The sequence below is a fragment of the Rhinolophus sinicus genome, linkage group LG04, assembly GCF_036562045.2.
Source record: "Rhinolophus sinicus isolate RSC01 linkage group LG04, ASM3656204v1, whole genome shotgun sequence".
Taxonomy (NCBI): domain Eukaryota; kingdom Metazoa; phylum Chordata; class Mammalia; order Chiroptera; family Rhinolophidae; genus Rhinolophus; species Rhinolophus sinicus.
This window is the reverse complement of record NC_133754.1, coordinates 72,607,705-72,751,883: the sequence shown is the minus strand read 5'-3', so window position 1 is coordinate 72,751,883 and position 144,179 is coordinate 72,607,705.

Sequence of the window (144,179 nt, the reverse complement as noted above, 5' to 3'; positions counted from 1 at the left end):
TTTTTTTTTTTTTTCCTTACGAATATAATTTATTTTTAAATTCTGCTCAATATCATCTCTTAATGTCATTGCCTTCCCCCAAACACCGCAGCACTTTTTTACAGTATTTTTTTTCTACCTTGTATTATTGGCGTTTATGCAGTTTTTTCCCTCTTCCAATCTGTAAGCTCAACAAGGCCAGAGTTAATGCCTGATTCTTTTTTGTAGACCTATTTATATATATCAATACTTTGATAATAAGGATAAGAATTTACAGTCATTTAGTGCCTACTATATATAAGATACTATAGTGCTTTCCACTGAATCTCATTTAATCAGCCCACAACATCTCAATTTTATAGATGAGAAATCTTAGGCTCAAATAGAAAATAACCTCCCAAACTCATATGGCTATTAAGTAACAGAAACAGGATATAAATGCAGGTGTGTGTGACCACAAAAACCATACTTCCCTATTAAACTACATCCCTCTTGCTCTTTTATTTAGTCAATCAACATGTATTAATTATCTATTATATGTGTCAGGAACTATTCGGTATTGAGGACACACTAATGAACAAGAGACCAAGATCCTTACCCTGTGAAGCTTATGCTCTATTGGGGAGAAGATAACAAAGGGCAGGGTAATATGCAGTATTAAATAGGGTGTTCAGGATAAACAAACACTCAAATCCATATGGAAGAGCTAAAGCAAAGCCATAAAGCAGGATGAGATTTGGGGGTTCATGGGTAGCCAAAGAGGCCACTGTGGCTACAGCAGGGAGTGAAAGGGACATTAATAGGAGAGGAGAAGGTCAATGAGATAACAAGGTAACAGAGTAATAGAATAAATTTAAGTAAATTCTCTGTTATTATTATGCAATACTTCATATATTTAAAATATATTTAACATATACATACGAAAAACCAGAAAAAAAACCCTCTTTGTATCCATTTCATCGTTAGAAAAATTTGTATGCCACGCTCCCCATCCAGAAAAAAACACTTTTTCTGTTTTTTTTTTATTCTCCATACAATACATAATTTAGCTGGGTGTGGGCATTTATGTTAATTGAATCAAACTGTATGTATTTTTCTGTTCACTGCTTTTTTTCAACCTATATTTGGTATTTGAAATCCATCCTTATTTATATTTACAGCTATAACTCATTAGTTTACACTTTTACATTGTATTAATCCGTTGTTTGAAAATACAGCAATTTACCCATTATATTGTCAATGGATACATAGGGGTTTTTGTCCCCAGGATTTTGCTATCACAAACAACGTAGCTATGAACATTTTTGTATGTGTCTCCTGTGAACACGTATAAGAGTGTTGTATTTTGGGGGTACTGGGGTTAAGTATCTAAAGAGTGAAATTACTGGGTTATGGGAAATGTGCATGCTCAATTTCGTTGGTTAATGTTTACTGTTGACCAAATTGATTTAGATTCACAAGCATTCTGAACATATAATAAGTATCCAGTAAGTACTTGAAGAAAGAAGGGACTTTTAAAATTTCTGTTTAACTTTGAAATATTATATTTACAGAAAGTTGTAAAGACATATCCAAAGTTCCCCTATATGCTCCATCCAGCTACCACTGATGTTATATTTTATATAACCATGGTACATTTATCAAAACTAAGAACTTAACATTGGTACAATGCTATTAGCTAAGCTACAGAGTATATATGGGTTTCCTTAATTTTTCTTGTAATACTTGTACGGTATTTCTGCTCAAGGATCCATCCAGAATACCACCTTGCAGTTAGTTGTCATGTCTCTTTAATCTCTTCCAATCTGTGACAGTTTTTCTGTCTTTCCTTGTTACTTATAACCCTGACATTTTGGGAGAGTGATAGTCAGATATTTTGTAAAATGTCCCTCAATTTGAGTTTGCTGATGTTTTCTCATAATAGATTTCGGGGGGCTATACCACCGAGGTGAATTACCCTTCTCCCTGCATCACATCAGGGAGTACATGATGTTCATATGACTTATTACTGGTGATGCCAAAGTTGTCACTTGGTTAAGTTTCTATATACCAGGATTTTTCACTGTAAAGTTACTATTTTTCCCTTTCCCGTGTGCTAGTCATTACTAGCAAGTCACTAAACCCAGTCCACCGCACAGGCAGGGAAATTAAGCTCCACCTCCTGGAGGAGTACCAAAGAATTTGTAGACAAGTGTTCAATTCACCACAGTAATTAATAAATACTTGGGGAAGATGTTTGAGTAAATATCCTGTTGCTCATTAATATTTCAGACACTAATTTTAGCATTCACCCAAGGTTCTTACCTGCAGCACTTATTACTGTGGTATTCTAGTGATCTTTTCCCATTGCCCTCATTCCTTCTATATTTATTATTTGGAATTCTTCTGTAAGGAAGCTTTGTCACTTCTCCACCACTTAATTATTCATTCAATCCGTTATTTATATCAATATGAACTCATGGGTAATTATTTTATTTTGAGGCGGTTGTAATGCAGTAGTATTTATTATTTATTTTATTGCTTGAATTGTTCCAACTTTGGCCATTGGGAGCTCTTACAAGTCAGTTCCAGTTCTTTTGACATATCCTATTCTTTCCCCCCAGCCCTTACTTTCTGGGACCATAAAATGCTCCAGGCTCCTCATGAATTTTCCTTGCTCTGGCCCTAGAATTAGCCATGTTACTAGTTCAGAAGGGATCATTTTTATAGTCAATTTGGTGTGTTATTATGTGTAATTCCTGGATTATTTCTATGCTATAGTTAGTGCAATAATTAACTATAGATTTTTAATAATTAAGCCATATATATTATAGTACTCAGGCTAATAGACCCTGTTAAAATGGAACATGAATTCATCAATAATGCTTCACCCTTCTTTCTCTTATAGCACTTACCTATATAATCTATATGGGCTCTACAGGCCATAAAATTTCATGATTCTACAATGAAAAGACAAAAGAAAAATGATGTTCCCATGAGGAACTTTTTCTTGGGTCAGAGAGTTGTTTCATCTTGCCAAATATATACTTAACCCGTAGTTGACCTCTATTTCATCTTTCCTAGCCCGCCCATAGTGTAGCCCTATTTCTTCCATTTTATTACCACTATTAAAATAAAACTTTAAGTATCTTTTGCTGTATCAAATTACTATACAAATAAGGTAATAAAAATATAGAAAAATGAATTCTAGTTACTTATAAAGTTTATATCTTTTTGACATTAACCTAATATAATCTCCTGCTGCCTGAATCATTAGTCATCAAACAATTTAAATGCTAGAGCAGTGGTTCTAAACAGAAGAGGTTTTACCCCAGGGGACATTCAGCAATATCGAGAGATATTTTTCATTGTGACAACTGGGAGGGATGCTACTCGCATTTAGTGGGTAGAATACTGGAGTCCTGCTAAACACCTACAATGCACAGAGGTCTCCACAACAAAGAAATATTTGGCCCCAAATTCAACAGTGCCAACGTTGAGAAATTCTGCACGAAAGGACCTCTTAATTTTCAAATCGGTTAAATAACAGATATTTTCCTCCAAAACTCTCTTTATTTTGTTGATGGTTTCTTTTGTTGTGCAGAAGCTTTTCAGTTCGATATAGTCCCATTCATTTATTTTAGCTTTTACTTCCCTTGCCTTTGAAGTCAAATTCATAAAATCCTTCTTGATCCCAAGGTCCATAAGTTTAGTATTTATGTTTTCTACTATGCAGTTTATTGTTTCAGGTCTTATATTTAGAACTTTGATCCATTTTGAGTTGATTTTGGTACATGGTGACAGGTAGCAGTCTAGTTTCATTCTTTTGCTCATGGCTTTCCAATTATCCCAGCACAATTTATTGAAGAGGCTGTTTTTCTCCATTGTATGTTTTTGGCTCCTCTGTCGAAAATTATCTGTCCATACTTATATGGGTTTATTTCTGGGTTCTCAATTCTATTCCATTGGTCTGTGTCTCTGTTTTTCTGCCAATACCATGCTGTTTTGATTATTGTTGCCCTGTAGTACAAGCTAAAGTAAGGGAGTGTGATACCTCCAGCATTGTTCTTTTATTTTAGGATTGCTTTGGCTATTTGGGGTCTTTTGTGGTTCTATAGAAATTTGACCCAATGGCATTTCTTAGAGAAAATATTAGCAAATACCAACAACTATCTCCACTAAAAAGTTGAGTACAATAAAGGATTTTCTAGGAGAACCAGATGATAAAATATGAAGGATCCACTGTGGCTATGAAACATCAAGAAAGCAAAGGCAGAGTTAAAGGCTCTTGCTGCATCTTAACTCATTCCATTTTGAATAAGTTATTTATGTGATACATCCAAAGCTCAAATGAATCAGACAACTGTTAAATACATGAATTATCACTGAGTTTGCACTTCAAACAAAAGCACTAATAGCCTTCTGCTAACAAGCTGTGATTTTATTGTGATGTCAGTACAAGAATTTGGGGCCAGGAGATAGGACTCTAGTCATGGCTCCATGTCTTGCTGACTGTGTGACTCTGTGCAAGTCATGCAACTTTTCTGAGCCCCAGTCTTCTGATCTGGAAACTTTCCGATCAAAGTTAATAATAAAATATTAATGCTAATGCCTGCATTATCTATATCATAGGGTCATATTTTCTAAATGCCCTTTCTCTTTACTTATTTGGATACTGAGAGCCTTTCATATCTTTCTTACACTTGATACATAAGGTTGTGGAAAGAACAATGCCTTTAGAAAACTAATGAAAAGTGGATTCCTAGAGAGAGGAGGTTGAGCATGCCCATACAGAGATGTGACTGAATTCTTACAATTGACTAATTCCTTTTCCTCTTCAAGGGTCCCATTAGAGTGTGAAAATACATTGAAAACAATATTACAGAGAAGCCACAAACTGGGAGAAAATATTTGCAAAACATATCTGAAAAATGACTTATTTCTAAAATATACAATGAACTCTTAAAAATCAACAATAAGAAAATAAACAAACCAATTTAAAAATGTTAAAAAGACCTGAACAGATACCTCCCCAAAGAAAGTATACAAATGGCAAATATCAATATGAAAAGATGGTCAACATCACTTGTCAATAGAGAATTGCAAATTAAAATAGCAATGAATAACCACTACTTACCTATTACAAAGGGCAAAGGCTTTTAATAAACTGAAAATACCAATTTTTGGAAAGAATGTGCAGCAACAAATACTCTCTTTCATTGTTAGTAGAATGCAAAATAGTAAAGCCACTTTGGAAGAAAGCTTTGCCAATTCTTGCAAAGCTAAACATAGTCTTACCATATGATCCAACTATCACAGTCCTAGATATTTACCCAACTGGTTTGAAAACTTAAGTCCTCACAATAATCTGCATGCAAATGTTTATACAGCTTTATTCATAATTTCCAAAAACTGAAAGCAATGAAGATGTCCTTCAATATGTGAATGCATAAACAATTAAATATGCAAGGTTGATCTATACAAGGAAATATTATTCTATAATAAAAAGAAATGAACTATCAATAGACTCAAAAACATAAATGAACATTAAATACATATTGCTAAGTGAAAAACACCAGTCTGCAAAGGCTATGTACTATATAATTTCAATTATATAACACTGTATACGTTAGATATGTCACTTCAGATATGGAAAAAGCAAAACTATAGCAACAGAAAAAATATCGATGATTACCAGGCATTTTGGAGGGTTGAACACGTAAACCATAGACATTTTTTCAGGTTGGTGAAACTATTCTATATGATACTGTAATGGTAGATACATGATATTTTGCATTTGTCAAAACCCATAGAACTTTACAGAAAAGAACAAACTTTAATGTACACAAACATTTCAAAATAATTTAGGAGAGGTCTTGAATTTAGGATCCCTTAGTGGAGTTTAACATTTGATAAAAGAACCTAAGGGTATTACAAATACATGGAACAACCTTACTGAGAAGGATTGGGAGGGTGGGCAGTGGTGCCGACCTAAATATTTTGGGAAATGAGTGGAGTCTATAAGAATAAAGTCAAAAGGAACTGCACATAAACTGTACTCTAGTCAATAAAGTTATTTCCCACAGGGATGCAGGTTAACAATTCTAATTATACTATGCAAGTATATTGAAATTGAGCAATTAAATAAATGAATCATGGGTGGTGGGAATCAGGTTTCTCACTATTGGAGTGGGACTTTACAGATAAACAAAGAGAAGAGGCTAGAATAATCCAAGTAGTAATGGATTAGAGTTGAATATATCTGTATGAACTCATGTTTAGCTTAATATAAATACATATGATTACACGTAGAAATATTTATAGATACCGTGTTTCCCTAAAAATAAGACCTAGCCAGACAATCAGCTCTAATGCATCTTTTGGAGCAAAAATTAATATAAGACCCGGTATTATATTATATTATTTATATTATATTATATCATAGTATATTAATTATATTAAAGACCCAGTCTTATAGTAAAATAAGACTGGGTCTTATATTAATTTTTGCTCCAAAAGATGCATTAGAGGTGATTGTCCGGCTAGATCTTATTTTCAGGGAAACACGGTATGTGTTTATAAATGGCTTTGTATATATACATATATTGCCTTGCTCTATCAACTGAGAGTACCTAGAAGCAACGACACCCCAGTAGCAGTAAGTACACCTAGCACTCAGATCTTGGTCTCTTATACCTTTCTCCAGTGAAAGGAATCAGGACTCTTTGAAGAAGTGGTTGATTCTAGGGCTGGGGCAGGATACATACAAGATAATCTAAGATCATTTCATGGTACCAGATATTAAGGAAATGCTCAAAAAAATTGATTGAGAGTATGTCACAGGAACACAAGAACTCCAAATGATCAAAGTTAGGGCAACAAAGTAAATAATATTGGCTTATAATCCAAAGTATATAATAAATAGCCACAAGTCCATGCTGATATAAATAAATAATTGAATACATAATTAAATGGAGAATGAGACAACTTCCCTGTGCAGAAGAATTCCAAATAATTTATGTAGATATTCTACCCTCAAGGAGGTGGAGTATAACTCCTTACTCCTCAAGCGTGGTCTATGCAAAGGGACCTCCTTCCAAAGAGTACATTATGTAAAGGAAGATAAAAGACTGCATTTACCTAACAAATACTACCTTAGCCAGTTGATCAAAGTCAATATCAATAGCGATAAGTCATAGTATATACCATACTCTCTTTTTCTTTTCTTTTTTAGTATATACTATACTCTTGATGTGATGTGATGACAATAGCATTTTACCTCTGAAGTTTTCCTCCCCAAAATCCATAACTCCAGCCTAATCATGAGAAAAACAACAGAAAAATTCCAGGAGAGGACCACCCTACAGTATGCCTGATCAGTACTCCTCAAAACTTTCGAGGTCATCCATAGCAAAGAAAGTCTGAGAAACTGTCACAGTCAAGTAGAACCTAAGGAGACTTGACAACTAAATGTAATGTGGTATTTGGATCAGAACCTGGAACAGAAAAATAATATTCAGTAAAAACTAAGTAAATTTAAATAAAATGTGGACTTTAGTTAATAATAATAGAGTATTGATATTGGTTCATTCACTGTAAGACATGCACTGTAATAATGTAATGTAATAATGTGTGATGTTAATAATATGGGACATAGTGAGGATATATGTGAACTCATTGTACTCTAAGTTCACAATGTTCCTATAAATATTAAATATAAAACTGTCCTAAAAAATAATCAGTGTAAAACCTTATTAAAGAGAACAAAAATGGATTCAACCGTAATTGCACTTCTTCACAAGCCTTTGGTTTTACTAACAGAAGGTGAGCCCAGAAGACTGATTTTTAAATTTGCTCAGTAGTCTATCGTGGGGCAGCTGGGGCTATCATTCAGTCATCAGCCATTTATAAAAGCTAATAGAGGGGTCAGTGTTTAAGTATATATCAGAATTCATATCAGAATGAGCCTCACAGACAGTAAAAATGGAATAAGCTGCAAAATCTTTCCTTTCACATAAAAAGTGAGCCTGATTTTACTTGCCCTGCCCTAATAAAGGGCAAAGGACCTTCACTCATATCATTGAGTAAGAGTTGACAAGCATCTTCCGGTACAAATGAAGATCAATCAGTGACCTTTCCTCCTGGAACAGTGGAGCCCTGGTGAGGTCAGTGTGCTTCAGAACACCCCCTACCCAATTCCAGTATCTAGCAATCTACCAGATGTGGCAAAATACATATTCAAGTGTTTCCTTACAATACCAGATAAAAAGGATTTTTTAAAAGTGTAAATTATTAAATTTCTCAGAGTGAGACTGGCTAGGGTCCCAATCTATTCATTTCAACATCAGACTTACTGCAAAACATGAAACTAGTTGTTCATTTAGACCACAGATCGGTTTGGTTTTGTATCCAGTACTTGCAAGATAATATATTTCTTCCCCCACGTTCCACCTCAGAAGGTAGCTTCCTGACCCACAGAAATTTCCCTCAGCTAAGTGCAAGATTTCCCCTCCTAGGAATTCACCAGAGATGCTATTTCCAGCCTAATTTTGAATGCTCCAGTGCACTTGAAACTGAACCCCTTCCATAAAAGAGGGGAGGATGGTGAAAGCCTTCCTTATATGGAAAATCTTGAAAACACCTAGAATGTTGAACTAAAAAGCTCATTTTACTATTCTTTTTCCCCACCCCACTGACAGCCACACTATTATGAATGACATATCATAAATATATATAAAGATCTCAGTCAAGACAAACATCTAAGGCTCAGGCTGTGATGCTAATCACTGATCTCTCTGTGGTCAAATTTCAATTCCATTTCACTGGACCATCACTCTCTCCCCCTCACTTCACAATGTTATTAGAAAGACTCTCATGTCTGCGCACTTTAAGCTCCTTGGGATCGCAGCAGCAAGAGGGACCATGAGGAAAAGAACCTCAAAAGCAGGGCACATACTGAGGAAGTGCGCGTGTTCTGCGGTTTGATCCTGAGATCAGGTTATTGAAATTGAAGATGGAAAACCCATATTGAGTCATTTGGTTCTCTCCCTCGAGGGCATTAGATTATGCAGGACAGTATATTATTTAGCACTTTGTCTGGTTCTAGTCTAAATAGCCGTTCCTTGGAGGCTTATTAACTCCAATCTGGCAAGGAAGTTATTACAAATGGAGAGCTTTATACTGGTTGGTCATTTCTTCCACAAAATGCACATTATCCTGCTGAGATGTTTAAAAATAAAACTTACCAAACAACATGAAAATAGTGCGGTATTGTATAAAAGAGTGTGGAGCACTAAGCAAATTGTCCCAAAGTGGCCCTAGAGGCTCACCACGCTGACTTGCCGGAACAGAAGCTTGCTGAGTCTACTCTCCTCTCCGCCTTTTCTCTGGAGGGAGGGAGGGGCTATCCAAGCTCAGCTTCCCACAGGCTTAGTGGCCTAGTCCTCCTCCCCCCACAGTAACATCCCACAGGCCCCAAGATCTCCAGGTGCAGTTAATGTTCCCAGGCAGCTCTCAGAAACAGCTGACACCCACATCCAGACTGTCTGGTGCTCAGCCAGTCTCATTATCCCCCATTTACAAGTTTGCTCTCAGGCTCGCCCTATTAGAAAGGCAGAGCAGCCCCACTAGAATGCAAATCCGTGCTACTTGTCAGCAAAGCACCTGGCCCTAGTATTGTCTCCATGGGAAAAATGGGAAGGGGGGAGATGCTTGCCTTTTCTGCTCTCCAGTTTTGTAAGTGTCTGCCTTCCCCAATATGGTAGATTCCCTAACCCATGCCATGCCCAAAACTGGTGCATGACAGAGAGTGACTCAGATAGGACCCTTTTTGAATAGCAAAGACTAAGGACTTCAGAGCCAAACACTTGGCCAAATATGTGCTCGGATGCCCATTAGCTATACAAGCCTCGGTTTCTTCATCGTCAACTAGAAATAATGTCTGTCCTAGACTGTAAGAACTAGTGATCATGTACGCTAAATATGTGGTTATGCTTGGCACATTAAGGAAACTCAATAAATGGTACCTAATATTGTTGCTGCAATTATTCTCAGCAGTGGAAATGAACAGGTACCCTCTTAAAACTTAAGAATACTATATTTTAAATGTGTAAACTAAAATGTACAGAGATTGGTTTATTACACAGAAGTAAAATTTTTTAGTCCGTGGAATATATGACAATGATAAAGCACTGCTTACGGGTGATATGAGTGAGGGACAAAATAAGTGTCATCTTGCTCTTGGCACATTAGTGCATCAACCCCTCTACTGACAAAATGACAAATCCAGATATGCATGATGTTCACCAAGACATAAGTTCCAAAATCACTCTCGACTTGTCTCCAGATCTGGGATCTCCAAGGGTTTGACTGCCTGCAGTCACTTAACATTGCTCAGCAGCTTACACAGGAAGCATCAGTCACCCTTAAATACTGAGTTTTAAATCCTTTGGAACCAAAAAATGTTAAATATGTGAGCATATGTGAAATGTGAAGGTATGAAGTGAATAGGAAAGCACAAGAGTATAAACATTGAAGCACCTGAAGTGTGTGACAACCTTGCAGACAGAACAAAGAAGGACCTGGTCTCCTTCTAATCACCATCAAGGCTCTATGTAAAGTTCAGAGATAGCCTGGCTCTGCTCCTACATCTCTCAGCACTCCAGGTCTCTATCCATAAAGCCACATGGGAAGAAAGGCAATAGAGGATCGTGAGTTGAGACAGCTTAAAATTACTTGGCATTGGGCGTTAAAGGCCTACATTCCTCTATCCATGTGTGTAGCATCTTCAGTTGAATTAATAAGAACAAAATCTGACAACACAAAGTAGCAAGATGCTACTTACTAGAAACATACAGAAAGATGAAATAGAAGGAAATTAACTAAGGTCTGGATGCATTTTAACTCATCAAACTTACACAAAAGGGAAGCAGATTTGGCAATATTGTTTCAGGCAACATAGTATTTAAAGCATTTTAAGTTAAAAGAGCATTGTATTATGTTATACTGGTAAGCTAATAATAAAGATATGACATTGATAAACTTTAATATACTAACTAAAGAGCCTCAAAATGTATAGAACAAAACCATACAGACATATGGCAGAAATTGATAATTCTAACCCACTGCTATCAATATATACAGATCCTACGTTCAAAAATAAAACAAAATAAGGACTAAAGAAGAGTAAGTAATATAACTGATGATGTAGAAAATAGAACAGGCCAACTGTTTTATCTTAAAAGTAGAGATCTCATCCTCTTTTATAAAATAAAAATATCAGTCTGTTTCAAGGAATTATAATGGCAAAGAGCTGATAAAAATATTTACTCAGACGAACCACTAGAATATTAAGTGAGGGTGATGTACACGATGACTTAACTGCTGCTTGCACGCTTTGCTAGGCGCCATAATTCAGATATTTGTGTTTTAACTTTTACAACCTTCTGAGCCGCAATAATAATTTTATAGTTTGCTGTGGAACTGCACCAAATCTATAAACTCTGCAAAAGTCCTTATATTCCACATATGTGGACTGTCACTGGCCCTAATAATTGCTCTCCACGTTTGGCACCGAATTCTTAACAAAGAAAAAACAAATATAGCACGTGCTGTAGTGAAATGAATGAAAAGTACCTACAAGAGACTGCTGAGCTGACACTCAGCACCTTCCGTAATTCTGCGTTGGAGGGGTTTGTAGACAGCTCTGCCTTTCAATTTCCCAATCAACACGTTAAATAGGCATCCTTTTTAAAAATTACAGTCTGTATATTACAAATCTAAATACCAAACTACTTCACCAGGAGGCCGAGAATCTTTTCCATGTTTGCTGTGAATGACAAAAGTCACATAGCCTGAAGGAACTACAGGCGTGCAAATTCAGGTGAACACCAGGAATGTCAGGACCCCATGTGCAGACAGGACCATAAAACGTACACAGCTGTTAACTTTTCCCAGAAAGCAGTCGGCTCAGGAGATTAGTAGCAGTTTTTTCTTTCCCTTTTTCTTCTCTCTCTTCTTTTTTGTTGACATTTGAAACATATGTCCCTCTACCCCACTATTGCTGCCACCACCCCTCCCCACCCATGAATCAGTTCATTGCATGAATCATGGGAGAGACAGCTTGTCGCCGGTTTCTTCTGTATCCAGATGTGATTTGCCAGAGTAGCAGAGCTCAGGAAGTTGGCTTCACTATAAAGGTATTAAGTGAACATTATTCTCTGACATACGTGAGGAATAAAGTGTGTGTATGTGTGTGTGTGTGTGTGTGTGTGTGTGTGTGTGGTTTTAATGTGGCAAATTCAAGACACCAGTGGTTCACAGACTGCTCTAACAGAAAAGTATTGATCTTTAAGGAACAAAAGAGTTGATTTTTTTATTTGCTCTGAAGAATAAATTTTCAAGGAAATACAAAAATCTGTTCTCCACAAAGATGTACCCATGAATGTCCATGAATACAAGCTGATGTGTTATGACAATCATAATTAAAAGCAAGCAAAACATAGACCAAATTTTCCCTCTCCATCTCCAAACTTGTCCCTTTGAATATGGTCCCAAAAGTAATAAACTATAATTATCTCTATAAAATCAATCACAAAAGGTTAGAGACAGATACCAAAACATCCTAGATTCCTTTAACTCATTATGAAATAATTCTCCCAATAAGATATCTACGCAAATACTTTCATAATCTTTGAACTTTCGAATTTATCTAGTTCCCTTGATTCCCTTGTGAAAAACAGAATTGAACAGTGGATTTCTTCTAAGTTTCAAGGTCTATGAATTCAATGTGCAGATGCAGACAAAATAATTTACACTTGTTATAAATCCATTCCCATAACTTTGCAGGTTCCAATTCAATATGGTGACATAGGAGGATCCTGGGCCTCCCCTCCTCCCACTCACACTGAATCTGCAGCTACATGTGGAACAGCTTCCTAGGGGGAAAAAACCCTAAAAACTGTCTGAGCAACCCCTAAGCATCTGGTAAACAAGAGAAGGCCCACATGGATGTGGACAGGAGAGGCTGAGACAATCTCACCATAAAGCCCTCCCCACACCATGACTCATAGTCAGGAGAGAACTCAAAACCCAGAGCTTCTTCCTGAGAAGCTAAGGGAGCCAGCTTTTTAAGACCTGCACCTTAAAGATGAGCCCCAAAACATCTAGCTTTAAAAAGCAATGGGGCTCAAACCCGTGAGACCCACACGACACCCAGACTTTAAGTAAAAGAGTCTAATTTTCCAATCTTAAAGCACCAGCCTGATGGTCAGGCATCTAATTTAGCACACATCTAGAGGCCTGCTGGCTGGTGGACACCATCTTTCTTTTTCATTTTCTCTTTTTTCCTGCCCTCCCCCCCCCCTTTTTCCCAGCAGAAGCCATCTATATGTTCTCCCTTTGCTTAATCCAATCAGCAAACTCCATCTTCACGCTCTCCCTCTGCCACACTCTAGATTTCCAGTATCTCCTGCAGCGGAGCTTTTACATTCATCTGGTGCTTTGGTGTTTATGGCCAGTGCCTCAGTTTCTGTGGTTACTGCCTAGGAGACACTCCTTAATCACCTGGTTCTAGAACCCAGGGAGCTTGTGTTCTTGGGTCCCAAGGGATTATAACAACCAAAGAGACAGTTCTTACTAGGCTGCCACCCCCAGGGCACTGAACAGACAGCAGACAAAAAAAAAAAAAAAAAAAAAAAAAACAACCCAGTCTTCCTGTGAAAGAGGTCTATTTGGAGCTTCGGCCTGAGGGGCAGACTTCAGGCGTGGCACACATCTAGAGGCCTACTAGGCAGACACCATTGGTGCACTCTCCCTCAGCCTCACTATAGCTTGCCAGTATCTCCCAGAAAGGACCTTATACATTCATCTAGAACCCCAATTTTTGAGACTGCTATCCAGGGGGCACCTCCAGATCACCTGGCTATAGAGGCCAGCAGGGCTTATGCTTGTAGTCCCACAGGACTGTATATATTTTCATGCTTTAAGAGCCGCAGCCTGAGGGTCTGGCTTCCAATCCACATGAATCAGTGCTATGATCCTCCCCTTTGAGACACTGACTGGTCTAGGCAAACCCTCAACGACTGTGAACGATTAAAAACATAATAGGCCTCTTGGACGATCACGAAGGTGTGAGAGACAACCAAGAACTAGGGCAGATTTGAACAATAAGGTCCATCTCCTAGTCCAATCCTCAAGACTGGGAAAGGTGACTGCTTTATTTTATGCATAGAAACCATTATAGAGACTCAGGCAAAGTGAAGAAACAGAAGAGTGGTTTCTGAACAAAAAGAAATGATACAGAACCTCAGAAAAACAATTCAATGAAACAGAGATAAGTAATTTACCTCCGTAAAGAAGAATAGATTAATACAGTAAGAACGTCAACAAAGATATAGAAAATATAAGAAAGTACCAAATAGAAGTCACAGAGCTGGAAAAATACAATAACTAAACCGGAAAACAAATACATTCCTGCTCAGAATCCCAGAAAGATGAGTGGACATAATGGAAAGCCCAGTGGCCTGGAGGTCAGTAGACCCAGTTCTTCAGTCCAGTTGTCCGTGGCTGCTAGGACACCAGCAAGTCAGAACCTGCCTCTGTGTTTGTCAACTGGGTGTTAAACCAGGTATTATCTCAGGTGCCTCACAGAGTTAATATTCCTTGCTTTGAACTTGCTACCAAATGGTTCCTAGGACTCTGCAGTTCATCCAGTGAATAGAAAAGTAGGCTAAAGGCACACAAACTGAGCAGTCAACCAGCATAGAAGACCATGCTCTATTTGCTGACTGTCTCTGCCTTCCTCCCTTCCTTCTTTCCACGTGGCAGGATGACTAAAGAAGTAGAGGCACTTGGAGAAAAAAAATGTCTTCATGGTCTACTTCTCCTCTCTTTCAACAAACAAAATGCTGTAAGTTGTCTTTTATCACATCCAGTATTCAGAAATGTACGTTCCAATCTCAAGGCACTGTGTAAGGAAGCATAACCCATTGACTCCAATGACAGTCCACACCTGTTGCATTGACCTTCCAGTTCATTCTCCTCAGGTACAGGCCATTAACTTGACACTGTAATTTATTTGCCTGTGAGAGTATCTCAGACATCCCAAATCACAGACATGAAATGTGCTGCAAAGAGCATATTGGCCCTGAATTCCCCAGACATCCTAGAAAAATAATGGGTAGGTTGATCTGTTATGATTGTGGCAAATAAAGGTTTTGGCTTGCTCTGGAGAGGCAGGCAGGACTTTTACCTGCCAGCTGGCATAATTGACTTTATCACAGACTGCCCCAAAGTGGGAAGTTAGATACCATCTTGCCTTGTTCTATATCTTAGTAGTTCTTAAGTTTTCTAAGGAGTCCCAGGAGAGTTTCAGTCTGTGGGAAAAAGACATGAAGTGAATTCATTTTCAGTCCTCTACTGTTAAGCACAATTATGCTTATTTGTTTAGCTAAAGAGAAAGGGTTCACTGAGAATTAGGCACCAGGGAAAGTGTGGCTTCAGATGATAATTGTGACTTCACTGCTATTTAAAGTAGGGCAGCCAATTTTCATATTTCCATCCATTAGTAGGAAGCACATCTTATCTTTAATATAAAATGCTGGGTTACACCACAGGGGTGCTTAGACATTTCCCTAAGGGCTATAAGCTAGTGCCCTAGGGACACCTAAACGCCTAGATCCATCCTCGAGCTCATGCCATTGATCTTTCACAAGGTCGTCAGTCCCCATAAATCACCAACTCTTGAAGTCCCACTACAAATAGAAAACTGGCTAACAAAAAGTATCACAATCACAATTTTTATGCATAATTGTAATTTATCATCACCTTATTATCATTTAATTTGTTTGATAATACAGCCTTGCTCTGACCTACAACTCTCAAAGGTATTCTATTAGGTGAATCAATTATACCCTTATTTCATCTCAAACCAAAATATTTTTTAAAGCTAGGTTAAATAAGTTGTATCAAGTACCAAATAACACCATTTTGGGAGCTGACATGAAATATCAAATTTTCGTTATATCCTACATCTTCAGACATCACCAGATCTTGCAAACACTTTAAAACAATAGCATTTTACTAGAGATAAATACACCAGTATTTTATAATGGGATTACATATGATTTTTATTTTATTCTTTATGCTTTCTGTATTTTCCCAATATTCATGTAACAACCTTTTGAAAGTATATACGTTTAATAATGTGAACCATTTGTAATTATGGGGAACAGTCTATAAACAATGAAAGCTCCAATTGGCACTGTGTTTCTATATATCAACGCTGTTCACAAGGTGCTCAGTACACAGCACATGCTCTGAGACCTCTTTCAGGCAGGAGTTAAGTAAGGAACTTTGATTCACTAATTACAACAGGAAAAACCTATTTACAGACTGATGGTTTGCATGAGATGCTCACACACCCTTGGGCACTCCTGGGGAAAGACCACCCTTGACTCGCCTCATTTTGACCACTCCTCATTCTCCTCCAAGACCTTCTGCCTGACGCTTAGAGACGGCATGGTATGGAAAGGCACTAACAAAGTCTTAACTTCCCTCCAGTTCTCCTTTCTTTTTCTTCTTAATAGATCGCAGTTTGTCTTCACTATAATTGTGCAACCAATTGAAAGTCTTTCAAAACTATGTCACAAAAAGAGTTGCTGCTTTTTTTCCTTGGGACATCAGATAGTGAGTCTGACTAATATTTTCATTGAATTAGCAATTGGCTTGACTTGTTTCCAAATTGACTTTTTTGTCCTTTGGCATCACGTAGAGACAACCTTAATCTAAAAGTCATTAGCAAATAAATGCAAGATTATTGATTTAGCTGAACAGGAAATCCAAAACTTGACATCCTAATGGAAAAGTTTCATACATTTTTATAATAATAAGTAACATCCAGCGAGCATTTAGTATGTGACAAGCAATATGTAAGTGCTTTATATACATTAACTCATTTAATACCTGTAACAACCCTAGAAGGAGGCAATATTATTATCCTCGCTTTAAAGATGAAGAAACTGAGACCCAGAACAATTGAATAATAGCTAATAAAGAAAGAAACAAAGAATTAATCCGAGGCAATCTTGATCTGGTACCTGTACCTTTAACCTCTGAGCTAGAACTGCGCCGTCACCTGGAAATGGTGCTCTGGTTTATTAATCTTGGGAAGCTACCTATCTATGTAGTGCTCAAGACCACGGGCCTTGGTGTCCAGTCTGCCACCTGCTAGCTGAGTATCCTTAGATTACTTTATTCTGTAAATTTCTTTGCCTCAGTTTCCTAATCTAGTACCTCATTTACTTGACTGCTATAAGGGCTAAATTAGGTAACTTTTGCAAAGTGTTTAGTCAGTGTAACCACATATTAAGACTCCTATAAATGGTACTTATTAGGATTATGTCTACTCTCTAACATAAAATTTGGCTTCAAAGATATTAGAATGCAGTTAAAATGTTTACAGTCAAATGAGAAATTTAAAAGCAGGAAAACAGATTCCTTAGTTTCAGAACCAAAGAAAAGTCAAAAGCCAAGATTTAGCTATAGTTGGAAAGTCATACAGATCTCAAGTGAGTAGCACCTTAGCTGTTCTTTTATTTCAGGGTACAGGAAATACCCTTATTGGAGTATTTTTAAACTCTTTTTTGCTGCCAAAAGACAGAAATACAAACAATGCACTTCTTGTAATCCTTGCCTCAAGAGATCTGTGAACAAAATGAAGAAACAAAGAGCTGGCAAGAAGGACGGTGCTGGACCAGTTCAATACTACAGTGTTTTTGGAGTGAGGGGAAGAAAAGAGTAATTTCTTCCATGAGAACAGCCAATGCATGTTATTCTAGTGGAAGTACTTAAACACAGAGAAAAGAGACAAAACACACAAAAGAAACACAGCAAATTGCTTTAAGAAAGGAATGAACTCCTATAGGAAAAAATGTTCTAATTTAGTTTTATACCAGGAGAGCAGAGATTAATGCTGAAAGGGAATATCTAGTACAGGATCTAGCATGTAATACGTAATGGGGTCAGTTAATGTTTACTAGATGAACAAATGAAAAATGTCTAAAGAATTTTCTACGTAACCAAAACCTTCATTCAGAAAAGACAATTATTTGCCTTGATTTACTCGTCCAACTACACTCACAAAGAGGAAGTTTATTTGTAGAAAACTATTGTTAACATTTTTAATTATTTGCCACAATATATATTTAAAAGCTTAAAATTTCATGGAGAAAAAGTGATTTTGCCTTTTGAAGTTAGTAACCTTTGCAACTCTTCATTGAATAATTTTTCTGACTGCTGAGTATCCCGAGTTGAGAGGTCGGAAGAGATGATGGTTAGTTACAAAATAGATCAGTTTTTGTTGCCTAATAAACCATCGTAAACCGGGTAGTTGCGGTGGTAATTTTAGGTGTTAACTTGGCTAGGCCATGAACCCAGATATCAGGTCAAACACCAATCTAACTGTCGCTGTGAAGGTATTTTTTTAGGTGAGATTAACATTAGAACGTTCAATCAGTAGACATTTGAGTAAAGCAGATTACTCTCCATAAAGTGGGTGGGCGTCATCTAATCAGTTGAAGATTGGAAAAAGACTGAGGTCTGAGGAAGAGGAAATTCTGCCTCTAGAGTACCTTTGGACCCAAGCTGCGACGTCAACTCTTCCCTGGGTCTCCAGCCTGCCAGCCTGCTCTGCAGGTTTCAAACTTGCCAGCCCCACAATAATATAAGTGAATTTCTTAAACCAATCTCTCTCTCTCGCTCTCTCTCTCTCTCTCACATATACGTATATATGTATATATGTGTCTTATGTTACATATAGTATACACATTTTTATATGCATATATAAATACACACACACATACAGAGGGTGTCAAAAAAATGTATAGACATTTTAAGAAAGGAAAACCTGTATTAAAATTGTAATACTCAATATATACTGATAACAAAAGATGAATACAAATCATGTGTATACATTTTTTGGCACCCCCAGTATATATAGAAATATACACATCCTAGTGGTTCTGTTTCTCTGAAGAACACTGACTAATGCAATAGCTTATACAACAACCTTTATTTCAGCTCACAGTTTGTGAATTGGCAATTTGAGCTGCCTTCATCAGGGTAGCTCTGATAATATGGGCCAGGGCCAGACATAGCTTGATCTGGGCTAATCATTTGTATACCAGTTATCAGCTGCTTGGTTGGCTGGGAGCTGGCTGGTTTAGGGTGGCTTAACTGGGATGACTCATCTCTGTTCCACATGGCCTCTCATCCTTCAGCAGGCTAAATGGGGTTTATTCATATGGTGGCTGGGCAGGTTTCCAAAAAATTGAGTAGAAGCACACAAAATCTCTTAAGACCTAGGCTTGGAATTTGCACAAGATCACTGCTGTTTCATTGTGTTGCTCAAAACAAATACAAGGTCAAACCAGATCCAAGAGGGAGCAAAATATTCTCTACCTCTTGATGACAGGACTGGAAGTGGAATTATGGCAATTTGCAATCCGCCACACAGTTGCATTGAAACTCACAATGTATTAGTGGCTGGGAGACTTGCTGCAGTGGTTAGTTTAAGATACATACTATAAAAAAGTGAATAAGATATTATACTCGATCCAAAGGAGTTTATGGTAAGTGAGAATAAGGGTAGGATGAAAATAACAGTAATTATGGAAAATAGTGATACATGCAATAATTGAAACTATGAAGCCCCTAAAATGGGAAATTTAAATCAGGTTAAGTGGACAATACTTCCTGGAAGAGGTAACACTTGAATGATTATAAAGAAGTCTGTGATAAACTAAAATGTATACCTGGAAGAATACCAAATTTTCATTTAGGTAATTACAATAGAAAATATTTTCTTACTAACTTTAGGTAGTAATTAATAGTGTGGGTTCTGAATTAAAAAGAATGGGACACTCGGCTTTGCCACTTACTATGAGAAACTTGGGCAAATTATTTAACCCCATTACTACTTAAATTCCTTACTGTAAGATGAAAACAAAAACAGTACCTACCTATTAAGGTTGTCATGTGTATTAAGTGAAGTGTATGAAAAGTTTGACAACAGTGTCTGGAACATAGTACGCACTCAGTAAATTATGTTATTATTGCTATACAGTTTCTTTTAAATATTCATTGTTGCATATTTTGGTTTTGTAACTCCAGCAGAGATAATTATCAGAAACTTTTTAGTATTATAGTTACAAAGTTAAATCAAATTCTTGAGTCATTTCTCTTGGGTTTCAAAAAAGTCCTTGCATAGGGAATAGAGTCAATGGAATTATAACAGCTATATACTATGTCAGAGGGGTAGTAGATTGGGGGACGGGGGTTTTCACTTTGTGAGGGGTGTAAATGTCTATTACATTGTTTTGTACACCTGAAACTAATTTTAAAAAACAAAGCCTTTGCTTGGGAGAGAGAGGTACTCTATGGCTGCTGTCCAAAACAGAAGCATTCAATGTGGTGTCCACCAACACATGGAGGTTCCCAAGACCTTTTCAGGGGTAAGCAAGGGCAAAACTATTTTTACCATAGCACTAAGACATGCCTTTTCCACCGTGTTGACCTTTACACTGGTGATGCAATAGCAATGGCAGGTAAACTGCTGAGTAACTTAGCACAAATCAAATCAGAGACTACAAACTCTACTAGCAGTCATTGTATTCTTCACTTCCAAGCACCCGTAATAGGAAAACATACCCATTAGACTTAGAGATCTCCTTCAAGAAGCAATATACGTTACAAGTTTTATCAAACTCAATCCTTGGATACAGGTTATTTTAATATCCTGTGTGATGAAATGAAAGTATACATAAAGCATTTCCTCTGCATATTGAATTAAGATAGTTGCCTTGAAAACAAAATCACTGTGTGATTGAGTTGAGAGCTGAACTAGCGGGTTTTTCCTAGGAAACGTGATTTTTTTAGTTGAAGAATGACTGATAAACTGTGCTTGGCAGATATTTTCACAAAAATTGAATGTATTGAGTCTGTCACTTCAAGAAAAGTGTTTATGGCCAACAATAAATTTCCAGCTTGGAAGCTTCCTAGTACTTCACAACTTTTCTAATGAGATTGGTGGTGATAGAAATGAAAGTGATTTTGGAGTATTATATTTTTAAATGAATCAATATTTGGGAGATCTGTATAAGTCATGAACCAATATTTTCAAAATGATCAATGCATGTTAAAAAAATTATGTATATATAATATATCCATTAGAAGTGCAAGCTAGAATAGTGCACTTTCATGTAATAGCATGAAAGTTTATTGATATGGATTCAGATTCCACATTGCAATTTTAAGAAACTACCCACTAGTCAAGTTTTGGTGACTTATTAAAATAGAATGTCTACAATTATGTGAAAAGGTTATTAAAATACTCCTCCTTTTTCTAACTGCATATCCATATGAGGCCAAATAGTCTTCGTATACATCAATGGGAGAAATTTTTCGCAACAGACTAAATACAGAAAGAGATATAAAAATACAATCTTCATCTATTAATCAGACATTTAAAAAGGAATTGTGAAAATAAAAAACAATTTTTCTTTTTCTCACTAATTGTTTTTTGTTTTGGAAAATATAGTTATTTTTCATAAAAATATGCTATTTGTGTTAAAATGCATTGGACTTAGTATTATCATTTAAATGAGTTAACAAATAATTTTTTTAATTTCTCATTTTAATTTCTAATACAGTAACTATAAATAGATATAACCCACAAGAACAAAAGCTCTTAGGGATCCTCAATGATTTATTTTTAAAGATTTTTATTCAAAATATGGGTAACAGACAATATTTTATGTGTTTCAGGTGTACACCGTAGTTGTTCAACATTTATAGACTAAAAGAAGTGGTCACCATTATGAGTCCAGCAACCATCTGACACCGTACCACGCTATCACAATATTATTGACTATATGCCCCATGCTGTACATTACATCCCCATGACTGATTTGTTCTATACCTTAATGATTTTTAAGTGTGTAAAGGTATCCTGAAAACAAAAAGGTTGTGAACCACTGCTCCAAAACATGTCACTGTCATCTGGAAAAAGCTACTTTAAATCACAGCTTTAGTCTCAAGGGCCTGGGCCTAACCGTGGACATTCAGACCTTTCTTGGTTGTGATCCATGTCACCCATTACATAAAATTTATTGATGTTTGCTATATGCCAGAAAGATAAGGCTTGGCGTATTGTCGGTATCCAGGTCACGGGAAGCTTTGGTAACTGAACTATTTTAAGGAGGAGATGACATGACCAGATTTATAGTTTAGGAAGATAAGTACGGGGTTGCATCTACGATAGAATAAAGGAAACAAGGCTGAAACCAAGAAGATCAATTGGAGCTTTTAGCAGTAGTCCTAGTAAGGTGAGATCAGGGCCTCCTATACCAAAACAGAAACAGAGGATGAGAAAGGAGGTCTTTGGGGAGTAAAGCACATAGAATCTGCACTGCGAGGTGAGTGAATGGATGTGCAAAATGAAAGGCATAGTCTCCCTCCAAAGTCTTAATATTTTGCTCAAATCAGTTTCCTGTTTAAAAAACTAGTGGCTCTCTCTTGTAATAAGCTGCCTATTTGATTATTGATTCTGATATTATTTCTAGACTACTAAAAAATTTTAAATATCAGAAAAAATTGTTACTGCAAAATTGCCGTCACAGCACTGAGAGAATTCCTGAGAACATGCGTAGGTCTTTTTTCCTTTCTATTTTCACCTTAGAGTTAGACTTCCAAATGAAACTCTCCAATTATAGGAATATACAGAGTAGAATGCTGTCTTGTTCTTGCCCAGGCAGATAATATATTCTCCTGAAAAAAAAAATCCTTAAATTTTACAAAAAAGATTTACACGTGTTGGAGAACTTGGTTCATTAGTGGCTTATTTTGAAATCGCATTCCTATGGAAACAGACAGGCAAAATGAAGGCAGAATCAAAGAGGTGATAAAAACACCTGAGTCCTTACTCCTCCTATCAGTATTCAAATCTGTGAAGCATATAAAAATAATGGAAGAGCAAGGTTTCCAGAATACATTGATTAAATAATTACTACTGTAACATTAGTCTGTATACAAAAGAAAGTAAGTCATAGGGAATTTGAATAACCAGCTCATTTTTGCATCTCCAGTGCCAGCAACATTAACACATGCAGGAGAAGAACTAAGAGAATGACAGTGGGACAGAGAGTTTCTTAGAAACTACCATACAGCCTTAGTCCTGTCTGGGATAATTCAACTGCAAATTTAGTCCATTTGTCCAATGGTGTCAGTGGTTCTAGTCATCATCATTTGCCATGTGAAAACTCCCATATCCCTTAGACTTCTTCCAACTTGAATTTCCTAGGATCATTTCAAAGTTTAGTGTTTAGATAGCACTCATTTTAAAGGTTCTCTCAGTAGCTTGTTTTTTGTCCTTGGCTTTTTTTTTTTTTTTTTTAACAGCTGCTGTCCTTTTGTTCTAGGGAGAAATTATCTCCTATTTATATTTTGTTTCACCAGTAAGGTTACTGCTATATAATATTTACTATATGTGGAAAGGGAGAGGGACACTCTGATGCTGGGCTTTTCAGCAACCTTATTCCACTCTAACACATTATAAACCCAGAAGTAAACAAAAAAATGTAATTATTCAAAAAAGAGCTCCCCAGAGAGGAGATCTAAGATGACAGAGTAGTGAAACACTGTGCTTGCTTCATCCCATGAAAACATCAAAATTACAAATAAATTATAGAACAATCAACCTGGAGAACCATTGGAAGTTGTAATGCAGGGTCTCAGCTCCCACTCCCCGCACATGAACACAAGATATGGTGAGCCTGAAAAGGAACACAATGGAGCCACAGGTAAGGGATGTCATACCATTATATTCTCGCTGGCGGCTGGGTTGGAGACACAGGAAGCAGGAGCCACAATCTGCAGTCCACTTCTCTGCCAACCAACCAACTAACCAACCCCTTAGCATAGCCAAGTCAATTATATTAGTGGCCAATGGCTAACTGGTAACAGGTGATGGCCACCCAGCCACAGTGGATGGCCATCTAATTACAGCTGATAGCCTTCTAATAATGGAGCCAGCACCTTTCCATGTGAGGCCGAGAGCCTGGAAACTGCTCTCTGGGACTCTGTCCCCACAGAAGTCTAGCTGAACAGAAGATTTATACTAAGAATAGAAAGAAGAAGCCACATCGACACTGGTAGGAGGAGCAGAGACTCGAAACGAGCAGGCCCCAAACTTCTATGTAGCAGATGAAAATTGAGAGGGATAGCTTGGCCACAGAGGTTCCCCCTGAGGGAGCAGGAACTCCAGCCCAACACCACCCTCCCCAGCCCTGAGTACTGGTGCCAGAAAATGGAGCTCCCAAAACTTATGGCTGTGAAAAACAGTGGGGATTCCGACCATCCAGGGAGGATGGAAAGCTGCAGGAAACCCAGACATCCTCTTAAACAGCCCTCAAAGACACTGACGCTGGGCTCTGGAGGAGGGATGGTGATTCATAGGGCATTGGAGACATATGGGGATAGACTGAGCTGTGTAACTTCGGGGTGAGGACTGGAGAGACCGTCCCCATTTTCCCTGTGTGGGGCCCTTCTCCAGTGCAGCTGGCAGGTGGGTACCATCTTTCCTGTGTTGAGTCTGCCCCCACAGGCCAAATCTGAATCTGATTGGCCTGGCGAGCTCTGCTGTTCCACCCTGCTGACTCCCTGAGACCCTGCCTCACCCAATTTGCTTACTATAGGAGGCTTTATCAGCAGCTGAGCCTTACGGGAGCCAGCAGGTAGCAGCAGGCCTTGGAATGTCCCAGTGTTTTGTGAAGCTATCCCAGACCCAGTACTGGTGGCAGCCATCCTCAGTTTGTAGTGTGGTCTCTCCCACGCACCTCCAGGTACAGCACAGGAGCAACCACTGTGGATCACTTTCTAACTCTACCCAAGTAGTCCCTGACCAGTCATAGGCAGTAGCTGACCTAGGCCTGCACCGAGCCCCTCCCAAGAAGCTCCAGAACCAACATACTTGGAGGTTGACTTCAGACCATAGGAGAGCACCATCCAATTAGCCCCACAAGTGACACATACAAAAGGCAGTCTCAACAGGCACCAGAGCCCAGTGGAGCACATCCCGCTTCATAGGGTAATCCCCCTGCTTCCCCACAAACACACACAGCAGCACATAAGCTGTGGACATGGCCAAATCCCACAGACAGTCAACCTGAGGGTCAATATGACCCACTGACATGCCATTAGCAATCAAGGGCACACACAACCCTCACAAGGGACATTCCTGGGACACCTGGAGCAGGTGACCAGGGAGACTGTGCCACTGGGCCCCACAGGACACCTACTACATAAGGCTACCCAGGAAAACTGGGAGACATTTCCACCCTAATATATAGAAACAAACACAGAGAGGTACTCAAAATGAGGAAACAAAAATATGTCCCAAATGAAAGAACAGGAGAAAACTCCAGAAAAAGAACTAAATAAAATGGAGGCAAGGAACTTACCAGCAACAGAGTTCAAAACAATGGTTATAAGGATGCTCAAGGAACTTTGCGAGATCTTCAACAGAGCAATAGAAAGCATAAAAAAGGACACAGGAACTGTAAAAAAGAACCAGTCAGAAATGAAGAATACAGTAACTGAAATGAAAAATGCACTAGAAGGAATCACCAGCAGACTAGATGAAGCAGAGGATCGAATCAGCAATTTGGAAGATAGGATGGCAGAAAACACCCAATCAGAACAGCAAAAAAAAAATAAAAAACAATCCAAAAAGTGAGAAGAGTTTAAGAGCCTTCTGGGACAACATCAAGTGTAACAGCATTCTCGTCATGGGGACCAGAAGGAGAAGAGAGAAAGCAAGGGATTGCAAACCTATCTGAAGAAATAATGACTGAAAACTTTACTAACCTGGTAAGGAAATAGACATACAAGTCCAGGAAGTGCAAAGAGTCCCATACAAGATGAACCCAAATAGACCCACACCAAGAAACATCAATTAAAATGGCAAAGGTTAAAGACAAAGAGAGAATCCTAAGAGCAGCAAGAGAAAGGCAACTAGTAACTTATAAAGGAGCCCCCATAAGATTGTCAGCTGGTTTCTCAACAGAAACTTTGCAGGCCAGAAGGAATTGGCACAAAATACTCAACATGATAAGGATCTACAACCAAAATTACTCTACCCAGCAAGGCTATCATTTAAAATCAAAGGGAAGGGGTGGCAAGATGACTCAGTTGGTTAGAGCATGAGTTCTTAACAACAAGTTGCTGGTTCAATTCCGCATGGGATGGTGGGCTGCAACTAAGATTGAAAACAGCAACTGGTCTTGGAGCTGAGCTGTGCCCTCCACAACTAGATTGAAGGACAATGACTTGGAGCTGATGGGCCCTGGAGAAACACACTGTTCCCCAGTATTCCCCAATTAAAAAAAAAAAATCAAAGGACAGACGAAGAGCTTCCCAGACAAGAAAAAGCTAAAGGAGTTCATCATCACCAAACTAGTATTACAAGGAATCTTAGAGGGACTTCTTTAAGAGAAAAGAGAGAGATCAAAATCATAAATAAAATGACAATACCTACCTATCAACAGTTGCTTTCAATGTACGTGAATTAAATGCTCCAATCAAAAACACATGGTGGCTGAATGGATAAGACAACAAGACCCTTACATATGCTGCCTACAAGAGACTCATTTCAGATGGAAAGACACACACAAACTAAAAGTAAAGAGATGGGAAAAGTTATTTCATGAAAATGGAAAAGAAAAAAGAAAGCTGGGGTAGCAATTCTTACACCAGACAAAATAGACTTTAAAAGAAAGGCTATTAACAAGAGACAAAGAAGGACCCAGTAATCCCACTTTCTGGTATTTATTTGAAAAAGCCCCAATGCTACTTTGAGAGGATGTGTGCATCTTTATGTTCATTGCAGCATTGTTTACGATGGCCAAGATGTGGAGGCAGCCTGAATGTTCATTGATAGAAGAATGAATAAAGAGGAGGTGGTATATACTGGGGGTGCCAAAAAATATATATACACATGACTTGTATTATATCTTTTGTTATCAGTATATATTGAGAATTACAATTTTAGTACAGTTTTTTTTTTCCTTCCTTAGAATGTGTATACATTTTTTTTTTTTTTTGGTACTCTCTGTATATACAGTGGAATATTGCTCCGGCAGGGAAGGGAATGGGTTCTTGCCATCTGCAGCGGCATGAATGGACCTGGAGGGTATTGTGGGGAGTGGAGTGTCAGACAGAGAAAGACAGATGCAACGTGATTTTGCTTATATGTGGAATCTAAGAACAAAATTAACAAACAAAACAGAAACAGACTGATAAATACAGAGAACATTTTGATGGTTTCCAGTTAGGAGGAGGGTTGTGTGGTGAATGAAAAGGGGGAAAGGATTGAGAAGCACAAATTAGTTGTTACAAAGTAGTCATGAGGATGTAGGATATAGCATAAGGATTATAGTGAATAATATTGTAATAATTATGTATGTTGTCAGATGTGTACTAGATTTATTGGGGTGATAAACAGGAGGGGGTTGGGGGACAGGATGAAAAAGGTAAAGGGATTACAAAGTACAAATTGCTAGTTAGAAAATAGTCATGCAGATGTAAAGTAAAGCATAGGGAATATAGGTAATGATATGGTGATAACTATGTGTAGTGCCAGGTGGGTACTAGACTAGTCAGAAGGATCACTTCTGAAATTATATAAATGACTAACCACTATGCTGTACACCTGAAATTAATATAAAATAATATTGAATGACAACTGACACTGAAAAATTAAAAAGGGGAGAAAAGTTGAAGGGGAATAAGTGGTCCAAATTTCCAGCTATAAAACAAATAAGTCATGGGAATGTAATGTACAGCATAGGGAATATAGTCAATAACATTGTGACAATATGATATGGTGTCAGATGTTTGCTGGACTTATCATGGTGATCACTTCTTCAGGTATATAAATGTTGAATAACTATTGTGTACACCTGAAACTAATGTACTATAGTAAGCTATCTATATTTTTAATAAAAATCTTTCAAAAAATAAATAAATTTAACCAAATGACCTAGCTATTCCACTCCTAGGTATTTACCCAAGAGAAATAAAAGCATATGTCCACACAAAGACTTGTGTATAATGTTCATAGCTACTTTGTTTATCATAACCAAAAACTGGAAGGAGCCCAAATAGCTATGAATAGGTAAATAGATCAACAAACTGTGGTATATCCATACATTGGAATATGCAGCAATAAAAGAAATGCACTTGCAACAACATAAAAAAAGGGATCCCCAAAATTTACACCAAGTCATATTGCTACCTTTAAACATTACCAGGAGTAAAAGTATTGAGTTTGATCATTTTGCTTCTGCACAGGAGAGCAAAAAATGGATTTTTAGAAGCCGACATTGTCAAGATTAAGTGATCGCAAACAGCCTGATGGCAGAGCAGAGAGAGAAGAATTAAAAGTAGGGAAGAGAAGAGCTGTAAAAACCAATCTTATCCCTTCTCTTCACATTTCCATAGAAGAGGTAAGTTCTACTGCAACTCTTCATCTACGCAGAGAGAGGGCAGAGATGTCAGAGAAAGCAATTCCATTTTTCTCTCTTTATTCATTCCTTACCAAGAGTGGGGGTAGGGAATGGTGTGTCAAAGCAGTCAGTCCCATTTTATTGGTTGATGGGTCACTGAGCCTCAGAAGCAAGAACCAGGCTGTCAAGTTGCTTTTCTTCAACATTCAGATAAAATAGTTTCTCTTGTCAATTTCTTTATTTCCCAAGAGGGCGTCATGGATAGTCCTGTTCTTTCTGTCCCCTCACAGAAAACCCATCTGGGAAGAACCCAGAGTCTGCTTCTATGAACTTTTCTCTCTGATCCCTGTGTGAATGTGTGTGTGAAGCAGTCCTGCCAGCCTCTTGGCCATGAGTCAGAGTACGGATTCTAAGCCTGTACTTCAAGCTCCGACCTATCTATACAGATGAGCTGGAACCTGGATCTACCAAGATTGGAGGATATGTCAGAAGCCCCACTTTTAGTGGCAGGGAATCATAGCGTGCATACACAAATTAAGAAAACAAATCTTATTTCCCATTTGTCATTGATTTTTCTAAGCCCTGGAGGTAGAAGGAAAAAGGAATGGGATTTTTGGCACTGTTATGAGTTGAATTCTGTCTACCCAAAATAAGCAGAAATCCTAACCCCTCAATACCTGTAAATATGACCTTATTTGGAAATTAGATCTTTACAGATGACCAAGTTAATATGAGGTCTACATTAGGTTGAGTCCTAATCTAAAAAATTAGACACACAGAGGCAGACACACAAAAGAACACCATGTGAAGATGGAGATTTGGAGTGAGGCATCCAAAAGTCGAGGGACACCAAAGATTGTCAGAAACTCACCAGAAGCTAGAAGAGGCAAGAAATGGTTGCCCTACAGGTTTCAGAGGGACTACATTCCTCCCAAAACCTTGGTTTTGGACATCTAGTTTCTAGAACTATGAGTCAGTAAATTTCTGTTGTTCTGAGCCACTCAAGTCCGTGGTACTTTGTTATGGCAGCACGAGGAAACTAATACAGCCACCCAAACCCTTAACACTGTTCAAAAGACAGAAACAGTGTTTTAAAAAGATGATGCAAATAGTCAATAAATGTATGAAAATGTGTTTAAAAAAATCACTAGCATCCAGAAAATGCAAATTTAAAAATTACAGTAGGTTTAATTTAACAAAATAGCATTTTTTTTTCTTTAGAAACACCTGTTTTCAAGGGCAGGGACAGAGATACTCAAACATTTTTGATATATACATGAATCAGTACAACCTTTCTGGAAGACACTTTAGAAATATGTGTCAGGAGTCTTCTGGAAATATATCTTAAGGGAATATTATTAGACTTCATGGCACTTATTATTAATTCTAATATACTATATAATTTGCTTATTTATGTTTATTGTCAATCTCCACCTACTAGAATATAAGTTCTACAAGGGCAAGTGTTATTCATTTTTGTATCCCAAGCACCTAGAGTATTACCCAACATATTGTAAATGCCCCATGAGCTCTAGTTGCATATGTCAAATAAGATGTCCACCAAGATTTACATACAAAGATGTTCACTACACATCACTTATAATAGCTAAATATTGGGGAAATACAAATGTCCACCAATGGGAGACTGGTTGAGAAAATAACAGTGCCACCATACAATGGAATATTACGTAGCCATTAGAAAGTAAGAATAGACTATTTAAGGTTATGAGAAAACAATCACAATATATTAAAAAGTTAGAAAAGGATTAGAAAAGTGTATAGAAAGTAACATATTAAACTTATTAAGAAATAGCAATAATGCCAAAATGTTAACAATGATTACCTCTGCCTGGTAAGCTTATAGGCACTTTTGTTTTCTTCTGTATGTTTTCCATATTTTCTACATGTGCATAAATAAAATTTTGAACCATCCACATACTTTACCACCTTTTGAGTATATTTTGTCACACAGCATAGTGTAATAATAATGTTTATAGTAATAACCCAAGGTTATTTTGTAAATATTAAATTACACTCAATATCCTCTATTAAAAAAGAGGGAAATCTGTGTGATTGAAACATGGCTTTGATTAGTCTCCATACTTTTCTGTGCTTTTATTTCTATATTCAGGTGGTGGGAAATGCACTTTTTAATGCTTTCCATTCAAACAACTTAAATTTTTTTAAAAGTTAAAGTTCTCTAAGGGGTACCCTTCAATTATCTGAAAAAGTCATTTATATCAAATACCCACTTCCTTCAGCGCTGGTTAAATGAAACATTATTGCATATATTACAGTGGAAAAGGTATTTATTTGACCTTTGGCAGTTTCAACAGTGCAATTTAATACTATATTTTCCATACTGCTCAAGCCGATCATATAATTAAAATGACAGAAATATGAAAAAAATCTATCCTACATTACTATCCATGTATTATATCAATTAGCATCAGTGTATTATATACAATACTTAAAAGTTTTATGAATATTTTAATAGTCTTACAACAGGTTTCCAAAATACAGTATAAGAGCAAACACGGGAAATTTGCATGGCTGGTTCAGATTTACATAAGAGAGCATGCGTACACTGACACTACAAAAGGAAAATTACAGAGATGGAAGTTGAGTCAAGTGTTCTTCTGAAACCATATGGCAGGCTCAGAACAATTTGACTACATGCTGAATAATGTTTTCTTACATCAATACACTCCATTAATTGGATTTTTTTAACTTAGTGAAAAGTAACCAAATTTAATTCTACAACTTACAGGAATACAAACAATTTCTTCTCATTCATCATTTACTGGTCATTAAGAAAGTTAACGTCACTACTTTCACCTTGACTTCAGCAAGGTTCTCACTATACAGATCTACCTGTGGGAGTTTTCTTGAGCTGCAGAGCCCAAATAGATACTCAGAATTCAACCAGAAATTGATCCCATAAATGGCGTTAAACTCCAATGCATATTTAATTGGTTTGATATGGTTGTTATATTCAGATTTTGACCTCCTGGCTCTTTTATTTCACTAATGTGTTTGCTTGGGATAGTATTGTATAAGGAAGTCTTTAAATTGAAGAAATATCAGCCTCATCATAAACACTCCCCATAAACTGTGTTATGATGTTTATATTTGGCTCAGTCATCTGAGCATTGATTAATAGACCTTTGGTCCTATGGATTCATCATCTGAGTATATTTATGTAAATGTATTCCCTCCACCTTCTCTCACCTCTAGGGATCATTCACTTCACTATCTCCATATGCATACTTTTATTACTTTTATTGGGGTAATTACAAAGAACTAGTCCTAACACCTGTTTCTGCATGGATGATTATAGATATACTAGATAGGCAAACAAGAAATAAGAAAAATACTAACTACAATATTTCTCAAACTTTTAAAAGTATATTAATGATCTATTAAGAAAGTAAGAAGTAATAATTATAAACTTAAGTCAACCAGAAACCTGAAAAGCTAAGCAGTATGCTACAACCAATTTGTGACCACTGGACATTTGCCAAACTCAATGAACTTTCATTATAATTTTTATGGCCTGGTGGGTGAGCAGGTGAAAGAGAGAGAGAGAGACAAAGACCAAGAATGGCCCAAAAGCCCACCTAGCTCTTCAAAGAGTGGGAATCCTAAGGTTCAGAAAAATGTTACTCAAAATAAAATCAAATACAGTACTGCACACTTTCTATTTGGAACATCCCTTTACAGAAGCCAAAGAGAGAGCAGACATCTGACACCTTTGCTCCCAGGAAGCTAAGGGCATATGACCTAGGCTTGGCCAATCAGTTTCTGCCCAGGTCTAGGCTCTTGAGAAAGTGATACAAGCTCTAAGGATGGTAGAGATTCTATAGAGCCATTGTTACGGTGAGTTAAGAGCACTGCAGTTCAGGGCAGCAACTGTCCTGAATTAGCAGTAAAGCTAATGTGTATGTTCTCAGCTGCCTAGTTTCACTTGGTTTCCACATAATTGTTGAGTATGGTTCTCCAGACATCTGACTGACTTTTCTAATTATACTTCTAATGAATATTACTTCTAATAAATTTCTACTTAAGTTAGCCAAAGTTGATTTCTGGTGTTTGCATTTGAGCACCTCATTAATATAATTTTCCTCCAAACTCTGAAATATTTAATGCCCAAGCCAGAGACTTCTATTTGGGGTAGAGGTCACCCGGAAAGCCTAAATCTAAATAAAAGATGATCATCTGGAAGAAATTTTTCTCACAATTACAGTGGCTATAGCTCAGGGATCTATCCAGGGTCCTGACCTCCGTCGTAACACTATGACCTTGAAAGCCTTGGTTATGATCCTAATCTTCCTGCTTTTTGTCTTCCTAAACTTCACCGTGTGACTATGACTCATGACCATTCCAATAACCTGTCTTGAGTCTTCTGGTCCAGTCACACCCTGACTAATTCACATCAAGAAGAATTATTATGGTCATTTTCCAAATCATAAAATAGAAATTAGTTTGGTAGCTTCACAGAGTTGTCAGCAAGGAGCAAAAAGACTGTATCTTAGACTTTCACAATTAATGTTGCCTCGTGGTACTAATAATTTGTTTCACTTTGTTTTCATCGAGGGGTTCTTATTCATTTTTTAGTAAATACATATTAAACACCTGCAATAATCCCAGCACTTTGCTAGGTGTTCTAGTTGACAAAAAGAAATGGTCTTCCATTAGGTTAGCCTGTAGTAAGAATATTTCAATTTGAATGCTTGTTTATCCAATTACTCTGTATGAATTCAGACAAATTTCTTACATATTAAGCCTCATTTTCCTTATCTATTGGGGGTGATACTCATTTGCCTTGTCTGCCTAACAAGATTGTTGAGAAGGTCAAATAATAATTGTTGCCAGTAAGCTAATAAAAATGTTTCCCAAGGCACTTGGAAACCAGAAAATTAAGATCACTCTCCAAGAATATTATATCATTTATAAGTGGAATCTAACAAAGCTGAACTCATAAAAGCAGAGTAGAACAGTGGTTACCAGGGGCTGACGGTTGGGGGAATTGGGAAAATGTTGTTTAAGGGTACAAGCTTTCAACCAGTAGATAAATAAATTCTGGAGATCCAATGCACAGCATAGTCATTATAGACAACAAACTGTATTATAAACTTCAAGGTTGCTAAGAGACAATCTCAATTGTTCCCTCAAAAATTAAATGATAATTATATGATCCAATAGATATGTTAGCAAACACTACAGGAGTAATTATATTTCAATATATAAATGTACCAAATCAACACATTGTAAACCTTAAACTTACACAATGTTATGTACCAATAATATCTCAATAAAAATAAATTTTAAAAATCACTCTCCAAGAATTAAATTATAAAATCAAGATGCAAAGAATCAGAACCAAGGTAGGTAACATCAGCTTTAGAAGAGAGAATGAACTGCAGGTCAGCAAAAATGATCAATAATCTGGTGAATCACATTAAAAGGCATAACCATAGAATGTGGCAATAGTAAAATAGATTGTCAAAAGCAGCAAAAGAAAAGTCAGAGATGAAAACATTGGGAAGAGTGCCAAAGAACCTTACCTGAAAGACTTTAGTACAATAGTTGCAAGACCATTGTTAACAAGACCACCTGTATGGCAAAGATGATAATATCAGATTTAATACCTTAGCTTCACCTTTGCTAAGTGATCATCTAGAAATTCTGTGATTTATGAGGCAGGTCAGTCTACAGGGTGATGGTGAAATGAACATTCTTGTTGATGTAACAATTGTAGTTCATTTTGGAAAAAAAAAAATGTGAGTTTAAAACTAGTCTTGTGAGTTTGGCTTCTGTAAGCTACTACTGAGGATAATCTGTTGACAAAATCTGATTTCTGAGTCTACCAGCCTGAGGGCCAAACCCTAAACTCACCAAGACGATACTATCCTGGGAAGATTCAGGAAGGGCAGCCAACATTCTGAGTCAGAAATCTCAGGGTCTGCTAATTCCTTATGGGAAAACTTTTCCAGAACTTCACCTGAGCTTGACTTTTAAGAATAGTTAATATTTGGGTACGAGAAGAACCATGGCAAGAGAAAAGGTATGTCATGGGCAAGTAAATGGAGACGAGAATGAGCTCGCTAAATTCTAGATTCAAAGATTAGATGAGCTTGGCTTTTGTAGGGGAGTCAAAGAGATGAAACTAGGGTGAGACCAAATTCTAGAGCACCTTAAATGCCAAGAGAAGGTGCTAGGAATTTATCTTGTAGGTAATAAAGTAACTGAAAGTTTCCAAGCAAAGAGTGCTATGATTTTATGGGTTCAAAGAGGTTATTAATCTGTCAATGACAGAAGTAACTAAAGGGCAAAAGACCAGTGAGGAAATTATTGTAAGAATCCAGATGCAAAATTATTCTGGACTTGACTAAGGATGTTATTTTTTTTCCTGCCCAATGCCTCTCCTTTAGTCTGGGAAGAATGCATCCCTCCACATGGAGAAGTATTTCTCCTCCCTCTCCAATCTGTACCTCTAACAGAAGTTGATATAAAGGTACTTCATCCCTGGCTTCTGCTCATTGGTCAAGGATTGGGCATATGATCCCAACCAACGCAATCAAAGTCCTTCCATGGGATTTTTTCAATCAATTCCTACCTGAAGGTGAAGCCAATTATCTACTAATCATACTTGAATTGGGCAACTTAATCATATGGGAAACTTTTCTCAATACTGCTAAATATTAGAATAGCTAGAATTTAGTACTGATAAATTCTAACTATCCATTGTATGAACTGATTGCTCCATGGAGGAGACCAACCCCTCCTCCATGCCTCATCCCAACGCAAGGAATCCCAATTATTTCCAATTCCATCAGGCCACAACTTGCAACTGCTCATCCATGATCATTTGAAACATTATCCTTCAAAATACCTTTTTTTCAATTTTAATTAAGTCTGATACAAATTAATTTTTCGTTCTAAAATATTTTCAGTGGCTAAATATTCTAATTAGTGTTACACCAAAGGAAAGTGATGAGTAAGCCTGTTTTTAACACCCTCAAATTCCTTCTTTTTTAGTTCTCATATCTCTTACTTATTCCCTACCATAGTTATATCCCCAGTCACAAAAATATTTCTTAATATTTGCCCTACTAAACAAGAGAAAGCTGTTTGGCAAAATATTTCCCCCCAACCACATTTGGAGAAGTACATGCATACAGATATTCCCAGGACTTGGATATTCCAAGTGCCAGCATTCCATACAGGAAATTCTTGAACACATGAAAAACTGTAGTGTGGAGGAGATTACTCATCACCTACAGCCATGGCTCTCAAACATTTTGGTCTCAGAACCATATTATACTCAAAAAATATTAAGTGCCTCAAACCTTTTGTTTATTTGATTTATACTTATTGATACTTACCATATTAAAAATTTTAATTAAAAATAATAATTTTGATTTTTAATTTAGTATGTAACAAGTCCATTATATATTAATATAAAGAAATATGATTATGAAAAAACATTTACTTTTCAAAACAAAGGAATGTAGTGAGAAGAGTCCATTACTTTCACCTTTTTCATATTTCTTTAATGTCCTGCTTAGTAGAAGACTTCTGGATCATCCTATGTATTTCTATGTTCCATCTGTTATAGTATCGCTCCCCTATGTATCTAGAAGAAAATGAGAGTAAAAAAAGGCAAATGAAGTTATTACTGTAAAAATAATTTTGACTTCTTGCATCCACTGAAAGGGACTGGGGAACTTCCAAGATTCTCTACTCATAGACCACACTTTGAGGACAGCTGACCTACAGTAAACGAGGTCTGACAATTAAGTTTGCGAACTTGTTGCAACACTGTTGCTAACCTTTTTTTGATATCAAAGGGATTACTCATTATGAATTTGTACCAACTGGACAAACAGTTAACCAAGTTTACTATTTGGAAGTGCTGAAAAGGCTGCATGAAAAAGTTAGAAGACATGAACTTTTCACTAACAATTCATGGTTCTTGCATCACGACAATGCATCAGCTCACACAGCACTGTCTGTGAGGGAGATTTTAGCCAGGAAACAAATAATTGTATTGGAAGACCCTCTCTACTCACCTGATCTGGCCCCAAATCACTTCTTTCTTTACCTGAAGATAAAGGAAATATTGAAAGGAAGACATTTTGATGACATTCAGGACATCAAGGGTAATATGAGGCTAGCTCTGATGGCCATTCCAGAAAGAGTTCCAAAATTGTTTTGAAGGGTGGACTAGGCACTGGTGTCAGTGCACAGCTTTCCAAGGGACATACTTCAAAGATGACCATAGTAATATTCAGCAATGAGGTATAGAGCACTTTTTCTAGGATGAGTTTATAAACTTAATTGTCCGACAATGCAAACCCAAATTCTACAATAGATAAAGTTTGCCTTCATCTCACTTCTAATTCCCATCCATTACTTTGGCGTTCAAATACCAGATGTCCAGGTCCTCATGCTCTCTTCTGGGAGCTCAGAAATCCTTATCCCACTGTGACATCAAGCTGGGACGGCTCTTTCTATAGTACCACATGTTCTCAACTTGCCAATTTCTTTAAATCAAACTATATGCATTCTCTGATTATTCCCTGTTGGTCCAAAAGGTAACACTCAAGGTTAATGAACTAAATTTTTAATTGGTGATAGTCATTTAATGGCTTAGCCATCCTTTATTCAATATCATATTTAAACTCGAGTCTTCAATGCCTTAACCTTTTTTGAAGAATAAAAATCAACAGCATTTCAAAAATTATTTACAATATTAAAGCTCTTAAAATTATAAGCAAGATGCAAGTATTGGTTGTGAGAACATCAACTTTGACATCTCACCCATCCCAAAAGAGGAACAAATGGACCTGGGCTAGTTTCAGAAAGTCATTTGAAATCCACAAAAAACCAAAATTGAGCTCCTGAGTTATGGTGTTAATGAGCATCAATTCACACATTGCCTCCAGATAATGAGGCCACATTCTCATGGTGTAGGATGGGTAATTAATGCTTCCAATTATCATGAATTTTCAGAGGAAATAATGGTTAGGAACTGCCACAAGCTATGTTTTACAGATTGGAATAGCCAAAGGAGAAAACTTCTCAGAAAATTTTATATCACTGTCTGTGCTGGAAGACACTAACCAAGCTATTTAGAAAAATATTTTTGTTACATGGGAAACAAAAATATTGTTTTCTAAAGTACTAAACTTACAGCATCCACTCAAGTGTAACAGAAGGTTGCACAAACTCTAGTCTCCTGTGGTGGGTCTGTTCTCCAGTAACTTGATCCACTTTTAACTCCAGGCTCTTTCCATGGATTGGCTTCTAATTTTGTAAAATCCAAATGTATAGTCATAGGAAAATTCAGAACAGGCTCACAAGTTTTGCACTTCGGTTACTAAGAGGGATGTTGCCTTGTTAATCTCAAAGGATTGGCAGAGCAGTTTTATCACTTTTTCTGAAAAAAAATCTATACAGATTTAAGGTCATGTTCTGGATTTAATTGAAGTAACCTTTTGTGCAATCTAGCTTTAATGAAGTGCAATGAAGTTAAACTCCATGGGGGCCATTAATCTGAAACACTCTATTTAAAAACTACAAGGGGAGTTTTTAATAAACAGTGTGAACTAATACCCATGTGGAAAGGTAATTGAGAGGGAACTGGTGTCTGGGCCAGATTGTTATTAAACCCTTATCACAGGTAAAGCTGAAACCCCCAATGGCATGCTGCCCTGTGATTTATATTGCCCTTCTCATCCTAACTTTAAAGGAAAGGCTACATTTAATAATGAAAAAATCCTGTGACTAAGCTATAAAATAACTGAACAATTACTTAGAATAATTTATACAGTGCAATACACTGACCTTGCTTTAAGCATAAAATCTACAAAATAACTTCGGCAATAAAACTGTGAACTACTAAAAGGACTAAAGGCTTTAACCATTTTTATTGTGTGGAGCCTGAGGGGATCCATAAATACATATTAGACTCTAATCACAGGGCTTAAGAAAATTCATAATTTTTTCTATTAAAGTGGCTTTTCAGGAAAAAAAGTTTTCTCAATTTGGCCAATTGCAAATCAATTCCAATGTCCTTGCTTTAAAAGGATTACAAGTAATTCCTATAATTTTTTTTCTCCACATGTGAATTCTGCCTGATTCTCTCTTTTAACTCCCAGCCATGGCCTACAGAGGAAAACTGGCAATAACTTTTCCATATTACCTATTTAAATATTTACTCTTTCAAAATTAAAAAAAGGAGGCAACTGGGCTCTATTGCAATAATAAAAATTGATGCTATCTCCTCAGCCCACTAAAGCAAGGCTGCTTCTATTTCTGGATAAGTAAGTAATACTCTACCACTCAGCAATCCACAATCAATGTTTCCACTTTCCACGGTAGCTTTCAACAACAAAGTTCAGCTTTTACTCCGAACTGGCATAAGAGCAGCACATAACCAAGCATGACCTATCACTCTCGCTGCCTTCAATTTCTCAATCACCGTAGCTGAACAAACACTTTTTCTCTGAATGCTTTGAATTCATGAAATGATTCCAGCAGATTGTCTTTCAATTGACTTCAAATTCCATGAAATCCAGTCAGTTTCTGCAAGATTGGAATATCGGTACATCAAACCCCCATAGAAACAAATTTTCAGGGCAGGCAGCATCTTTTCTTTGGAACATGAAAACTCTGTACTCCTAAGGTTTACCTGGCTTCACCCCCAATAAACTTAGCCAGTTAGTTCCCAAATGAGAAAGAACAGCCTCACAAAGATGTTGTCCATGGGATGGCTTTACATAAACAGATGCTACAGGGAAACCTCCTAATCAAAAGTACTGCCTTGATCACTCCTTGAGCTACAGATGTAAGAGTTCCTGTTCGAAAGCCAAAAGGTTTTAAGGTATGACAATTAAGCTATTGTTAGTTAGTCCCTTAAAAACACCTAGCAAAGTAGCTAAGCCCTAGTCTGGAGGGCCCGGAATAGGAAAAGTTCCAGGAGTTCTAGCCCCAGTGAAGCCCTTCAGAACATGAGCTCTGGGGGCCTCAGGGAGGCATGCACTCAACTCAGGTCATCTGAGATGGGACTGACTAGGGTTGCATGTGGTCACAGAAATGGAAGGTGGAATGAGAGAGAGGGGGGAGAGAGCGAGAGAGAGAGAGAGAGAGAGAGAGAGAGAAAGAGAGAGGACAATGCCCAGGTTCAGGGCAGGGGTCCTGGTGTTGGGTCCTTTGTTTTGTCCCTGGAAGGTGTATTGAACCTCAGACAACAACACAACTGTGAACAAAGGCCTGATTCTTCACTAGCCTATAGGCAGCCAAATCCCAAATGAACCCCACATTCTCCAGGAGAGAAAGCAGCCTTTCTAAGTGAGGGGGTATGTAGCCTCCTCCTTTCAGAACTGGGAAACTATCTTAGGAAGGAGAATTCTACACATCTGATTTCCCTCCCTCATGAAATTCCACTAAAACATATGAAAATAACTTTTTTAGGGCTTTTGGGAAACCTACCGAGTTTCCCAAAAAATAAGACCTAGCCTGACAATCAGCTCTAATGCATCTTTTGCAGCAAAAATTAATATAACACCTGGTCTTATTTCACTATAATATAAGACCAGGTCTTTAATATAAATGGCTAGGTCTTATTTTTGGGGAAACAGGGTACAAGGATTGGGAAGGAAGAAGAAACCAGAGCTGGAAAGCAGAAAGACATGTGGCAATTAATTGGCCACCAATGAAAGATGACCCTTCTGCCAGTTGTAAGAAAAGGTTAATAATCAAATTGATTGAAACCACAAGATCCCTAAAGGTTCAGAGAACCATATACCTTTGGACATGGGTGAAGGTGGAGAAAAGTTTGGAAGCCAGTTTCAAAGCAGATAAATGTCCAGGTCCCCACTCAAGCAGGAAAATACAAGTTCAGTCTTTCAAGAAAATCAAATGTAAATTTTCAGGATGCCATCAATAGGGTAGAAAAGAGGAGGAAAAATAATTTTTCCTCTATAATTCAGAGTTTTTGTAATAAAAAACAGATTAACAAAGTAAAACAAACAGAAGTTTATTAACATGTATACCTTATATATACATAAAAGGTACCCAGGGGAAAATGAGTAAGTCCTTGAGGTGGTTTAGAAGTCAGGCTTAAATATCATCTTACTATGGAAAGTGGAGAGAAGACGTAGGCTTCTTAGGGGACAGGGAATTGTTTTCAGGAAAGTTGAATGGACTCTTAGAGGAAGAGGTGGGAGGTATGACAGTTTGCAACAAAATTTGTCTGAGTGGTGTTGACTTCCAGTCTCCTTTCCTGTGACAAGAGTTCATCTTCCCTGGTTGATGAAACTAGTGGCAAGGGATTTATGACAAGTGAGTTCCTTTTGGAGGATTGTCTTTAAGCAAACAGGGGAGTTCAGAGAAAGTCTCTCCCTGCATTGCTGTTTTTCAAGGGCCTCAGAAGCTCAAAACAATCAATATATCAAAGTGGTATACTTGAAGTGTCGTGTCCTGAACCTGCGTCTAAAAGATACAAATAAAGATCAGTACAGGGTGACCACTGTCTTACTAATAGGAGTTGCAGGACAAGGAAAAAGAGAAACATCCCTCCAGGGTCAGTGGAGCTGTCTTCAATCCTTCAAACAGCATTTCTGTCTCCAGGTTCTAGTAACAGTGTCTTCCCTTTGTCCCTGCAGACCTGAAAATGGAAAAGCAGCCGTGCACTCGCTGGCCCCAGGGAACTTCAGCCTCCCACACCTTTGTAAACAATCCCTTTATTGAACACTCCTTCAAGTTTCTAATTCTAGTTGGCTATCTGAATCCTGACTGAAAGGTCTCTCATGCATCCTTTATCAATAAGTTCCTGGAGGACGCAAATCACCAAAATTATGAAGAAATCAAAATAAGAGAAATACTGAGATACGGCAAACAGAGAAGCGAAGTAGCAGAAACAAAAGTCCCCACAAGGATAGTACAGGGAAATTCCAGGATAATACAGCTGAGCCTGGAAGGTGAAAGCAGAGCCTGGATTGGATCAGGTCTGAAGGTTCTGGAAAGAAGATGGAAGTCTCAGAACACCTAATGGATGAGAACTTTAGAGAGATCTGGACAACTAGCAGGGAGTTTGGGGTTGAATTAGTAATAAAAACATGGAGAAGTAAATAAATGAAAAAAAGAAGTTATTAATCCAGAAAAGAAAACAAGTCGTGTGGAAAGAAAAAAGCAATCATAATTTGCCACAGGCTCAGCCGTCAACTGCAGTTACATAGTCACAACATGACACAGTGAATACTGATCTAACCAAAAGTATAACGTAACGGGAAGGACGCTAGTGAAGGATTGGGGAGGGAAGAAGGAAAGAAAGAAAAATCCTTAACTCCCATTAATAATGCCTACAACTGAAAATTTGAGAAGTAGCAATAAAAGCATGCTCTTTTTAAACATAGTGGCAAATCAAAAAAAGGGGAGGGGAAGTAGAAATTAAAAGCTGTTGCCTCTAGGAAATAAGTAATAGGAGGAGAGGGATAGCAAATTATTTTTCATAACAGACCACATAGAATTATTTGATTCTTCAAATTACGTGTAACTGTAACAAAGAAATAAAAATAAAAAATGTAAACTAGAGGAAGGCAGGAAGAATGAGAGTAGGAAGAAAAGGATGGGAAAGAAGGAGAGAAAAAAAGGAAGAAGAAAGATTTGGTTAAAAAAATCAAATTGACTGAAGTAAACAAGCCCAGTCCAGAGAATAGAAACCTGGCTTGGAGCTACCTCAGCCCCTGCTGTCCCGAGCCTGCCCTCACTGCTTACCCTGACCCTTCCTTCTGTTGGGTGATCTCTTCCTACTGAAACCCTCTGGCTAATTAAAAAAGCCGTGGCTACAGTTTTCTCAAATCTGTCCTGCCCTCTGTCTACCCAAATCCCTCAGCTAAATTGGGATCTGGCAACTCTCCCACCCAACTCCAGTTTATACAGCTCACATTCTTGGGCACCTAATCCCACCCCCCCCCTCACTTGTGGATACTCATTAACCCGACAACAGGGAGAACCACAGCACCTTTTAATTTTTGGAGGTGCCCCCAGAATTTCATACCACAGTTCTCTACCTCTTGGACCAGTGGTTAGTTTTTAACAGTTTAGGAGGCCTTATTTTATGCAACCACTTGCACTGAGCCTAGATTTTGAGAATAAAAAGATATACGTTATTTGCTTAACTTGTACACTTGAACTACTGCAAGTTCCCATGACATACACTGTGGGAAAAGAACCCTCCTCAGAGGCAGCGTGAACAATCTTACCCAAGCTCGCAAGGAATCAGCACAGACGTGCTCACCTTGTTTTATTATATGGGAACCCCACAGCAGGAGTTGTCTTTCAAATTCCACCTAGTATGTTCATCCTCAGCCAGATTTTGAACCGTGGGCATCAATTTATTTAGCCCTTCTGGCAGAATTCCTTCTGCTCCTCTCAAGATCTAAGTTGACATCTTATAAAAAATATGAAGACAAAAAAAGGCCCAATCTGAAAATTCCTCCTTTACTCACATTACGAAGTCATCCTTCAATTCACTGAATGTGGCAATTCTAAAATATTAGACAGGATATTAGGTATTGTGTCAGCAGAATAATTGGACCTTAATCTGCCCGCTGTTTGAAGTGACTTGTTACATAACACCCAGGTCCTATCACCTAATTACAGGTCTTAGTAATATCATGACTGACAGTCAGGTCTCCCACCTGTAGTCCACTTGAGAAAAATATATTGAGTAAATGCAGGAAAATCCCTAAACATATCTTACAAGCACTAAGAAAGTTTTCATAGCCCGCGCTGATAAACGAAGAATACTAGTGTTAATAGGTATGGCGTCAAATGAGAATATACCATTAATAGCTGTTCTCTTCCAGCCTTGGAAAATCAGACAAGACTGCCTCTTCCTTTAGCTTTCTCTAGATGTAAAATGATCATCTATGAGACGGTAAAATCAAGGTTCACTTGTAGAAAGCATAAACCACAACCAATTAGCAAAAAAGAGTGTGATATAGGAAACTGGATGCTAACATCATTGAAAGGAGTGAGCTCTGGGGTGAGTTTCCAGGAATGATTCCCAGAACAACCCTACAGAGTTGGCCATTCAATGGGAGTGGCTCAATCAGGAAGGAGGGGAATGATGAAGCAACTACCATTCAATACCCATTGAAGCTAGTGATTGGACTCACACACTGCTACAAAAAATCTTCCCTCTCCAGAGGGCTTCCCTCTCCATCACTGGGCTTGCCAGCAGTGACTACCTTCATCTCATTTCTGCCTTCTAAAACTTACTTGAGAGAATCCAATTGGTGAGGCCAATTTGCATCTAGAATCCCAGGCAGGAAGATGGCTGAGAAATATATATTTGGACTTTGCAGTACAGGAAGGTACAGTAGAAATATATACATAACCAATATATCTTGCTCAGCCTTAATTTACCACAGATTAGGTCATTCATCTAATGTACCTAATTTACCACACAGACCTAAAAGCGTTACTTCCCCAGCAGACTCAAAGTACAGTATTACTCCACAAAAATTTCCTCCTCTGTGCCAACCTGGACACAAAACTACACTCACAGCTATAAACACAACAAACATAATAGACAATACTAACGTACACCTACTTTCACTATTATAATATCCATTTTAAAGATAAGGAAACTAAGAAACAGGTAAAATAACAAGTCCAAGTTCACACAGACAGGAAGTGGTAGAGTAATCTGGCTCCCTAATTTGTGATCTTAATCTCTATACTATATAAATGGAAACCATAGAAAAACTTGCAACCCAGACTGTCTAGACTGGGAGATGGTCAAGGCAGACCTAGGATGTTTACCCACAAGCAGGTGTCGCCTAATTCAGATGTTCTGATATTTCACCAGGCCCAGTACCTTACTCTTCTGCCAAGAGGGAACCTGGATAGAGGAAGAAGTAAGGGCTTCCTGTCAGTGCCTTCTCTCCTGGTTCCCAGAAAGTACTGGACCAGAGAAGATGAATTGCTAAGAGAGAACATCTAGACCTAGATGATCAGGATGAATGAATCGCTCAAATAGAACATGAGGCCTGGAGCATCAATTTCCAAGGAGGCATGGCCATCACCATACACAATATGTGATCCACCATAAAAAGGACTCGGACATTTTCACAGGTGTTCAAGTCCTGTCTTTGTACGCCTGGCCCTTTAGGAGGCTCACCTCAGAGAATGAGGGGTGGAGGAAGATGTGAACTGACCATGGACCACCAAGAGCTCCAGGATGCCAGCAGAGAAAGAAGCCTTCCTCATAGCTGACCTCTGACCTCAGCACCAGACCCTGCCTCAGAGCTGCACCAGCCTTGATCTCTGCTCATTGGTCACAAAGGTTCCAGGCCTTGGGGCCCTGCTTTAAGCTTCCTTCCATCCAGCAATCTTGCCTTTCCAGATTATTCTCAAGTAAGTTCTGCTGTTGCCAGACGCTGCCTTGAACACAGTCCACTTAACTTAACCTGTGCTCAAACTCTTGCCCTCCCAAACCTTCCACTGCCCCTCAAGAACAGAATACAGCTACATACTAGAGTTTTCTCTTGCTTCATAATTTTCAAAGGGTTCATTTCATGCAGCCTCCGTAACAAAAAGGCATGCACACCTTTTTGTGAGTAAAAAAAATAAATAAATAAAGTTCCCAAGAAAAAGATTTTTCTTCAAGTGTTTAAGTTAGTTTTACTCAAAAAATGAAATGTTACTATTTCAGAAAAAAAAACAAAAAACTTTAAGACTTTTCAAAGGCTCATTGGACATCAAATAGTCCTTATAAAACTGGCTACAGTATAAATTAATCAAAATTACATATCTTTAATGTCCCTTAAAAATCCAGCATGTTATATTTTTTTTAGGGCCCCATTGAACCTTCAGAGCTATTGGAGTCAGGGGAAGGAGAAATAAGATGGCAAGAAATGAAGGGGATAAGGATTTGGGAAACAGTGAAGAGGGTGTTACATAGAGGCCAATTCATGGGAAGGGAAGAATATAGACAGAGAATGGAACCATTGAGTGGGAAAGATGAAAATGGAAGAAGAAAGTATCAAAAAAGTAAATAAAGATGGTGGCAGAGGGCAGTAAGAAGGGAATCAGCAACAAAAGGCACTTTTTTACCTCCAAAATACACACACATGCTCACATGCATGCTCACACACACAATCTCACATTGCTCTTTTCCACATCTATTTATGCGTTTCAGCCAACGAATTGTCTTTGGGAAAAATCAGTATGGTAGAAAAGACTCTAGCGTGGAATTCAGAAAATCCAAATTCTACTCCTTGTATTGTGAATGACTAGTTGTATGTGACTTTCAGCAAGTTGCCTAATCTTTCTTTTTATTTTTTCATTTAATCTCTATGTAATAAGGGTGGTAGACATAAAGACTTCCAGACGTGAGAGTACTAGGTGCCTATGGAGAATGTCTAGATAACCAGAGAAGGTGTTAACATTTCTGTTTCCACTGGGAACAGTCAGGCTGATGCCCCAGGTAGATAAGTCTGAGAAGAGTACCAGTCCTCCAAAAGACACTTCCAAAAATATAAAAGTGAATTAACTCAGGAGAGTCCTGCATGCCATCCTTTCTCTTAAAGTCTTCAGAATAGCTATCCCAGTGCCCCTGCACTCTTCTGCGGGTCTTCTATTCAGGGTCTAGCTGTTTCTAGCAATTTCTTGGTATTATAGAGGTGATGATAGGTGATTGATGATTATAATTATGATGGTGATTATGATGATGAAGGCGATGACAATGATGGAAATTATAATCAATAACTATAAGTTAATGAGAAAAAAAAGAAATGAAAAGAAAAAACAAAAAGAGGAGGAAATAAGGAAGGGCAAGAAAAGAGGTACTATATTCCAGTAGCTGTGCTAGTGGTTTTGTTCCTTCAAATGCTGTTGTTTATTTCTTTCAATAAATATTTATGGCATACTTACCATCTACTGCGTTTGTTTACAGTGCTATCAAGGCAATCATGATTCCCTTCCCTCTGAGAGTTTAGAGGGTAGGTAGACTTTAAAACAAACATCTGTCCTAATATATCAGGATAAATAAATGTTGTGGTGAGAAAACACAAGGCTACATAGATGCACAGAGCCTAATCATGGATGGTCTGGAAAGCTTCACTTGTGTGTTACAAATATGAATGGATTCGTGGGGAACACAAGTATGGAGGCAAGATAACCATTTACAGATTTTTATGGAGAACAAGGCAAGAAATGTTGACTGTATGGGCTCGGGTAGTGGAAGTGAGTAAGGTGGGGAGTGGACGGATTGACAAGGCTTAGTGGTTGATTAGGTGTAGAGGGCAAAGAGGAGGAATAAATCAAGAACAAATTCCACGTCTGTAGGTTGGCCTACTGAGTGGATGGAGATTTCATTTACTGAGGTGGGGGACACAAGAAGCAGAACAGAGGTAGGATAATGATTTCGACTTTAGACACGAGTTTTATATGTATATATGTCACCTACCTGTGAATAACCAGGGGGCAAGTGATTATATAAGACTACAGTAGTGAATGGAAAAGAGACACTATTAAGGAAACAGGATTTCTGGGCAACACTGAGGGCTCCTATAAAGTTGAAGACCACAGTAGTGGCCCCAATCTTTGCAATGGCATACATTATCGCTTCCAACCCTGTGTGGTATGTATCGTCATCCTCATTCTTCAGAGAGGAAAAGCAAGGCTCAGAAGTGTTCAATAATTTACCTAAGTTCTCAAGTCTTGTCTAGACTGACATTCAAACATAAATCTGTCTGAGTCTAAAGCTTTCATTCTGGCCAGCACACCATGCTGTCCTCAGTAAAGTGTTGTTAACTCATTCCTTCCCAAGGTAATTGTCCTGAGGATACAAAAGTAATGATAATAAAATGAGGATTCCCCTCTCAAGAAAGTCATAGTCTAGAAGGAGGAAAGAGACTTATAAATATTATCATTAAAATGTGATGTGCTGAAAATATAATATGGTCAGTATAAATAAGATAGGTAAAAAATCTGCGCTAACACAGATGAGGGAGCAGAGAGAAAATTCCAGCTGGGATGGAATATTTGAATTGCCCTTAAAGAATGCATAGGCTGCAAGTATGCTTTGGCTGACGACTTTTTTCCCATATTTACAAATGAGGCAAAAAAGCTAAACCAATAAACTCTTGCCAACCAAACACATGTCTTTCCACTAAAGTCCCCAACTGTTGACTGCAAATGCAGCCCAGCTGGAGGCCTGTTTCAGCACCTAACCCTATGGTCAGGGCTGCTGTGCTCATTCTGAGCAACATCATGCACACGTGTCACAAGTCAAACATTAATTTGCTAATGTCATTGTCTGACACTTCCTGTTTACAACACATTTCTCTGTAAAAATGTTCTCTGGACAGTAGAAGCTGTTCCTAGTAAGACCATTTTTACATCAAAGTGACTTTTCCCCTGAACTTTCAACATCAGCCTGTTAGAATAACCATCTCTTGCTTCAAACTGCGGTTCTCCCCTATTCCACACAGGTCTCTTCATTCTTTGTTAACGGCTGTCATTTGTCACTCCCTTGTTTATTACTACAATTAGGAATAGAAAAGTGGTCACAGTCTGCTTGGAATATGCTAAAGACAGAAGTTCCGCATTGTCTCAAAACTCTTCTGGTTTTGTTGTGCAATTTTAAGGATAATTTTTTCTTCTCTTTTACAGGAAAAGAAGTCTTCTCTGTGACATTGTGCCAGGGTTTCCTCATGTCACACTGGATCACCGAGTCAGAGCCACAATCCACAGCAGGTCATGTTAAGAATTTCTAAGCTAAGAACATATATTTTTGTCCTTTTTAGTTTTTCTCCTTTTTTTTTAACTAAGTCATTGATATGATATGTAATGTGACTACCCACTGGTCAGCTCCAGCATGGTGGCCACAGGAAACACAAATGAAAATGTGGCCATACTATCATACTGTATTATTATTGCCCAACATTCTTCATGATTTTCCCCAAAGAAGCATTCAAATTAGTGGTTCTGAATAACTTATACCCACAACATTTTTGTTTCAAAAAATAGCTTATTTTGGCCCACGCATGAGGCAGCATCCTATTTGAAAAGTAACACATGGCATTTCCACCCACCCAGATCAAGGCAGGACACCTGAAACACCAAGAGAACTCACCAAAGACTCCCATCATGGTTCTCTATTTTCCCTTCTGCTCTTTGAGGATTCATTTCTCTTAGAAAGAAAGGGAGAAAACTCTGTTTTCCACTTAAGCCAAACTGTTAGACAAGTCCCAAAAAAATTAGGAAATAGGAAGGGGATTGGAGGACTGGGGAGAAAGAACATATACCTCCTTCTAGCTTATGAAAATCCTAACACTGTTGCTCAAGAGAACTTGGACGCGCAAAAGCAACTGGACAAAATAGGAAAATGACATAATTCATTTATGAGCCACGAGGTAATATCGTACCCTAATACAGTCGCAGAGAATGCTGTTGTTATTTAAACAAAATAAAGCAATACAAAAATATTTGGCCAATGAAGTTCAATAAATGCGAATATCTTCCAGTTCTGCTCTGTTATTTTAAGGGGTCAGATATGAGAGAAGTCTTGACAAAGAATTTCACTGACCTCGCAATACATTTTACATTTCTTCTCAGAAATGTTTAATATCTGCAATTAGGTGTCAACCACCCAAGAGCTTCAGAATGACCATCTAGCTGCAGTCATCTGAAAGGAAACCAGTCAGAAAAGAAAAGTGGGGCTTTACTGCCCTCTGCTGGGTATTTAGGCTAAGGACTATTTCTGCCTTCTCTTGGAAGGGTTTTTGAGAAGCACTGTGGCTGCCTAGCTAGCTCTATGTGGCTAAGGGCACCTTAAAATGAGCCATCTCGAGCACACAGTGCTTAATCCGTGCTATGTATACATGACCCTTGTGACAGACTGAATCATCCGATTCACATTCAGTGAAAGCTAACTAAATTATTATTAAAATCAAGGAGTGATTTTAAAAATATTTTATTTTTTCCTTTTAAGTAGTCCTTATGTATTTGGGAGAAAAATTTTGTCACTGTGAAAGATGCCTGTCGATATTTATTTATGTTACATAATTACCACTACCATCTATCATAAGAGGCGGAAACACCAGCATTAAGACGTGAAAAGCTAACACTTCTGTTTCACAGGTCAGTAACATTACATAAATCATTAAGGATACTTATGTATGTTTGTTGTTTATATATTTTGGCTCTGTTTTCGTGTTTTTCTTTAAATGTTACCTTTATGCATAAATTTCAATGGGGTTGAATTATTTTGAAAATCTTTTGTGTGTCTGTGTTCATGCCTATACAACAATGGCAGCAGCCGGAACACACAAAATGCAGCCCTCTGAAGGCCTTCTATTTTCAAAAAACTGAAAAGTCAGTGTATCCAATTTCCAGTCATAATAATGTCACTATAAATAGAAGCCACTGATGTTTGCTTTTATCCAAACCCAGTCTGTTTGGGAGATGAGTGAAACTTTTAGTGCGCCCCTTCTCTGCCCAAGCATTATCCCACATAACCTCACGACAACACTGCAAGGTACACATTGTCAAGTACACCTAACATTGAGAGAACAGTCTCAGAACACATGTACAAAAGGAGCTGCTGGCATTCATCCCCGGTTCAGGCTCCGACACAGGGTCTCACCTCCACCTTGAACTCTTCTCACCATGACTTTCTATAGTAGGTGGAGAAAGCAAAAAGTCAAGGAGAAAACATCTAGAGCTTTACCCTTGATGCTTCTCTGACATACCAATGACCTGGGACAAATCCTAAATGTCCCAAGCCTCAGCATCCACATCTGCACAATGGGACTAAGTATTAGTCCGGTACATTCCTCATGTCAGAGGCATTCATGTGAACGGTTTTTACTAACAGATTCTCGGTCCTGAGGAGAACTTATTTCAATTATTATTTTTTCACGGGGCTGTTTAAGGAAATGAGCCCTGACCGTAGAAGTAGATGGAGCTGGGTACAAACCCAAGCTCTGCCTCTGGACAGCTAAATAACCCCATGCAACTCCAACCCCAAGGTCCCTGGCTGCCAAGCAGAACAGTAACAGCTTTTCTCCAGTGTTGTTTTCAGGATCCAATTAGCCTGAACCATGGTAAGTGCTCAACCAATGTTTTTTCATTTCTATGCCCCCAATTGCTTTCCAACGTGATCAGTTCTTCATCTAGATGAAGACTTTAAATACATCTGGGAAAGGGGACTGGATTCCTCTCAGACTCCCTTCCAGTCCTGTACTTTTAAGACCATTATTATGAAACTTTTTCGAAGGGCTAGGAAATAGAGGAAAATAAGTAAGAGGTGACTTCTATGATTCTCTGTGTGATTATAGGAGTTGGAAGAAGCTTAAAGAACACCCCATTCAGTTCCATTACTTTAAGTATAAGAAACTTAGACTCAGTAGACTCACTCCAAGAAAAAGTCAAGATTAGGACCCTAGCCCACTGGGTTCCCAAGGACATAATGACACTGCTTTGACCCCACCAGAGCCGAAGCTTCCTGAGGCAGTCACTGCCAGACAGGCTGAGTTATCATATGAGTGGATAGGTTGAGCCACCCCTCAAATGCCAAAAGGCAGGATGACAATGACAAGCATCAATCAGTGGGTGAGGGAACGCCTACAAATGAGCATCAAAAAAGGGATTTTTTTTTCTTGAGGTAGAAATAAGCCTATAGTCTTACATGCATTTTTTTTTAATCTGTAGGATTTATGTTTTGTGGTAGGAATGTGAATACATTACCAAAAGCTGCTGCTGAGCACATTAATGTAAAACTAACTAAATAAATAAAACCACAAGGTCTAAGGGAAAGAAAAGAATTACCTTTGGCGCAACTGTGAAAGAGATGCAGTTTAACCACAGAAATGCCCCATCTCTTGGCATATCCTTGGCTCTGCATCCCCTCCCTTTGAAATGTTGAAGTATTGTTCATCTAGTCACATCATAAATTGCCTTCCACCTCATTTTATTCTTTCCTAAATTCATTATAGTATTAAAAAGCCCTGCCTGAGATCCATAATGTAATATTCCCACAATTTAGTCCTCGCCGACATTCAGCTTCCTCAGCATCCTGTCTCCCAGAATGTATTACAAAGATATTTCACGATGAACTTCATTGTCATTCAGAAATTAATACAAATCGTATCTTCTTTGATCTGGTTAGGCTGAAACGGAGCCTCGATCTGTCTCTCAGGTTTAGTAGTGGGTGACCGATCAGGTGTGGAATGTCCTTCCTTCCATCTTTCCGAGCAAGCGGCCCCCACCTCCCACAGATTTCACAGGTTTCCTCATTACTCTTTGTGGTGGGTTTGTCTGTTTTCTCCCATGATTCGTTTAGTAGAGTCCCGGCCTGGAGAATGACTTTGGATTTGCAAGTGCTGATTTGTTGACTTGCCAATGTCATGGTGGCAGCGCCAGGCATTTGAATTAGAAAACAGAAATCATTACCCTCACCTTTTTGGTGTCAAACGTGCACATACACATCGTTATAAAGGAAGACAAATCACCTTTCAAAAACTGACAGTATTGTTTGGTAGCATCTTGTGTCCATGTGCTTTTTGAGCAAATGGTAATATAATGGGTGACTTTTGGGGGGAGTATCGACTGGTCAATATAGCACCGTACAGCACAGTACAGACCCAGCATTTTCAAATACTAACCAAACGTATGTTAAGAAGAAATATTCCACCACAGAGAACAATACATAAACACAAATCTGAACTCTCCTTTTATCTTCCTGAGTTAACATATATGCACATATTGGGCATATCTCTCCTTAAATTGTAAAACTAGAAGTCAGTCCTGATGGACAAGTTCATAAACAGCCAGGCAACATTCCTGCATGATTTATAAGTTAATAGCATACACATTTGTGTATTCGTCTGCATTCAACAAAGATTTGTTTTCACACTTCTGTTAATATCTAGAAGTAGAAAAATATATGTGTGCCAACCCAGGACTTTTATAAAAAGAGACTCATTATACACCACTATTCTCAAGATCCATTCAAAAGACAACCTTAAAGAGGAGGCCCTTTGAATAAAATAGTCACTAAACCCTTTAAATGGGATTCCAGGGAAGATCTTTCAAACATCAAATTTCAGTGTATAGTAAATTTGCAAAATTGGGATACACTTGTACCTTGTATCCTCTCTTAGTAAAATAGAAAGGCAGGAAATACACTTTTGACTAGCCTTCAGTAGGATAGAAAAAAATCCTTTTTCCTTCACTTGTTTTTAAACCACTAAACTTATTTGTAGTAGAAATATGGAAGTAGTCTGGAAAATAAATACTAAGAAACAGAACTGCCTGAATCATTTTAAAATACTTTTCTGAAATTGTGAATTTTCTCTCTCTGAAAATTAAGTTGAATTAACAAGCCATGCTCCTTGGGGCTGGTTAGACTCTCCTCTCCATGTTCTTGCAATTCTGGAGGCTAGCACTAGGTGGGTGAATATGACGTGGGTTATACAGCAAGAGCCCCCAAAGATCTCTTCTTCATAGAAGAGAAAGAGGAAATCTGAGCTGAAGCATGAGAACCAGACAGTCCTGAGATCTGTCTATAAAACCCTATATCATATCACTTAACTGCTAGCTGTGTACAATTATACATTACCTTATAAGAAATTATAATTTGAAAGATTTTTTGTTTTAATTTAGTTAGAGATGGACACGTATAGTCACTGGTCTTCACTTATTCTCAACCCTAGTTTTGCTTCTCAGGCCTTTCATAGAATTCTTTCATATATTTAGTCATGATAAGCTATGTTTTCCTGTGATCACAAATTAGCCTCCAAAATCTCAGGAGCTTCACACAATAAAGATGTATTTCTCACTCAAATCCAGCGTAGGTCAATGGGGGTCCAGCTTCAACTAGTTACTCAAGAACCCAAGCAATGGACACTCATATCTCAACACGTTGCCCCAATGGCAAAGCAGAAGGAGAGTCACCATGGAGAACTCAGCCTATGCCTCATCCCAGAACTCACACAAATGACCTGTTGTTCTTTCAACTTTAACACATACAAATGACAGGACTCCAACCTAACTACAATGGAAGCTGTGAAACATGACTGAATACACGGCTACTCAAAATGCATTAAGTGTCTCTGGCACATCTCGAATCTTTTCTCTGAAGGTCAGAAATTTACACTATACACACTCAAAATCCAGTCTAGTAGACTCTAGCTTTAGAGAGACAGCACGCCATGAAAACTCTTCCTCCTTCTTCCTGCTTCCTGGCGTCAGAATCGAAAGCCAGTAATCAAATTGATTCTTGTTTTTCCAACAAAAATAGAAAGTAACATTTGATTTCTCATTAAAGAGGCACTGATGAGAAGAGAAAGAGCTCTTACTTAGAATAAACAGAATGATCTGTACCTAGCTCTAGTCTTTATTAGCCAAGATACTTAACCTTTCTGTTCTTTTGTTATTTTATGTTATTAAGGGGAGTGTCCCACCTAAATTATAACTTCCTTGAAAGGAGGGTCCATGTCCTAACACTGCTCAATACATCTCATAACACCCAGCATAGCACCCTGACCAGAAGGTGAGCTGATTTACACCTACATCAGAAGTCCTTTTTTTTTTTTTTTTTTTTTTTCTTTTTTTTTTTTTTTATTAATTAGTTTCAGGTGCACAAGACAAAGCAAAACTTAGACATTTATCATTTATATCCCTCACACTGTGTGAACCCCCCTCCCCCCATCCACTATCCCTCTGTACGTTCCCAAAACCTCTCACCTTCCCCTTATCCCCACCCCCCTGCCCATCTAGCAACCCTCAGTTTTTCCTCCATGTTTCCAAAACTGTTTCTGATTAGTTCATTCACTTATTCTTTTCTTTAGATTCCACATATAAGTGAGATCATATGGTATTTGTCTTTCTCTTTCTGACTTATTTCACTTAACATAATGTTCTCTAGGTCCATCCATGTTGTTGCAAATGGTAAGATTTCTTTCTTCTTTATGGCTGCGTAATACTCCATTGTATAAATGTACCACAGTTTCTTAATCCAGTCATCTACTGGTGGGCATTTCCGTTGTTTCCAGGTCTTGGCTATTGTATATAGTGCTGCAATAAACATAGGAGTGCATAAAGATTTTTGAATTGGAGTTTTGGATTTCTCCGGATAGATACCTAGGAGTGGGATTGCTGGATCATAAGGTAGTTCCATTTTCAGATTTTTGAGATATCTCCAAACTGTTTTCCATAGTGGCTGCACCAATCTGCATTCCCACCAACAGTGCACCAGCGTTCCCTTTTCTCCGCATCCACGCCAGCACTTGTTGTTTGTTGATTTATTGATGATAGCCATCCTGACTGGGGTGAGGTGGTATCTCATTGTGGTTTTTATTTGGTTTAAGAGACCTATGGGATAACAGAAGTCCTTTTTCATCCTAGTTATATCATGAATGCCTTCTCATCAGGGAGAAGAGACAGCATCTGTCTGGCACTGAATTTCATATAAAATTGCAAGGTGTAACCATATTTTAATCATTTGAATTTCAGTATTTCTGATTCTGTCAAGTGAGCTTCTGGCTCCGGCAAATTCTAGCTTAGATTAGAGCATGAGACTTTGATTAACATGTTAATTGGAAAACTCTGCCACATTAACACTCTCAGAGGATAACTTTGATTGGTGTACTTGATCTTCTTAAAAAGGAGATAAAATGCTCCATTCGTTTCACTTTACGTATCTCTAAAAACCTAAACCAATCTTTATTTTCTTAAATAATCATATCTAACTTTCCCAACTTGGCTTTTAGACCTCATGTAATCTGACCTCACCCTATAACCTCATGTGGGCCAAGGCTTGCAAAGGTGTCAACTAACAAGTAACATGTTTGTACTAAACACGCCTGTCCTCCCAAAGACATAATTTTGGGAAGTGATGAACATTTTAAAACATTGCTGACATTGCCCCCAGGCCCAACCTTGAATCTGGACAAGTCTGTGATGGCTTAGACCAATGGAGTATGGTAGAAGTTATTCTAGGTAACTCCCAAGGTGAGTTATAAAAGGTGATGGAACTTCTGCTTGTACATTAGAACATTCATGCTTGGAGTCCTGAGCCACCATATAAGAAGGACAACTATCCTAAAGCCATCAAACTGTGAGGAAACCAAAACACCTGGAAAGACCACCAGTAGGTGCTCCAGTCAGTAGTTCTAGTCTTTATATTATCCCAGCCTGAGCACCAGACATGTGAATGGATGAGTCTGCAGAGGGTTCCACCCACCAGTCTTTTTAGTCTTTCCAGCTGAAGATCCAGATATCATGAGCTTGACCCAAAGAATCAATGAACATAATAAAATGGTTATTTTAAGCCTCAAAGTTTGGGGGTAATTTGTTCCACAGCACTAGTAACTGAAAGAAGCCTAGCCTATACACCCTACATTGGTTTTCTAGGGCTGCTGTAACAAGCAACACAAACTGGGTGGTTTAAACAACAGAAATTTATTGCCTCACAGTAATGGAGGCTGAGAAGTCCAAGATCAAAGTGTCTGCAGGGTTGGTTCTTTCTGAGTGTCATTAAAGAAGGATCAGTTTTAGGCTCCTCTCCTTGGTTTATAGATGACTGTCTTCTCCCTGTGTCTTCAAATTATTTTTCTTCTGTACCTGTCTGTGCCCAAATTTTCCCTTTACACAAGGACACTAGTCATATTGAATTACAGCCCACCCTAACGACCTTATTTTAACTTGATCACCTCTTTAAAGATCCTGTCTCCAAATATGGTCACATTCTGAGTACTGGAGGTTAAAGACTTTAACATATGAATTATTGGGGTGATACAATTCAACCCATGATAGGCCCCAAAACAATTAACATATGGCATTATGTATAAAGGCATTTACACATAATATATCTAGGATAGTGAAAGAAATTGCTTAAAAGGTTATGGGACCAAGTTACATCTCTTGAGTGTATATAAATATGTACATGTATATATGACATATGTGTGTGTTGTATTGTGAAACATGGATGGACCTAGAAGGCATTATGCTAAGTAAAGTAAGTCATACAGAGAAAAACAAATACTAAATAATATCCCTTATATGTGAAATCTAAAAAAGTCAAACTCAGAGAAACTGTGAGATAATATCAAATGGTCTAACATATGTATCATTGGAATCCCAGAAGGAGAAGAGAGAGAAAACAGCACAGAAGTAATATTCGAAGAAATAATAGCCAAGAGTATAGCAAAATCAATGATGGACCCCAAACCTCAGATCCAAGTTGCTCAGAGAATACTAAACAGGAATAAGTAACAAAACACACATACATATGCATGCATGAACACATGCAACACAAACAGAAAATTCTGAAGGCACCCAGGAAAAAGAAAAAGAAATATATATATATATATATATATATATATATATATATATATATATATATATATATTTCTATTAGAGACAGCTCTACGTGGGTCTTTCATGCTTCTGAACTTCTCACAAAGTGAGGCACTGATTGAATAATTTCCAGACTATCTACACAAGGGTGTTTGTTTATAAAATAGCCTTATAAGATAGAAATGGTGTTCTCTCCAGAGTAAACAGCAGTTTGCTTACTCTGTCTTATGAGATACATTGTCTCTCTCCAGACAAAAAAGCAAACATGCTTACTGCCCATTATAAAAAGCTGGGTCCCCTAAACTCAGGGTTCCTCTCCTGTAATGCAATCTACCTGGGACCATTTCTATCAACCTTGTCGGACTTGGGGGCAAGAGGAATACATGCAAATATGCTGGTGCTTATCCTGTTTTTTGTGCTATGACTAATAAATATCTTTGTTTCTCATTCAGGAGTCTCTTGTCTTTTATAAGCTGCTATAAACCTGCAGCAAGTTTTAGCTTACAAGTAGAATAAAATCTCAGATCTTCGCAGTTCTTCACAGTAAGGAAATATTACAGTAGACTTCTCATCAGGAAACACACAACACAGAATACAATGGGGTGATATCTTGAAAGTGATGAAAGAAAAAACTGTCAACCCAGTGCTCTATTTCTTGTAAAGATATCTTTCAAAAAATAAAGGCGAAATAAAGACTCTTACAGTTACACAAGGCCACATGAAAACTTATAGCTAATGAAATGGCAGAAGTGATATGTGTGTCACCTTCAGGCTGTTGTGAAAATACAACCTTTTAGATTCTCTTTCTCTTGATCCGAGAACATGGAGGTCTTGTATGGAGTTGGGAGACAAAAAGATTAAAGCAGTGTGAAATGCTGAGTCATCACACAGACAAAAACTACCCTAGAAAGTTACCTAGTCCTGCAGAGGATTCATATAAGTTTTGTGCATGTCAAGCCAGTGGGAAAAAATAATAACAATTAACACAGGAAATTAACAACTTCCTAAAATTTTATTTTATCTAAACTCTCTCCATGTCTTCAGAATATCTTCTTAGATACAAAGGAAAGAAAATTAGAAGGCAAGGATCAAAGATGAAGCTGAATAATAATGAATGTCAACTATAATTTAATACATACATATAGTCACAGGATATGGAGCACAGCATAAGGAATACAGTCAGTGGAACTGTAACATCTATATACGATGTCAGAGGGGTAGTAAACTGGGAGAGGGAGGGTATCACTTTGTGAGGGGTATAAATGTCTAACTATTGCATTGTTTTGTACACCTGAAACTAAGAAGAAGAAGAAGGAGAAGGAGGAGGAGGAGGAGAAGAAGAAGAAGGAGAAGAAGGAGAAGAAGAAAAGAAAATGAGGGAAAATATTTTTAAATTCTTGTTCAGTTTTTTTACTTCAAATATATCAGCAAGCATGAGGTCATCTTTGCTTCTGATACAACTGGCATTGATCAATTGATCATGTTCATGAGTGTAACTATGATACCAGGGTAATCTGTGTATCCTCACTTACTTTCTTATGTCAGAGTACAATACTGAAAAGCAAAGTCCTTAACATGATGAAAATCTCTCCAATTCACAATCAGTTGAAAATGTTGTGGGCCCACTGCCAGCTAGCATTCTTATGCTGGATCTTTTTCTCAGCACCCTAAATTAATCTGCTGAAATTCCTCTTTTAACTGCCAACCTATTCAGCCTTTCAAAATGCAGATATTTCTTTTAGTAGGAGATCTGCCTCTCATCATTAGGATGGAACCATACATTTTTTACTTCTCCCAAAAAAGTAGATTTTTTTTTATATACAATAAGCTTAGAGGAACGTAAAGACAGACGCCAGAGAACTTACTTCTGGCAGAATATATGGACATCGCACATAGATCAAGGCAGACTCCTGGAGCATGGACTGTCACCTCACAAAACCCCCAGTAGCCAAGCCTGCCTCATAAGTAATTCAGGGCAAAATAAGTCAAGAGAGAAAGAGCTGTTCTAAATGAATAATTGAAGTAATTTCATCTATTGATAAAGAAGAGCTCCATGATCCAGGAGCAAAAGATTTGGCACAATGTTTCAAAAATGAAGAAATGTGTATTCTTCCGGTGTATCTCAAATTCTTGTTTGAGAAAATATAATGCATATTCAAAGGTCATCTTAATTCTGAAACACCCAAAATTAAAAGCAAGACAGAAGTATAGCACTATAAGATACTCATTTCCAAAAGATTAAGTAACATGAGAGGGAATTTCATTTATTTAGTAAAATAAATTATTGCACATCTATTATATGCCAGGCTTTGAAGTGACCTAATTTATGCAAATGGATAATATTTTGAGACACCAATATTTTGTCAGCCCTGCCTTTTTCATTTTCCCATTGTAGCAGACGAGGTAGTCTATAGAACAGTGTCAGACTGCCACAGTTTATTCCCCAGCTGAACCTGCACCAGCTCTGTGATTTGAACAAGTTACTTAAGCTCGCTGTGCTTGAATTTACTCATGTGTAAAACGAGTGATGATGAAAGAGTTAATACATGTCAAGTTTTTAGAACATAATGGCGGCTCAGTTTTAACCACTATGATTTGCTGTTTTTCTTCCCTTACCCCAAATTCAAACTGGTAGCTCTTCCTGTTTCAGAAGTATATGGCAGAGAAGAAAGTATAAGTGCTCAAAAACAAAGGAAATCACTCTGGAGGCCTAAGGGGATCGATGTCTCAGCAGACCAGTGCGGAGGCTCTGAGTGCTTAGCTTCCCTGTGGATCTGAGCCCCTCCCTGGGGCAGCCTCCTCCCAGGGCTCTCGCCTTGATCAGAATCTCAACTGTAAATACCGCTACCTCCAGGGCAACACTGCCTGCTCCTGATTATGGTCAGCCCTACTTGCAGTGAACCCCCCTCAGGAGCACAGCTTGTCATTTATGCCACCTCCTCTCTAGGCAGAACCAGGACTCTGTCCTGCTCCCTCCTGGATCAGGTCCCCCCTATGCTGTCAGGTGCTTCATGGCCTCATCTACGTCTGGTGCAGAGTAGGTTTTGACGTGCTCCATAAAATCACAGTTTTGACCCATTTCCTATAATCTCATTGTAATGGACTGAATGTCTGTTTCTCCCCAAAATTCATATGTTGAAATCCTAACCCCCAATGTAATGGGTGTCAGAGGTAGGGCAGAAAGGAAACCTGATGCAGGTATTGGGAGGTGATGGGTCATGAAGGTGGAGACCTCAGATGGGATTAGTGCCTTTATCACCCTTTATGCAATGAAGAGGGCTATCTATGAACCACTAGGAAATGGGTCCTCACCGGACATTGGATCTGCTATTGCTTTGATCTTGGAGCTCCCAGCCTCCAAAACCATGAAAATTAAATATTATTTAAGTCACTCAGTCTACAGTGTTTTGTGACAGCATCCCAAACAGACTAAGACTCTCACAGTAGCTTCCTTTCTTCTTATAGAAAGCCTTTTCACCTTCCAGTAGTGTGCTAGAGCTGGCTTGCACTGGCCGAGGAGAACGGACTGTGCTAATCTCTTTAAGACTCTATTCACTAATGAGATGTTGGATACCTTGAAAGGGACCATAGTGAGCATATTTATTTATACCTGAGAAAATCAGTAAATGCTGCAAATCAGAACTTTTTATTTTTGCAGAGAGCTAGTTTTCCAGCATACGCTTTGCCTCAGATGTAAAGACACAGAATTCCCTCATCTCATCTCCCTTGTCTCTGAAGGTCTTAGTGTAGACCATATCTGGGCTTCTTGCTTTGTTTGGAAAAAAGGTTAGACAATATCCTCCTAAATTGGCCTTTCATGTAATTTCAGTTTCTTCTCCACACTGCTGCCAAAGTTACCTTTCTGAAACATAAATCTCATCTAATATGCAAAGTTTAAACTTTAACATTGACATTCAAAGTTTTTCTCATCCGGCCCCAATTTTTCTTTTACCTGATTTTATCTTAATATATATTCATGGTATCATATCCTTCCACTTTCTTCCAGATCCCCAAATATCCTAGGCCATTTATTATTCTCCAAATATTTCATGTACTTTCAGGCATCTATGCCATTATCTATACTGTTCCTCCCAAAATGTCCTCTCCTAGCTTGAACGTGACCTCGTCTCTGAAGCCTTCCTCATGACGGAGGGGAGAATGACCCTTTCATGTCTCTTCTCTCATTCCTCTCTTAGAACACTAGTACCATTCATTTCAGATGGCTGTATTTATGTTTGAGCTTCCCTGTAAGATTTTGTGTTCCCATGGGAACAACTGTATGACTCATCTTAATATCTACTAGACCAAGATGAAATGCAGGAAAACGTTGGAGCTCAAAAACATTTCTGAATGGGGCCGGCCCAGTGGCTCAGGTGGTTAGAGCTCCATGCTCCTAACTCCGAAGGCTGCCATTTCGATTCCCACATGAGCTAGTGGGCTCTCAACCACAAGGTTGCCAGTTCAATTCCTCGAGTCCCGCAAGAGATGGTGGGCAGCACCCCCTGCAACTAAGATTGAACATGGCCCCTTGAGCTGAGCTTCCGCTGAGCTCCCGGATGGCTCAGTTGGTTGGAGCATGGGCTCTCAATCACAAGGTTGCCAGTTCAATTCCTCGAGTCCCGCAAGGGATGGTGGGCTGCGCCCCCTGCAATTAACAATGGCAACTGGACATGGAGCTGAGCTGTGTCCTCACAACTAATACTAAAATGATGACAACATGAAGCTGAATGGCACTCTCCACAACTAAGATTGAAAGGACAACAACTCGACTTGGGAAAAAGTCCTGGAAGTAAACACTGTTCCCCAATAAAGTCCTGTTCCCCTTCCCCAATAAAATCTTTAAAAAAAAAAAAGTTTCAGAATGAATTAATGAATATCTAGAAGAGGCACTGAAGGACAATATTGAGAACAAAAGTTCACCTTCCTCTTCCCTTCCTGAACAATTCAGTCCAAAAGTCATTATGTGGGTCTGACCAAGAAAGAAGCCTTTGCCAGTGACGGGTGGTGGAGATACAGCTAAAATGGCCCAAAGTAGGGTATCAGAGCCTAAGCAAGAACAGGAGGGCATCCAAGAGGTGGGGCAGAAAGGAAACCTGATGCAGGTGTCAGACCTCAAGTGAGGGAAGAAGGACATCCACACAGAGATATATTAAACAGCACAAAGCCAACTTAAAGTGGCTCCCACTAGCAAAAGCAGGGGGCGAAAAGAGACACATTAAGTAAGTTATAGTAACAGATCATAATCCAACAAATAAAACAGAAAGACATAAATCCATACTGATATAAATATATGAATTAACTGAAGTTTGATTAGGAATGTAATATTTTCACAGACTCAAAGTACCTCCTCACAAAGTACTTGTTAATTATAAAGGAACGCTGAGTAACTTTAGTGGAGACAACTGGTAGATACTATACTAATCAAGTGATCAAACTAAACATTCTCAGTAATGAGACAAATTGAAATTATGCACCACCTGATATGATGCAATAAGAACAACTGTCACGTGTGTGATATTTCTGCCAAAGATGCATATCTTGAATGTAATCATGGGGAAATATCAGACAAATCCAAATTGATGGACATTCTACAAAATAACTGGCCTATAATCTTAAAAAATGTCAAGATGATGAAGGTCAAAGAAAGAATGAAGAACAATTTCCAGACTGAAGAAAACAAAAAAGACATGACAACTAAATATAATATGAGATTCTGAACTGGATCCTTTCACTATAAAGAATATTATTGAAACAATTAGCAAACTTAAATGGTGTCTACAAATTATATAGTAGTAATGTATCAATGTTAATTTTCTGATTTTGATAGTTATATTGAGGACATGAAGAAAAATGTTCTTATTTTAGAGTATTCAAAAACAATGGGCTGTCATATCAGTAATTTGATGTGAACATATCAGGAAAAAGATTGTTTGTATTGTGCTTGTAATTTTCGGTAAGTTTTAGAATAAAAACAGAAAGAATTGCCTTTATACATAAATTCTTCCTTGACATTGACAATCAATCATTGCTAGAGAACCAGCCAGCCACAATGGTTCTATGTGCACACTATTTGTATTAAATATCAGAAATAAAACCTTTTAATTTTCTTTTTCTTTTGGTATAGTTGAAGTACATCATTGGCTGTAAAAAAAAAAAAAGAAAGAAAGAAAAACAAAAAGAAAGAAAGATATAGATAGATAAATAGACAAACTTTTTTACTTAATAAGCATTATATTTTTAAAAACTGAGTATAAGAGTTGTATTTTTTCTAGTAAGAGAAAGAATTATGTTTTCGTTTTGTTTCAGTGCAATTTTTTAAAAATACTGATAATAGCAGAAAATATTAATTTCTTTAAAAATCCTACTATCTTGCTAGATCCACATTTGGTTTCTGTGTTTTTGTGAACTGATAAAATTAGTTTAGTCACCCTTGGCTTGTGGAGTTTTGAAATCGAAACGGAATATATCAAAGCAGTCATCCACAAACACACACACACACACACACACACACACACACACACACACCTCAGAGAGGTCAAACGTAGCTGAAAGGTTATCAGACATCATGTAAAGACAGACTAGGTTTACCAGCTCCTTTGCCCAGCCAATCATCTTATTAGGAAGTAACATGGCCACTTCTGTTTTAATGCTCTATTTCTTGGATTGAAATTTGTTTTTCATATTTTAACATTTCTGAAATAAAGATTAATTTTGCAATATATGTTAAAAGAAATTTGCCATCTGCCAGGTACTATTGTAACTAGTGTTGTAACTAGCTTATTATTGCCTGTACACATATGAACATAGTCAAATCTCTTAGGATAGATGGCAGAATTGTCAGAGGTAAGAAAGGTTATTATGAATCCTTGAAAGAATGTCTCTCAGGTTCCAAACATCTAGTTACCCAAAGCATCAAGTTGTTTGCTTTTCAGATATTTGTGTATCAAAGAAAGAAAACATAAAACAACAAATTTAGACACAGTATTCTTCAATGTGCCTCAAAGGAACAGTAGTCAGTAAAGCTGCAAGTGCTAAAAAGGTCCAGAGCAAGAATGTGGGTTATAGAAAGCTGGGAGTCATCATGATATTATATATCACTGATGATACTAAAAAATGACTCAAAAGAAACCTTAGACTCTGAATGTGACAAAGGTTTAGAATCAAATTTCAGGATACAAAATAAATTTGCATAAACAGATGCTATTGAAAGTTTTAAATATTGTCTACATATGATGCTTTTTTTCATCTGTAAAAGCTGTATACCTTATAAATGCTGGTGTCATCAAATTTTCCAAAAATAAAAAACACCAGTTTCATAGATAGTTTCCACTGATGCAGTGACTACAAATGCTAATAGTTCTTTGTCTTCAAAAGCTAATAATAACATGGACAAGGATGAGGAAATACAGGATCTAAATCTCTAATTTCTTTGTAATTCTTGAATTAGGAACTTAAATCCCCACAACTAAAACCTAGTTGAAAATTTTTCCTGGAGGCAATGGGCCTGAGAAACGTATTGTACAAATACCTTAATGCAATCATCTGATACATTTCTGTTTCTGTTCATAATTACTCTTTCACTTCCTGACTCTTCTTTTCCACTTGTGACAGTAAAAGACTGGGTTATGTACAAGATCTAATAATGTTCTTGACACATAATTGGCACTCAATAAATATTTACTGATTATATGAATAAACTAATTGAGTTGAATCAGTTCATCTTCATAAAAAAAAGAATGTATATTGGCGCCTAAGAAAGTTAATATTAGCTCTGCCCTACGCTGCTTCTAACTTGAAAGATTTCCTAAACCCCATTTTATTTCTATTCATGTGACCTTTAAGTGCCTTACTATAGGACTACTTGAAGCTCTGTGAAAAAAGGCATCTTGCAAATTCTATTCAACTACAAAAGAAGCTTGACGGTTAGAGAATTTTATTCTTAAAATAACAAAACACCTGTCTATTTTGAAAGCTAACCTATAAACCTACTCCTTTTTAGATTATATTTCATTATGCTGTTTTGATTAGAACTCTGTTTTGCTATCCCCTAGGGTGCCAGCATGAAGAGTTAGGTTGAAATAAAATTCTGATTCATGGACTAATGAAAGTCTTGATACTTCACTTCCAGCATGACCTTTATCTTCACTCCAGCGCTCTCATTTAAGGAGCTAAAGGTCATACCTGCCTCAGGCATCTACATTGCCTCTAATGACAATGTTTATGAATGTACAGCAGATGTATATAAATAAATACAAATTAGACACAGAAAGGGTCATCTTTGGCCTCTCCAACTTGACCCACTTTTTTTTCTTCAAGAACAAAGGTGCCCAATATCAGCATAAACTTGTCACAGGCTTCTCTAGTTTTAGACTTCTTTTCTGATAAATGTGACAGACAATCAAATCCAACAAGAAGTGAACAAGGCAGCACACAAATGCAGACTTCTTGTAAAAAAATAAATAAATAAATAAACTCTATGTTTCTATCTGACCTCAGTCCACAGGACAGTTTGAATACAATCCTTGAATTCCTACGACCCATATAGGACTCTGCAATAAAATCATGTAAAATCAATAAGCATTAAGAAACAATGAACTGAGAAGTTTCAAGCAAGATGGCAGAGTAGGGAAATGCAGTGATTGCCTCTTCCCATGACCACATTAAAATTACAACTAAATTCTAGAATAATCAACCTGGAGAGCCATCTGAAGAGTAGCTGAACAGAAGACCTGTAATTATGAATATAAAGAAAATGCCACATTGGCAATTATAGAAGGGGCAGAAACGTAAAACGAGCTGGTCCCACACCCACATGAGAGTCAGGAATGATAGATAGCTCGACTGCAGAGGTCCCAGCTGAAGAGTGAGGGTCTAAGCCCCACACCAGGCTCCCCAGACCAGAATACAGGGGCCCAAAAGAGGAGCTCCCACAATATCAAGCTACAAAATCAGCAGGGAGTCCATCTACTTGGGTGAGATGGAAGGCTGCAGGAAATCCAGGTTTTCCTCTTAAAGGGCTCATGCACAGACTCTCACTCCCAGGCACTCACCCTGGCCTCTGGTGAGGGGCAGTAGCTTGGGATAGGGAGAGACTGAGTTGAGTGGCTTTAGACCAAATGTGAACCTGAATTGGCCTGGTAAAACCTGCTGGCTCCACTCTGACAACTTTGTGGGACCCCACCCACCCTGCTCACATACCTCTGGAGGTATTTTCTATGATCAGCAGCCAGCAGGCAGCTGGGGTTGGTCCATGCTACAGACTGACATAGACAACTCCAGGTGGACAGCAGCTGGCCTCAGTGTGCTCTGAGCCCTTTGTGTGGCTCCAGGATGAGCACCGATGCCAAATTTGAATCTGAACTAACCTGGTAAAGACCATTTGCCCCACCTTGGTGACTCCTTGAGACCTTGCCCCACCCAACTTACTCATTTCTGCAGGTTTTCTCAGCAGTAGCTGGGGGACAGCCAGGGTTGACATGTGCACCAGACTTCCTTGGACAAATCTTGGGGGTCTGTGGACTCCAGGCAGGTGGCAGCTGCTCTTAATGTGCTCTGAGCCTTTTGAGTGGTCCCAGTCTCAGCACTGGCATCAAATGAATCTACACTAACCTGGTAAACACCACTTGCCCCACCCTGGGGACTCCCTGAGGCCCCATTATGCCCCAACTCTCTTGCTGCCTAAGGCTCTTTCAGGGGCGGAGCCATATGGGCAACTGGCAGGCAGTAGCTGGCCTTGAGAAGCCATAGGCCTTTTGCTGAACTGCCCCAGGCTGGGTACTGGTGACAGCTGGCCTCAGTTGGTAGCATGGCCTCTCCCATGTGCCTCTAGATCCAGCATAGGCAGCAATGAACCACAGATAATTTTGTAGCCCCTACCAGGTAGACTCGACCTGGTCACAGGCAGTGGCTGACCTTGAACTGCATGAGAACCCCTCCTAAGTGGCCCCAAAATTAGCATGCTCTATGGCCAACTTCGGAGCACAACAGAGCACCACCTGATTAGCCTCACAAAGTGGCATACCCAGTGGGTGCTCAGCAGGTCCCAGAGCCCACTGGGGCAAATTAACTCCATGGGGTCAGCCCTCAAAAAGCAGTTAGTAGGCTATATTCACAGCCAGTAAGCCTGAGAATCAATCCCACCCAGTGACATGCCATCAGTTATCAAGGGTCAACTACAACCAAAGGGCACACACAACCCACACAAGGGAAAATCCAGGAGCATTTGACTCAGGCAACCAAGGAGACTATGCCACTGGGCCACACAAAATACCTACTACATAAGGCCACCCAGCCAAGGCTGGGAACATAGCAGATCTATGTTCCTAAAACATAGAAATAAACACAGAGATGCAGCCAAAATGAAGAAACAAAGATACATGTCCCAAATAAAAGAATAGGACAAAACTCCAGGAAAAGAACTAAATGAAATGGAGGCAAGCAATCCACCAGATACAGAGTTCAAAAAACTAGTTTGAGGATGCATAAAAAAACTTAGTGAGAACTTTGACAAATATATAGTAAGCATAAAATAAGGACATAGAAACCATAAAAAAGAAGTGAAGGATATAATAACTGAAATGAAGAATGCACTAGAAGGAATCAATAGCAGACTAGATAAAGCAGAGGATTAAATCAGCAATTTGGAAGAAAGGTAGCAGAAAACACCCGATCGGAACAGAAAAAACATTTTTTAAAAATCTAAACAGTGAGAATAGTTTAAGAGACCTCTGGGACAACATCAAGTGTAACAACATTCGCATCACAGAGGTACCAGAAGAAGTAAAGAGAAAGCAAGGGATTGAGAGCCTCTTTGAAGAAATAATGACTGAAAACTTTACTAACCTGGTAAGGAAATAGACATACAAGTCCAGGAAGTGCAGAGTCCCAAATAAGATGAACCCAAATAGACCCACACAAAGCACACATTATAATTAAAATGGCAAAGGTTAAAGACAAAGAGAGAATCCTAAAAACAGCAAGAAAAAGGCAACTAGTAACTTATAAGGAAGCCCCCATAAGTTTGTCAGCTGATTTCTCAACAGAAATTTTGCAGGCCAGGAGGGATTCGCACAAAATATTCAATGTGACAAAAAGTAAGGACTGACAACCAAGGGTACTCTATCCAGTAAGGCTATCATTTAAAGTTGAAGGACAGATAAAGAACTTCCCAAACAAGAAAAAGCTAAAGGAGTTCATCGCCACCAAACCAGTATTACAAGGAATGTTAGAAAGACTACTTTAAGATGGAAAAATAAATCAAAATTATGAGTAATAAAATGGCAATAACTACATATCTATCAACAATTATTTTAAATGTACATGAATTAAATGCTCTAATCACAAGATAGGGTGGCTGAATGGATTAGAAAACAAGACCCTTACATATGTTGCCTACAAGAGACTCACTTCAGATGGAAAGACAAACACATACTAGAAGTAAAGGGATAGAAAAAGATGCTTCATGAAAATGGAAGTGAAAAAAAAAGTGGGATAGCAATATTTACACCAGACAAAACTGACTTGAAAACAAAGGTTATAACAAGAGGTAATGAAGGATCCAGTAATCCCACTTCTAGGTATTTATCTGAAAAATTCCAAAACACTACTTTGAAGGGACATGTGCATCCACTATATTCATTGCAGCATTGTTTACAATGACCATGATGTGGAGGCAGCCTGGCATCGATGGAAAAATGGATAAAGAGGAGGCAGTACATATATACAATGGAATATTACTCAGCCATGGAAGGGAATGTGTTATTGTCATCTGTGGAGGCATGGATGGACCTGGAAGATACTGTGCTGAGTGGAGTATGTCGGACAGAGAAAGACAGATGCAATGTAATTTCGTGTACATATGGACTCTAAAGAACAAAACAAACAAACAACAACAACAACAAAAAAACAGAAACAAAGTCATAGATACAGAGAACATTTTGATGGTTGCCAGATGGGAGGGGAATTGGGTGTGGCTAAAAAAAGAGGAAGGGTTTAAGAAATACAAATTGTTTGTTAAAAAGTAGTTATGGAGATATAGGAGATAGTATAAGGAATATAGTCAATAATATTGTAATAACCATGTATGGTGTCAGATGAGTACTTGATTTGTTGGGGTGATAGAAGGGAGGGAGTGGAGGGCAGGGTAAAAAAGGTGAAGGCATTAAGAAATACAAATTGGTAGTTACAAAATAGTCATGGGATGTAAAGTACAGGAAAAACAGTCAATGATATGGTAATAACTACGTATAGTGCCAGGTGGGTTCTAGACTAGTCAGGGGGATCACTTCTTAAATTATATAAAAAATGTCTAACCACTCTGCTGTACACCTGAAGTTAATATGAAGTAATTGAATTTGAACTGTAATTGAAAAAGGAGGTAAAAGGTGATGGAGAATAAGAGGACCAAATGTCCAAGTAAAAACAACTAAGTCATGGGGATGTAATACACAGCATAGGGTATATAGTCAATAATATGGTGTGTGACAGCGTGGAACAGTGTCAGATTGTTCCTGGACTTACCATGCTGATCACTTCTTCAGGTATATAAATGCTGAATAATTATGTTGTAACCCTGAAACTAATATAATATTGTGTGTTAGCTATATTTTTTAATAAAAATATTGAAAGAAAGAAAGAAAGGAAGAAAGAAAGAAAGGAAGAAAGAAAGAAAAGAAAGAAAGAGAAAACTCAAAATGGATTAGACACTTACATGTAAAACCCAAAACCATAAAACTCCTAGAAGAAAACATAGGCAGTAAACTCTCTGACATTGCTCTTAGTAATATTTTTCCTGATATATCTCCTCAGGTAAGGGAAACAAAAGAAAAAATAAACAAATTGGACTACATCAAACTAAAAAGTTTTTGCACTGCAAAGGAAATCATTAAAAAAATGAAAGACAACCTGCTGAATAAGAAGATATTCACCAATGATATATCCGATAAGAGGTTATGCCCCAAATGTATAAAAAACTCATGCAACTCAACCCCAAACAAACAAACAATTCAATTAAAATATGGGCAGAGGTTCTGAATAGACATTTCTCCAAAGAGGACATGCAGATGGTTAATAAACATAATGAAAAGAAGCTCAACGTCACTCATCATTTGAGAATTGCAATTTAAAACCACAATGAGATATCACCTCACACCTGTCAGAATGGTCATCATCAATAAGTCAACAAACAAGTGTTGGTGAGGATGTAGAGAAAAGGGAAGCCTCATGCACTGTTTGTGGGATTGCAAATTCGTGCAGCCACTATGGAAAACAGTGTGGAAGTTCCTCAAAAAATTAAAATACAACTATGTTATGACCCAGCAATTCCATCTCTGGGTATTTATCCTAACAAATCCAAAACACTAATTCAAAAAATATGTGTACCCCTATGTTCATTACAGCAAAATTTACAATAGCCAAGAAATGGAAGCAATCTAAGTGACTGACCCTCAGTAGATGAACGGATAAAGAAGAGGTGGTACATATATACTATGGAGTATTAGTTAGCCATAGATAAAAAATGAAATCTTACCATTTGCAATAACATGGATGGACCTGGAAGGTATTATGCTTAGTGAAATAAGTCAAACAGAGAAAGACAAATGTCATAGGATCTCACTTATACTTGTATGTAGAATCGAAAGAACAAAACAAATGAACAAATAAAACAGACTCATAGATACAGAGAACAAACAAATGGTTGCCAGATGAGAGAGGGATGGGTAAAAAAGGTGAAGGGATTAAGAAGTACAAATTGGTAGCTATGGAATTATTATGGGGATGTAAAGTACAGCATAACAAATGTAGTCAATAATATTATAAAAACTGTATAGTGTCAGATGGGTACTAGACTTATCAAGGGGGTCACTTCATAAATTATAGAAATGTCTAACCACTTTGTGTACACCTGAAACTAACGTAGAATAATAATGAATGTCAACTATAATTGAAAATATACATAAATTAATAAATAAATAAATAGGACCTTTTAGGTACTATATTAAATTAAGAGGAGGATAGATCACAAGATGTAGAATCAGCAATCCTGTTCTTAAATTTCAGTACTGATATCAGTTCAAGTTAATCAGCTGTGTGACTTTTGGCAAGACATTTGACTTGATCCATAAAATGGAGAAAATGTGGTTATACCCAATAATAATAATAACAACAATAACATAATTATTATACTTACCTCACAGGATTATTTGGGAATTCAAAAAGATAATAATGTTTGTGCAATAACTTGTAAATAAAAAGTATTATATAAATGTTACTATTCCATGGTAACACTAAGTAATAAACAAGAAGTCATGTTCGCCAACACCACAAACAGACTGTTTCTTCCAAGAATTCTACATACCAGGAAATTTCCCATAACACAATCCCCAGGAGTCACATTGTAGGGGATCCATATGGTCCAAGACATTCTCCTTAATAGCAAATTCCTCATTCTAGGACACAGAGGCACAGAGCCCAACCTAGCCAGGTATAACACCACAATTGGATAACTTAAAAATGACCTATCTCTAGTGTCACTATTTTGTTGGTTTGTTTTAGGGCTGTTCATAGTTCATTGTAAATGTTAAAATGTGAGACGAAGATAATATGTACTACCCACAATTCACGGGACATATATAATCCACCAATGTGCTCTGAAGCTTGTTTGGAGCAAACACAAGCTTGAGCTACACAAATGAACACTACATTTGAGGGTGAAATTGTGTACTCATAGCCCCTGGAAATGTTCAAGCAGAAATTAAATAACCCTCTGTAAGAAATATTACAGGAGAGAGTCCCATTTTGGAGAGGATTGGCTTATATAATCTTTAAGGCTTTCAAAGTCAGTCTCTATGACTGAAAGACTTAGGTGGCTTGATCAGTTTGTATAAGTATACACTACAATAAATAGAGTCAATAACACTTATGTAAATTTACCTGAAAATGTTTCAAGTACTTTCAAGATGTGCTCTCTCACACCACATACGTTGACATTTCCATAATCTGAATACAGTTTCTGCTTATTCCCACAAAAACAATAATTTTAAAATATGATATCAAAATATAAAAATATGTATTATGCAATTATTTTTATCAATTGCTAATTGAAATACAGTGGAGGGAAATTAGGAGGCTTAAAAAATAATTTTCCCTTTTCGCTCAGTAGCTCCAGAAATTCTTTTCTAGGAATTTATCCTAGAAATGATCAAAAATATTCACAAAGGTTTATACATAAAGATACTTAATCAGAAGTTATATTTATAATAGTTAAAATTTTAAAATAACCTTAATGCCCAGCTTATGCATATTCATATAATACAACATTCTGCATTCCATTAAAAATAATATTTTATAAACCTTTATTAACCAAGGCAATGCTTGTGATATATTATATTTTAAAAACAAGTTTAAAATCAATATAGACAGTGCAATTTCTATTTTATACAAATATATATAACAATATTTCCTTTTTCTTTGTGTGTATGCACACACACACACAGAGGACAGAATAAATATATCAAAGGATTAATGATATTAGAGATCTCTGGGTGATAGAATTATGCATGATTTTCCATTTTCTTCCTCGTTTTTTCTAGAATTTTCCAATTTTTCTATAATAAACAAATGATACTGTGTAGTCAGGAATATCATAAATAGTATTTTCCTTTTAAAGCTCTTCAAATAAGTCCTGACTCCCATAACCATCATTCAATTCAATAAACATACTTGGAGGATTAAGTTGTGCTAGTGTTAGGAAATGTCCTTTTACCATCTTAATCATTACCATCAAAATAAGGTATAACTGATGGAGATTTTTAAAACTTTTATTATGTACTTTGATGAACTACTGAATTAAAAGTAATTATTGCTAATGACTAAGTTGCTTCTGCTTAATTTATATACATTGTTTAAAGATGTATGCTATGTAATATAAAATAAGCTACTTGATGTCTTATTTCCCACTGTATTCTATGTCTTGCACATAATAGATATTTAATATTTCTTAAAGAAAGAAGGAAGGATGGGAAGGAGGAAGGAAGAAGTAAATGTAGTATTTCTTACTGAAATGGGTATAATTCCCTCTTATAGTATTCCTATGAAAAACTTAGATTTGACTTTTATCATTTCAGTTTATGTCAGGTTTTTCCAGAATATAACCCACAGGACAAGGCAGAAACAGAAACTGAAGTGGTTTTCCAAAGCCTCAGAGTAAAGCAGTGACAGAGGAAGTTGAAAGATATGATCTCAAATGAACCTGGTCTCCAATCGGCTCCATGACAAATCCTGTGTTAGATGGCGAAACAGAGGCTGTTTGTGACATCCTGACTTTTCTCTGAACCACCTCGAGGAAAGGAAGGCACATCAGCAAATGTGTGGTTGAGCCGTTAGCTCTGAAGTCTGGCGTCAGGCTAGGCCATTCCACCCTACAGCCTGGCATCCTGCATTCTTCCCGCACTGTTCCTTGCCTCTGTGTGCCCATCAGCCCGCAGTGGCTAATTATTGCTTACACAAGACTGGCAGTGTGTTCTGGAGAAACAAAATACCAAATTACACAAATTTAGTAAATATATGTAGACAACAACAAAAAGTAGGCCAAGAGTTTGGTTTAGGCAGCCCTTTGTTAAATAAACTCAGTCAAATTTGTTTCAGATGATCATGTACAGAAGTTGGAAGGTGTGAGGAAGTGAATCTGCTTTAAAAAAAAAAAAAAAAAAAAAAATCCTCAGTATACTTTGTTGAAAAAATTGACAAATTAGGTGTTTCTTAAAAAAAAACAACAACAATAGACTGTCCATAACAGTTCCATAATATTTCTGAAGAAATGCCCTATATTGAATCTATTGAATCTCACTATCGCTTCTCGGCCTTTTGGCTAAGATCAAGTGTGAATCTCACTGTAGCCCTAGCTAAGTGCTACTAGCCAACCTCGGTAGAGATAAAAGACTGGTTTAAGTAATGGTTTGGGAGGGAATATACACCAGCAGTCAACTTATACTGTCTCAGTATGGTTCACTTAAGTGATCTGAATATTTTCTTAAAGAGTCAAAAAGCAACTTAGTATGTGGTTCATTTTTTTTTTTTAAGGAGAAGGGATGGTTTCTAGCAGAGCTGATAGGAGTCAATGGGATGAAGATACCATAGGAAATAGGAAAATTTGGCCTTCTGAACGCACCATTAAAAGTGAAAAGCCTCACTGCTATGTGCAATTGGTTTGGAAATCCTCATGACTGGAAGTCAGAACTGTTAGAAGTTAATATACTGTCCAGGGATAAAGTACACTTCTGATGTTTAGAGAGGATATTTTCAAGGTGAAACCCAAGCCTATAAACAAACAAACAAGCTACATCAGCTGTATTAGAAATCGTATCCCTATAAATTCTCCATTGCTTAAAATGACAGACAAAGCAAAGCCACATGTTGCTTGCTTCATTGCCCGTTGTGGCAGCTTTTAAATCCCTGCCTTCCTAGGAAGTGACCTCATAAGAAAATCTTATAACACTGTCATGTGGGGAAATCCTTCTAACATTCGGGTTAATGCGCTTACACTGTAGGAGAGGTCTCCAAGAACATTTAATAATCAGAAAATCCTAAGGGGACTTGATGTTAGCTGGGTCACAGAAGGATTTATCTCAGTGCACATCTGGGATGATTTGTTGCATATTCTGTAGCAGGCCACGTGGCTTAATAGTTAAAATATAGGGCTGAAAGTTACGAGAGTTTAGGGATCATATAGCAACTGAGCTATTGACCAACGAGCCGACCCTAGAGAAGTCATGACCTTCTGGTACTTCAGTCAGCTTAGCTGTAAAATTGGGCACAAAGGCCAGACTTTATCAAAACCAGATGTTCTTTGGCTCTGTTCTTCAACTAATATCCTGTTTTAATGTGACAGTCAAGTCTCAATTTTTTCACATATAGAAAGGCAATGGCATACTATAGTCTGCACTCCTAGTAAGACTTGGGTAGAGAAGTTACAACAGCTTGTGCACACTCGGGGCCTACAGTTCTGAATAAGTTATCACTAGAATCATTTCTATGAATCTCTAACAGAGGCACTTGAAGAGGTGAAAGTCACAGAAAAGGCACAAATCACAGCATATAGATTCACACTGCCCCTCCTTAGCTAACCACTTTTCTAAGGTATGGGTGCATCACAGAGATAGGTGATAGATACCAGTTTCTTCCTCTTAAATACAACAGAACCTCTTTTTTTTATTTTATTTTTTTTATAAAATGCATTGAGGTGACATTGGTTAATAAAATGATACAGGTTTCAAGTGTAAAATTCCATAATACATCGTTTCTATATTGCATTAAGTGCTCAGTACCCAAAGTCAAATCTCATTCTATCACCATATATTTGACCCCCTTTGCCCTCTGGTAATCACTAAACTGTTGTCTGTGTCTCTGTTTGTCTCATTTGACTTTGCTGCTTTCAGTAGTAGTTATCACATTCGCCTCACACTACAACCTCTTTTCACTGATTTTCTCTTAATCTAACTGCCTCAATTAACCATTGCTCTCCACTTCCCATGCAAAATCAGCTGAGCAATGCCGCTTCTGACTACAGAATGTCTGAGTGTGACTGCTCCCTTCTCCTCCCTTCTCAGGGGCCAGGTAGTTACCATGAGTCAGTTGAGTTGGTACCCAAACACTTTATGCTAGTTGAAATTATAACTACTTATATTAAGACACTATTAATGAAATTGATAAAGTAAGAATGCAAAAGGAATTACTGTTTCTATAGAAAACTGAGATTTTTTTTGGGGGGGAGGATAGCTCAACAGGAATGAGTCACCTTTTTAAAACAGTTATCAAAATAGGTAAAACTCCATAAAGATTCTGCCTTCAGATTGCCCTGCAAGTAGCTTTAAGTTCTCACTCCATTTTAAATAAATAGGAAAACCTTATGGGGCATTTCTGAAAGAAAGATAATCAGGATTCCAATCGGCCAACAAACAATGAAAGAAAAGTCCTTGAACCTACATCAAAGGATTAGCAAACAAATCGATGTTTATGCTTTTAAAGTTCAAATAATATGTGTGCGTAACATGTATTTATATGCATAAATATGTACAGATAGATAGACAGACATACAACCACATATATTTTACATGTCAAATAACTTTAACTGAATTGATTAGTTAACAAATGATCAATCCTAACCTTGTCAGGTGAGATAACTTCTGAAATATTTTATTATTCTCCTAATTAATATTCTGCGAACTGGTGGAGGAGCAGGTCTGTGTTTTCTGACTTCCCTTCCATTCAAGTGTCACAAACTCAATGGCCCATGCAGATCTCATCTGGACTAGGGACTGAGGGTTTCAGGAAGCAGAAGCATTCCCCTCTTTAGACCTCACTGGAGCCGATGGCAAGGAGACTCCATAGAGCCGAAGCTAGGCAGAAGGCAGCCCCGCCATGGGGCAAAGCTTCCTTTAATACAACAGTGCCTCTCTGTTTAACACTCAGTGCCCTGGCAAGTTCAAGCCAAGGCCCATTCATGCCAGATTCCTACTGCAGGGAAGGAAGCCACAGCTCATTCCAACTGGGCACAACACCCATAATCTCCCGGTTACCAACTCAAAGCAATCAAGGACAGACTGTAACATTCAAAACTGGATGGTTGACTCTTCTATTCCTGGCAGTCGGAACCACATATTTCATGAGAAAATGCAGTTGACTCCCAAATCCAAGAGTTACCCATCTGTACTCTCAACCAGAAAGATAAATAAACAAAAGGATCATGCATTTGACTAATCTCTCTGAGAACTGTTGACTCTTGGCTGCTGGTGGGTAAATGCTCATTTTTTGTCAATAGTGGCAAAACATGACAATATTTTTGTGCTACAAATTGCAGACTGAGCCATTGTTAGAAAGGAGAGGATTGTTTCCCAATGCTGGCAATTCTGTTAGAATTTCTAAGGAAGTCAATTAGACATGAAAGTTGTCACTCATCATAGATGACCCAAGAGAAAGGAAGATTCTGGACAGTAACAAAAAGGAGGTGCTTCTGGGGCGAAACTACACTGTTCACGGGCTTTCGACACTGCTTTGTGAAGAAACCCTACAGAAATATAGAACAAGTAACTGCAGGAGGCCTCCCAACAGACACCATTCTGCCAGCTCCCGAGTGACATGAATGTACAATACAAAATTTGGAACTAAAAAAAAAAGAAAAAAAAACATGCGTTTGAAAAACATTCACATTTACAGGTAGGTACATTTTAGCAGCTCTTTGAGCATTTGATCATGTGCCAGCTGCCTCAAGCAGTTTGCTGCTCCATGGGAAAAATCTAGACCCAGGGAGCCAAAGATTGTAACAGAAGCCGATGACATTGTCACTGAGAACAGCAGAATGTGGCATGGTAGGCATAATCGTGCCTGAGAAACTCAAAACTCTGCTTGAAAATGCTCATGTTTTTCTTTAGACAGAGTCTTTGACTCTTTCCAACTTGTCTCAGGTACAACTTTAGCCCAAGTAGTTCTTGTGATGCAAGATCATTTAACCAGAACCTTGAGCAGTCGCCCAGCAGACGTTGTCTCACAGTATGAAGCAATAAAACGGACTTCTGGCATATACTTTACAGGGAAGAACTGGGTTTAATAAATTTTGCTATGTTCTGTATAAAACAAAGTACACCTTTTAAACTGTCTAGGAGTTTAATCTATTACAAATATGAGCAGGTTGAACTCTTTTGGCTCACAATTTTTAAAAAAACCCTCTGGGACAGGGATCTAACTGTAGGAAATGTGAGGACACCACACAAACTGTGTGGAGAGTTTGCAACATCTGGGTACCAAGTCTCAGCAAAATAGTCCTCTTCACTGTTTGCCAGGCTCAGATTCCAGGATGACTACACTGAGGTGAATCATTCTAACATGGACTGCCATTATGGTAGGTTATATGGTAGGTAATATGCCTTAACAATTCACCTTACACCAGAGAACCAATTCTATGTGGATCACATTTGTGCGTTTGAAAACCCAGGGATCGCTGGATAATAACGCATCATTATGTGCTGCATATAATAGCTGTATATAACTGGGACAGTTGATAAACTTGTCAGCCTTGGTTTTCTCTATAACCAAAGAGCTTTAGACAGTCTCAAACTTTAGAATGAATAAGAATCACCCGGAAAGTTCAGTACACATGCAAATGCAGTAGGTCTAGAATGAAGACCAGACCTCTTGTGTTCAACGGATCTTCCAGGTGATTTTGACACGCATGGGCTGTAAACCACTCCTGTTTCAACAGAGAGATGATGTTCCAAGTTCCCTGCAATACCTGCGTTCTAAGCATCTAACATACTAGACAGTCTCTAGTAAATGGATTAGCCCGCTCTTAAACCTAGGAATTATCTGCTTGCACCAGAGTAAACCGAGTTAAGGTGACACATTTCCTAAAGAATTCTTATTATCAGTGGTATCAGTATCATTATGGCATGTATTCAGCAGCTGAGGCACATTCACAGAGGCAGACTGTGAAGGTCCCATGGCCCTACCATTTAAACGTAGGGAAAAGTAAGATATTTGGAGTCATTTATTTTACAGAGTCCAATTTTGCCAAAACAATTTATGGTACATACTTCATCCTGCATGTTTTATGAAATCTTTTCTCTAGAAAAGAAGTTTATGATGAACCCACCTACCACAGCACTGCTTTTTGCCAGTTAGTACACTCTCTGCTGTATTAAGTTGCCCTGGTTAGAGTTTTACCCTTGCTTACCTAGAGCTATAACAAACTATATGCATATCTATTCTGATGTGAGCTCAGAAGGCACCTGTATGAAGCTTTTCAAAAGAACAGTAATAAGTTTTACTAGATGTGACAAACCTTATAAAAGTTAAATAATGTCACACTTTATAAGCATTTCATGTAATACAACTGAACACATGGAGGGCATTGAGGATAATATTTAATTTTTTCCATATGTGGATTTAACACCACACAAACGTTGCAGTCCCAGATTACTAATTTTCCACCATGTGGTAGCCATTTAGTTGCATTTTTAAAAACACTTACCAAATTACAGGTTAGAGTTTCAGAGGTAGCAGCTATGAGTAGGTATCAGATGCCTGGTGTCCCTCTGGCTTAGTCTTGGGTTTCATGAAGAAGCAGTAAATCTTGATCTCATTTTTATGACAGCACTCGCTGGCTTTTATAGGAATAAAATGCAACTTTGCCAAATCATATGCTAATGTACTTCTAAAAATAGATTTGGTCACTGTGACTCCTTCCAATTCTGACCATTTTTAGCCACCTATGGTAACACAGACCAGCATCTAAGAGTCAGCCCTTTTAGAACATCTATGAAACACAAGGCTTTCAGAGAAATCCTTACTAGCTATTCCAAAGTGAGCTGAACCCAGAGTCTTAATTGCTCATTCTTGAAAAGCGACCTCAATTATGTCATTGAACCTCTTCTATGCTTTCGTATATTTATATCTTTAATCAGAGCAATAATATTCACCTTCATTTTCATGTCAGATAAGAATAGTTAGATGGTCAAGTTAGAGGAAATATACCTCCCAATACCAACTAAAGTTTATCTTCTATAAGCACAAATAGGGAACTTGGATCTTCTAAAGCAGGAAAGGCCAAGACTCTCTCTATTTATTCATGTTTGTCTTATTCTAAAACAGCTTTGAGTAACTGAATCAACTTCACGAAAAAATTCTTAGAAAGTGACAAAACCCCAGGGCAGGCTGTGTGGGTCAGTAAGTGAAGACACAAATCATTCACTACCAGCGGCACCATCGAATGTGATAAATGCGCATGAAGGCACTGTGAAAACTTTAAAGCTCCAGCCAAATTTTAGTAATTATTATTAATCCAGTGAGACCGACCAGAAATCTGGAACCGCTAGCCAGAGCCTACATCTGGATTCTATGGTCAGAAACAAAGATACTGCACTGTACACCTATTCAATGATTCACGTCTATCTGGCACAGAAGAAAAACTACCCTTTCAAAATCATTAACTCTCAGGGAAACATATTTTATGTCCCAGAACCAATTATAGTTAATTCTCCTGAGTCCAAATGGTTTGGGACCAAATCTATTTTACACATAACTGAATATTCTGGATAACTTATGAGGAAAACTCAAAATATATACATGGGACTTCCAATGGGGTCTCATAACACAGCATGGGCAACAGCACAGCTGCCCAATTTCCAGGCTTGCAAAATTAGCGGGAGCAGCCGTTAAAGTGGAGGGGGTGTCCAGTGTGAAAGGCTGCCTGTCAGAGTACTGGAATGATCTCTGCTGTCCCTGTGCAAAAGAGTGTGCAATGGAATCAGAAGTCATATACACTTCCACCCAAGCAAACAAAATGTAGCATCCTCATTTTCTATAATTAATTGAATCTTTCTTTCAAATCTCCATCATACTAGGTTACCAAAGGGGATTTGGAGAGAAGCACTTTCAACGTTCCATTTAATGGCGTCTCAATCTCTTACAGTTCACAGAGCAACCAGCAACTGACTCTGTCTTTGGGGGGTAAATGTTCAGTCTTTGAGGTGTCCGCAGTGGGGACCCGTGTACAGGGACCTATGCAGTGTAAGGAAGCCCTTTGGATCCACATGGATCCCTTGGATCTTTGCTGATTCCTGCTGAAGGGTCACCAGCCTGCCATGTTCCCTGGTCCCTTGATATGATTTCTGCTAAGACATGACTGATGTTGTGATTTAGTCTCTTGTCTTGGCCAGTGCCTGGTGGAGCTGCTGTCCACCACCCCCACCCCCTCCCCTTCCCTCAGTCTCATCCATGGCCACCCCCTCAGTCTCATCCATGGCCACCATCTGTCTCCTAAAGGACTATTTTCTCTATGGCCTTGGTAATAGGGTCACCCCCATTTACCATGGTGAGCCATAAAAGCAAGGCCATGGCCAACAGCAGAGCTAGTGACCATCTTCTTTCCCCTCTGGCAAACAGGTAGCCAGAGTGACTCCAACTCCCTCTGCCAAACCATGATGCTTTTACTCTGGGACAGCAGTTCCATGTTATTAAGGAGGTGCCTTGCACTTGGTCTCCCTACCAAACTTCAAAACAGTAAGCAAGAGAAAACTCCCTCTGCTTTTGGCTTTTCCCTCACCTAATGGCTCTTCTGTGAGATTTCAGCCCAGAGTCAGGGAGTCATGATTCTCATGCCTCATCTCCTGTCTACCCTGCGTCCCTCTTCCTTCACCTGCTGTGATTTCCAGGCTGTGAGGTAAAGTTTCTCCATTTTTCTACAGCAGGGACTTCTCTCTGATGTCACATTCTGATTCTCTCCACCCTATGATCTACGATAAAACTCTATGATCAAGTCAGATCACAGATATCTTAATGGAAGGTAAAGATATTTAGAAAACTCATTTGTACCTCTCCAAACCCTGGCTTTCTGGCTTGTGGTAGAATCACTTTTACAAATATTATCCCCATTACAGGTAGAAAGTCAAAGACTCCAAAAAAGAGAGGTGGCAATCCACTTCATTCCCACACACAAACACAGGGAACCTTGGCAAATTTCTTCCCTCTATCAAAACAATACACCACCACCCTACCACACACACACACACACACACTCAGCTACTCCTAGCCACTCAGTGCAACTGCTCTTCCAAAATGGGAGATCACATTATGTATTCCATCCAATATCACTATATCACTGATAACTAGGTTGTGGCATGGTGTCTCTAATAACCGATTTCATGACACATCCCCCAGACATATATTCAATCCTGATTTGATTCTAATTCTGATTTCTTACGATCCTAAGCTTTTCCTACTCTAATTCTGAACTGTTACATTCCCATTAGTGTCAGACCTTGAATTTTCCTTCTCTTTCTTTTTTCATAATACACCAAATGTTATGAATCTCAGAATTTTCCAAACAAACAGCATAAACACAAGCAAATAATTTTTGACATGAAGTGAAATTATAGGAGTCTATAGCCAAATCCCTTAGTATTTCTAAAATATCAATAAAGAATGTAGTCAAAATCTAACCTATACTGAGCAATATAATTTTTGTTCTTATACTATAGCAAATTTATTAATTGTATTTTCCAGTTCAAGTGCTAATAATAAGAGACTCTGGCTCCCTCTGCCCAACCATGCCACTTTTACTCTGGGATAGCAGTCCCAAGAAAAGAAGTAAACAGAAAAAAATGAAATTTTATGCTCAAGAGCAGAGTCGGGGGTTTAATTATCTAGACGATGTCCTCAAATATGCACTACACTCTGCACCTGAATTCATGGATAATCTTGGTGTGAGGTAGAAAATTTGTCATTTGTCTTTTGTAAAAATAGATACGTATACGTAATTTTGGCCATCTTAAATAAAATTTGGAGTAAAAGACATTCTAAATCTAGTTTAACCCCACCAAAAAATTGCCTTCCTGGCATACCTAGTGGCCAGATCTTTATCTCTAACACCATTCCTCATTAAGAGAAACCAGGGCTCCTTAAAGAAATGGCTAGGGTAGAGTAGATACAAGATGAGCTTGGAACATCTTATTATACTAGAAAGTAATAAATGCTTTAAAAAAATTGATGGGGGCATCCCTAGGACACAGAAGGCAGCTAAAACATGCTCCCATAGGCCAAATCTGGGATCATTTAAACACTAAAATAATTAAGGGCCGTAATGAATTATACTCCATTGAAAACATAGAGTTAATGAGTCCAAACAAATAATACACAGATAAACAAATCAGTGGGAAAGAAAGAGGGCTCTTGCCTATAATAGAATGCTGAATGTTGATTGATAAATATTGAGGAGTGATGAAAGTAGAAAATCATCATTTTGCAGCCATATATAGCAAACTTTAGTTCAGACATTAAGTTACCAATAGGGACAAATCTCAGGGAAATTTTCATGAGCAGTAGAATATGTGCATGGCCTCCCCAGATAGCTGATTAGTTGCAAAGGGGAGAAGAACAGTATAGGGATACACTGGAAAATACCTGGACCAGGTGATTAAAATTATTAGCACTGGTGGCAGATGGACACTGTGAGCCTCCAAAGAAGACACATATCACTTTTGGCCTGAAATGCATAACTTCAGTGAACCATGAGAAGCCATCAGACAACCCCAAAAAAGAAGCATCCCCTATTTTAAAAAGAGACTGTACTCTTCAAAATGTCAGTGTCATAAAAGGCAAAAATAGGCTGTGGAAATGTTCCTGGTTAAAGGAGACTAAAGAGACATGGCCTTCAGATCCTAAATTGGATGATGTACTGCAGGGGAAAGGCTATAAAGGGCATCACTGGGTCAATGGGCAATATTAGAATATGGATGGTGGATTAGATAAAATTATTGTGGCAATATTAAATTTAGTAAAGTGGATAACTGTGCCATATTTACAAGAACATCCTTATTCTTTGGAAATATAAACTGAAGGCTTTAGGGCCATGATGAACAATGTACTCTCAAATAACATAAGACAAAAATTGATTTAATGTACACACACAGAGAGAGAGAGAGAGAAAAGAAAGAGAAATCAAATGATAATGCAAATGGAACAAAATGTTAACAATTGGTTAATCTGGGTAAAGGGCATACAGGTGTCCTAATACTATTATCTCATAACATTTCTGTAAATTTAAAACTATTTTCAAATAAACAGCTTTTAAAACTTCTCTCCTTCCCTTACATGTGGTAAACTTTATAAAACTTTTAGTAAACTTTAGCAAAAAAACAAAACAAAAAACTAAAGTTAAAGGGAAACATTTGAAAAACAAACTACAGATTTACTTATAAAAGCATGGGCCCTGATTTGATCAGGAAAAAAAAAAAAAGCTAAAACATAACATAAAACTGTAAAATATAAAACTAACACAAAGCACAAACATGTAAATAGCTCTTGGAAAAGCTTTCATTTCATTGCCACATGGATTAGAATATGAAAGCACCATATTCTTGCTTAAATGATCAAGGTTCCTTCAGATGTCTGTGACAAAATCTCATGAGACTTTCAGAAAAAGTCAGCGTTCATCCCCTGTCCCTTTCACAACCAAACTCATCCTCCGAAGATTGGGAAAGAGCCTCTCTCCAAGTGACAATTTTCTAACTTATCATGTTACCCCCAAGAGCCAGCCCAGCACACTTCAATCATCCATTTGAACCGCAAAAATCTATTTTACTACAGTGTGAAGACTATGGGGTCATAAACTCCCTGCCGGCAGGTAAACTGCTGATATATAGACTTCTTATCTAGTGACATAGCTTCTAACTTGATCTATTCTAACACTCAGGGCCATGCCCAGCCTACAGAGGACCTTCTAGAACTAGAAAAAGACACTCTTTGGGGTAGAAGCAATACTGCAGCAAGTTTCAAGATTTTGTCAGTTGTTGGATTCAGCTAGGTGGCTTTTCTGTTCCATGTGACAGCAGCTGAGGTTGCAGTCATCTGGGGTTCAGGGCTATAGTATCCAAAATGGCTCACTCATATAGGAGCCATCGGTGCTGGCTGTCAGCTGTGAGCTCACCTGGGGCATCTAGCAGAGCATTTGGATCGTCTTCCACATGCCCTCTCCATGCAGCTCAGGCTTCTCACAATATTTCCAAGAGTGAAGTTCTCAAGAGCAAACATTCCAAGAGAAAGAAAGCGGAAGTCTCCTATGACTGGGGCTTAGAAGTCCCAAAACGCCATTTTTCCTACATTCTATATGGGTCAAAGCCATCCCCAGGGCAGCTTGGATGCAAGCAGAGGAGATCTATGCTCTGCCTCCTGATGTGAAGAGCAGCAAGTGCATGCAGAGAAAGGAGGGGCATTAGGGACCATGTTGGGATATTACATTCATACTGCACAACTGACACTGGCAGTCCTGCTAATACCGATTTCCTGGGACACTCTTGTAGGTTCACAGTGGAATCAGGTTCAGTCCAAATTCTCCCTAAACACCTGACCTGTGACCTCATTTTTCTGGCAATCCTGGGATTCTGCATCTATAAAGACCTAAAGAAGAGTCATGGTCTACTTACTCACATTTAAATACATACATGTTTTTTTTAATTCTTTCCTGAAAACTGATCTTTGAATTGATGACCCTTACACACTATAGTTGTCTGAGTGCCAGTCTGACCTTTCCCCCTAAGGACTTCTCATCGGCCAGTCCTTATAAACTAGCATGTCAAAAACTCACATGTATATGGCACAACATCCCAGCCATAACATAAATTCTGCCTTCAGTGAAAGAGTTACATTTCAAAAGAAGACACCATAAGTAAATGGTGGAATTTCATTACCTGGCTAAAACTGCTTTTTGCCAGTAAAAATAAAACACTCACTAGAAATTTTTCAGAGCTGGCTTAATCTCCTATAAAATATAAAAGATAAGGCAGAAAAAGAGGAAAAGATGTTTCTAATCTGGGTTAAACGTATTCCCACTGTGAGTAAATCACTTCTTTATATTTATAAGAGTTTTCTTGTAAATGCATGGCACTGCATTTGAGTAACTGTTGCCTAATAAATAGCTGTAACTTTCTCCATTTTTTATTCGTGAGGGACAGACCTTCAGCAAATAGATTGATTTGTAGATGGTAGCCATTCTCAGCATGAATCTATGAGGATATGGCTAGGTGCAACTTCAGAACTGAATTAGTGCAGCAGAAACCCTGCAGATCAGCTCCAAGGAAAAATGGCCCCTCTGATGGAGCAATCTTCTCTTCCTGGGGAGGAGAATTATCCCCCAATATGGTCTTGCCGGCCACCAAGAGTGCGTGGATGCTCAAAGAAAAATTTAATGTTACCTGCTACTTTAAGCAACATCTGTCGTGACCACCAAACACAGCAAGCTGTAAATGATGATTTCAAAATCCCCGAGTTGAGAGGGTGACAGCAACGGCAAAAGAGATTTCCTTATATAGAGACCAAAAATAAAAGAGTTACAGGAAAAAGAAAGAAAAAATATATAGGTGCTGGAAGTTAGAAGACATCAGTAAAAGTATAATTAACAAATTCTTATAATAATTTTCAACAACACAACTGGACATTCCATATGTTGCCATGGACTCTTGTCTTGCTTAATCCCCATATGTCCCACTCTCTTTACAATAAGAGAACGACTCTGTGCACTACTTTTATTTTTAAAGCACTTTCACATTTTTCTCATGCAGCCTGAGAGGACATCAGGACAAGGATTATTGTTCTCGTTTTACAAAGGAGAAAGCTGAAGCCAAAAGTCTTCCAAGAATTGGGCCTCCACAATGCTGTTGGAACCTTCCCTTAGAGGACCAAGTCTAAGCAATTTCAGCAAGAAAGTGAATTTACACACATACTGAGTTTGCTTTTTCACTATGTTCTATCATGCACTCAAAGTAGAATACAAGTCATATTGGAACAAATTAAAATATATTTGCCTGATGTGGACACTGGAAATTAAACCTTCCACCATGTTGACAAAATGTATTGCATTTAAAAAGAAAATAGTACCTTTTAATATAAATTATAATAATCATTGATTGAAAAGTACAAGATGTCATCATTACCATTAAAATCCTCTTGTGAGATAAAATGTCTTAGCAGGCATCAAGAAAGAATTCACTGTCCACTTTTCAATGATAGCAAACAATTACATTTGGTGATGAGATTAAATGAAGTAACAATCGTCTATTTTATTAAAAATGTTGGTGTCACAATCCGTATAATTTATTTTTAGAGGTGGATAATGCACTTTTAATTTATAAATTAATCTTCACAAAAACTCAAAGCCCCCCTGTGGTGCACAACTTGAATTTATACTAATGATCTAAAGGACAGCTGCCACCCAGCTAAATGAAAGAAGGCAGAGAGAAGGAAAGGGGTCCAAGATTATCAGTGTGGTGCCAAATTGATTAATTTTGTCTGAATGAAGGCAATCTGAATATGCCAGCAGGATCCAAAACTGTTTTAAAATATGTTCTCACTGAAACAACCCACTTTGGCCAGCAAGGTGGAAATGAATTCATCAAATTTGTGTTGCTGCAGCCACACAGTGTGAAAACAGAGCCAACACTTCTCGGGTTCACCTGTGTCATTTAGATGAACTTAACCTTTTTGTGTTTTCAAGTCCAATTTTTGTATCTTCTATCTAGGCATTTTACATTTTACTTGTCATCCTCTTTTCTCTAAAAGCCGGGAAGTAACTTGGCGAGAAGTAGTAAAATTATGAGAATAAACTGGAAGAAATGTTTTGGATAAAATGCTGGTAACATTTAAAGCAAATTGCTCTGGTATAAATTCAGGCCTGTACTACTCGCACCATCTCATAGATCACAGAGTAGATGGTCAGTGAAGTTGATGGGATATTGATTCCAGCAGGAAAATAAAGGGCTATAAAACAAAAGATGATTAACATGAAATCGTTGAGTGAAGCAAAGTCTTAATAGACTGGGTGTTGTTAAATAAAACAGAGAGTGGGTAAAAGAACTCAGCTCTCAGATCGCTTATATCAGAACACCTTTTATTATATATTAAAATTCTCCCGTGTGTTTTTACTTTCCTATATATTATCAATCCATATTCATCAAGTGAGAAACATCTGAAATTAACATGTGGGGAAAAGTAACCGAATATGGGACACATCATCAATCAGAGAGACAGCAACTCAGAAAGTAAGGGCAATCAGGGTCTTAAAAAGCTATAAATACTGTCAGAAAATAAAGCTTTTTTAAATTTCTTTCATTTCACAACGTCCCACTAATGTTTTGCTACTATAACATGAGCAACTTTTTTTTTTAATAAATGTTGCTGCAGTGCAGTATTACAGGTTGATTTGTTGCTTAAAATATGCAGTACTCACTGAACAGATATATTTCTAAAATATTCTTCAAGTAAATTTCCAGAGCTAAGTAGTTTTTTCAGTCAAAGTCACTCTACAAAGGAAACATACTCTCCATTTTCTCCGCCGCTCCAGACACACACTCCATATCTACCACCACCTCAATTCCTACTAAGATATAACCAAAGAAGCTTCCTTTGCCCAGAAAACTAGGCATTGCTTAATCATTACTGGTTTTATTCCATTTTTTAAAAAGAGGGGTGCAGTCTTTCTGAATCAGAGTCAAAACTACTAGGGGAGTATCCACAGTTTTCTATGTCTGGTCAACCAGTGGGGATCAGTAGATGAAGGGACACACTTACCTCTCCATGTGCGAGCTTTCAAAAGCAGAAAAGCCAATCTCAATTGAACAAGTTTATGTTCCTGCTGAAGAAAAGACTTTTTTTTCCAGAAGACCTCAAAGGGCCTGCAGTACATTCAGATAAAAACTAAAAACATGAAGATGTTAAAATAAGGTTTGCACTGAGGATCCTGCCTCAGTAGAGCTTTGACTGAACAACTGATAAAGGTAAAGTAACCCTTGCAAAGTTTCTAACCATTGTCATTCTATGCAAAATATCAATGACTGAAAACATTGTTTGAGATTAGCAAGAGTTGAAGAAAAGCTAATTGTACAAGGCAAGCACACAGTATTATTTGCCCCAAGATTTCTCTTTGACCCATTTCATTTGAGTTTTCCCTTGGCTGCTGAGGAATTGGCATGAAACCACAAATGCAAGTTTTATTATTTGTATACAAGGCTCTCTGATTTACTTTAGGGCTGCCAGAGATAACAACTGAAAATACAAACTGCCTAGATGAATTTTCATTTCAAAAAACAAGGAATAATAGTTTATTATAAATATATCCCATGCAATATTTGGTACATACATATAATTTTAAAAATTATTTGTTGTTTACCTGAAATTCAAATTTAACTAGGTGTCCTGTATTTTATCTGGCAACCTTACTCTAATTATACTCCCATACAATTTACATTGTATTTTAGAACTTACTCCATCATTAAAGGAAATAAGACAGCTACCAGGAATAGAAAAGTCCCAATCTTTAAATGAGAAAACTGTATATTTACCAAATGAAAGCCCTTTATAACTTTATAAAGTGTAATACCAATAGCTCTCAATGGGTTGTGGCAGAGAAGAAGGAAGGATTAGAATCATTGAGGAATATTTTCCCTCGAATTGAAACCACTATACTGTACAAATATTATGTAGTACTTTCCCATTTTTTGTTTTAGTCTTAGTGGCTATGGTTATAAGCACAAGATCTGGTGTAAGACTGACCTAAGTTTGCACCACGGTTCTGCCACTTCCTAGCTGTTTGATCCTAGCCCAAATACTTAATCTCCCCCTTTACATATATAAAATAAAAGTGATGATACCCACCTCATATGGCAAGGGTGAGCACTAAAAGAGATAGTGCTTTTTACAATACCTAGACAATAGGTATCTGACACAGAGTAAGCCCTTGCTAATTGAGTGTTTTTATTCTTATAGTGTGCAAATTGTTTTTACCATACTCACTGACCAAAGATAAAACTCCCTGCCAATAATAGTCACAAAAGATCTTCGACCTTCAGTTATCTATGAACAGAGTTTGCTGGGGTGCAATTGAGAAGAGCTACCTGTCACTTATAATCTGCAATATATCTGGCTCTGCATGAGCATTGAATCTGAAAAACGTCAAGAGCCTAGGGAAAGTCAAGTTCTTCTCAGAGCCGTTTCTCCTTCCTTATGCTGACTCTTTCCAGAGCTCTCTGGGCTGAATTCCTTCCCCACTCCAATGGAGAGAAGCAATGAGTCCATCCAGGTTCCAAGTATAGAGTGTCTAGAATTTCATTCCAGAATTTGCTCCAGGTAGTCAGAAATAAATATTTCAATATGACATTCCTGCAGATTCTAAAATGGTCCCCTGCAGCCTGGTTCTGTTCTTGGAAGTCAACATTCCACACACACCTGATCTACCTGTTTCTTTTCCTCCACATAAATATAACAACGTAGTTGGCCAAAGCCCCCTCTCTACCACAGTTAAGGAGCTGTGTGATTGAAGGGAGGGGTCGGCGTGTTGCTCCGAGGTGTTCAGTCTGTACAAGCAAGCCTTTCTAATCATGTGCCCTGAAAGCTTGCATTGTATTTGCAGGCTTATTACCTTATTAGAGGAAATAGGACAGGCAGTTCCCTGAAAGAAATGATGGGAAAGCCCAATTTGTGAAATGTGTTTCATTTCAAAGTCTGTGACTTACGGGCAACAAGGAGTTCACAGAAGCAACTTTTCACACAATTTCAAACTCACCCTTACTCTGGAGTTTCTCTCAAGGATTTCTACCTTTCTAGTGTAATTAAGGAAGTGAAGGACTTCTTGTAAAAGTCTTTGCTACCTACAAAGATGGCCGATGCCAGCACGGTTAGAACTGATGTTGGCTGTGAGTGCTTTGCTCCTTGGTACGCTGATACCACAGGATATTTTGCACCAGATCACTTTTAAATCTTTAATAAACATTTAGAATTATACCACTGAATAACAGGTAAATAAGTCTATGGCCTCTTGAGTTTCTTTTTTTTTTTTTTAATTAAAGTTTATTGGGGTGAAAATGGTTAGTAAAGTTACATAGGTTTCAAGTGTATAATTCTGTAATACATCATCTATGTATCACATTGTGTGTTCACCACCCAGAGTCAGTTCTACTTCCATCACCATATATTTAATCCCATTACCACCTCCCTCCCCTCTAACTCTCTGTTAACCACTAAACTATTGTCTAAGAAACCATCAACAAAACAAAGAGGCAACCAACCAAATGGGAGAAGGTTTTTGCAAACAATGCCTCCGATAAGGGGCTAATATCCAAAACATATAAGGAACTCATACAACTCAAAAAAAAAAAAAATCCAATTTAAAAATGGGCAGAGGACCTGAATGCACATTTCTCCAAATAGGACATACAAATGGCCAATAGACATATGAAAAGATGCTCAACAACTCTAATCATAAGAGAAATGCAAATAAAAACCACAATGAGATATCACCTCACACCAGTAAGGATGGCTATCATCACCAAGACAAATAATAACAAGTGTGGGAGAGGCTGTGGAGAAAAAGGAACCATCATATACAGTTGGTGAGAATGCAGATTGGTGCAGCCGCTATGGAAGGCAGTGTGGAGGTTCCTCAAAAAATTAAGAATAGAATTACCATATGACCCAGCAATCCCTCTCCTGGCTATATACTCAAAAAATCTGAAAACAAATGTTTATCTGTAAAGATATGTGTGCCCCGATATTCACTGTAGCTTTATTTACGATGTCGAAGACATGAAACCAATCAAAATGTCCTTTGATAGATGATTGGATAAAGAAGATGTGGTACATACACACAATGGAATACTACTCTACCATAAGAAAAGAGGAAACATTGCCATTTGTAACAACATGGATGGATCTTGAGATTATTATGCTAAACGAAGTAAGTCAGACAGAAAAAGTCGAGAACCATATGATTTCACTGATACGTGGGACATAAAACTGAAAATAACAAAGGAATAAGACAAACAAACAGAGAAACAAACACTCTTTTGAGTTTTCTTAGAGAGAGAAAAAAATTATTTCCTAGAACTCAGGATTCTGTTTTTTCAAAAGCATTCTTATCTGCCAAACTAATTAGCAGAGAACACTGCCACGTGGAGTACATGCACATTGTTTGTTTGCATTACGTTCCTAAGATGTTCTTTCACACAACATACTCTCCCCAGATACTTAGACAGAGAAGGAGATAAATAACTGGATGGTAGTCACATGCAGACCTATTGGTCCGTGCTATTATCCTACGCACTCCCCTTGAAAATGCCCCCTCCCTAGACTTTCTTCTAGCCCCACACTCAACTGGAAAATGGGAAGAGTGAATGGTGATAGCAATTCTTACCCTCTCGGTTCTATCCTCTTGCCTTCCCTCATTGTATCCAGCAGCCCTGCGCATTTCTAGGGGACTAATCCATCACGCCTTCAAGTACACACAGTAGAAAGTGAGTGATAATAAGTACATCAGTTTTTTTAATTATCAATTTTTAATTTGTATTATCTTCAAAAATCATGGTCAAAGCTTTTTAATACAAAAAACAATGATTTCAGAATGCTGAGAAGTCCGTTGACAAGTGCAGGGTTCCCAGTATTTGCCAGGCACCGTGCTAGGCAGTAGATGTGAGCTACAAACAAGGTGAGCAGAGTCCCTCATCACATGGAGGGCGTAGAGTCTAAATGTCTGTATTTTCAGATTGTCCAGATACATAAACAAATTAAACCACATGCAGGTTCTTTGATTTTTATGTAATTCAGATTCAAAAATGCTCACCACTTAAGAGTGTTTTCTTGCTACTTCCTTATATGTGGTGTATCATGCCTTTTAGAGCAATACCTGAAATTTAAAAGAATACTTTTTTTATTTTTTTTACCAGAGATGAGTAGTGATCCATCCTAAATGACAGAATATTTAGGATGGTTCATTAGATATTCTGTCACTAAATACCTTAGTGACAGAATATCCCTGAAGTCGGCTATGAAAATAAGCAGAGGTGACATGAGCAACAGTCCTTAACCTCTCTAATCAGAAATACAGGCCTGGTAAAAAGAAGTGATAGATGGTAAAATTTCCAGAAAAAACGATGCACACCTAAGACATTCTTGTTAAAAGTATAGATTTAGGAGTGCTGCAATGTATTTTATAAGGCCAGCCCCAAAACAGAAATTTTAAGCATGGCACAGACATCTAACACAGCTAACTATAATCGTGTGGCTGCCGTTCTCTGGGTTCTACATTTGATGGTATTAAAGAGAAAAAAAAAAATATTCTCCCAAGGAGGTCGTCTAGAAGGTAGAGACTTCAGAGGCTCCTCATAGCTGCCTCCCCTTCCAAGCAAATGGGCTCCTCCAGTTTACCAGCCTTTAGCACGGTAGCTGACTCAAAGCAAGAAGCCTCCACCTGAGTTTCTCGGTTATAAGCACGCTGCACAGGATGTCAAAATGCAGTGAGCTGGGAGGGAAAATGTGGAACCTGAGAGCTAAAACATGAACTTTGATTTTTATCCCACATTAACAATATTCAATAATTTCTTCGGAAAACATTTAAGCCCCCAGCATGTTCTAGGTGCTGTGCTAAGCACTGGGAATGCAACCCCCAACAAGATACGAGTGTTCAAGGTCCCTGCCTTGCTCTGTGTACCCACAACTGACAGTGAGGGCTGGGATGGAGTATTGTTAACTTTGATGGGTCCAATCAGTCAGTCAGAAAAACAGTTGCTCAATTTTGAGCCCGCCTTAAACAGCCGTATAGTGGGCAGTTGCTAGATCCATTGCACACATACTGCTGAGTGCCTACTAGGTGTCCATATCCTAGATGGTATGATCTGGGGGGTAGCAAGAAGGCCCCCCCCACCCCCGGGTAGCCTGAAACCAGTTAGCTTGCAAATCCCACGGCCAGCCCCAGCTACAGGAAGGTGTCTCACTGCATTTCTCAACATTTGTCCTCCATTAGCCAGCCACCTCTAGACACACAGCCACTAGCATTCATATATGCAGCCACCTGCAAATCAGAAAAATGTTCTCACTCAGTCCCCCTAAACCAATTTAAAACCATATGCATTTGTCTCCAGCATCAGCCACTATCAAACTGCTAAACAGGCAACATGGATTGTACTTCCTTATGTTTTCCTTTATCTGCCAACCCGGCGCAGGCACTGGGCGGGTTGGCAGATAAAGGAAAACATAAGGAAGTACAATCCATGTACTCCTCCCAAGCTCGGTGCCCAGAGCACTGTGTGTCTACAGCCCACGCTCTCACCTGTTTTGGAAAAACTTCTTTCCCCGACTCATTTCCCTTCTTCCTTTCATTCCCTCAGAAAGCTGCCCAAGGTAACAGCTAATTAATTGAGATGAGATGAAGGGATGATGCTTGACTTCTTCAGGTCACATATTTGCATTTGCCACATGCATTCTCAGCAAGCACAGCTTCTACAGCGTTCGGTAGGCATTGCCCATATTAGCACATCACAGGCAATACGACTTTGGACTGGAAGAGAAAGTAAGTGCGACCGAGGCACTAGGGTCAGCAGTTAGGGGCACCCACTCTAGAAGTAGGCAGTTGGGTCTGGGGTCCCTGCTCCATTGCTTACCAGTTTTGCCAATTTAACCTCTCTGTGCTCAGTTTCTCCTCTGTGAAATGGGTAGCATGACACCTTAACACAGAGTTGTAAATATTAAATGAGTTGACAGATTATGAGAAATTTAAAACAATGCATGGTACATAGTAAGAACGTAATAAATGTCAGCTATTATATTACTATCCTCAAGAGTGGCTATATAATGTGTGGGACCCGGTGCAAAATGATCATGCATGGGCTCTTGTTCAAAATTATTGAAAATTTCAAGACCTAGACAGCAGAACTTTAAATCAAGTGCAGGGCCCTTCTAAGCATAGGGTCCTGTGCAAGCGTTCAGGTCATGTGACCATGAACTCAGCCCTGACTCAGGTCTATGGCAAAACTACATTCCTGGCCCTAGATCTAGAAACTTCTGTTGGTGATCACTGAGGAAAAAGCTCTGGAAACACACCTTTTGTTTGCCTACGGGAGAGGGCATACTAACAAGAAAATAGCTAGCTAGTACTTATCAAAAATACAAATAAAGTATATTAATACAAAAAAAAAAAATTCCCAGAGTAGGTTTTACAAAAGTGGCAGTCACTGAAACAACTTTGTGATGATAGATCTGGGGTAAAAATAACGTCTTCCGATATTCATTAAAGCTGTTCAGTGGCAAAATCTTATAATAAATCCATGTTGGTCACTCACTATAAACTCCTGCAAACAAAAGCTTTTACTAAATAAAAGGAACATCAGAATAACGAAATATATTATAAGAAGTTTGGATTTCTGTTGAGTTTTTTTTAATGTGGCTCTTTAAATTCATTTATTTTTTTAATGCTATATCTTTTACTGTTTAATTTTGTAGTTTAAATTGCCTGTCAAACCATAAAAAAGTAGAGCCCAGATCCAGAGCTGAATAAACCAGTTTTATTTTCACATGCAATTATAGTTTTTCAATCTTTTTCACCAGTTCATTTTCAATATCTTTTTGTTTTATCACTTATAATCAATTCTCAGCAATTTACTATACAAATGTTATCAGACGTATCCCATTTATTCTAAAGATCTAAATTCTGATGAAATAAGGCTGGCTATGCGATCAATGCAAATAGCATCCTTTATCCACTCGCAGATCCCCTGCTGTAAATCACGATATGACAGTATCTATCTGGAGGCTGAATCGCCATTACTAGTCCACCTTGTTTAGTACCAGATTGCAAGATTTTCATAAATCATATTCCCTTTTCCTTTTTCTTCCACTTCACATCTCAGAAAAAACACATTCATTTTCCAAACTCATCGTTTCCAGCAGTGTTCATTTTCAACCTTAATTTCCTGGCCAATCTATTCATTCAGATGCCTTTTTTAGAGGTTATATTTGTCTGAATACACTGCATTAGAACCAGAAATCTTTTCAGAGCTCTTATCATCTAACGTATAACCTCTGAGAAGAGGTTAATATATCCTTATATATTCTTAAATTCCAAATCTCTTCCTATTCCACGAGCTTAAAATCATATCAAGGTAATCTCAGACCACTTGAACTGTAACTCTGTGCCATGCCCCCTAGCTCACTCCTATTTTGGTTGACAATAATAGTGTTATATCAATTTGGGGGCCCCAGACATAAAAGTGGCATACTTAAAATTTTTTTTAATATACCTTTTAAAATTTCTATACTCCACTTTTAAAAAATCTACCTCTGGGAGATAATTATTTTAAAATTTAATTTTGATATAAACTTTCAGGACAATTAGTTCAGAAATTTAATGTTCCGTGGTCTTGGAAAATCCTCTTAGCAAGCTATTTTTATTACTAGACTATTTTGACTAATAGTAGGAGGAACACACACACCTTTAACTTCTTGGGCATTATTCTCTTGGACAGTAGAAGTAATAATTAGGAAACCATTTTTAAATCTTGCTGAGTGCACTGCAATTTCCCTGATTTTTTTCACATGAACTTTGAATGGTGGTGAGAGAGACAGGATTCTCGAGTCCATTAGGAGAATGAGACCTGCCCCATATTAATATGTAACTTCCCCCACCCCTTTATGCAGTGGTATCACGATGGCTGTGACAGGGTTTATATCCTTGAATTCCAGGCCACAACGAACAGCAAAGTGAACAAGGCCTACAGCCATGCAATGAGGAACAAATGACTTGAAGGAATAGTGGCCAAGTGAGGCATCCAGGCCTGTTCAGGTCACATGTGGACTCACAACAATGGACTCCATGTTCCTGAATCTCACTTGATCCCTGCATCAAGCAAGATATGCCTAGAGAAAAAGACACAACACAATCCCACCTGCCCATCTGGAAGGTGTCCTTCTAGTGCAGGGGTGTCCAAACTGCGGCCCACAGGCCAACTGCGGCCCATGGTCCATTGCTAATTGGCCTGCAGCAAATTCCAAAAATATATTTAATTTACTTAAATAAACCAAGTGAGGCAATACGTACTTCACCTCGAGTGAGTGGCCCAGCTGTTTGTGTATTTTACCGCATATGGCCCTTGGTGAAAAATGTTGAAAAAAGTTTGGACACCCCTGTTCTAGTGGGTACCAATTATTAATTTTACTCGATGAAAGTTTAGACCTTAATAACATTTCCAGAACTTAGAAAACATGTAACACAATTAAACTTATATGTCCCCAGATTTAAGGGCCTCCACAGTAAACCTTAAGGAACGATCAAGAGGTTATTTTAGCAAAGTGGCATTTCCAAATGTGGTGCTCCTATGTGTTTGCTTACTTTCTTCAACACAGACACAAATTTACTTACTACCGGAGGTGAGCTAGAGAGGGTTGTTTAAGGGAGTGGCTGGGGTTGAACGTAGTAGTTGTTCCTTCAGTTGAATTTTCTCAGAATTCCTTGGGTCCTAGGTCCATCCTTATTTGTGCTATATTTTGATTTATAGAATTGTGCCCTCTGTAATTTAACTGTCCCAGAGACAATTACAAAGAAAACACACAGGAAATATACATCATTTAAAAGGTGAATTCACAGCCTGCTCTAAGGATCAGTAAGCTGGCCCTCTGCCAAACCAAGCAGGTAGAGAATTCCACAACATGGGCCTCATGAGCCACGTTCTAGAAAGAATTTTGAGAATTGTTACCTAAAAAATCCTGGACAATTTTAAATATTACCTGTAATTTAACACAAAATGACAAATTTATATTATTTTTTTTAAAGAAAGTACAAGTTTTATATCTTCAATGTTTCTGCTATCTTGGTATAAATAGAGAACTGAGTTTGAACATTGAACCTAGTTTAAATAGCTAAATAGTACCAAACACAAGCAATTGGTGAAAAGTACTAATTATACTAATAGATGGCATTTCAAATATATTTCAAAATGTGACTCTGAGTGAATGAAGAGTGGTTGCTCTTTTAATACGATGATGTTTACAATTAACCTGTTAGAATAGCAACATAAGAAAAAATGATTGAAACAATTCACCTAAAACTCTAGCCCTAATAAAAACAATTTTAAAAAATGGTGTTTTTCTCTTTGTGTCCATCCATCTAATCACAAGCATGAAAATGTACTTTTATTCATTCAAAAATATTTATTGCATACCCATCACTATGCTGGTAGCTAGAAAAATAGAAAAGAATAAAACACACATCATTGCTGCCTAATGGAGCATACAGTCTAGTGGGGAAGACAGGCATTAAAAAAATAATCATACAAATAACATACATATGCTAGTCATAATCCATGATAAATGCTAGGAAGGGGGGAAATTGCATAAGATATAACTAAGGGACCTAATTCAGATGGCTGATATGGGAGGGAGAAGTATTATGAAAGGGGTTCTCACGGAGTAACATTTTACCAGACATGAAGGATGAGTAGTAGTTATCCAAGCAAAACAGGCAAATGAGTTTCCTAGGCAGAGAGATCAGCATATACAAAATCTCTGAGTCAGACAAGAGCTTGGCTTGTTCAAAGATTCATAACGAGGCCAGTGAAAGCAACGGGAGCAATATGAAGCTAGAAAAGTAAAATGGGAAAGATCAAAAAGGCATAACAGACCATACTAAGAATCTTTTATTTTATACCAATTATAAGAGAAAGAATGTTTGTTCTGCAATGTCAGTCAGCTTGCTCGTAGGCCTCAGGTGACTCTGAAAACACTTATTTTCAGTTTTCTCTGGTCTGCTATACTAGTTTTCACTAGTCCAACTGTTTATCAGTGTATTCCTTTTCTAATGTCTCTATAACAAACTACCATTTCCTAGGTGGCTTAAAACAACAGAAATTTATTGTCTCACAGTTCTGGAGGCCAAATGTCTGAAATGAAGTTAACAGAATCATTGGTTCCTTCATGAGGGCTCATAGAAAGAAACTATCCTATGTCCTTCTAGCTCTGGTCATTGCTGGCAATCCTTGGCCTTCCTTGAGTTAACATAACTCCAATCACCATATGGCTTCTCCTTGTGTGTCTCTGTCTCTGTCTTCAAATTTCCGTCTTGTGAAGACACCAATCTGTGAATTATGGTCTCATTTTACCTTGATTACATCTGCAAAGACCCTATTTCCAAATAAGGTCACAGTCACAAGTACCAGGAAGGATACAATTCAGCCCACAACAGGAAGCTATTGAAGGGTTTTTACGAGGGCAGTGACATGATCACAACAGCATTTTAAGATCACGTTGCCTATTGGATGGAGAATGGATTGGAAAGAGGCTAGAGTGGAAGAAGATGACAATTTTGAGAATATTGTGTGATCCATTTTGATGATATAGAATGAATGTTCTGGGAAAAAATCTCATCATATAAAACATAGAAATACTATGGAAATATAAAACCTTGTTTTAAATATATACCATATTTTGCCATGTATAACACACACTTTTTAGCCCAGATTTATGAAAGAAAAGAAAGGATGCGCATTATATATGGGTAGTACTAATTCCATATCTATGTAAATGTTTTTTATTCTTTTATTTATGCTTATGAGTTAAAAGTATAACTCTATGGTGAACACACAATGGGATTTATAGATGATGTAATACAGAATTGTACACCTGAAATCTATGTAACTTTACTAACAATTGTCACCCCGATAAACTTTAATTTAAAAAAAAAAAAAAAAAAAAAAAAAAAAAAATATATATATATATATATATATATATATATAGTCAGTTACAGTAAAAAAAAAAAAAGTATAACTCTAGAAATCAATAACAATATCTGTATGCAAAATAATACCCTGGAATATGATAATCGGTGCTATTGAACTCATGATGAACTTGCAACAAGGAAGAGTTCTTGGCTTTCTATGATGCATAAATATCATAAATTTGTTACCGGTACATAAAATTTCTTGTACTTGTATCTGTTTTTGTGTTTTTTAATTATTTGTTACATAACATTTCTTGTACCATAACATGTTACAAAAATAAATGCTAAATTTTCTTTATAATACAAAAAACAAGTACCTAAATGTAAACAAATAAAAATTTGAATTAAAAAATTAAAATGAATGATTTTTTTCCCTGAAAGTTTGGGCCCAAAACGGGGGTGCACATTATACATGGCAAAATAAGGTAGCTGGGCTAGGAATAACAGTATAATTGTGATCAGGCATATGCTCCAGCCTGTGGGCCTTACATGCTGTTTAAGGGACAGTAGGCAGGGCATGATGTGAACCCAAAAAAGGAGTTAAAATTAAGCTCTACAAATGAAGGCGAGGTCCACAAAGTTACTTTTAAAAACATGTCCATTCACTGACAAAAAGAGACAACAAGGAAAAAATGTCATTCTTGGCCTGGACTCAGGGCGAAAAAAATAAATAGAAGTTTTCCATGACAATTACCACAGGATTGACATACTCCAGAGTTTGGGTTTAAAATGATACTATTTAGTAGGTCCAAGAAAGTTCAAACAAGAAACCATTAAGTGGCTCTGGGTTAGTTATACCTTGGGATGCCCAAGAGACACAAACACAAATTCTCTGCAGAAGGATGCACCCTCAACTTAAATTTTGCAAAATTCTTACAAATAGAGCCCTGGCATTTAAACATGAGCTCAATCCAAAATATATGTGTGTAAATATATATATATATATATATATATATATATATATATATATATATATATATATATATATAAGAGTTAGCAGAAACAACCAACAATAGAATTAAATCACCAAGGACTTCAAATATTAGAAATATGGATACAAAAATAAGTATTTTTAATTATTCATAACAGAAAATGAAATCACAAACTAGGAACAAAGTGCTATTTTTAAAAATTAGGAAAATTGGTGAAAGAACTTATTTCGTTCTTTTAGAAATGCCAAATGTGATCATTAAAGTTAAAAATTCAGTAAGTCAAATAAACAATCATACAGAACTGAGGAAATAATGACTTATAAAGAAATTATCCAGCAAGAAGCTCAGAGACACAATGAAATGTAAAATATAAGAGAGAGATAAGCTACACGCAGAGCAACATGCTAAGGTTTAACAAATATGTGATTTATGAATCAGAAGGAGAAAATAGATAAAATAAGGGAAGCAGACATTGCCAAGCAGAACAGATTAAAAAAAGATGAAGGAAACCCACCTCTAGGCACATAGGGGAACTGCAGAACATCAAACTAAAGGAAAGATCTTAAAAAGAGCCAAAGAAAAAAGTTTATCTACAATGGAATAACAGTTATATAGAAAACAGATACATTTTTTAAGAGCAACAGTGGATTCAAAACACAACGAAACCCTATCTTCAAATTGCTGAAAGAAAATAATGTCCATCTCAAGTTGTTTACTCTACCAAACCGTCATTTAATACTTGGGGGAAAATAAATGCATTTGGGGCAAACAAAAATCTGTGTTTAATATAATCAGACCCTTGCTAAAGGAATTGCTAAAAGAAATAAATCAGTAAGAAATACAATAATTCCAGGGGAAAATAGGTCTGGAATGAAAGAAGGGATGGTAAATAAAGAAATGGGTAAATGTAAACAAACATTGAATATATAAAAATAATGATGAAAATATATGAGGAAAAAAAGATGGAATCCCATTAATGTACAAGACAGGAGGAGATTGATCAGAATTAGGATATTGCATTGCTAGGAAGGTAAACAGATTTATTTCGGATTTTGTTAAGATTAAGAACAACCATGTAATGAATTTTTAAAAAAGATTTATAATTTCCAAATCAAGATAAAGGAAAAGAAGAAGTTTTTAAATCAAAATTTAGTCAAAAGGGGAAAAAAGAATGAAGTGGGGAAAAAATGAAAACACAGGAAAAGTAGAAAAAATAAAGCATGAAAACAGAGTGTTATGCTACGTTAAATAACTCATATTGAGAAAGACAAATACCATATGATCTCGCTTATATGTGGAATCTAAAGAACAAAACAAACAAACAAAACAACAGACTCATAGATACAGAAAACAAACTGATGGTTGCCAGAGGGGAGGTGGGTTGGCGAGCTAGGTGAAAAAGGTGAAGGGATTAAGGAAAACAAATTGGTAGTTACAAAATAGTCACAGGGATGTAAAGTACTGTATAGTGACAGGTGGGTACTAGACTAATCGGGAGATCACTGCATAAATTATATAAATGTCTAACTACTATGCTGTACCCTTGAAACTAATATAAAATAATATTGAATGTCAACTGTAACTGAAAAAAATAACTTTTAAAAAAGAAACCATATAAAATATAAATGGATTAAAATCACCAATTTAAAAAAAAATTAGATCTTAATTTTAATTCAGCTGTAAGTTATATATAAGTGACATTTGAAAACTTCAAGTCCCCTCCTCCAAAAAAAATAAAAAAATCACCAAATTAGATGATAAAAGGTACAAAAGGGGGATGAGCCTTTGTCAAGTACCTACTGTAACATAGATTCTCATGTAAATTATGTCTCCAAGTGAGATTTTATTATTCCATATTATGGAGTGAGGAACCAGAATGAGGTGAAGTGATATACTCAGTCACATGTGATACTAGCTTGCAGAAAAAGAACTTTCAAACCCAGTTCTGTCTATCAGTAAAGACTTCGCTCTAGCTAACCTCAGGATACTGCCACTTAAGACAAAAGTATTTTCAGCTTTCAGGTGGGGAAGATGGTACTGGGCATGTCCCATGAAAACCAAGCAACCAGTGAAAAGAAAAGAAAGTGAATCTCTGCTGATTGTCCCATTAACTTGTTCTCAGTATATTTTGTTCAGTTTCTTTGGGGCTGTAGCTCACAGGCCATTAAGTCTAGAAAACTTTAAACTATAAATTCCTTTGTTTACTCTCCACTTATTTTGTCTGGTCTTATAATCTGAAGAGTCTCAGATTTTGTCCTTTTATATCCATTGTTTTCTTTTAATTTATTTTTTTTCAGAAAGATTTACATGAGGAATTCAAGATATTTGGTAAGAAATGATCTAGCCCACTGGTTGGAGACTGAATATGAAAACTGTCCAGGAAAACTGAGATGAAGCTGACATGTTTCTACGCAGAACTCATCCCTATGGTGGAAAAGACACTTTGCATCTATCTCCTCCTTCTCAATAAGTCATACTGTTTTTAAAGCACTAGTATGTTACCTATAGTCATAGAAGGGTCTAAAAAAATACACATAATCGGGTGGTAGGAACAAAGGGCGAGAAGGAAGAACTGGAACATAACTTGATGCAGCAGATAAATAAATACATAATGTAAAAAGCTAGTCATGTGATTTTTCATTTCAGTAGTTAACACCTTGCCTTTTTAATAAGGAGGATACAAATTATTAAAGTAACATAAATTTTAATTCTTTACAAAAACACATGTATAGTTTGATCCCGAATTTATAAAAAAAAATTTTGCCTGTCTCTCTAGCTAGTTGGCTTGTTGTCCTTTGTCCTTGTGTATGTATGTGTATGTTTGTGTGTCTGTAAGTAGGTATGTGGTGAAAGAGAAAGAGGTTTGGCCTGCTGTTCGCCTAATTTGATGATTTATTATTTCAAAGTAGTAGGATTTTGGGTGATAAAAATTGTTCTCATCTTAACCTTTCTGCATTGCTTGAATTTTTTTAAATGAGACTGCACCTCAACTAAAAACTTTCAGAAGTAATTCATGCTTACTGTAGAACACTTGGAAAATATTAAAAAGTATGAAAGAGAAAAATAAGTAGCACTCCTAATTCTATCTCTGTTAACATCACAATTGATTTGAATATTCAATTTGGACTTCTGCTTTTTCATATAAAGTGTTTTCCTGTGTCATTAACTATTCCAGAGTGTTGGTGAGGAGATTCTATTCCAGTATTGCTGATAATAAAGAGAGGATGGTGATCTGGACTGGGTGATAGGAGTTAAAATGAAAATAAACCAAGAAATATAAGAATTATTTAGAGATAAAACTGACAGAACAAAGTGACAAATTCGATGTGAATTTTGAAATAACTTTCAAGTTACATGTTTTAGCTTCACAAGCATAAAGATCTCACATAATTTTGCGATAAATCAAGAACACAAGTATAATAGTACTTTCATCGGAAGTACATGAAAATTTCTTACAAAGTCCTAATTTGTAATTTTGAGCTCATGTGCCAATGCACTTACCTAAAGATTCAAAAGAGTAGGTTTATGGAAATTATATTTTCTAACAACTTTACCCAACAGTATGAAAGTATATGTCCCATTCTAACTATAAGATAGAAACGAGGATATAAAATAAAACAAGAGAAAAAGTCTTCGCTCTTAACCAGAGACTCCTATGACATATTTCTGTCTTCACTACATAACAGTGAAGTCTATTAAAAATCCCAAACTGAAGCAAACTCAACTCCTCATGTTGCTTTAATAATTGTGTTTTGAGGGCCTTTGCTACATACTTGAAATGTACTATATTTTCAAAGCAAAGTGGCTGATTTATGAAGCAACACACATGTGTTTTTTGCTTCATAAAAGCAACGAAAAGCACATTTGGATATTATTAAACTGAAAAGATAAAATATTGCACAGGTCTCAAGAATTAATTTTAAAATGTTTCTTTAAGATAAACAGTGTATCAACTATATCTTAAACGTCATCACTTTGGATGACCAACTAAGCAGATTTACAGACAACTGCATGGCGAAAAAGGAATTATTTCAGTCTATCTGTCAAAAGCTATTATGTCCGAAGACATGGGCACCATCTTCCCCCTCCATAAGCAGTGGCCCCCGCCTATAACAAGGGAGATACACGCCACACGATGCATAATTCTTCGAAGTATTTTCTCATTTTAAGATTGGCTCCAAAATGACCTGTTACAGGGGGAAATAAAATCCTAGCGATCACAAGTAAGAAAAAAATAACTGTCAGCATTCCATCCTTCAGACTATAATTCAGAGCTGTTATACAAGTCACATGCTGGTCTTATCAGAAACCTGCTTTCTTAGCTTTTCTTTGCACATTCCAACCTATCTACACATACTTTGAGTTTTTCGTGATGAAATAAGAACTCTAAACTATAAGCATTGGTTGCTGTTTTATACTTTATTAATCAGGCCTAGCGCCTTCAAAAATTAAATTATGTTGGCATGCATCTAATGAATCTGAGAAAGGCTTCCACATCTGTCTAGCACGCAGCCCAGCCAGTCATGTGGCACCAGGAATGGCCTTTCTGCCAATTGGCATTTCTCTGCAGGGTTGAGGCAGCCACTTCAAAGCCTTCCAAATTCTCCACTATGGCCTGTTGAAGAATTGCAGAGTTTGGTAACTTAGGCCACAGAGCCCTGCTCGCTCAGGTACTGTGGCTGGAAGAAGGTGAGGCAGCTCTTAGGATGAAGGACTAGAAAAGAATCAGTGCAACTTAAGGATAATTTTTTCGCCTCATGGTGAAGATCATTGGAGATCAAGCTCCAATAAACCCATCCTACAATTTTTCTTGAGGATTCATTCATTCATTCCACAAATATTTACTGAGGGTCTACTGTGTACCAAGCACTATGCTAGGTGTTAGGATAGAACAGAAAACAAAGGCAGAAAATCTCTTTCCTCATGAAGCCTACCTACCACACCTTGGACAGCCTCTGCTGTCGAAAGAGATTCATTCTTTCTTCTGCAGCATCCAAAGAGACAGTATTGCACCCTTTAAAATAGGTAAACACAGGAGAGGCAATTAGAGCTCCTGGTTATAAATAATAACTAATAACAAAGACTATAGCCGCTGAAATGCACACTCCTTCTCCAAAGCTGAATTTCTTTAGTCTTAGTAAACACATAGCTGCACTTTTCTTAGAAAAACAAAAAGTAATCCGAGGATAAATAATTTGAACTGCTTGGAGCTAAGTGCAAACAATCTGGTACTTATCTTACACTTAACTGTTCTGCTTCTTAAAAGGAGTTACCTGTGTTTATTACCTTTAGAGCTGAAAAAAAAAAAAAAACTGTGTCACAGATGTTGGGAAAATAAGTATTGTATCTGTAATAGAAAACCACAGTAATGTGAGGAATCATTCTCAGAAAGACTTTAAATCTTCTCTCACCTTCCAGCACATGGGAGGCCAGGGATCTTTAAAAATATCTGGGAAAGGGATGGATAATATCTCTTAGCACCTTGACTCTCCCAGGAACTCAAGATAAAAGCTAGATGCTAGCGCCCCATCTTTCAGCAGTTTCTACTCATTTGTGAGAAAACAATGCTTTCTTTCTTTTGTGAAGAATATGCTTTGTACCCACTGTGACTGAATTAATCTTGACGTCTGATGAGGGATGGAGGCTACAGAGGCAAATTTAAAGGAAAGAATATTTTATTTTATAAGCTTGATTGGAATATACGCCTTATACTCATGTTGACTGAATCTAAGAATAAGGTTTTTCAACCAAAACTCACAAGGGTGGGGATCAGCTTTGAGTTTTTTTCCTAATTACAAGGCTCACCAGGAGAATAATAATTTTATCATGGAGAAAATTGTATCATGGAGATCTCACAAAACCCAGAGATAAATGCACATGAAAACTAAGAATTATTAGGTTAGTGCAAAAGTAGTTACAGTTTAGGGGCGGTCAGTTAGCTCAGTTGGTTAGATAGATCACCGAGATCTTAACACCAAGGTTGCCGGTTCAATCCCCACGTGGGCCACTGTGAGCTGCACCCTCCACAACTAGATTAAAACAACTACTTGACTTGGAGCTGATGGGTCCTGGAAAAACACACTTAAATAAATAAAACTTTTTTTAAAAAATAAAGTAATTGTGGTTTAAAAGGTTAAAAATAATAATAAAAACTGCAATTACTTTTGCATCAACCTAATACAATTTATTCAAATTTTCCTTTTTTTTATTTCCTTCTCTTTTATAATGCATCTAGCTATCTACATTATGTAGTCTCTTTAAGAGTGAGCCTTCCTTTTATGAGAACTGTAGCCCAAATATTTCTGTTAGAAATTTTTTTTTCTACTCATGCTATGTTTTATATTGATATAATGTTAATTTTCATAGTCTGTAGACCTCAATAGATCATTAAATTAAAAATTTAGATAGCAAAAAGTCATTCTTCAACATGTATTCCAGAAGATTAAAATCTCTTTGCAACCTTAATCAAAGATGTCAACAAGCTGTGAAAAACAAGGCTGACTGAGAAAGCAACATGGATATTCAGTAACTTGATCACCACCCACAATTTGTGGGTCCAGAGTGGAGTCTTTGAGTAATTCACAGGGCCCTATGTAACTAAGATTTAATTCCTGATAATTCAGAGTCTACAGGTTCATTCTCAAGCATAACACATAAGACCCTGGAGAATCCCCTGATTCTTGGCCTTGGCATGGAACTACGACTGAGCTATGGGGAAGCATAGCATTTGCTTGGGCACCCTCAGCGGACAAATAGGAGAGCATAGCTTTCCTATAGTAAAGGACTCAAGAAGCACTTCTCAACTCTGTGAATGATGAAATCTCCCCAGAATGTCCAGAGCAAGAGCACACCCAAATTCTTTATCAACTCATCCTAGGAGTGTGCTGGATGCCTTCTGCTCAGTGTCATCTAGGCTTCCTCACACTCGGCAGCTCTGGCCCACAAGGATCCAGTTTCACACACACCTGCTAGGTGCTCCATTCTGGATACCACAGTCAAGGATGGAGTAACCACCAATCTCAATAAAATGGGTCAATAGTAGCAGGTCTGTCCATCAATAATTAAGTATAAGGGGGCGGCTGGATGGCTCAGTTGTTCAGAGCACAAGCTCTTAACAACAGGATTGCTGGTTCGATTCCCTCATGGGATGGTGGGCTGCACACACCCCTCTCTCCCCCACCCCTAAAACTAGATTGAAAACAGAGACTGGACTTGGAACAGAGCTGAGCTGCGCCCTCCACAACTAGATTGAAGGACAATGACTTGACTTGGAACTGATGGGTCCTGGAAAAACACACTGTTCCCCAGTATTCTCCAATAAAAATTAAATGATAATAATAATAATAAAGTATAAGGGATAAATAAAACATATGGAATGGAATTGTCTCATTGGGTTAAAAATATACCTAAGACTTCTTGTTTTATTCCTTTGTCATTTGTAAGATAGTTGGTATTCAACAAACATGTCTTGATTAATTGGTCGATACCCCATTATATCCAGTGTATCAAATCATATTATGCATAAGATTAGTCCACAGAGTCATAAAACTGGCTTTATGACAAATATAACCAAGTATATGAGTGTCACATATGCTTACTTTTTTAAGCTCTAAATATTTCTTGCTTTTTTCAGAACCAAAAAAATAAACCACACAAGAAAAGCAAATGGATTGCTTTACAGTAACCCCTTGTTTGGGGCCCAGTAGAATATGATTCAATCTCATCTACTGTTATTTATCAAACTTAACTTGATAGATTTTCACTATTTCACCCTCCTCAAAAAACAAACACTTCCCTCCCCTGATATCTAAATTAATGTCATAGAGTCCAAAGATATTTTCAAAAGGAAATTTCAGAGAATACTTTGAATTAAGGAAAGATAGTTGGAATAAGTGTGTGGCCTCTCAAGATCTCACACTCTCTCTCTCTTTCGCTCTCTCTCAAATGGCAAAAAAAAAAAAAGAAAAAAAGGCCTAGAGTGGTAAGCTTAATGTTTTTACTACTTGACTTGTTAATTTATTTTATGTGTTTAGGTTGCATTATAGGTGTGTAGGGAAAGAACTAATCTTTTATAGATTTTAAAATATAATGAATGTAGATTCTGCTTTCTAAATAATCATGTAAGTATATCATAGTGCCTACTATTTAAGAGTTCTCATTTGAAGTCTTATATATGAAAATACATATTACATGATTTAAAAATTTACTGAAAGTGTATCTTTATGCATTATTTCCAAATCACTTTTAAACTAAACTTCCTTACAAGAAACTATTAGATTAAGATATCATTCTCCTTTCAAGCAAATTAGTTAGCTAAAATTTCCAAAGATGTTTTTCCTTTGCAAATATATTCTTATATGCTAATTTTTAAAGTAATTTGCTCCAACTTATTTTTTCAGAAGCAAAGGTCATCATGATACAATACTAAGACCAGACAGAGATTTCACTGCAAGTCTTCTTTAACTGAAATTTTTATTGAGGTAATTACAGATTCACATCCAGTTATGTGAAATAATGGAGAGATCCTTTGTATACTTTTTCCAGTTTGTTCCAATGGTAACATTTGGAAAACCACAATACACTATCACAACCAGGAAATTGACATTGTACAATCCAGTAACCTTATTCTAATTTCCCCAGTTATACTTTTATGTGTGTGTGTTTATTAAGTTTGATACAATTTTACCACCAGAGTAGATTGATGCATCCACGCATATCACCATAGTCAACATACTGAATAGCCATCCAAGTAATTACACCTTCATGAAGCAAGGAAGATTCCGGCAGGGCAGCAATTTTTAAAATAGAGAACATGGGGAAAATCAATCAGAACTGAACATGTATGCAAAATTGTGTTCAACTTAAGAATCTGAACAAAGACGTTTGTGTGCTGGAGTTACGCAATAAGCCTACATGGAAGATTGTCAAGCTAACTCATCACAGACTGCTCTGCTATCACAGGCAAAGCCGGGTCCAGAGACTGGGGTGCACCATCTCTGCATCAAGGGCATTTCTACAAGTTTCAAGGCCCGGATAGCCAGGTCAGGGCACTTGCACCACCTGACTTATCTCAGCCTGTGCCCTTCCTGGGAGGCAAAGCCATCTATGAGTGTTTCAGGATTGCCTAATAGACTGCATTCCCTGGATTTACCAAAAGCACCAACCTAAAGGGCACTTCTTGAGGCTCACAGGAGAGAGATACTTATTTCCATGTAAGGGAAGGGGCTGGGTGGTCCCACCACAGATCCTCTGACTTGGACCTCACACAAATGTAATTGTGGGACAGCTCCTCTATCTCCATCATTAGAAATAACCCAAAAGAAGTTTGCCTTCTGATACATTCATTGCTTAATTGCAGTCTCAACTAATTATACCCCTCTGCATCTCCTTAATTCTATTTGCCAACTAGATGAACATCTACTAACTACCTATGGTTGTGCTGTGAAGAATAAGCAGTGAGTAATGGTCAATAGTATTCTTTCTACAGCTTTATATTGCATTGCATATATACACGTTCTTATCACATTTTCATGAGAACCATATAATGTGCCATACGTGTTTTCAACAATGATGCTGAAGAATTCTCATGGCTCTTCCTCCTTTGCCTTACAAATTATTTTTATGCTAATACAACTAAATTATTAGTAAATGCTAACACAAGTAAATTAGTATTCTAAGATGACCCAATTGTTTTACTCCTCTCTAGTTTCGTTGAAACTGCTAACAGTTCCAAACACGAGAGGTGTCCACTATCAGTTAGTCTAAAGTGGGATGGTACTCCCCCAATGGGCTCCTATTGCTTCAACTTCCTAGGTCAGAGCATTGATCATCTTATACTGTAACTGATTTTCCACTTGTCAGCTAACCCCAGTATGATGTACCTGCAGAGTAGGGAACGTGTCTATCTTATTCATCGTTGCCATCCCACTGCCCGTGGTAGATATGCAACTATTAAATGAATGACCATTAAGCCCTGTTGCTCTTTCTGAATGTTGCCTGGTTCAGACTGTTGACACCAGTATAACTTGAACACAAAACTACCCCCCACCAATCTGTGGCAAAGGAGCTCAGTCCTGCCTTGACACACTGTGACCTTTTTCCCTACCCTTTCCAGCAGCTGTTTTCTACTCCTTGAAAGCATAGCAAATCAAAAGACTTCTCTTTTTCAGTAAATTTTGAAAAAAATAATCACCTTACAAATCATGCAAGGTGACTCTCATTAAGCTCTTTTGATGCAGTTACTACTAATTCATTTTTTAAAATGTCCTAAATTCTGACTTTAACAATGATGAAAGATTAGGGACTCATCTAATTCAACTCATAAAATTGGGCTACCTTACTTTTGCCATGAACATAATGAAAGGGATTCAACTGACTGAATGAAAGAAAACAGAGGACAAGTAATGGCATATTAAATTTGGGGGGTAGGGAATGGGGCAGGGTTTCTTGTGCAGTAACACAGGGATTACTTTTGAACTTGCTTTCCCCGTCTTTATTAATGACTTTGGGGAGGAGAAGCAAATAACATCTTAATAACCTCTGCAGGCAAATCACAACACCCGTCTGTACAGCACTGTTAACATTCTGAATTGAGAAACGAAACCAAGTAATACAGCCAGATTAGAAATGGAGGCAGGCAATAAAAATAAGACCTAGCCTAGTAAGCTAATATTTCTGCAGAGAATGTTATAAAACACCTTTCTGTAATGGAAGTAAGGTCCTGGTAAAGGTATAATAGTAAAAGAGACATAGAACTGTTATAAGAAACTAAAACAGGATTTACAACGAGTGATGACAGCTAAAAGAAAAGCAACTGAGGTGTGGGTGGTATAAACACAGGCATCTAGTCCCAATTAGAAGTGATGTGGTCGTTTCAAAAAGAACCTCGTGAATCGGCATCATGGTGTTATGCTTAGTTCTCAGGACACTTGGTGAGAAACATACAGAAAACTAAAATGAATTTAGGAGGAAGACAATAATAAGAATTTTAAAACACAAGGAATAATTTATATGGAAAGATTTGAAAGATCAGGTGTGTGTGGTTGGCCTAAATAATGACTTTGCAGAGATACTACTATCTGCAGGTGTCTATAGAGGGTAAATATTTAAGAAAACCAAAATTACTTAGAATGTTACAGAAAAAGACATCAAAATAAAGAGAAAGAATGAAATTGAGGGGAAAAATTATAATGTCTTTATTTGGATGTGGCAATAGTCTTTCAACAGACATCAAGCAAGTTCCACCATGGACTAAATCTAAAGTGTTACATTACATGTGATTTGGGGGTATTTTACAGTACAAAAGAAAATGGTAGATTCTTCTTTGTTCGTAAATAACTAAGGGTACATTTCCCCATCCTTTTTTCTTGCACTAAACATCTGTGTTACCCAACTTGTGTTGAAGATGTGTGGAAAATATTTCAACCTCCACTCATACTGTTAGAATGAAATATTCCACTCTCCTGCCCAAATATTTGTCAGTCGGGACCTATTCAAGTATTGATACCAAGGTTGGTGTTGATATTACACTCAACTTCCAACAAGCCAAGGGGTTTACTCAGTCATATATAGAACTTACTGTGTAGAAAAAAAGAAAACTCAGACTAGAGAAGCAAAGAGGAACAGGTGCTGTTTTCCAGGTTTCTTCTTTAAATTACTTTTTACCCTAACTTTTGACCTAAAGCCACAAAATGTGCAAGATGGCCCTAGTTTTTAATCACTTGTATGCACTGAAGATATAACTAAAATAGATTCTAATGAAACCAGGCTTAGTTTGTATGTTAAAATCTCATTTTTATACCTACTAAAAGTATAGGATTCAGTCCTTACCCTCAAGAAATTTGTAGTCTTCTTAGGAAAAGTGGACATATACATAAAAAATAATTCACCAATATAAGGTAGATCACAGTCATGAAATAAATGGGGCAGAGACACAGTGATTCATTAAGAGTCAAGAAACCAAGAGATTTCGGGGTTACTAAGCCAGTCCAAAGATTGAGGGAAACTTGCAGGAAGAATTTGGACTTCCTATTGCTTGTTTGTTTTTCTTTTTCCACAAATGAATACTCAGCATCTAGCCCACTGAAACAACCTTTAAAAAAACTTAACTACCTCTCAAATACACCCATTCATGCATGCAATACCTGCACGCATGCTGTATGCCAGGTTCTCTTTTAAAAACTGGAGATACAGCAATGAACAAACTTATGTCCCTGCTCTCATGGATCTTACATAGGGGAGAGGTGGAGCAACCAGTAAAGAAATTTAAAAATGTGTATATAAAGCACATCAGGTAGTAAGGGGTGCTATGATGAAGGATAAAGTAAGATAAGGGAATAGAGAGGGTGCCATTGTAAATGGAATGGTCAGAAAAGACTGCTAATGATAGGGTAATAATAAGCAGAGGCTTGGGTAAAGAGAGAAAGTGAGCCATGGTACTGGTGGAAGAGCATTCCAGGCATAGGGCATCATAAGTGCAAAGGCCCTGAGGCAGAAGCCCATCTGCCTGGCATCTTTGAGGACTGCAGTGGGAGAGGGGCGCATGGTTGGATTTCAGATTGAGGAAGCAGCAGGGAACAGGATGATTTTAAACCTTGCTAGTCACAGCAAGATATGGGCTTTTACTTTGACATGGAAAACATTGGAAGGTTTTAAGCAGATGAACAATATTGTGTACCTTATGTTTTAAAAAGGCTTACTCTGGCTGTTCAGTGAAGAATAAAATGCAGGGGGCAAGGGTGAATAAGTGAGAAACAACTTAAGAGGGTGTTTCAATCACCCAGCAAAACAACGATGTAAAGTGAAGTAGAGTGAACACAATGAATGTGGAACGAAGAGGTAAGATTCTAAATACACTTCAGTAGTGTTTGCTGATGGCGTTGTAAGAAAGAAGTAGGAGTAGAGTGGATTTTCTGGTCTAGCAACTGGTACACTGAAGATGGGAAAGTCTGTGGGCGAGAAAGTGTATAGGGCCCTGGGGATGGGAGTTGGCGAATCAACAATTCTCTTGTTGATTTGTGATGTTTGAATTACATATGAGTCTTCCAAAAGGTGATGATTATAGGCAGTTCAAGATATGAGTCAGGAGTTCAGGGAGTGGTTGCGCTGGATATATATACATATGAACCTTCAGGTATAGATGACATTTTATGCCATGGGGCTTCATGAGATCACATAGGGATGTGTGTAGAGAGCCAGAGGGCTAAGGACTGAGATTTGGGATACTCACGTTAAAAGATGAATTTTTCTTTTATGTTTTGAGTCTATAGAAACGATGGTATAAGAATCAAATGCGGACACTCTGCTCAGTTCGTAGTAAAACAAAATTCCTATTTTATCAAGTCACTGAATGACATTTAAAGTTCAGAATTTTAGCAGGGGTCACAAATATCCTAAGACAGGTTAAAGCCTAAACTTAGATTGGTGGCCAATACCGCTTCCTTCACCCTCCCAATAGAAAATAACAATAACAATAATAATAAGGAAAATATTTTTGGAACACAAGGTAATGTTGCAATATACACTCAAAGCTAGATGCATTTTGTGTCCCATTGTCTAGGACCTATAGCAACAAAATAGTTTGATTAAAAATACATTGTCACTCTCAAGATAACATCTGTTTGCAGATGCAGGGCAAGGAGACTGGTCTGGGGGGGCTGAAAACTAATTGAGAGAACAAGAAGACATAAAGCTTGCAAGTAACATGATCAGGCAGATAAGTCAGAGGCAGTACAAGTGGCAAATCAAGCCAGGTAGACAGGCGAAAAACCAGGAGGGTACAAAGCAAAAAACACAACAGGTGAGAGGTCCAAAGTTCAATGAAACAGTCAGGCACCAATCAATGGAAGTTTAAACCAGGGGGAGGTATCCACGGGGCAGGGGGAAAGGCATGGGGGCATGCGACAGAAGAAAGGAGGGTACAAGTTGTGTGATTTGTTTGGAGAGCACTTTTTGAGACTGAGAAAATAATTGGGAGCCAGAACACAGAGGACTATTTAGAGCATACTGAAGAGTTAGCAGGTGATTCTGTATGTGTTGCAGACCCGTTCAAGATTTCTTAGCAAGAGAGTGGCATCGTCATATCACATGACATTTTAGAAAGAATATAAACTGGGGAGGGACAGAGGCAGGGAGACCAGGAAGAATCTCTTATTAATACAATCAATGATAAGGGTCTAAAGTACACAGTGGTTGTGGAAATGGAAAGAAAGCAGACTCAAGAGATTTTTAGAAAGCAGAATGACCAAAAACTAGAAAGGAGGAGTACGGCAGGGAGAGTATCAGGGCTGGGGCGGGGAGGGTAAGAGACTCCGAGCTTCCTCTCTTGAACATAGGTGGAAATAACAGGGACTATAGGAATAAAAGAAACAGTCCTGGGGTGGGGGTAGGAGGATGAGTTGGGTTTTGGACAAGAGGAGGAGGAGGAAATTCAGGTAATTCATTTTGATTGTTTAAGTTAAAAAAAAAAAATGAAGCTGAACACCACAAAAGTGACAAGGATATTTTACAATGTTGAGGCATGGAAAGCAAGCCCAAAAAAGCAAATCATTTCATGTTTCTCTTTTGGTTAAGAAAGAAGAAAATTTTTTCTGTTAAGATTTGTGATAACCTATTGTTTTAATTACTCAAATGTAGGCACGATGAATTTGGATTTAAAAAATACCAGAAAAGTACTTGCCTCTTTGGAAAAGGTGAGTCGGAACTTCCTTTGGTCTTGAACCATCTTTCAAAATGATGGGCTATGAGACAAATGTAATCCTATTTATTTATCTAGACTTTTCCTTGACAGATTAAAAGTTTATACAAAATCTTACTACATCGCAAAGATACTAATACATTCCATTTCTAACTCACAGTATAGTAAAAATATAAATCAAGGGAATTTAAAAATTAATCATGGTATTCTAAAGAGAAAGATTATTCCAAAATTCTTCATGCTTTAGTATAATTTCACAATTAAAACCCCTGTACTTTCTAAAATCGTCATCCAATATTTAATAAAGTACAACCCATAATAATAACAACATTAGAACTTAACAGTTTATAAAGCACATTCATTATCACACCACACTTAAGAGAAGTCTGCAGCTGGTTCAGCACATTCATGCATGTTAGGAAACAATAGTTTTAGAAGACTGCATTTTTTAGCGCAAATCACTAAGTTTAAACTATTTCTGACCCCTGCTCTAGGTTTAAGCCTGGGAATTCATATTTGTTATCATTTGGTCTGTAAATAAATCACAGAAGGCAGACCATCTCCCCTGGAAGCACTGGGGTAGCGGAAGGCTCCTACGCCACAGGCAAAGGATTGTAATTTAGTTCAATCACGCATTTGTTATGAGAATTCTGACAAGCTTCAGCTCTACAAGTAAGCTTGGCAACACAAAGAAATTCTGTGAAACATACTGCACACACAAAAATTCGCTCCTCTTTTCTTATCTTGAAATAGAAAATGTGAGTTTCCCAAGAACTGATCTCCAAAGAGCAAATGAAATAGAAATTCCAAACAAGTGCTTAGGTGGGACATGTAATTTACAAAATGCCTCTCATCTCTGTCTCATCAAATCTGACTCATCCTTCAGGACTAACTCAAATAGCGCCTCCTCCAGTGACAACTTTCCTGTTCCTCCCTCCAGATACACTTGCTGACCACATCCTCTTTCCCAGAACACACAGCGCTTTCTATGAGGGAGCTACACTTAGACAGTAACTGAGTGCCTATTGTCAGGGACCTTCCAATTCATTTAGTGACCCCCACTACAATTGCCCTGCACACAGGAGATACTAACAAATAAATGTTGGTTGAATACTTTGAAGTCTTGGAATATTACACAGTCATTCCAACATGGCCAATCATTTTTTAAAAACATTTTGGAAGTTGTTTTGGAACTGATTTTTTAAATATTTCCAGTGATAGCAGGTCTTGCCCTTCCAGTGAGATTGTCTTTTATTTGAGAGACTGTCAAAAGTCATACAAAATCAAGCCTTTCTCTCTGTACATCCTCTCTGCTTTCCCCCTTGATGACACAGAATGGTCCTTTCTCCTTCCCAGGCCAACCACTCCACAAATAAATATGTTGAATGAATGAACAAGTGAGTAGGTGAAGTAAATGAGAGATCAAACTGTATAAAGGTATATTTCGTCAAAAATGAGGAATATGATTGCCAAGCTGCTATAACCAGGTTGTGTCCTGACCTTGGCAACCCATAGCTTTGACAATGAAGAGGAAAGATAACCAAGTCCCTACCTGCCCCAGGTACACTAAGATTTTCCCTTTTGTCCAAATAAGATGTCCTTGCAGATGAGAAATGATGGTGCAGACACCTGATGGGACATGTAGGAGGAACTTGACAGAAGGGATTAAACTGGGTGTAACCGGAAACAGAAGTTATTGAACTCCTGACAAGGCAATAATTGCCATCCATCTCTTCTATCTGCCACTACGTCAGAATCACAATAACTCAGCACTAATAATGCCTTGATCAGTGACCCCAGTTACTGCCAATGTGGTTTTCAAGAGCATCACTTCTTACTGTCCTGATCTTCCTCACTTGCCTCCTAGGCCTTACAGCAGCCTCCAGCATCGTGGCTACCACTCCCTGCTTCCCTAAGACTCAAATCTAGCTTCTCATTTTCTAGCAAGAATCAAGCTTGATTATCTGTCTAACCTCTCAGAAGGCAGACCTCCGAGTAAGCCTTCATGGGAAATCAGGGGCAGGGAAGAGACAAGGAGGGAAAGAAGGCACTATATTGGATTTATACACATGACCTCATTTAATCCACACCATAACCTTATACGATATGTGTTGTTCTACCCAGAAAACGGAGGCTCAAAAAGCTTAAATAATTTCTCTAAAACCTCACACCTCTATTGAGAGCAAGCCAGGATTCTTCACAGTTAGGAGACTCAAAAGTCCGTGTGAGTTCCACTACATGTGACCCTAAAATGCAGCTTAAACCAGTCAGACTAACTTCATCATGGGGCTTATGTCTTGCTCGGAAGGCCAATCCAATAGAAGAATATTCAAAATGCCGTGTGAGCAACAGTAGCATCATGGGAATAAGTTGATACATTTCCAGGGTTGCTACTTGAGATTTATTTGAGTTTCTTATGTATACATGGAATCAGAGTAAGGAAAAGGGATATAAAGAGGATGGGAAGGGGGGACAGGTGGGTAGGGCTGAGCCTTACACATATTGATCAGAATAGATAATGTTGGCATTGTCCTTCCTTTTTCCAGACAAATCCAATAAAGATATCTGTATCTGTTATCTAAAATCAACTTGAAAGGTTTGCCCCCTCCCACCTTAAGTGACTTTGTATAGAGCATGTAATTCAACTTCAGTTCCTAAGGCGAAGTTATGTCTTTCAATGTTTTTATAATACAATTCAAAGCAACATTTTATTTTATCTTTGGCGATCATAAGCAGAATGTCAACAATGTTCACCATATTAGCTATATTAAAGAGAAAACGCCATCAAACTCTAAAGACCTCGATTACTGGGGCAATGAAAAAGGCATGCCCTGCTCTGGTGAAGCAAAGTTTTGGCAGGGTTAATGAGACACCTTCAAAGTGTACCAGTGAAGTTTTCAACCTGCTATTTCAGATAAATGGTTTTCATTTCACTGTTTGCTTGTGTTTGATACAGTTACTGGATTGATTCAAATTGTGTGCAATGCCTTGAAGGCAAAGAATATTATAGCATCCAGTGTCCTCACAACTCACTATTGCTTTCCTAAGGAAGGTTCTTGTCATAATACCCAAGAGAGCAACAGAAAATATTCCACTTCTTATCATATATTAATTTTGCTCTGTAATAAGGAAACATAACTACCAGAAATTCCCAGTGAGGATTTCATGTTGATACTTATGCGTGTTCTCTAACCTATAGGCAGACTGCAGGAAGATCTCTTTTAATCCACTATTTCAAGTCTCAGGCCAGCAGGCCACAGCACCACATACATCAAAATATCTATTCTCAACTTGGATCTTAGAATTCTAATAAGAATTCTATTTTCTCCATAATCATAAAATAGGATTGTTGTGGTCTGAATGTTTGTGTTCCCCCGCCCCCACACCAAGAACTCATATGTTGAAAACCTAATCCCTAATGTGATGATACTTTGAGATGGGACCTTTTAGAGGTGATTAGTTCATGACGACGGAGCCCTCAGAGTGGAATTAGTGCCCTTATAAAAGAGGCCCAAGACAGTTCTCTCATCCGTTCCACCATATGAGGTTACAGTGAGAAGATGGCTATCTATGAAGAAGCAGGCTTTCACCAGACACTGAATCTTCCAGCACCATGATCTTGGACTTCCCAGCCTCCAGAACTGTGAGAAATAAATCATGATTCCTGAGTTGATATCACTTAATGCAGTTCAGCATCCTCATTTAAACCATGCTCCTGCATTCAAAGAGGTGGAAGGTAGATGGCTAGAGCTGAGGAAGTGTCAGCACCCAGGACCCCAGGGGAAGCTGCAGGGGACAAAGGGGAGAAACAGAGCAGCAGAGGTAGAAAAAGGATGTAGAGCTATCGATTTCCCTCAGTATTCCTGGCTCCTAGAGGTATGGGCTGAGAGTCTTCTGTAGAGTCTCAGAGTAGCCTCTGGCTCTGCTCCTTGCTCTTTCCCCATTCTAGCATTGGCACAAACAAAGTTTTGACACACAAATGCCAGACTGGGTGGTAGGATTTTAGGAACCCTTCACCCAGTCTGAATTCCACTCTCTTGGGAGTGATACGGGTTAATAACCAGTAATCTTTGAGGTTTTTTGGTAGCCTACAGCAAATTTTTAGTTATCTTGATTTTCTCCTAATGTTTAGCTGAGGCTGAGGGTAGAGGGTTGACATGAGAAGAGAAAGAAGAACTGGCTTTAACGTGTGGAACTCTTTAGAAGCAATCAGGTCTGTGCTGGAAACTACAAGGGATTTTGGAACAGCCCTGGAAAGGACAGACTGAAAGCAAAGGGTGCCTGGAGGACACTGATGCCCAAGCCCCTGGCCAAACCAATCATGTGAGCATGTCTGATAGAGGAGCCTAAGCAAGGAGTTTCATTTTATTGTGGTAAATACGGATAGCACAAAATTTACCATTCTAACCATTTGCAAGTGTACAGGTCAGTGGCATTAAGTGTATTCACATTGCTGTGCAAACATCACCACCATCCATGTCCAGAAATTTTTCATCATCACAAACAGAAACTCTACACATATTAAACACCAGCTCCCCATTCCCACATCCCCCGAGTCCCTGGTAATCTTGATTCTACTTTCTGTCTCTAGGAATGTATCTATTCTCAGCACATCATATAAGTGGAATCATATAATATTTGTCTTTTCGTGTCTGGCTCGCTTCACTTGGCGTATGTTTTCAAGGTTCATTCACATTGTAGCAAGTATCATAATTTCATTTCTTTTTATGGCTGAATAATATTCCATTGTGTATATATATCACCTTTTATTTATTCATTTATCCATCAGTGGACTTGTGGGTTATTTCTATCTTCTGGCTATCATAAATAATATTGCTATGAATATGTTTTCTTTTGAGTTCCTGCTTTCAATTATCCTGGATACATACCTATCTATAAGCGGCATCACTACATCATGTGGTAATTCTAAGTTTTACTTTTTGAGGAACAAGCAGACTGTTTTCCACAGTAGCTGCACCATTTTATATTCCCATCAGTCATGCACAAGGATTTTAATTTTTCCATGTCCTTACTAACATTTGTTCTTTTTCATTTTTTAAATAACAGCCATCCTAATGAGTGTACAATATATGTTTTTAATGCCGCTCCTGTGATTCTAATGTGTAACCAGGGGGATAAAAGCATGGGTCTGAGGCTCAATTTTCTTATCTAGCTAAAATAGAACAAAGAAAACCTACTTTGAAGGGCTGATGTGAGGATTAAATAATTGTCTTTGGAGGCAATCAACAAATATTGGTCCCTCTCTCATTCCCTTAGATTTCTACTAAACTTTCTTCCTCAATGTCCAGAAAAACTGTGAAGTTTTAAACTATGTAGATTTGACATAAGGCTGATTTTAACTTCTGTTTTGCTTTACCTATAGGTCTTGCCACAGATGTTTCAAATATGTCCTCCATTACATCTAAATAGCACTATACCTGTGCCCAGATTTCCTCTCAAAGTAAGTACTCATCACCTCTAATATTAAATGAACAAGGAGCAGCTGTCATGCTCAAGAAACAAGTGTGATTATACTTTAAAATTATAGCTCTGCCAACACTCTCAGTTTATTGAGTAACTCCAGCAAGTTATCTAGTTAAAATAATAGAATACTTTGGTACCATAAAGTCCCAAACTACTTGACAATAGAGGCAACACAATATTTTACAAGTAAAGCATACGTGTACATTTAAGAAATGCTTTTGGAGGTAAGTAACAAAGGTGTTTATTTTCATCTCTCAGTCACAAACCATGGCTTAATTTCTTGGTGGAACATTCATTGCATGTCCTTTGTAAAATGCTGGAGATCTGTAATAATGTTATTATTGGGCTCTGACAGAATCCACAGAAGGCCCCAGGAACCACAAACCAATCAAGTCAACTATGCAATGTCCCAAGTATTTGCAACAAAACATTAAACAATTGACTTGCAACAAAGCTGGAATCAAGCTACATTAAAGAATAGTTGCTCTCGCTGGAGTTTCTACAATGTGTTCTACAACCATGGATCAATGAAATATTGAAAACCCAAACCGACTGTGGCTCACTGCTCTACGTTTATCCTGTGGTGTCATGATGAGGCAAATCAAAACAACTACATACAGTGGTTTTCAGAACAAACTCAAAAATGTGTTAAATCAAACAAAACTTGCAATTTTCAATTTGCTCAAAGCAAACTATTCACCAATATCCCATGTTCCTGTATGTAATCCAAAACTAGAAAGATCAGCCTCAGGTAAAATTCTAAAGTCAATAGCTTTTGATTGGCAGGCTTCACATTCCCTGTCATCCTCCCTTGTGTTTCACTTCCTTTCCTTTCTGGTGTCACAGATGATGTGAGTGAATCCATTAGGTGACCTACTGTGTATTGGCCAGTTGGGGAGGGTCTCTGTAAAGACCTAACACTTAGGGGCTGGCCTGGTGGCTCAAGCGGTTGGAGCTCCGTGCTCCTAATGCCGAAGGCTGCTGGTTCGATTCTCACGTGGACCAGTGGGCTCTCATCTACAGGGTTGCCTGTTCAACTCCTGCAAGGGAAGATGGGCTGCACCCCTGCAACTAACAACGGGCGGCTGGACCTGGAGTTGAACTGCGTCCTCCAAAACTACGATTGAGGGGACGACAATTTGACTTGGAAAAAGTCCTGGAAGTACCCAATGTTCCCCAATAATAACTTGAAGAAGGAGAAGAAGGAGAACTAACACTTAGGCTGAGAGCTAAAGCAGAACCTTTCAAACTTGAATAAGCACATGAATCACCCAGGGACTTTGTTAAAGGGCAGGTTCAGATTCCTTAGGTCTAGGATGGGGCCTGAGCCCCAGTGAGCCCCCAGGGATGCCCATGCTGCCATCCTTGGACACCATTCCGAGTAGCAAGAGTACAGGTGAATGCCAGCCATCAAAGGAAGAGAGAGAGCACCATGGCCCAGGCAGCCCAGACTAGGTCAGCTCGTGGATCTGAGCAAAGAACAATGTGACTGAAACAGATGAGTACTGGTGTAGAGGTCAGTCTGAAAATGTAGCCCTGAGTCAGGTCAATGTATTAAGTGCCCACTAGGGAGAAGGCTCTGGGTGGACAGAAATAAATAAGGCAGACCTAATCCCTGCATCTTTAAATCTTGCAGTCTAACAGAATTACTTTGTGGGTGGGAAGTTAAAGACTTTTAAACAGAGAAGAGACATGATCCTTGAAATCTTTCAAGGATCTCTCTTGAAAAATAAGCAAAGAAGTCCCCCAAAAGAGAGAGTTTCAAGCTAGAGGAAGAGCTCTACTCTACTAAATGTCCCTAAAATCCCACTGGCTTTAAAAATAGGAAGACTATCGGTGACTGTTATGGGCTCAATTGTGTTCCCCAAAAATTCCTATGTTGAAGTCTTAACCTCAGTACCTCAGAATGTGACTTTAGAAACAGGTCCTTTAAACAGTGATTAAGGTTAAATGAGGTCAGGTAGATAGACCTTAATCAATATCACTGGTGTCCTTATAAGAAAAGGAGATTAGGACACAGACAGAGAGACAACCTTGTGAGGATGCAGTGAGAAGGCAGCCATCTGTGCCAAGGACAGAGGACTCAGAAGAAACCAGACCTGCAGACACCTTGATCTTGGACTTCTAGCCTCCAGAACTGTAAGAAAACAAATTTCTTTAAGCTACCCCGTCTATGGTATGTTGCTATGGCAGCCCTAGCAAACTAATACTGTGACCTTAGCAAAAGTAGTTTAATGAATTCGGTAAAAGTGAAAACCAAGTTGGCCTGAATAAAAAGTGAAAAGTAAATGAAGAATAGGAGATAGTAAACGTGGAATGTTCTTGAGGAAAATGTGGTCATGATGGAAGAGGATCGATGGTTTGGTAGCGAGAAAGGCATGCAGAATCAAGGGGAGGGTCTCTCCAGAATGAAAGACAATAATTTGAAATGAAAGATTTACATTTAACTGCTGGCAGAACACATCAAGAAGGAGAGAGATTTAGATGCAGATGAGAAATGGAAAAATGATGAACAGAATCCCTGAAAAGTCAGGAAAAGAAGGGACCCAGGGATCCTGTAGAAATCCTACAGAGGAATCTTTTACCAGAAGAAAGACACTTCCTCCATGGCCCCAGGATTGAAGAAGCTTATAAATGGCAGGTGATATTGTACCTCATCTCAGAGCGCTATGCTTTTCAATAGATGTGGTTGTACATGATCTAGTACCATCACCCCATGAATTACATGGAGAAGACCGAGTTAGCTATCCACATTTTGCATATGAAGAAAGAAGGGGCAGAAAGAGAAGAGGTTTGCCTGAGGTCACATAAAGGGCTGGTCACACTCTCAATTCAAATCACAAGGTTCCTGACATTATTTCACACTAGGAATGTGGCTTAAATTAGATACAGTGTCAGTTATTAGATTTAAATCTTGAAAATGAGAAAATGCGTGGTAAGGTTTTTTTATTCATTAAAAAAGTACAAATCAGGGGATCGGCACCTCAAAATGTTTTGTTACACATACCACCAGACACGAGCAGAGGTTCTCTTTTCCACCTATTTACAACAATTTAATAGGTCTGGGTCAAATTGTGAGAGAAAACTCAAATTTTCAAAAGTTATTTTGAAGTGATGAAATTAAAGCTAGCACAATAGGTGAATGAAAGTCTAAGTGAAAGGTGATGAAGTTCAAAATGAAAGGAATTCACTTGTAGGAATCTGAGATTTGGTAGGTGGAGGGGAGAAACACAAATGACACAAAATCACAAACCTTGTTTGGAAGAGGGGGGAATAGGAGAAACATCAATTAGAAAAACTATTCAAATTCAAATGAACTATTAAAACTATCAAATCCCTAGGACAAAACTCCATTGGGGAAAAGCTGAAGGAAATGATCTCCCACTCCCATGAGATAACAAACATGATTTAGGTAAAAATCCTTTTAGTTTTATGGCTGGGGAGGTAGCAATAAAGAAAATGAACTTCCTGCCAGTGATTCTTTTTCAAGCCCTGCCAATTCCTGTGTCTGGGGAAACTACAAAGAATGTCCAGCCTCATATTAAAGGAATTGCCGTCGATCTCCCGCTTACCTGCATTCAAGCATCGGGACATCCATAAGCCTGTTCCCAGCTCAACCTGAAACTGAGAGGTCAGGAGGCCCTTTGCTGTTCTTCGGCTATGCTGTCTATGTGTCAACATAACCAGGGCTGTTGGCAGTAGGTGCTAGAGACATACAGATTGCTGAAGTAAACAGCTGATGAAAAGCAGAATCTTTTCTCATTGGCAGCAATACCAATGCCATGAAGCACATCTCTTTTGGAGCTTTCCAAACCACTTCAAAAGCAAGTTTTCTGGTATGGATCAAGAAAGCTAGGCAAATTGCCCCCCAGTGCATAGCCACCAGCCAAAATATTGATGAGGGAAGGCAGCTGGGGACCCAGGCTCAGGCCATGGTGCAGTCCTTCTCAGATCTCTGTTTAACTCCAGCAAGGGTGGGTGGCATTGGACGAAAGCAAGTTGATTTTTCTGATCTTTGGCAAACTCGAATGTGGCCAGTTCGCCAGTCTCCCTGCACCATTCTCCCCCAGCCCCCACCTACGTCACTGTGGCCTGTCCAGGCTCACTGTCCCCAGACTTAGCTGTTGTCCCTACTTCTATTTCCCTTTGGACTATACAAGCTAACTAATTTAGTAAATTTGTTAAGTGAACTTCTACTCATGGTTCCGTGAACATTGTACGGTGAAGGTGTGCTAAAATTACCACTCGATTCTGCTTCTTCAAATTGAGCCAAAGCATTTTTAGGTTGAACAAACTCTGAGACCCAAGTATGAAATCTGAGTTGGCTCTTTATATCTCTATGTCTGTCCTTTATTTTTAACTTTTCAAAGAAATGTTTCCTAATTTAACCCAAAAGTGGGGCTCACATGACATTTGAACTAATATGGAAAAACCAATGGGGTATCGAATTTGGAGACAATCTTTCAGAGCCCCACAAATTACATGGCGTTTATCAACAAAACTGTGCCCTGGGCCTCTCCCCAAGCTCCAAATCTCCACCTTCAGCCATATATTTCAAAGTTGCAGCTTCTCTCTGTGAAAACCTACAGTTGAAAATTAGTTTCTAAAGACTAATGACTTTGAAAAATCAAAAAAAAAAAAAAAAAAAAACTCTCTAGTGAAGAGACACATAATTGTGGTGGTCCAGAGTTAGATGTGCTGCAAATTACAGCACCATTTCTTCCTAGCTGTGTGATTTCTAGTCTCTCTAATCCTCAGTTTTATCATCTCTAAAATGGGACTAACAACATGTACATCAGATTATTGTTGTGAAGGTTGAATGTGAAATGATTCAACATTATTTAGTATGTCCAGTACTTAACATAGTATAGCTACACAATAAATATTAACGGCCTTCCCAGATGGACCTCCAAACAGTGGGATTTCTGATTGAAACAGGAGATGGTTCCCAGCAATCCCACAGGTGGTAGTCTAATTTACTACTAACCAGTCAGGAAGTTTGTCTCAGACCAAACACCACTTTTATGCAAGCCTAGAACTTGGTGAAGAACAAATCAGTAAACAATCAATATCCCTAAGAAGACACTAAAGGATATAGTTCATAATATAATTCTCTCACCATACTCGTTTCCTGAATTTCCCGTTAAATTTCAATTCCGGAAGGGAAATAAAATTTGTTATAAGAAAAGTGATTAAGATGGTATTTGGCCAGGGAACAAATGTCCTCATGATGTCCCTTAGAAAGACATATATGTGTAGAAAACAAAGCACAGTAAAATAGCATTTTATTACTACCGAGATTTCCCCCAAACAAAGAGAGAGAGGTCTACTGAGCTGAGCTGAAAGCTGAAAGGACTCGGTTACTAACATGGCGTGATGGCAAAGCAGGCCAGAGACCCCTTCTGCCTACTCCTCCTCCCCGCGTCTTAGATCTGACGAATGCAGTACGAGAACGGACCGGAGCTGTTGTCAGAGAGGAGAACAAGGAAAGCAGACAGGCAGAGTGATCTCAGTGATGCCCAGGGAGCTTGCCTAAGCTTTGTTTTGTTTTTCTTACTTGTTCTCTGTTGTGCATTTGGTGGAAGAGAGTGAACAGTCTCTGCTGCCGAAGGATTAGAATGCAGACAAGTCTTATCCAGCATTTGGGGGAACAAAGGGAATTCCAAAAAAGAAATGATTAGACTTTCTCCCAAAAGGGGGTGCCCCAGGCTATCATAACCCTCTTGTTTGTCCATAAATCTTCACCTAGAATTAGGAAAGTTCTACCTCTGGCTGTAGTTCATAAAAGATCCTTAAACTTGACCAACCAAAGCCATCCATCTCCTTGGAGATGAAGTGAAAGGGAAGGTGTGGGTAGAAGCTGTGGGCTTTCTGTCCTCCACAGGCCAACAGATAGTTCCCTACTTCTTAAAGAGCCCGTGTTCGAATAATGCTTACCCACTGACAATGCCACAGAACTGTTCCTTATCTCACCACGAATATTAAAGATTTCAAAGAATTTCTTGTTGGCATTATGGTGCCTTATTCACAGATTAACAAAGCTGTTACCCAAAACGAAGTGATGTTTCAAAAGAAAGGACGTTAGCATTCTCAGGGGCTTAAAGAATTATTAGGATAATGGAAAATCATCCTGTCATCAGACAGCCTTGGATTCAAATCCCCACTGTCCCACTTAGCAACTATGACACCTTAGGCAAGTCTCTCAAATTTAGTTCCTCACAAAGTTGGAACAGGAAGAGTAGCTGACAATAGCATTTCACCTGGGTTGAATTAAATCATGCATCTAAAGCTCTTAACATTAGTATTTGCTCATAAATTCTACTGTACGATTTCAAAGCACATGCTTTTACCTACAATGTCATAAAGCCTCCTATAATAGACTAAGCTATTAAGAATGAATAAATCTCTGGAGGAAATAGTCAAGTATGCTTTGTTTTTAACAAATCCAGACAGACAGTTTGGGCAAGAATCAAGTTATATTTTAAATCTTTTTATATGGGCTAGTTTTTCATCCAAGTGACAAATGATTGTCATTAGCTAAGGTGCTGTGGACTACACGTTTGTGTGCTCCCAAAATTCATGTGTTGATGCACTATCCTACCATAGGATGGTATCAGGAGGTGGGGCTTTGGGGAGGTAATTAAGTTTAGATGAAGTCATGATGGTGAGAAATTTATAATGGGATTAGTGTTCTTGTGAGAACAGAGAGACTAGAGCTCTCTCAGCCATGTGAGGCCACAACGAGAAGGCGATTGTCTAGAATCCAGGAAGTGTCCTCAACAAACACCAGATCTGCCTCGATCTTAGACTTCCCAGGCTCCAGAACTGTGAGAAATAATTGTTTGCTGTTTAAGGCACCCAGTCTATGATGACGTGTTGTAGCAGCCCAAGGAGACAAAGACATAAGGATTCACTTTTTTCAGAAATCCAGTTGAGTTGCATCCTGAGATGCTGTGTTCTCCCTCTTTTCTTGAGGTATAAGCTCAGGGACCATCGCTCCATGGAGACAAGCCTATAGCCCAGGTCTGAAGAGTTTGTTCGTGCTCCTGCGGGTTGCTTCTGTCTAACTCATCAATCAAAGAATGGTTGGTCAATGGAATTAAACATCTGCATGCTGCTCACCAGTCAACATCTGCAGAGCACACCTCTGTGGCTTCTGTCAGACCTCGAAGACCACTTAATCCTGCCCAGCAGACTGAGATCTCAGATTTGGCCAGAAAGCCTGGATCCCAGTGGCAGCCTTGCTCTCAGAACGCATGTTAACAACCTGCTTAGCACTGAGCACTGAACGCTGATCATTTGGCCATTACCTCTGGCCAGTGGCCTCTCTCCCTGTTCCAATGCCAGTCAGCCTGACTTCCAGTCTGCTTTGGCTTTCACTAGTTCCAGGCCTGCTTTTGCCACTCAGTCAAAGTCAAAACAAGATCTGTGGGCTCCCAATCCAGGGTTTGCCCTCAACCCCATCAGGATAGACATTAAACAACTAGGCTCGCCTTATTTTCATTTTCTCATTTTGCCACATCTTATAATTCTCCATTTCAAGCATCCTGACCTCCCAATATTCTATAATCCTCTTGAAAGTGACACAGCATATAGGCTGCATGCACAGTGCGAACAGAAGCTGATTTCATTTTTCCATCATCTAAAAAGCACGTAAGGTAATTTGTAAACCAGCAGTAAAATCTATTTATAAAGAATGCTGATTTGTTTTCTACATTTTCCAGCACAGAGGTTCAAGTTATTTTCTTACCATAAAAAGAGCCATTACTTTTTTAAACAATCATAGTACATTTTAGAAATGTTTTAATTTCAAAAAGAAAAAACCTTGCAAGTTAGACTGTAAATAGCTTTCTTAAAATGGCCCCATTTTAGACCCAGCTGATTGATGATTTTGCCGTGCTTCAAGGCAGATGATTTCACAGTCATTGGGTATATAATATAATGATGTTTTTTATAAAGCCAATAGTATCACTAACCATAATTATTATAAGTAAAATTATAACAGAGAAAGGAAATCACTCTAATAGTGTCAAATTTTGAGCTACCTCATTGTTTAAAATTATGTTTCTACAAGAAAAACCCTATCCATTCCTTCTGCAGAACAAACCTACTAGCACTCTGAAAACTTAGTAGTGATGGAACAGGAACGACAGTAATTGTTTACAGAGCACCTGTGTTCTTGGGATCTGCTGCCTTGTGTTATTACAAGGGAAACAGCAGCATCTTGTGGACAGAGAAGGAAGAAAGTGGATCTGTTGTGCTCTAGTCATATCAGGCTGTGTTAAAAATACTATTTTGTTAGGTTGGTGTAGCCCTGTCTACAAGAGAAGTAGGGCCAAAATTGTATTTAAATGACAGCATAGCATTGCTTATGTAGACTTATAAACTGTATTCAGGGAGACACATCGTCTAAATGTAGCTAAATGGACTTTCTAAATTCCAAATTTGGGTGGGGGAGAAACGACACAGAAGACTTCTTTGAAAGGACCAAAACTTAGAAGGCAGGCAAAAAACATCTTTAATAAATCAGTATCAATGATGTCCATTGACACAATTCCTAATTTATGGTAATATCATCATCTAAAAAGTAAGTTCCAGCAACAAGAGCACAAAAGAAAAAGGAGCCCAACTGTCATCTCCATACTCCTAACTCTTGCGCTGCGTTAATTGATTTTGAGGTTTTTTTCAAAATGTGTCAGAAATCCACAAAAAACAAAAAGTTGATATTTTGACTATTTTATGCATTTAATAATAACAATTTGATTTGATTTGCATATAAATGACATTATTTTATGTATAAAATTTTCCTATTGTTAGTCATTCTTGAAAAACACAAAAATATAGAAAAATGTACATCTGCTTTCTTAAACTTCCTTTCTGGAAATCACCTGCAGTCAGCAGATGGAAATATTCATTCGGATGTATCTGACCATCATGGCAAAAGAGCTAAACCCCTCCTTCCCCCCACCAGTCAACAAAACCCAACAACCACTGCTTTGTCACCTAAACATAACCTGTGCTCTGTGCACCATTCCAGAGAACCCTAAAAGGTGCTGCAGTCCCTTTCAGGGAATCTGAACGGTCAAAACACTTTTTGTAACAATACTTAGGAGTTATTTGCCTTTTCTACTCCCATTCTCTCATTAGTGCACACAGGAGTTTCCCAGAAGCTAGCTACCTGACATGTGATAACATAAGAAACTGAGTGTGGAAGCAGAGAGAAGAACCAAGCTCTCTGCAAGTCAGCCATGCATTAAAGATACATGCAAAAATATAAAGCCACGCCACTCTTCTCATTAATTTTGGCTTTTTGAAACATAATTATTTTAATAACATATTTATGGTAATTTATAATAGGTCTATTTTCTAATTATTACTTAATTTGTCAGTTTTAATTTTTAATATGGTAAATGTGGATAGATATAATCCACATAAAAAGAAAACCTCTTTGGGGGTTCTCAATAATTTTTTAGAGTGTAACAGTCCTGAAACCAAAAAGTTGGAGAACTGATGGTCTAAAGTACATGCTCTCTGATGTAGTTTCCACCCATTTCATTTCTTAAAGACAATAATTGATCAGTCACCTCCTGTTCCCCTCACAAACCCTTGTTGCAAAATCCAGGAACTATTTTCCTACTCCAGGCCTCCCTCACAGGGGGAAGTTCTCAGTATTGTGGGCATTATTAATTAATATCATTTATAAAGTGATTCCTTAACCTCTTTGGAACCACTTTTTTCCCTCCCTGTCTCTCTCCGTCTCTCTAAGACGCACTGTGTAAATGCTCTTTCTCAGGGCACAACTAAATGAGACTCGGCTTAGAAATGCGTCACTAGGAAAAAAGAAAAAAGAGGGTTCTTTGAGCTTTCTGAGAAGTGAGAAAATAATGATAGAATGTGGTGATACCACAAATGTCAAGCCCTGTCATCTTGTTACTCTATGAGATATACCTTCTGTGTGTATTAGTCAATGTTATATGTTGAAGTGGTAAATCCACAAAGAGTACAGGTCTAGAATGTCCCAACTTAGGTCCTCTGTAGACGTGCTTATTGTAGCCTTCTTAGCACTCCTGAAATGTTAAATATTTCTACTGAAAATGATTTCTGAGGTAAAGGCTAGACAAGTTAGGCTTCCTTTTTTGTACTTTGTGCCTGCACACCACCTACTCTCCCCTCCTTCTTGTGTTAGCCATTATCTGAGTTCCAAGATGAAGCCCCTCTCTGTCCCTGAGGACTGGGGGACGAGACTGACCCCACCCCCAGCTTCAGGAGTAGGCACTGGGCATGGACAAAGGAAGCCAGCTGAGGGGTATGTGGGGGCTAAAATCCAGCCTACAACTCTGCTCTCCAAGTCATGTACTACATTTCTTGGAACTACTGAAAAGATAGAAAGGGAATCACCACTTACCCCTGGGGTCCCTAACAGTGGAGCCGGCTGCATGGGAAAGTTGGTTTGAAGTAAAGAAGTCAATTTTCTAACCTATAGTAATGCCAGAAACAAGAACAAGAATAATTATTTTACTTTGATGATACAATGCCTAGTTGTATTAAAAGTAGAGATTTCAATCAATAGATTTTATGGCAATGAAAACAGATAATTTAGGAGAGCACGGTCTAGAGATACATGTTTTTTTCCAAAAGCTTTATCTTAAGGGGAAAAAATTACCCTGAACATACAAAACTAATTCATCAACTACCATGGTAAATTAACATGATACACAGGATTACTTAGTAAATTTGTGGACACAATTGATTGGAAATTGTTTCCACAAGAGGATTTTGTTTCACCCTTAAGAACAAGTTTCACAAAGAAGTTTGTTACTCATCTCTACTGTTAGGCCCATTAGCCCTATTTTTTTATTTTTTTTTTCAATCACAGCTGAGATAAAATATTACATTAGTTTCAGATGTACAACCAGTGATTACACATTTATATAAAGTACAAAATAATCACATGAATAAATCTAGTAACCATCTGACATCATACATAGTTATTGCAAATTATTGATTATATTCCTTATGCTATACCCTACATCCCCATGACTACTTTGTAACTACCAAATTGTATTTCTTAATCCCTTTCACTTTTTCACCTATCCCCCCCAAACCTCTTCCCATCTGGCGACCATCAAAATGTTCTCTGTGTCTATGAGTTTGTTTCTGTATTGTTTGTTCATTTATTTTGTTCTTTAGATTCTACATATGTGTGTAAGTGGAATCATATGGCATTTGTCCTTCTCTTTCTGACTTACTCCACTCAGTACAATACCCTCCAGGTCCATCCATGTTATTGCAGATGGCTGGATTTCATTCTTTTTTATGTCTAAGTAATATTCCATTGTATATATGTACCACCTCTTCTTTATTCATTCATCCATTGATGGACACAAGGTTGCCTCCATATCTTGGCTATTGGAAATAATGCTGCAATGAATATACAGATGCACATGTCCCTTCAAAGTAGTGTTTTGATTTCTTTGTATAAATATCCAGAAGTGGGATTACTGGGTCTTTCTTTGTCTCTTGTTGTAGCCTTTGTTTTAAAGTCTATTTTCTCTGGTATAATTATTGCTACCTCAGTTATTATTATATTACTGTTATTATTATTATCATCATCATCATAAAATACATTTTTCCAACCCTTTCAATATGTGTGTGTCTTCCAATCTGAAGTGAGTCTCTTATAGGAAGCATATATAAGGGTCTTGATTTCTTATCCATTCAGCCACCCTATGTCTTTTGATTGGAGCATTTAATCCAGTTATGTTCAAAGTAATTGTTGATAGGTATGTAGTTATGGCCATTTTATTATTCTTTTTTTTTTCTTCTTTATAAAGAAGTCCCTTTAACGTTTCTTCTGATAATGGTTTGGTGGTGATGAACTCCTTGAGCTTTCTTATCTGGGAAGCTCCTTATCTTTCCTTCTGTTCTAAATGATAGTTTTGCTGGGTTATTTTGATGTGGTCATGAGAGGCGGCCTGCACAGTGTTTACCTACGCCACCATCTTGACCAGAAGCTAATCTCTCCTATTAACCCTATTTTTAACCCTAGTATTCTGGGCCTGAATTAAAAATAAAATTCATACTTTTCTCCAGTGAGGTGTCACACTGGACTCCAGTGGGGATGACTGGGTTGAGTGGTATTTTGATGTAGAGTATACTCACTCCATATTCTTCACTGCAAATAACAGAAATAGAGTCTAGACAACTTAAGCAGCATAGGACATTAATAGAAAGTATCTTAGTCTGTTCAGCTTCTATAATAAAAAATACCACTGACTGGGTGGCTTATAAACAATAGAAATTGATTTCTTATAGTTCTGGAAGCTGGGAAGTCCAAAATAAAGTACTGGCAGATTTGGTGTCTAATAAGAGCCCACTTCTTGGTTTACAGATGGCTATCTTTTCACTGTGTCCTCACTGATGGAAAGGGTGGGGTAGGTCTCTTGAGCCCCTTTTATAATGGCACTAATCACCTCCCAAAGACTACCTCCAAATACCACCTCACTGGCTATTAGGTTTCAACATACGAATTTTGGGGGTACACAAACATCCAATCTATAGAGAAAAGGTACTGGGTAATTCACAAAATCATTGAAGATGTTGGAGAACCAAGGTAGGAACCAAGGGCAATATGGCATAGCCAAGTTCATCCAACAGAAACAACTTGCTTGGAATGCCACTTCCAGGTTGTTGCCATTTGACACTTGTCACCATGCAACTGGGTTCTGCCTGGGCACTTGCTGCCATGAGCCTGAACCTGCATCTCTACTATACCTGCTCAGAATCATCTCTTGATTGTCCCACTTCCTTCGCAACATTCCATCAGGTTCAAAATTCCAGGAAACTGATAGCAGTTGGTTGGGCCCAGGTATGTGCCCACAGTAGAGCCAACAGGAAGCTGGAAAAAGAAGTATTTTCTCTCTTTCAGCTTTTGTAGTGGAAGGCGGGGCCCTTCCCTACACTGAGCTTAGGATTCAAGAAAACTGGAACGATGTTTTGTTGGTGAGCTATGCACTACAGCACCCCATTAGTAAAGGAAGAAACTGTGAAACAGAATGTGTAAAATCACCACAAGATAGGTCTAAACATATTGTTAGGGAGATTCCTAGGAGAGAGATTATATTTAATTAGGGATTAGAAAAAGTTTCATGAAATTGGCATTTGAGATATGCTTGATGGATAAGATCGTTACTAATAGAAATAAATAAAAAGGGGGTTTTAAGCTACTCAGGTGAAGGAAATAACATAACCAATTTCAACCTGAATGCAAAAGAGAAATGGTAACTTAACATCTTTCTATTAAATTCCTATTCTGCTTAAGTTGGTAATAATTTATTTGCAATAAAGAATATGAACTGAGTATACTCTCACATTAAAATACTATTCCCTCCAGATCCCACTGGAGAATGTATGGATTTTGCTTTTAATTCTGGCTATTTAATTCTCACATACATATTCCACCCAGAAGTAGGGGGGGTGTAATATGGCACCAATCTGTAAATTGAAATATTCATTCACTGACTCAACATTTATTTAGAGTCTAATGTGTTCCAGGTTCTGACATCAAGTGAGCAAAACATAGATATGAATAAATCCAAGACCCTGCCTTTGTCGTGGTCAGAATAATGTCCCTTCCCTCACAAAGATTTCCTAATCCCTGGAGCCTGTGAATTTGTTACCTTACATGGCAAAAGGGACTGTAGGTATATGATTGAATTAAGCATCTTGAGATTGACAGATGATGATCCTTGATTATTAATTGCATAGAATAAAAGCATATGAATGGATGTAGAACAAGGAAGCAAAACTAGGAAATGGTATAAGTTAATGTGGAAGTGGTATAAGTTATCTAAGCCATGAATATAAAATCTTTGCCACAGAGAATTGAAAAGAAAGCTAACCAAAAATACAAGTGAGAATTAATAAAGCTAACTAGAAATAAGACAACAAATAGTAATATTTATAGAGTGCTTCCAAGGCATGTTACCTGTGAGACATGTAAAAATGTTGAAATTTCACATAAACTGCATATACATAGTCAAAAACTTTTTTAAATGTCGTCTTTTATTTCTGTCACTGATTTCATGTTATTGCTACTCAGTAGAGTGTGGGAAAATGCTTAAACTTACCAATTAAATGTACTGGTCCTCTTTTCCATTAATTAATTCTCTTGAGTACTCAGCCAATTCAAAGTTCAAACTCAAGGCTGCTTCCTTAGCCAAAGGGTCTACCCTCTGCCCTTGATCCTGAAGAAGGCCTGGGTGAAGAAGAAATCTCACATGTCCTTGTGGGGTGGAGGGGATTAGGGGGGCAGGGGTGGTACAGTGAATTATCCTCTGGGGCTCACTGGTCTCTGCTATGTATGTAGTTTCTTTTGTCCAGGCACTCTGCACTGATGTCTGCCAACATCTGGCCAATCTTGCCTTTATTTAGGCCTTTATTTACTGGCACTCACTGCAGAAGTCTGGCGACACACTGCCATTTGCCTCTAATCACCAAGGCTTCACATTTTGAGGCTTCCATGTCCCTCTACAGGCCTCTGCTGATTCACTTGTCCTGTCAGAACATTTGTAAGTCCCTTGCCAACCAAGGCATGAATGAATACTGGCTCTCCAGCCCAGCACTCAAAAGCTGAGAGTAAAGGGATATATGTCTCAGGCATCTCTCTCTGTCCTTGTTGCTCTATCATGCAGGCCAGATGCATGCAGCAGAGAAACAAATCGCCAATGTGGATATTCTCTGACCTTCTTTTATCTGTCTATCCTTTACCATCTATTTGACCAGATCCCAGAAAGGAGCTGGGGCTGGGCATCTTATCAGAGGCTTAGGCAGTAACCTCTCATAGTCACATTCCCTTGGAATTTCCTACTTCCTCCAAAGTGGAAAGTTTTCTCCTCTGGTGCAGTGGGAATTCCGTCTTACACACCTTTAACCAGACATTCCTCTCGGCTTGACCAAACTTTAGATAGACTTCTTCCTGACTCTAGGCTCATTACTTCCTTTTTCTTACAACATTTACTTTAGAAAATGTATACAGATGGTCATAGACTTACAAGAGTTCTACTTAAGATTTTTTTCAACTTCATAATGGGGCGAAAGTGGTATGCGTTCAGTAGGAGCGGGCGAGGCTAAGCTATGCTGTTCAGTAGGTTATGTGTATTAAATCCATTTTTGACTTAGAATATTTTCAACTTGTGATGAGTGTATCAGGCCATAACCCCTTCTTAAGTCAAGCAGCATCTATAATTGTAAATTCTTTCTCTGCCCTTTTGAGATAGAAATCTTTTTAAAAGCATCTTGCCAGTTTTACAACCCAGGAATGTCTTTCCCAAAGATCTGGGGGCCATCATTCGTTTGAAATGTAATCCTCAAGGGAGATTTCTCCCACTCTCTGTGGGAGGGTAGGAGCCTAATTTTGGTGGGTACCTCGCTCCAAATTGTAAAACTGCCCCCTGTTATGAAGACATAAGAAAGTTTACTTTTCCTCTGGGTATAATCAATTAGCAAATACAATGTCAAAGCCTTGTATGGATGCACTGATTGGAGTTTCTTGCAGAAACTATGCCAATGATGAATTGCCCCTGATTTCTAGTTTCTCTTTCTATAAACTGAAAACTGGGACAAAGCAATCTGAGCACTGAGTCACAGATTTTACAATTTTCCCCGCATGTGTTTCTAGCTCTCCTGGCTATAATTTAATTTAGCATCAGCTGTTTTAGTGTCTCATCTTTCCATTGCATTTAGCTTATTTCTCAGAGAAACGACAATCTTGTCATATTCATTTTCTCAGTTTACATAATATTTAACTAATTTATATAATTATGATATGAGAAAGAAATGACATAAATATATTTGGGGACAAACACAACTGACTCTTAGAAAATATACAAGGTATGCGATGGGAGCAGAAATGTATGCGCGTTAAGAGTAGTTCAAGAGCTTTCAGCCTGTGGTGGACATTAGTCAACAGGTTTTACAGGAGTCCCAGGGAGAGCAGGTTTATCAGACAAACCAGTTAGTGAAGATCAGTTAAGGGAGCACCTAGTATATCTTAATTTGTGAAGGAGATATTCTAGGATAGTGTAAACCTTTTCTGTAAAGGGCCAGATGACAAATATTTTAGGATTTGCAGGCCATACAGTCTCTGCAGCAACTATTGAATTCTGCCATTGTCTCAGAAAAGCAGACCTAGAACATGGCTGTATTCCAAAAAAACTTTATTTGAAAAAACAGGCATCTCGCCTGAGGGCCATGCATAGATCTTGTGCTTTTTGTACCATTGTCAAAACCAGTAGTTCCTAAACTTTTACCACCAAGGATTATTTTTTATTCATCTCTCCCCTATTCCATGTTTGAAAACCTTTTTTTAAAGTGTATTTGCTGTGTAATGTTTGTGTTTCTTACTGTATTTTTAATTAACTGAAGATATATAAGGCTATGCATTAGAGCTTCTGATCGATGTGAGATAACCAACATTACTATGTTGACTTAATTCTGCATAGAAATAAAGAAACTCAGCCATATTTATTAAATTTGTGTAGCTTTATCTAGTATAAATATATAATTTGTTGAGATTTTTGAAATATTAAATATAACTTTTGGACACTGCCACACCTATTCTCACATTCAAGGATTCCTTAGAATCTTGGGAGATCATCCAGATAGAAAATCAATATAGAAACCTTGGACTTAGGCCAACATATATGCCATCCTTACTTCAGACATAAAAGACCTGTACAAAACATTCCATCCAACAGCAGCAGAATACACATTCTTAAGCACACAGAACATTCTCAGGACAGATAAAATGATAAGTCACCAAAACATGTCTTAGCAAATTTGAGATTTTTGAAATCAACTATGTTTTTTGACCACAATGGTATGAAACTAGAAATAAATATAGGAAGAAATCTTCAAAATTCACAAACTCGTGGTAATTAAACAACACACTCCTAAACTATCAATGAGAGTCAGAGAAGAAACAAAAAGGGAAATTTTAAACTATCTTGAACAAAAATGGGAACACGATACACTAAAACCTAAAAGAGGCAGCAAAAGCAGTTCTAAGAAGAGAAGTTCATAGTGATAAATATCTATGTTAACCAAAAAAAATCTCAAATAAAGAGCCTAACTTTACACCTCAAGGAATTATACAAAGAACAAATTAAGCCCAAAGTTATAGCCAAAAGAAAGAAATAACAAAGATCAGAGCAGAAATAAATGAAATAGAGACCAGAAAAGCATCAGAAAAGATCAATAAAACTAAGGGCTGTTTTTTTGAAAAGATATATAAAATTGACAAACCTTTAGTTCATCTAAGAAAAAAGAGAGAAGATTCAAGTAAATAAAATCATTAATGAAAGAGGAAACAGTGCTTTGATACCACAGAATTGCAAACGATCACAAAAATAACTATGAGCAATTATACACCAACAAATTGGATAACCTGGAAGAAATGGAAAAATTCCTAGAAACATATGACCTACTATGATTAATCATGAAAAAATAGAAAACCTGAATAGACCAGTATCAGTAATCAAAAATTTCCCAACAAAGAAAAGCCCAAGACCAGATGGTTTCCACGGTGAATTCTACCAAACATTTAAATAATTAACACCAATCCTTCTCAACTTCTTCTTAAAAAATTCAAGAGGAGGGAACACTCCCAAAATAATTTTATGAGGCCAGCATTACTGTATTACCAAAGGCAGAAGACGACACTACAAAAAATGAAAACTAATATCCTGATGAATATACAGTAACTCCTCACGTAACATTGTCAATAGGTTCTGTGATTTTAAGCAAAATGATGTACAGTGAAACCAGTTTTACCATAGATTCATTGATATAAACAAGAGTTCAGTTCCTATGGCATCTCATCAACATTATAACAAAATGATGTTGAATGAAACATTATTTGAGGAACTGCTAGGGATGTAAAAATTCTCAACAAAATATAACAAACCAAATTCAACAACACTTTTAAAAGATCATACACCATGATCAAGTGAGATTTATCCCTGGGTTGCACGGATGCTTCAACATACACAAATCAATAAATGTAATAACTTTTGAATAGAATGAGGGATAAAAATCATATAATTATATCAATAGATGCAGAAAAAAACATTTGACAAAATGTAGCATCCTTTTATAATAGAAACTCTAAACAAATAAACATGCCTGGTTTAGAAGGAACATACCTAAACATAATAAAGACCATATATGACAAGCCCACAGTTAACATCATATGCAATTGTAAAAGGCTGAAAGCTTTTCCTCTATAATCAGGAAAAAAACTATGGTGCCCAATCTCACCACTCCTATTAAACAACAGTATTTGAAGTCTTAACCAGAACAATTAGGCAAAATAAATAAAAGGAATTCAAATCAGAAAGGAAGGAGCAAAATTGTCATTTGCAGATGACATAATCCTATATATAAAATCCTAAAGACTCCAGAAAAAAACTATTAGAACTAATAAACAAATTAAGTAAAGTTGCAGGACAGAAAATCAACATATACAAATCAATTGTATTTCTACACACTAACAATAAAATATCTGAAAAAAATTTTAAAATTCCATTCACAATAGCATCAAAAACAATAAATTTAATTAAGGAGATGAAAGACCTGTACACTGAAAACTATAAGACTTTGATGAAAGGAGCTGAAGACACAAACAAATGGAAAGATATCCCATGTTAATGGATTAGAAGAATATCATTAAAATCTCCCTACTACCCCAAGACTGTCTATAGATTCAAGGCAATCCCTGTCAAAATTCCAATGGCATTTTTCACAGAAATAGAAAAAAAAAATCCTAAAATTTGTATGAAATCCCAAATAGCTAGAGCAATCCTGAGCAAGAAGAGCATAGCTAGGTTGATCACACTTTCTGACTTCAAATTATACTACAAAGCTATAATAATCAAAACAATGTGGTACAGGCATACAAATAAAAACATAGACCAATGGTACAAAATTGAGAATCCCGAAATAAATGCTCACATATTATGGTAAACTAATATTTGACAAGGGAGCCAAAAAATACTCAGTGATGAAAGGGTAGTCTCTTCAATAAATGATGCTGGGAAAACTGTATAATTACATGCAGAAGAAGGAAAATGGATCCCTATATTATACCATTCACAAAAATTAACTCAAAATGGATTAAAGACTTAAACATAAGACATAAAACTAGGGGGAAAAAAACATAGGGAGGAAGTTCCTTGACATTAGTCTTGGCAATGATTTTTTTGGATATGATACCAAAAGCAAAAGCAACAAAAGCAAAATAAACCAGTGGTGATACATCAAACTAAAAAGCTTCTATAGAGCAAAAGAAACAATTGGCAAAAAGAAAAGGCATCCAAAATATATAAGGGATTCATAAAATTCAATAGAAAAAAATTAAAATGGGCATAGAAACTGAATAACAGACATTTTTCCAAAGAAGACAAATGGCCAACGGATACATGAAAAGATTCCCAACACCACTAATCATCAGGAAAATGCAAATCAAAACCACAATGAGATATCATCTCACATCTGTTAGAATGGTTATTAAGAAGATATGAGATAACAAGTTTTGGCAAGGGTGTGGAGAAAGGGGAACCCTCATGCACTGTTGGTGGGAATGTAAATTGGTACAACCACTATGGAAAAACAGTACGGAGATTCCTCAAAAACTTTAAAAAATAAAACTACCATATGACCCAGCAATCCCATTTCTGAGTATATATCCAAAAGAAGAAAAAAAAATGGTATCTCGAAGAGATATCTGCACTCCCACATTCATTGCAGCATTCTTCACAATAGAAAAGATATGGAAACAACCTAAGTGTCCAACTATGGATGAGTGGATAAAGAAAATTATATGTATTGAAATATTATTCAGCCATGAAAAAGAGGAAATCTTCCACTTGCAACAAAATTGGCATTATGCTAAGTGAACTAACTCAGACAGAGAATGACAAATACTGTATTTTCTTACTAATATGTAGAATCTAAAAAAATCTTAACTCATAGAAACAGAGAGCAGAATGGTTGTTACCAGAACCTAAGAGAATGAAGGGAATGGAGAGATGTTGCTCAAAGAGTATCAACTTCCAGTTATAAAACAAATAAGGTCTGGGGCTCTAAAGTACAGCATGATGATTATAGTTAACAATACTGTATTATAAACTTGAAAGTAACTAACAGAGTAGATCTTAAATGATCTTACACCAAAAAAAGAAGTGTTAATTTTGTGAGTCGATGGAGGTGTTAACTAATGTTACTGTGATAATAATTTCTCAATATAGAAGTGTATCAAACCAACACATTGTACACCTTAACTTTACACAATGTTATATACCAATTATATTTCAATAAAGCTGGAAAACATAAAATAATAAAAATATCAATGCTGCTGTGATGCTTTAATAAGAAACAAAAACAATGGAGACTTTGGAGAGATACAAGATGGTGGAGTAAACACTGAGCATGCTTCCTTCTATGAACACATTAAAATTACAACTAAATTATAGAACAATCAATCAGGAGAACCATCTGAAGTCTGTCTAAACAGAAGATATATAGCAAAGGAAAAAACAAAAACAAAAAACGTCGAGACTGGTAGGAGAGGCAGAGACGTGGAACAGGCCCCAAACCTCCATGTGGCAGTTGAGATTCAGGAGGGATATCTCAGCCATGAAGGTTCCCCCTGGAGGAGCAAGGGACCTCAGCCCCAGGCTGGCTTCCCCAGCCCGGAGTACTAGTGCCAGAAAGAGGGGCCCCTACAACATCAAGCTGTGAAAAACAGTGGGGATTCTGACTACCCAGTGGGACAAAAGGCTGCAGGGAAACCCAGACATCCTCTTAAACAGCCTGCACACAGACTCACTCACTTGCAGACACTCACCTTGGGCTCTGGTGGAGGGACAATGACTCCGGGAGTGTCGAGCATACGGAGGGCAGACTGAGGTGTGTGGCTTCATGCCTATGGCTGGAAGGCAATCACCATTTTCCCTCTGAGGCCCTCCTCCTGTGCAGACAGCAGGTGAGAGGCATGTTTCCTGTGTTGAACCCACCCCCACACAGCCAAATCTGAATCTGATTGGCCGGGTGAACTCTGCTGCTCCACCCCACTGATTGACTGGGACCCCACCCTACCCAACTCCCCCAATGTCAGAGGCACATCCCCCTACTCCAGCAGCCAACCCACCCACATTTATACTCTTTCTTGAAAAACTATCAGAGTCCATTGGCCCCAGGTGGGCAGCAACTATCCTCAGTGTGGTCTGAGACTTTTGCTGAATAGCTCCAGGCTCAGCACTGGCACAAAAGCAGAGTCTACATTAAGCTGGTGACCATAACTATTCCCACTGTAGTGATTTCCTGAGACCCTGCTTCCCCAAACTTGCATACCACATGAGGCTTTATCAGTGGCTGAACCTTAAGGTAGCCAGCAGGTGGCAGCTGGCTTTGGGGTATCCTGGCTTTTTGCAGAGCTAACCCAGGCCTGGTACTGGTAGCAACCATCCTCAGTTCGCATCATGGCCTTTCCCACATGCCTCCAACTTTAGCACAGGCAGCAAACAACCATGCGTCACTTTATAGCTCCTACCAGGTAGTCCCCGGCCAGTCACAGGCAGTGGGTGACCTAGGCCTGCACCAGAGCCCCTCCCAAGAGGCCCCAGAACCAACATTTTTGGAGGTTGACTTCAAACCACAGCAGAACACCACCAAATTAGCCCCATAAGTGGCTCACCCAACAGGCAGTCTCAACTGACACCAGAGCCTGCTGGGGTGAATGCCACTCAGTGGGACAAGCCCTCTGCACAGCATTCGGTAAGCTGTGGATGTGGCCAAACCCCACAGCCAATCAGCCTGAGGGTAAATCTCACCCACTGACATGCTAATGGCAATCAAGACTCAAATATAACAGGAGGGCAAACACAACCCACACAAGGAACACTCCTGGAGCACCAGGAGCAGGCGACCAGGGTAACTGTGCCAGGGCCCCACAGGGCACCTACTACATGGTCAAGACTGGGAGACATAGCAGACCTACCTAGTACATGGAAACAAACACAGAGAGGCAGCCAAAATGGGGAGACAAAGAAATACATCTCAAATGAAAGATCAGGAGAAAACCACAGAAAAAGAACTAAACAAAATGGAGGCAAGTAACTTACCAGACACAGAGTTCAAAACAATGGTTATAAGGATGTTCAAGGAACTTAGTGAGAACTTCAACAGAGACATAGCAAGCAGAAAAATAACATAGAAACCAGAAAAAATAAGAAGTCAGAAGTGAAGAATACAATAACTGAAATGAAGAACGCACTTGAAAGAATCAGCAGCAGACTAGATGAAACAGAGATCGAATTAGTGATTTGGAACACAGGGTAACAGAAAACATCCAATCAGAACAGCAAAAAGAAAAAAGAATCCAAAAAAATGAGGATAGTTTGAGACCTCCCAGACAACATCAAGTATAACAACATTTGCATCATAGGGGTGCCAGAAGAAGGGAGAAAGCAAGGGATTGAGAGCCTCTTTGAAGAAATAATGACTGAAAACTTTACTAACCTGGTGAAGGAAACAGACATATAAGTCCAGAAAGTACACAGAGTCCCAAACAAGATGAACCCAAACAGGCCCACACCATGACACATTATAATTAAAATGGCAAAGGTTAAAGACAAAGAGAATCCTAAAAGCAACAAGAGAAAGGCAACTAATAACTTATAAGGGAGCCCCCATAAGATTGTCAGCTGATTTCTCAACAGAAACTTTGCAGGCCAGAGGGATTGGCACAAAATATTCAACATGATGTAAAGCAATGACCTACAGCCAAGGTTACTCTACCCAGTAAGTCTATCATTTAAAATCGAAGGACAGATAAAGAGTTTTCCAGACAAAGAAAAGCTAAAGGAGTTCATTACCACCAAACCAGTAATACAAGAAACCTTAGAAGGACTTCTTTAAGACAGGTGGGGGGAAGATCAAAATTATGAATAATAAAATGGCAATAGCTATACATATCTATCAACAATTACTTTCAAAATAAATGGATTAAGTGCTCAAATCAAAAGACACACATAGGAGGTCTAAATGGATAAGAAAACAAAGCCCTTACATATGCTGCCTACAAAAGACTCAGTTCAGATTGAAAGACACACAGCAATGGAAAGTAAAGAGATGAAAAAAGTTATTTCATAAAATGGAAAACAAACAAACAAACAAACAAAGCTGGGGTAGCGATACTTATACCAGACAAAACAGACTTTAAAACAAAGGCTTTAAAACAAAAGACAAAAAAAGACCCAGTAATTCCACTTATGGGTATTTATCCAAAGAACCCCAAAACACTACTTCAAGGGGACATGTGCATCCATATGTTCATTGCAGAATTGTTCACAGTGGCCAAAATGTGGAGGCAGCCTGGGTATCTGTCGATGGAAGAATGGATAAAGAGGAGGTGGTACATACATACAATGGACTATTGCTCGGCCATGGAAGGGAATGGGTTCTTGCCATCTGCAGCGGCATGAATGGACCTGGAGGGTATTGTGCTGAGGGGAGTGTCAGACAGAAAAAGACAGATACAATGTGATTTCACTTATATGTGGAATCTAAAGAACAAAATAAACAAACAAACAGATTCATAGATACAGAGAACATTTTGATGGTTGCCAGATGGGAGGAGGTTTTGGGGGTGTGGATGAAAAAAGAGGAAGGGATTAAGAAGGACAAATTGGTTGTTAAAAAGTAGTTATAGGGATGTAAAGTAAAGCACAAGAAATATAGACAATAATATTGTAATAATTAGGTATGTGTCAGGTACTAGATTTGTTGGGGTGATAGATGGGACGGGGTTGCGGGGCCAGGTGAAAAGGTGAAGGGATTAAGAAGTACTAATTCATAGCTATGAAATAGTCATGGGGATCTAAAGTAAAGCATAGAAAATATAGTCAATAACATGATAATATCTATGTATAGTACCAGGTGGGTACTTGACTAATCAGGGGATCACTTCTTAAATTACATAAATGTCTAACCACTATGCTGTACACATGAAATTAATGTAAAATAATATTGAA